The sequence below is a fragment of the Eutrigla gurnardus genome (assembly GCF_963514095.1).
Source record: "Eutrigla gurnardus genome assembly, chromosome: 11".
Taxonomy (NCBI): Eukaryota; Metazoa; Chordata; class Actinopteri; order Perciformes; family Triglidae; genus Eutrigla; species Eutrigla gurnardus.
This window is the reverse complement of record NC_139925.1, coordinates 28,095,511-28,239,689: the sequence shown is the minus strand read 5'-3', so window position 1 is coordinate 28,239,689 and position 144,179 is coordinate 28,095,511. Positions and strand designations below refer to the sequence as shown.

At 43.2% G+C, this 144,179-nt stretch overlaps 4 protein-coding genes across 9 annotated transcripts in view; all 4 read left to right on the top strand.

Moving 5' to 3' along the window:
* hells (helicase, lymphoid specific) overlaps positions 1 to 37,946 on the top strand; it is a 40,822-nt gene extending 2,876 nt beyond the window's left edge. Inside the window, exons 3-23 of one of the 2 annotated variants that reach the window (XM_084021614.1) lie at positions 6,903 to 7,021; positions 7,683 to 7,805; positions 7,910 to 7,951; positions 8,046 to 8,073; positions 8,231 to 8,289; positions 8,376 to 8,417; positions 9,468 to 9,695; positions 18,054 to 18,236; positions 18,348 to 18,491; positions 18,806 to 19,002; positions 24,130 to 24,223; positions 25,682 to 25,843; positions 26,203 to 26,345; positions 29,355 to 29,499; positions 30,438 to 30,521; positions 31,409 to 31,528; positions 31,648 to 31,764; positions 31,852 to 32,011; positions 32,542 to 32,638; positions 33,260 to 33,336; positions 37,293 to 37,946. In XM_084021614.1, coding sequence (XP_083877740.1) covers positions 6,903 to 7,021; positions 7,683 to 7,805; positions 7,910 to 7,951; positions 8,046 to 8,073; positions 8,231 to 8,289; positions 8,376 to 8,417; positions 9,468 to 9,695; positions 18,054 to 18,236; positions 18,348 to 18,491; positions 18,806 to 19,002; positions 24,130 to 24,223; positions 25,682 to 25,843; positions 26,203 to 26,345; positions 29,355 to 29,499; positions 30,438 to 30,521; positions 31,409 to 31,528; positions 31,648 to 31,764; positions 31,852 to 32,011; positions 32,542 to 32,638; positions 33,260 to 33,336; positions 37,293 to 37,381 — 2,453 coding nt within the window. In that variant the 3' untranslated portion in view covers positions 37,382 to 37,946. Of the gene's footprint in view, positions 1 to 6,902; positions 7,022 to 7,682; positions 7,806 to 7,909; positions 7,952 to 8,045; positions 8,076 to 8,226; positions 8,290 to 8,375; positions 8,418 to 9,467; positions 9,696 to 18,053; positions 18,237 to 18,347; positions 18,492 to 18,805; positions 19,003 to 24,129; positions 24,224 to 25,681; positions 25,844 to 26,202; positions 26,346 to 29,354; positions 29,500 to 30,437; positions 30,522 to 31,408; positions 31,529 to 31,647; positions 31,765 to 31,851; positions 32,012 to 32,541; positions 32,639 to 33,259; positions 33,337 to 37,292 lie in introns of both variants that reach the window. The other variant, XM_084021613.1, reaches the window with a different exon arrangement.
* A 1,311-nt stretch (positions 37,947 to 39,257) lies between these two features.
* Positions 39,258 to 41,764, top strand: calhm3 (calcium homeostasis modulator 3; the record flags this gene model as incomplete). Its single annotated transcript, XM_084021146.1, has 4 exons — positions 39,258 to 39,544; positions 40,148 to 40,275; positions 40,402 to 40,529; positions 41,315 to 41,764. The coding sequence occupies 4 exons, from the start codon at positions 39,258 to 39,260 to the stop codon at positions 41,762 to 41,764; spliced, it is 993 nt and encodes a 330-aa protein (XP_083877272.1).
* Positions 41,765 to 58,469: 16,705 nt separating this feature from the next.
* Positions 58,470 to 62,283, top strand: LOC311020801 (calcium homeostasis modulator protein 2-like). 3 transcript variants are annotated; one of them, XR_014597939.1, is made up of 4 exons: positions 58,470 to 58,609; positions 58,793 to 59,310; positions 61,547 to 62,113; positions 62,176 to 62,283. XR_014597939.1 is itself a non-coding variant. In XM_084021017.1 (3 exons), exons 2-3 carry the CDS (start codon positions 58,852 to 58,854, stop codon positions 61,958 to 61,960), a joined length of 966 nt encoding a protein of 321 aa, XP_083877143.1. In that variant the 5' UTR covers positions 58,470 to 58,609; positions 58,793 to 58,851; the 3' UTR covers positions 61,961 to 62,152. The 3 variants fall into 3 exon arrangements, 1 of the variants encoding a protein (XP_083877143.1); XR_014597940.1 differs by having other exon boundaries at positions 58,793 to 59,403; XM_084021017.1 differs by lacking the exon at positions 62,176 to 62,283 and having other exon boundaries at positions 58,793 to 59,403; positions 61,547 to 62,152.
* Positions 62,284 to 72,955: 10,672 nt separating this feature from the next.
* On the top strand, positions 72,956 to 131,871 carry ncapd3 (non-SMC condensin II complex, subunit D3). Of its 3 annotated transcripts, XM_084020626.1 has the most exons (35): positions 72,956 to 73,052; positions 73,701 to 73,873; positions 74,061 to 74,223; positions 76,748 to 76,914; positions 77,385 to 77,549; positions 77,627 to 77,688; positions 77,771 to 77,858; positions 78,646 to 78,779; positions 86,093 to 86,165; positions 88,358 to 88,483; positions 88,958 to 89,210; positions 89,851 to 89,889; positions 90,822 to 90,914; positions 91,167 to 91,240; positions 91,418 to 91,552; positions 91,665 to 91,885; positions 92,563 to 92,754; positions 92,862 to 92,959; positions 93,045 to 93,154; positions 93,849 to 93,956; positions 97,512 to 97,626; positions 110,418 to 110,513; positions 110,981 to 111,219; positions 116,175 to 116,254; positions 117,384 to 117,521; positions 117,657 to 117,790; positions 118,039 to 118,247; positions 124,641 to 124,751; positions 127,929 to 128,096; positions 128,564 to 128,676; positions 129,270 to 129,316; positions 129,811 to 129,858; positions 130,474 to 130,536; positions 130,679 to 130,727; positions 131,631 to 131,871. In XM_084020626.1, exons 1-35 carry the CDS (start codon positions 73,001 to 73,003, stop codon positions 131,689 to 131,691), a joined length of 4,197 nt encoding a protein of 1,398 aa, XP_083876752.1. In that variant the 5' UTR covers positions 72,956 to 73,000; the 3' UTR covers positions 131,692 to 131,871. The 3 variants fall into 3 exon arrangements, with proteins under 3 accessions (XP_083876752.1, XP_083876753.1, XP_083876754.1); XM_084020627.1 differs by lacking the exons at positions 72,956 to 73,052; positions 73,701 to 73,873; positions 74,061 to 74,223 and adding an exon at positions 75,439 to 75,527; XM_084020628.1 differs by lacking the exons at positions 72,956 to 73,052; positions 73,701 to 73,873; positions 74,061 to 74,223 and adding an exon at positions 75,581 to 75,675.
* Positions 131,872 to 144,179: the final 12,308 nt, after the last annotated feature.

The following is a 144,179-nucleotide window of genomic DNA, read 5'->3' as shown; positions in this document are numbered from 1 at the left end:
CCACCGGTGTCCACCATGGTGTTCAAGGGTTACCTCCCCTTGAGGCACCTAAGATCTTTACACCACAGCTCACTGCCACAGCTTCGGCAATGGACGCTTTGAACATCACCCACTCAGGTTCGATGCCCCAACCTCCATGGGGGTGCCAGAAAAACTCAGCCGGATGTGTGAGTTGAAGATCTCTTGGACAGGGGGCTCCTCCAACTGTTCGCAGAGTTTAAAGTTCAGTTCAGAAATTATAAAATGAACTAGTTCAGTTCATAGTTCATAATTCAAAATATTGAACTAAGTTCACAGTTCCAAAAATGAACTAGTTCAAAGTTCTTTCTTTCAATATGTTGCTGCAAGCTATTCTTTTTCAAAATAATTGCCACAGCCTATATAGAACCACAGACAGCAATTATTTGATCAGTTTTAACACTGAAACCATGCGCTAGATTTCATCTTCATATCCAATTTGGAATCCTTATCCAACCAGGGTGTACATTAGAAGTGAGGGGACAGCATTTCCCCATTGTTGCTTTAGCACTTTGCTGCTGTCCATTCAGTCCACACTAGTAGCAGCTGCAGTTTCACACCTACAGAATATTCTCAAAAACATGAGTAAAAACTTGCTGCTTGAATGGTCTTTTTTTAATGAGGAATTATAAAAAGAAAATCAGGACAGCTTAGTTCAATGTGCCGTTTCAGGTTTGCTGTTGATGTGAGTGAAGTGCAGATATTTAGTTTTTTTTTGTTTTTGAAAGCCAGCGGGCAAAGTTTGCACAGAAAAATAAGATTGTTCACATCCTCACCGACCTTGTCATAAACATGGCTCTCAAGTTTTAACTTGGTTCAGAGTGAGATTTTGGCTGAAGGTACGTTTCCACAGGCAGCGTTATTTCCACTCTTCCCATTCATTGTCTTTGTAAGAAGCTGTGCAATGCCTTCGCGTCGCGGCGAGTTTTGAGAGACGGCGCTGCCTCCCGCAAGCTCTCAAATCTTTTAAACTGACTGTTGTTGATCTAAAATAAAGACAGATTCAGCAACTGCATAGCTTATTTCTCACATAAAATGTTTTCAGAAACACATTTCGGTGAACTATTTTCATAAAATAGTTTTTTTTAAATTATCCTGGTAATTTGTCTGCGTGAGAAATTCAAGATGTGGCGTGTGAGCGTGTCAACAGGTTGAACTGCGCGCGAGACTTGAGAGCCCTGTCATAAAACTTGTTTAAACGAGAATACGACGCCTCCTTTGTACTTGGTCCCCACACGTTTGTCTTGCCTCCATGCTGTTTTTTGTTTTGATGCTGTATGGGGCGGTGCGACACTGGCGGCTGGTGTTGCCAGAATGGGTGGTTTTTTTTCGCTACATATTAAGGCCTGTGTACGGTGTGTTTTAGCCTGGAAGGCTCGATACAAATCTGGCACCCTATTGAACGAAGTTAAACTGAGAGAGCGTGCCGTTCACAGACACCAGAATAAACGCGTTCACAGTAACGTTCATCAGGCAGAAATACAGTTCGTTCAGTTCACTTTCCCCAAAATATAAACGAGTTCATGAATAGGGGTGGGGAAAAAAATCGATATTGCAATATATTGTTGTGCTCTCTGTCGCAATAAATAAATCGATACACTGACGGCAAATATCGATATTTTGGGTCTACGGGTTTTTTTAGACTCCCGTCTGTGCGTAAGAGTTTACGGTTCTCCGGAGCGGATCCGCGGGGGCCGCCCGCTGCCCGGGGGTCGGTCTGAGCTCCAAGCGGGTTTCACACAGCCTTGAGGGCATGAGTGCCGACTTTTCGGCCGGGTTTGATTGCCTATTTACGGGCAGGATTCCGAGCGGCGCGCTAGAGTTTACGGTTCTCCGGAGCGGATCCGCGGGGGCCGCCCGCTGCCCGGGGGTCGGTCTGAGCTCCAAGCGGGTTTCACACAGCCTTGAGAGCATGAGTGCCGACTTTTCGGCTGGGTTTGATTGCCTATTTACGGGCAGGATTCCGAGCGGCGCGCTAGAGTTTACGGTTCTCCGGACGGAGCAGAACTGCGGGTTTGCGGTGCGTAATTGTAAGCGTGGCCGTGTGCTGGCCGGTGCTGTTGTGAGCTTCAAGCGCTTTTCACACAGCATTGAGGGCATGCGGACCCACTTTTCGGCCGGGCTCGATTGCCTATTTACGGGCAGGATTCCGAGCGGCGCGTGTTTACCGTCCGCCGGAGGGTCCGCATGTGTGGATCCGCAACGCCGTGTGCTGCCCGGTGTTGCTGTGAGATCCAAGCGGTTTGAGGCCCGACTTCCCAGGTACTGGATGGGTGAACATAACTCTGCACATAATTGGTTGCATACTGAAATGTGCCCAATATTTCATTTAATTCTGATGTTATTCTTATCTTGTTTAGCTATTGTTAAACTAAAACGGGCCCAAGTTTACATAAACCAAGTTGCTACTGACTTTTCAGTATCAGAAAGCACTGTCCTGGTTTACATAAGACATGTTATTAATGTTCATGCACTTTAATGTGTCCAGCTGGACAGTGTTTATTCATTTGTACATTGTACGAAGTTTGGGAACTTATTTTTTATGCATATTTTTTCTTTTTCAGTCACATATCGTGATATATCGTTGATGAAATTTCTTGCAATATATCGAATATCGCAGATATCGTGTATCGTGATATTATCGTTATCGTGGGCCAAATATCGTCACAGTATCGAATCGTGAGTTACCCGTATCGTCCCACCCCTATTCATGAACTATCGTTCAATGAACCCGTCGGGCACAACACTGACTACTCGTTTGTGCTAACCAGGTCTGTCCAAAGCCCACCCTCTGACCCAACTCACCACCAGATGGTGATCAGTTGACAGCATCACCCCTCTCTTCACCCCAGTGTCCAAAACATGCGCAGATCAGACTAAACGATTACAAAATCGATCATCGACCTTCAGTCTAGGGTGCTCTGGTACCACGTACACTTATGAGTAGGGTTGGGCATCGTTTGGATTTTACCGATTCCGATCCCGATTCCAATCCTCTGTTTCGATTCCTGTTCTAAACGATTCTCGATTCCGATTCTTTGAGGTGCAGGTCAACAGGTCCAGTGTTGCCACAGTTACTTTGAAAAGTAGTACTCTTGACTTCACTTAACTTAAATCATTGTTTGCATATTGTAATGGCAGTAACATCATGAATGAACATTTTATGAATATTGAACCAGCATTAGAGCAGCAAGGAGTGTTTTTTATGGAACAAAGGATGAACACAGTCCTCAAGTATGAGCGGCGTGATGACGAAGGGAGGGGGCGGGGCCAGCAAGCAGCGAGACATTTCTCCACTAAACACTCAAGAGAGACTCCGCTCGCATTTCAGCACAGACTGAGTTAGCAGGAGCTCCGTGAAATCGAGAACTCGTCTTGTTTATTCACACGCTGCGCCTTTTCACCGTCACCGGGCGGGACCTGCTCTTTTGATGTGGTTGTTCCATGCTGTGACTCTAAATGTTTTTTCAAGTTTGACGTTGTATTCTTGAAAGTAGACAACACTTTGTTGTTAACACAGAGTGTACAACGAACCTTTATGTTGCCATCTTTTGCTGAGATGAAGTCGAAATAATGCTTGTATTTCCAGCTGGAAAATGCGTATCTCTCCCCCTCCATTGTTTACGTTTCTGCCGGTAAAGCCGACTACACGCGACAGTGAAGGTGTCGGCTAACATACGTCACCCCCCTGAGACACACGAAGAAAGCAGATCTTTTTTTTTACTGACAAAAATAGTAACGCGCCGTGTATTTGGATAAGTAACTTTAATCTGACTACTGGTTTGGCAATAGTAGCACGTTAGACTACTCGTTACTGATCGTTCTATCGCGGAGTCTCCGCACGCCGGGCGGAGTAATACAAACAAACTAGTGCGAGCGGAGTAAAACAAACAAACTAGTGCGGACGTTTAAGAACCAAAAAAAAAAGAATCGCAATTCCAACAGCTTCTTAACGGTTCCGGAACCGGAGGTTAGGAACCGGTTCCTATTTGGAACCGGATCTCGATGCCCAACCCTACTTATGAGCATCCTTGTGTTCGAACTCGGTGTTCGTTATGGACGGTCCATGACTAGCACAGAAGTCCAATAACAAACCACCATTCGGGTTTAGATCAGGATGGCCGTTACGTATCTCGTTGCCCACGTGTGTGTTGAAGTCTCCCAACAGAGCTATGGAGTCCCCTACTGCAGCCCCATGCAGGACTCTATTCAGGGGCTGCGTTTCAAAAACAGTTTGAGTCGCCCTCGCTCACTTGCCCTCAGCCCTTGCTATGACGTCACACGGAGGCCACTTGGAGGGCGGCGGGAAAGTAGGTGGAGGAGGAGTGAAAGAGGTAAATGGAACACACCCGCCCTCGTTCACTAACAGCCCAGACATGGATCATGGATCAACCACACTTTGTTGGAGTAGCGCTATACTGCCTTTTCCAAATACACAAAATATGCGGAGACTAATTTAATTGAGACGAAGACGTATTCTGCGCTTGATGGCCAGTGTTTCCCCTAGAATTTTTTTCAGGCCCGGTGGTACCCACCGGAAAAAACACTAAACAGACGAGACGTGTGGGATGGTGTATTGGTGCAGTTGGATTAAGTCAGGTGGCACAGCAAGCAGTCTGCAATTCTGCAATTATTATATTTGCATTCAACATTTTTGTTCAACCAGAGTGTATTCAAGATCACAAGGAGAGAGTGACTTATTAAGGTGCTGGTTGATGGAAATGATCAGGGTCCAGAAATATGTCTGGAAAATGATGAGCATCACATTAATGACATATGAGTGCATATATTGTCTTATTTTATCAAGTAAAATATAAGTTATAGGTTTACTCAACAGCAGTTAACTCAAAGTTCCACATCTTATCAAAAACAATCCCCCCCCCCGGGGAGGGGGGGGGGGGCAAACGGGCTTTGGCCGGTTGTACATACGTCATCACGTCCTAATACTACACACACATGGCGTGATGTTGTTTTTAAGGAGCGCCGTCTCTGCTTATATTTCTCGACAACACTCGACCTGCATCAGCGCATGTGCGCACGAGCGGATCTGTGCGAGCAGACAGCGCTAGCGCAGCGGGTTTTGGACGGAGACACACAGCGGCATTTTTATTATGTAAAAATAAATAATAATAATGTAATAAAATAAATATTATGGACCCTATGGTCCGGTTCCGCTCACACCACGAGTCTGAAGAGTGCAACAGCTTATCAAAATACAGTGTCAACGTTCCGTGTTTTCAAAGTAGAAAGCGACATCGTGGTGGTTTAACGAGGCGGAACGGCATCAGAACAACATCAAGCGCGAGTACACGGAAGAAGAACGTAGCGGGAGCGCGCGGCGAGGATTGTTGCGGCCGCGCGTCTTGCGGAGCAAGTCTACTGTGCTGCGCGGAGGCGCTCCTAATGTAAATGATTATTGATTTATGAATGAATTGATAGGTGGCTTATTTTTGGTATATTGATTTTTTTTTGCCTAGCGGCAGGTCTCCTTGGCCTGGCGGGCCGCCAGGCCTGTACAATGGTAGGGGAAACACTGATGGCAATACGTCGGCTTATATACTTACACTTGTAAACGGCGGACTCTGCCATAACTCTGCAACAGACAGTCTAATTGCACAATTAAATTTAATTCATTTTCTTCTTTCTTCTTTCTTCTTCTTCCTTGGTGGTGAATAGACAGCAGACAATGGTGTTTGAGGTTCATTATCGCCACTGCATGGACATATTTTTCGTGCACCACTGCAATGCATTGTGGGTGATATACAGCTCTGAAGTGACCATCGTTGTTGACTCGATCACTCAGCCCTCAAGGGTCGATCTCACGGAGTTCACTTCAGCTGTTCAGAGAAATGGAACAGCCCTTAAGATGGCGGCAGGGATTCCCCCGAGGGCAAGTGCTTAGGGCAAGTGAGCGAGGGCGACTCAAACTGTTTTTGAAAAGCAGCCAGGGTCTCCAAGAAGGCTGCATAGTCCGAACTGCTGTTTGGTGCATATGTTTTTCCCCCATAACCCGACGGCGTAGAGGGTAAACTCCAACACAGGGGCGCTCAGCCGGGGATTTGTGAGTATCCCCGCACCCTCACACCTTGGTCAACTCCAGAGAAGAATATAGTTCAACCCCTATCCAGGAGTGAGGTTCTAGAACCGAGGCTGTGCGTAGAGGTAAGCCCCACCAGATCTAACTGGTAGCACTCCACCTCCCACACAAGCTCCGACTCCTTCCCTCACAGAGAGGTGACGTTCCTCAACCCCAGAGCCAGCCTCTGTTGCCCGGGTCTGGTCCGTTGATGTCCCCGGCCTTTACTGCCACCTGTATTGCAGCGCACCTGACCTCAGCGATCCTCCCATGGATGGTGAACCCGCAGGATGGCTGAGAAGCAGTAGCTTCTTCGGGCTGTGCCAGCCAGACGCTTGCTGACGGGCCCTCCCACTGGGCCTGGCTCCAGACGGGGGGGGCCTTGGGCTTCCTCCGGGCCGGGTCACTTTTTCATAGGATGTTATTGAATGATTCTTAGTCTGGCCCCCTCGCCCGATACCAATTTGCCATGGGAGGCCCTACCAGGAGCACAAAGCTCCAGACAACACAGCCCTCAGGGTCATTGGGACACACAAACCTCTCCACCACAGTAAGGTAATGTTTCCCGGAGAGGAGACGTTATGGAAGGAAAATTCAAACTCCAAAAAATGTTTTTGTCTTGCCTTAATTAATGAAGTGTTACTGTCGTAACGTTTAGATAATAAGGAAAATATGTTTATTATTTATCACACTTTTATCATTAACAGCTGTTTAGCAGGAACTAATAAGAGTTGATTATCTGTTCCTAAATTAACAAGGACATGTGTGGACCCCCCCAGTTTGACCATCTATCACTGTTTCTTTAAAGATGTCAGTGTGAAATCTGAGAACATGACATCTGAAGTTGTCATCACTAAGGAAATGGAGGAAGAGGAAAAGAAGCTGATGGAGGAAGGGGAGAGGAAAGAAAAAGAGATGATAGAAAAGGTGTGTTTCTTATTCATTCCTCAGCATGTGGGTTCTCCCTCCTTCATGTGTGTTTGTAAAACTGTTTCATGTCAAGAATTGTCTCATTTCACCATGTATGCAATGGTGTCTTCACATCAAATGCAAAGTGACTTTTTAATGCTGCGCTATGACGAACAATGTCAATGCAAAGACGCAAATGACATCACACAAATGAGAAATTGATGTGACGTGATAGACTAGCAGCCTTGAGATTCTTAACCTGTCTTCACTGAATCAGAAATCGAGACAAAAAATATTGAGGTGGCCTGTGGTTTCCCAGAGCTCTATGATATTTGTTGACCAGACTATGTGGTGGAATCAGGGACTGTCCATGGTACAAACAACAAGGTTGCTGCCGTATTTATGTATCGATTATCTTATTTGGAGTGTTGCATCTATAATCCTCACTCATCCCTGACTCTGGCTGCTTAAAAAATGTTTTTGGGATATTGTAAAATAGGTCATATCAACTCGACTAATTAAAAAAGGGTTTTGTGGGAGAACATATTTCTCAAAGTTAGGTATTGGAAAAAATGTGTTTTATTATAGGTAAAAAATAACCATACAGCATTGGCTCAAGTATCTAAACTGTCATTAATGTATGATTGTTTTTCCTTGTTTTTTGCAACACTCACCATAGGCCTTGCAGTCCCAGGACAGGGATTCTCATGACATGCGGTTCAAAAGGCTGCAGCATTTGCTCAAGAAGAGCAACATCTACTCCAAATTCTTGCTGACTAAAATGGAGCAGCAGCAGATTGAGGTACGGTATGATGAACAGCACATTAAACGGTAACGGTGCCGAGTTGGTGTCACCACCTGCTGGCTTCAGGCTCAATCTCACTGTTCCTCTGTCGACGTCTGCAGGAGAACCTCAGGAATGACAGACAAGAGAAGAAGGCTAAGAAGGTGAGACGAGCTTAACTGGGGAAACACATGCTAGCTTAGCTTTGATGTACTCTTCTAACCTTATTCATTGAAGTATGTTTGTCTTTAAATGCAGAACTCAAACAGTGCGGAGCCTGAGAAAGGTGTGTAGATCTTCTGATGTTTGTTCTTATGCTACCGATAGCATGAAACGCTTAAGTGAACTTTACAAACAAACAGTTTGAATTATATTTGCTTCACTCCAAATCCAAGTATCAATATGAATGTGACATTTTTCACTCTTCTTCCCTGTTGGTCTAGATAAGAAGAGGAGGAGGAGGGACGATGACTACAAAATAGCAGATGTCATGTCAAAAGAAGTAAGATCTCTTTGACACCGTCTGTTTTTGCAGATATTCCATTTACTGATCATTTCACATTGGTTCTGCTTAATTTTGTCTTCCAGGAAATAATGTCCCAAGCTAAGAAGGCAAAAGTGGAGGAAGCGGTAATAGTTAATGTTTTGTTATTTTTTCCTTCCCTGGTAGATGAGAGATATCATGTAGGGGTGGACGATATGACCAATACGTCTTTTTTTCAGGCAGGATCAAGCTGTGATCTTATCTTCTTGTTCCTGTTTTAAGACTTTTACAAGTTACTGAACAAAATAATGTCCCTATTAAAACAGCAACTACAACGCATCATATCAATACAGCATCATAGAAAGAGCAGCATCTTTACTGGTTCCCTAAATACCCAGTGTCGTATCTCACACCCCTAATGTGATCCAGAAGAGGGAATGGTGGTGTAAACTAGGGCTGAACGATATATCGTGATCATATCTTTATCTAGATAGGAACATTCAAGATATTAATATCGAATAAAAAAGCAACGATATAAACGATAAAGATTTCACCCGCGCTCGCCCTGCATGTACAGCTCTGGCAGTCACAATAAACTTCATTTTTACGATTTCCCTTGAATGCACCGCTATGGCCAGCCAACCACAAACCTTATTTCATGCTTGCTGTGCGTCGACAGCTGAAGCCAACCAATGACGAACATACGAGGGTGGGACTCCCGCCGCGGGAGTGAGGGAGACGAGACGCAGACACGACATACGCAGCGGGGAAATCAGAAAGAAAGAGAGAAAGAAAAGTGAGACGAGTGCGGAAGATAATGCGGCCAGTAGCAGTGCCAAATCTGATTTGGTGCCAAAACATAAATCATCCTCCATTATTTGGAGGTATTTTGGATTTAATAACAATGATGTCAACCAGAGCGAGGTGTTGTGCAGGTCGTGTTTGGCGAAAATTGCACCGAGTGTATTGCAATGCCTTCAGTAACGTTTCACCGTATGAGTCGGCGTCCACCAGACGTTTTCACCAAACCGTAGTCATATTCGTATCATATCGATATCGAGATATCTGGCATGAATATCGAGATATGAAATTTTGTCCATATCGTTCAGCCCTAGTGTAAACTGTATATTGAAAAGTAGGTTCATTGAAAGTAACCCATCCAACCATACTTGTTTATATCAAACATTTGATATCAGGACGAGGCACCGGCCCAGAAGAAACTAGAAGCTGAGGATATCGAGAAGATGAGCGACTCCAACGAAGACATCAAGAACCGTCTGTCGGAGACGGTGCGAGACAACGCCAAGCATCTGCTGCATCCCCACAGGACGGTGAATGGCCAGCCGGTCCCCGCCCAGCAGCCAGAGCTCTTCACTGGGGGAGTAATGAGGACATACCAGATCGAAGGCACAGAGTGGCTGAGGGTGAGTAGTTGACCAACATGAGATTGTGGACGTTGAAAAAACAGTCCGGGTTTAAGGTCCATTTATATCATATAACAGCAGATGGACTTTGTCAGTTGTCACACCTTCCATTCCACCTGTCACAATAACATCCCTGGACACATACACTGGAACACTGCTCACTGAAGGGAACTTAGCCACTCAGAGCCTTCACTAGGTGGCGACTCAACAAAATGGCTGAGCCTTGTTTGTAACAATTGGCTATTAGCCGAGCTGCCACACTGCATTTGTGTAAAACATAGCGGGGGTGGATGAGAGCCTAAAGACAAAGCTGATTTGAGATATCACTTTTCTACTATGTTTACCTCATGTTTTTTTTATTATTATTTTTTTTTTATCCCACCACCACCACCCCCCATCTTGGGGGACCAATTTTGTTCTTTTCCTTTTATTCCTTTTTTTTTCTTTTTCTTTTTCTTTTTAGATTTGTTCAAAGCCTTGAATAATGATCAAATGACACAAAACAAAACAAAACAAAAAAGGGTCCCCATATCCATTCTAACCCCCCCCCCCCCCGCCCCTCCCCACACACACACACACACACACACACCCCCCAACCACTAAGGGGACACCCTCTTTCCACTTGATTTATCTTTCTATCTTTATTTTAAACTCAATCTGTCCAACCCTCTGCTTCTTTAAGTTTTGTCCATCTTTCTATATACATGACATTTTTTATCTTCGTATGCCATTTCACATTCAGTTTTACAATATAGTTTGATATAATTCTTAAATATATTAATATTAATATTAATTGTGTTTTTACATTTAGATTTAAAGAGAAACATTTTTCCAAGTAGAATAATTATATTTTGTAGGTCCTCTGTTTCCGACAGTTTACCAAATAACATTGTAAACATATCTATAGGTAATTGGATGTTATGTTCAGTTAGCCATTTCTGGACTTCCACTGGACTGGACTATTCCAGTTGTTGAACAGTATTTATAAATTTGTATTTATAAATTAATCTATATTGGAAATATCTTATTTTGTGATCTAGTGTTTTATATATCTTTGTAAATACTTGTTTCCATTGTATGGGGGTATCTACTATTCTTTCCCAATAATTAAATAAATTATATAGAATATCTACACTTTTATTATTTTTTAAATAAAAAATATACATATCTTTATTTATTTTTGTTTAAGTGATCCATTTGGTCGGTTTCATATGTGGTCTGCATACCAAATGTGATCTAGGCATATTTTTTATACACTACTCACAATAAGTTATTTACATGAGTGCTTTTCCTATTTGGTCTGAATTTTAATGAAATAAGTAAAAGTTTCCTTTGATATTACTAATAATGAATGAGAAGAAACACCATTTTCATTAGTTTAATATTTAACCCAAAAATTTAGACAATAACAAGGATAGCCCCAAATAACAAAAATTGACAGTATCAGTAGCAGGTGCTTCCACTATTTGCGGCAATGAAAGCTTGACAGCGAAGTCTCATGCTCCTCACTAGCCTCAAGATTTTGTTCTGAGGCAATGCGTTCCACTCTTCCACAAATGCTACACGCAGTTCTGCCAGGTCACGTGGGGGTGGGGTACGATCATCCAGTCTCTGCTTCAGCTGGTCCCAGACGTGCTCTATGGGGTTCAGGTCAGGGGACATTGCTGGCCATACCATGTGAGGCACTCCGACTTCCTGAAGTCGAGCTGTGACAATTCTGGCACGATGTGGTGGAGCATTATCATCCATGAACAGAAAGTTGGGGGTGTGCTGGCGGAATTGGGGGATGATGATGGGTTCTATGATGTCTCTCAGGTAAGAACGTGCAGTGACTGTGCCATCTACAATAACCAAATCTGTTTTATGCTCGCTGGTGATGCCTGCCCAGACTGTTGCACCTCCTCCACCAAAGCGAACCCTGGGGACCATGTTGACCTCGGCGTATTGCTCACCTCGCCTTCTCCAGCAGCGCTGACGACCATCATTTCTGTGCAAGGTGACCCGACACTCATCAGTGAACAGGACGGTAGAGCACTGCTGCATTGTCCAGGTCACATGGTCTTGTGCCCACTGCAAACGTTCACGGCGGTGTCTTGGTGTCAGTGGAGTCACCTGCAACGGTCGTCTGGCATTCAAGCCAAAGCGTAGTCGGTTGCGAATGGTTTGTCTGGAAACCCTAGTACCCCTCACATCTCATAAACGGGCCTGCAGCTGTCTGGCAGTTGCATAACGATGTCTGAGTGAATCGGTCCTTAGGTACTGGTCATCGTTGCGGTCTGTCACTCGTGACACTCCTGGGTCTGTCACAAACTCTGCCAGTAGTTCTGTGTCTTGATGCAAGTCTGCTGATGACACTTTGAGACACGCCAAGTTCACAAGCAACATCTGACTGCCTGCCACCGACCCGAAGGCGTGCTATGGCCAGGTGGCGCTGCTCGTCCGTTAATTGACGTTGTGTGTTCATGACTGTTTGAATGATGATCTTGGAATGACTTACTGACAATACCAGCTTTTTATACCCACAGAATGTTGAAATTGATGCCACATTGAAAAGGGTTGTCTTTTAGTCTTTTGGTATTGGCCCCAATATGTAAGGCACAATATACACAGTGAGACCATTACGTGGAAAAATCAAAATGAGGTGTCTATCACCCCAATACAATTACCTCCCTATCCCAAAAATCTCTGAAGTGAAACAAACACCGTATGTATGAAATTCACTGAGTCTCTCACAATATCCCTAACTTATTGTGAGTAGTGTACGTTTTTTCCATAACTGAGGTATTGATCCAATCAGCTGGTTATACTGTTGCAATGTACCTATATCACCAAACCTCTGTTTGGCTTGTATATATGACAAGAGTCTACCTTCCTCAGCTATGTCATTAACAAATATTATTGCTTTTTAAACATTTGCTCAAAAAAAAAAAAAAAAAAAAATTTCCTCTCAGCAGTATATTGGGAGTTTAACCATAACATTTGTTGTACCTGCTCCGTGTTGCCGGGCGGATAGTATTGAAATTGCAACCAACTCATCAAGGCCTCTGACAGGAAGCGGGATATCTTAGTAAAGATAGTTTTTATCGGTGAATACTTTACATTTTGCAATTGTAGAAAAGGAAAATCATTTTCAAATATTGGATTAAGGAGTCATTCCGTGCCAACTCAGCCACCCATGTACATGACACCTCTCAGATTTTGCTGAAAAGCGGTGAAAATATGCCTTATGTTACCAAACAAAGGGATCTGAAGTTTCAGGTCAATATCTCAAATGGTTTGTCCATTTGAATTTCAAGTGCCACACCCCTTTTTGACACATTGGAATTTCGCATTTCATTTGTTGGCATTTTTTGAGGCCCATAACTTCTGTTCTAATAGTGATAGAAGGCTGAAAATTGCTCTGTTAGTTCATTGTAATGTGTACTGCACACGTGAATATTGTATCCTGTGATATTCTTTTCATCCGTATCTTATTTTTGGAAATTGGTATAAAGCAATGATGCGATCGTGTTCCACTGAACGTTTTAGACGAGGCGTAACGTCTCTCCAATTTGTATGTTTCCTCGTGTTTTTTAATATTTTCTGCAGTAACAAAGAAGAATATAATGTTCTTAATGTTTTCTTTTGCCCATTGAAACATCTCCATTGGTGTCAGAATGTGGTTTGCATCAGTGGCCTGCAGACTTGCTCATGCTGCAAGTCGCTTGTCACAGGCGGGTCTCTTTCATCGGGGATAAGGGGTTAATTTGTGATATTCAGGAAATGAATGGCCAGCAGTCTAAATATTTAATTGTTTGTCATCACTGAGCATAATACTAAGTTATTTCCACTATCTTCATGCTTTATCATCACTAAATTCTCCCTGATCTACATTCCAGACTTCTGGGGAAAAAAAGTCCAAAATGGTGCATTTTGACGAATAAAATTCATATCAAGGAGCTTCATATTCAAAGGTTTTATTTCATTAAAAGAGAACAAATATGTATCTTTATCTGGTATAAATCCCATTAGGATCATCAAGTGCCCACGTGGTCATTTGGGGGTCCAAATATGGGGTTCCAAAAGAGTCACCTCTGCCCCGAAGGGTTTTTGGACCCCCATAAAACCCCCACCAGTGGTACCATACCCTTCAAATTCATTTTGGCAAGAGCAAAGGTCCCAAATATAACAAATAATCCTGTTTAGAATAAATGTGATCATTCATCGTGGTGCTAGGAGCACCCAAAAAGTGAAAAATAATTTTGGCCGTCAAAAAAAAAAATTGGACTTTGGTGACCCACCTCTCACCCAAACAGTAAGGAATGTTGATTCTGCAGAATTCAGACTTCTGTAGAATTGTACACATTACAATGAACTAACAGAGCAATTTTCAGCCTTCTATCACTATTAGAACAGAAGTTATGGGCCTCCAAAAATGCCAACAAATGAAATGCGAAATTCCAATGTGTCAAAAAGGGGTGTGACACTTGAAATTCAAATGGACGCCACGGGCAAACTATTTCACATGGAATGACCCATTAGCCTTTTGCAGAAGTTGGCTTGAAAGCCAGTTTTTATTAAAGTAAAGTTTTGCAGTAATGCAATGCCTGCATTATGTATGTAAAGGAACTTGTCCTGACGTGTTAGTCACTTTCCACCTGCGTCGGGAGTGAGGCGAGCACATTGTTGCGAGGGCCTTTTGAATGACAAGTTTATTTATAAAAAGAATGAAGATGGGACTATCAACAAGAATGCAGTGATTTGTAGCTTTTTGTAAAAAAGAATTCTCCTATCACCGAAGCTGCTCCAGCTTGACTTATCATTTAAACGCTAAACGCGTCGGTACAAGTTCCACGGTCAGTTAGTTAAAGTTGTCTGTTGTCAGATCCTCTAACGTTAGCTTGGGGTGAGTTTTTGATTTGAGGAGTTGATACTGTAACCCCAGATCCTTTCTTGGGTTTGAGTTGTTATGCCCCAGATACTGTAGCTTTTTTTAGATTTTTGGTAAACAATGTCATGTTCTCCTGACTTGCCTGCTGTATCAGCAGCAAATGTGGCCTAAGTGATAGGCCTAAAAGAAATGCCTGTTGGCTTCTTTTTGATTTTGCCTTATATAGAGGCATGTTATACTTCTACTTTTCATTTTGAATTGCTGCATTGAGTCAGCTTTAGTACTCATTTTGAATTCAGAGTCTCCTTAAGTGCCTATTTGAGACTCAGCCTTATTTTATTTCTGTATTTTGCCCTACTAATAAGTGTATAGGGCCATCTGTCCATGATTGGCAACTCACATGGAAGAGTAAAATTTTTCGTAATTTGGTTTTAAACCTGACATTTTAGAGAAATTATTTAAGTCTATTATAAGGTTTTGAAGAGATATTATCCGGGTTAATCATAAAAGTTGTATCATCCGCATACATAGACATTTTGGAATGTAAATCTTGTATTTTCAAACCTTTAATAATTGTATTTGCTCTAATCTTATTTGCAAGTATCTCTATGGCTATAATAAATAGATATGGTGATAAGGGGCAACCTTGTTTCACACCTCTTGTGAGTGTAATAGAGTTTGATAAATACCCATTATTCATTATTTTGCTTTTTGAGCCATTGTATATGACTTTGATCCAAAGGCTCTCCCCAAAATTAAAATATCTTAAACATTTATGTACAAAATCCCATTTTATTTTATCAAAGGCTTTTTCAAAATCTGCAACAAATATTAATCCAGATTTTTTTTTGTGTTATCATAATATTCTATGGTTTCCACTACATGTCTAATATTGTTTGAAATATTTATTCCTTGTATGAACCCTAAGCCTCAAAATAATCCATCTTCCTTCATTTAGTATTTTTGTTTGTTGTACAACTATATTGGAGTGTTTATTTAAAAGAATCATCACCCCTCTAGAGTTTTTAAGTCCATGTGAAAACACAATTGGACCTCCCCATTCTTTTATCCACAGCGCTTCATCAGCTTGCACTGAATGTGTTTCTTGTAGACAAATTATGGATTTTTTTTTTTTTTTGTGAAGCCATGTAAAAATTTGTTGCCTTTTTTTTAACTTTTAACTAATCCATTACAATTATAATTTGCAATCCATACTTCTTCACTTCCCATGTCCTACAGGCTCAAGTTTATTTCTCAGCATGATATGCATAACGATCATCCCCACCATGAAAGAGAATACAGTTTGTCTCCTTACCACCCAACCTTGACTTCCTTTTGCATCCAGACACATTCATACGTTCCTTCCCGTACACACCATACTCCTTCCCCACTACCTCTAAGGTCTAGACTAGGACAGCAAGAAAAAAACATAACTGGCGAGATAAGGACAAAACAAACTAGGCTACCCACACAAAAGAAGAAAAAAAAGAAGAAATAACACACAACCGCATCATGCTACACCATGAACGTTCATTCGATTCTTCCTTGAGTCTATCGATTATTATTGGAACTCCACAAAAAAAAAGGGTCTCGCATTCTCTGGCCAAGATTTTCTCCTTGTACTAAAATGTTTGATCATTGGCCAGCCAGTTGAAATCCATCACAGTCAAATTGTACCCTTGGGATCTCAATAAATGATAGACTCATGGAAATCAACTGTACTATCTGTCCCAAAAGCAACAAAAAGTCTCGTTTTCTGGCACCAAACGTGTGTTATGTTTACCTCATGTTAATTCTTGTTGAGTAGGTGTATTGATAAATAATTGGCTTTTTTGTAAGTTGAATACAGAGTTTGGATAACCATCCCTATTTTTCTTATTCATCATTTCAGGTGTTCTTCTGCAGTGTGTTAGCACATGTTAATGTTTGCGCTGTCAGCAGTAGTTTGATTCATGCTTAGGCCAACCTTCACTATTGAGATGGGAGCACACATTGTAAAAATGGTTCAAATCGGTACAACAGATATGCACACAGCTAAGGGATTCTAAACTTCCCATAATGCAATTCTATGGGATTAGACCCTCCCTGCGAGGTCGACATAGAGGTCCTTCAAAATTAAAATCGGTGATAATGTATCCAACCAATGTGGATTAGCCATGGGACCATAACATTTCATGTCACTATAAATACATATACTCAACAAAAATATAAACGCACAAACTTGAAATGGTGAACAAAAATAGAATGTCAAGACATTTGCTCAGATTCTTGATGCATTTGTTTATGGAATGATTTGTTTTGCTCAAACCCAGTAGTCCAGTGTCACTTGGCCACTCCTATTGACTACAATCTCAGATTGAGTATTTCAACTCACAAGAGTCATGGAGCATGGCAGAGTGGTGGTCAATATGCGTGACCAGTACACAGACACTCCTTCTGGTCTGGTCAATAAAAGGGCACACCAAAATGTGGACTTTTGTCACTTGTCAATATGCCACAGATGTCACAAATCATGAGGGAGCGTGCCATTGGCATGCTGAGTGCTGGGTTGAGCGTTACAGCTGTGGCAACACAACTGAAAGTGCATCATTCCACTGTCAGTGATGAGTCTCGGCTCCAGCTGTACCATGCTGATGGCAGACTCCGTGTTTGGCGCCGTGTTGGTGAGCGTTACGCTGACGCCAATGTTCTGCAACAGGTGGCTCATGGTGGCGCTAGTGTGATGGTGTGGGCAGGCATTTGCTATGGACAGCGCACATGTCTGCATTTCATTGATGGCAACCTGAATAGGCAACGTTACCGAGATGAAATCCTGAGACCAATTGTCGTGCCCTTTGTTGAACTCCATCATCTGACCTTCCAACAAGATAATGCCTGCCCGCACATTGCCAGGATATGCAGGGACTTCCTTGAACAGGAGGGTATTCCTGTCCTCAACTGGCCGCCGTATTCACCAGACATGTCACCTATCGAACACCTTTGGGATGTTCTGGATAGGCGTGTCCGCCAGCGGGTTCCTATTCCCCAGAACGGCCGCCAACTTCAAGTGGCTCTGCAGGAGGAATGGGACAACATCCCCCAGGCCATGATCGACAACCTGGTGATGTCCATGGGTCGCCGGTGTACCGCTCTGCGAGAGACTAATGGTGGACACACGTTATTGACGTTTGTGAACTTGGATCATCGACCCCCATTGTGTTCTTCCTGCCATTACTCCAGGACTTTTGTTTTGAAATTGATCCTAATGCTCGCAAATTAAAGCCACTTTATTGATAAAGTTGTACTGTAATTTTTGGATAGTTACTGTTTTGTCGCATAACAATAACTACAAGTTTTTCTTCGTGCGTTTATATTTTTGTTGAGTGTAGTTGCGATTTGCAATATCTTTCAAATGACTTACAAATGAGAAAATTATAATTTTGCCTTCATAGTTTTTGAAGTGAATAATGATGGTGAGTGCGTGTGATTTGTTCACTTTCTGGTGTCAGATGCTGTGGGAGAACGGCATCAATGGGATCCTGGCTGATGAGATGGGACTGGGGAAGACCATCCAGTGCATTGCGCACATCGCCATGATGATAGAAAAGAAAGTGAAGGGCCCCTTCCTGGTGGTGGCCCCTCTCTCCACTCTGCCCAACTGGATGAGTGAATTCAAGCGCTTCACACCAGAGGTAGGAGGACGCGTCATGGAAGTGTGTCTCCTTGAGGTCTGGCGGACTTTGTTGAATTGAATAAATGGTGTCGCACCTTGTCTGTTGATATCTGTCGTGTCGTTTTCCCAGGTGTCCGTGCTGCTTTACCATGGTCCCCAGCCAGAGAGGGCCAAGCTGCTCAAGCAGATCCGCAGGCCTCAGGGGCCCCTCAGCATGTGTCCTGTTGTCCTCACGTCCTTTGAGATCGCCATGATAGACAGAAAATTCCTACAGGTAGAACCACTGCTCATCTTTTATTAAACGGTTTTCATACCGTTTTTAAGAGTTTCACAGGACAAACGTGCAATAATATTGCAATTTTAGCCATTTCCAAGCAAAAATGCCAAAGCTGCTCAAATGTGATGATTTAACTGATTTTCATTTCATAGCTGATTGTAAACTGTTGAATGCCCATCACTATCTATAGATTTAATGATCAATAGAGAAAATAAGTTTGATTGAATCAATATAAACAATAGTTTAGTTGCAGCTCTTTTGACTGTTTTCATGAGCATTGTATAAGCAGCCATGTCTGTGTTCTGCTCCAGAGCAACCAGTGGAAGTACCTCATAGTGGACGAAGGCCACAGGATCAAAAATCTCAACTGTCGGCTGGTGCGAGAGCTGAAGATGCTGCCCACTGACAACAAGCTGTTGCTGACCGGCACGCCGCTGCAGAACAACCTGGCCGAGCTCTGGTCGCTCCTCAACTTCCTGCTGCCAGAGGTCTTTGATGATCTCAAGAGGTATGGCGCCATGTTGCATTTGTTGTTGCTCTGTTTAAATACCCACGTTGTGTCCAAAATCCCTCCCTCATTCACTACTCACTATACAGGGAATTTTCTGCCGGGGACTACATAGAGGACTATATAGAAAGCTGCCTTTTGGCAATAATACACATAATATACATTTTCTTTATAGTTCCCATATACACTGGTCATAATATAAATAATATATACTAGTAGTCAACGTCTACACGTGTAAACGGGTTCACGGATAATAAATCATAACCGCTTAGAAAAATGAATAACTGTTTACACGTCATTTTTCCTCCTTCGTTTATTTCTCACCAATATATACACCTATAGTCTTTTTAAGGGTAATAATGTTGCCTGAAAGCTTCAGATAGTAACATTAACTAACTATACAATTAAATGTTCCCATGAGTGCAGTTATCCGCATTCAGGGCTATTCAATTGGCGGCCCCCGGGCTGGATCCGGCCTGTGACGGAATATTTACTGGCCCTTTTAGTGGGGGGAAAAAACTGCTGGCCGTATAGTGGCCGATATGAGCTGCCCTCTCTCATCTCCGCGCAGCACAGTGTAGACTTGCTCCTTAAGGCGCGCGGCCACAACAATCCTCACCGCGCGCCCCCGCTACGGTCTTCGTTTGCGCGCTTGATGTTCTGATGAACCACCACGATGTCGCTTTCTACTTTGAAAACTCGGAAAGTTGACACTGTATTTTGATAAGCCTCTGCACTCTTCAGACTCGTGGTGTGAGCGGGACCGGACCGGAACCGTACACGTGTAGAAAATATTGTAAATGTTGACACCCTACTATATACAGGAATAAAGGTGCAGATAATGTTTTTTCTTCAATAAACTTAAAGCGATAGTTAGGAATTTTGGACATAAGACCTTTTTTCCAACTCAACCGGTGTGTTGGAGACGTCTGGAGACGTTTTCAGGACATTTCATTCAGTTCTTCTAGTTGCCGAGTTCGCTGTGCTATGGCTAGCGCAAGTCAATGGTTCTCGTTAGCATGGCATTAAAAACACTCATACCGACTCCACAGTGCACCCGAGGCAAATCAACTGTAACGGCAGACTATCGATGTACTAGGGTTGCACGGTATACCGGTACTAATTTGGTACCGGGGTACTGACGCATTTAAAACGGTACTATATTGCATTTGGACGGGACCGGTACTTGCAGCGCCGCCGGCAGCGCCCGCAACAGCGCCCGCAACAGCGCCCGCAACAGCGCGGCGAACTCGCCGCGTGACGTCACCGCGTTGTAACTACAGCTGAGAGGACGAGGAGCGAGCCGCAGCTTTGGGAGATAAAAAGAAAAAGCAAGCAAGCTGGAGGAAACCGCTAGCAAGTTAGCGAGCAGCGTGGACTAGAGCAGGGGTTCCCAAAGTGGGGGTCGCGGGACGCCGAGGGGTGGGTCGCGGAATGATTTGCATGAATCAAATAATAAAAAATAAAAAATAAAAAAAAATTATAATAATAAAATAAATTTTGAAAAAATAAAATACAGAAAAATTCAGCCATAGTTGTCAAAATTATGAAACATGGTAGTTAAAATGAAAATAAAACTACAGATTTTCCTCCTGAGGTGATTACGACAGATTAACGATAGCATAATTTGCAGGTGTCAGGTCACTTTACGGCTCCACAGTAAACATCACAAAGCGTACCAGTAGATTTGCACATGACCGCAATACTGTGCACTCATGTTACATGGATATTATTTTGACTGAGGTATTCTGCTTTTTATCAAACAGTAAATTTCTATATGTAAACTCATATCAGGCTGCTCTGTTCTTTTGTGTTGTCGTTAAGCCTGTGTTTGGATAAGCCATAGTGCGTATGGCCTGTGTGCACATTTTATTTTATTTTTTCAGTTACAACCAGGGATAGTGGGGGTCGCCAGTCTCTGGCACCGTTATTTTGGGGGTCGCGGGTTGAAAAGTTTGGGAACCCCTGGACTAGAGCAACAAACGGAGCAGGAGGAAAGCTTGGAGAGAGAGAGGGCGCGAGGGAGAGGAGCACGGAGAGGAGAATGGCAGCTGCACCCGTCACCACGCCGCAACTTGTGGACAAACCAGCGCCGCGAAGTGCGATATAGGCGTACTTTAGCTTAAAACAAATGCGCAAGGCGAGGCAGTTAACGCGATGCACCACTGTGTAAACGGTGTTTAAAAACATGCATGGCTAACGGCGGAAACACCTCCGACTTCGCCAAACACTTAAAGGAACAAGCACCCAGACCTGCACACTGAACTCAGGGAACGACAGGTCATTTAAAGCCACATTCAGTGCTAAAAGCAAGCGCCACCGCCCTTCACTCTTAACAAAAGTAGCTCTGGAAGAAAGAAAATAGAGCTGGTTTATTTATATTTTATATTATATTACTGTATTTATATTTTCACATTTTTAAAATTGTGTGCATTAGAAAAGCTTGTCTTTGTGGTATTTTATTTTATTTGCTGATTAATATCTTATGTTCTAAGATTTTCTATTAAAATAAAGTCAGTAATGACATTTTTTACGTTCACTTTTTATTTGAAAAAGTATCGAAAAGTACCGAAACACGTTGTTGGTACCGGTACCAAAATGTTGGTATCGTGACAACACTACGATGTACATATCTGTGTTGATAGAATGTTTGAAATAAAACCAACCTTGCATTTCTAAGGATTTATGTCTCAGCAGCAGCGTGTCATACTTCCTAGTAGGCTATGGCAGCGGCGGACTGATATCACCTAGCACTTATAAGTTACTGGTTCTATAATAGTTTGTTTACCTGCTGTCATTGCTACAGACGCAGAGTAGCCTGCAGTGCTAGTTTCTTCAATCTCACAGAAATGGCCACTTTTGGAGAATATACTGAAACTTTTGAAGATTCTGATGAGGAGTTTTTTTCCACCCAAACTCAACCGTACCTGTATGAGCCTGAATATACAGAGGAAGAATTGCGCGAGAGGGATGCTCAAAGGGCAGAACGTGAACGAGCGTCTGTGGAGACCGAGATAGCCCCCACTGGAGCTGAGAACCGGGACCGAACAAACGGAGACTGGTGCTGCCAGGAGGGAATCCCCGCAACGCGTCCGAGGGTTTACGGTTCTCCGGACGGAGCAGAGGTTTTGGTTCGCGGTGCGTAATTGTGGGTTGGCTGGGCTGTGGGCTGCCCGGTGTTTGCGTGAGGTCTGAGCGCTTTTCACCCAGGTCTGAGGGTATGAGGCCCGACAATTCGGCCCGGTTAGATTGCCTATTTACGGGCAGTATTTCGGGCGGGGCGTCTTAGAGTTTTGAGTCCGACGGAGTGCATCCGCGGAGCCGGCCGCTGCCCGCTGTTGTCCGCGCTCCAAGGGCTTTTCACCCAGCTCCGAGGGCACGAGGGCCGACAATTCGGCGTGGGTCAGGTTTCTATGTAACGGCAGGATCATAACCAGGGCTGTAAACTAACTTTTTGGCTCACCTGCCAAGGGGACCGGTAGATGAAAGAATCTACCGGCCAAGTAAATTTTTTTCCAGCCAAATAATAAATTGCCTCTTTTTGTTGCATATACATCTGTTTCAGTACGTTTCATTGAGATAACAGTATTATAGAGCAGTACATGCTTAGAAAAGAGGCCAAAGAATTATTTAGAAATACATTTTAATATTAATTGAATTTCATTCATTTCATCTCAAACATTGCAAATGGAAAACTTTAACAGTGCAAAACTGTGACAAAGGAAACACTCATTAATTACTCATCAGAACTGAATATCCGCGCTGTTTTTCATTGGCGTGTGTCTGGCAGACGGAGCAAAACATGACACCCGTCGAGTCGTCATAATGAAGCCATTCCCTGTCAGTCTTCCACTTTCCCAGTGCAAGTTGAGATACACAAATATGATCGCATTTGTCAATCGCGGTATTTTATTTTGAAAATTGCTTTTATTTCGAAAATTGACCGGATTGTTTCGTGTTTCTTTGTGTGATTTACTGCCAGAATTGACGCGTTCGCTCGCGGCACGCGCAAAAAATAGAGCAGACGCCAAAACGATCGCTTCACGGCGCGGGACGGCCGCGCCTATTCGCGGCGCTCCGCCCGTCTGGTGTGAACCAGGCGTCACTCACTGCGCCAAACTTTTAATTAGCGCTGACGCGCACGCTACGTTGCTTCGGGGGAACTTTTTTCTACAGCGGTGACGGGGGAGCTACTTCAGTGTGACACACAACAAATCACCGGTTTAGCTTGACGTTTGCTACCGTCATAATTTATCAGTTTACAGCTACTACAATGTTTTGTTATATCATGCATAATTTATTGCAAGAGCCCGACCATCGGGACAAACATTTACCCGCCCCAGTGGCAGGTATCACTCCAAAATAAAGTCGCCAGGGGAATATTTTAGTCGCATTTGGCGAGTGGCGACGGCTAGTTTACAGCCCTGCCCATAACGCGTCCGAGGGTTCTACGGACGGAGTGGAACTGCGGGTTTGCGGTGCGTAATTGTGGGTTTGCGGGGCCGTGTGCTGCCCCATGTTTGCGTGAGGTCCAAGCACTTTTCAGACAGCCTTGGGGGCATAAGGGTCGACTAAAGGCTACTGTGTCCTGCCGGGCTTCTGTCACGCGCTTCTCTGTTGCAGTGTTGTGGTTACTTCACAACTAACCAGAGCGAAGTAAAATTCCGCTGCTGCTGAGAAACTAGTCCCTCAAAAAATGGATGATTCATGCGATGCAAGGTTAGTTTTGTTTCAAATATTATTCTATCAACATAGATATGTACATCGACAGTCTAGTGTTTTAATTAATTTGCCTCGGGTGCACTGTGGAGTGGGAAAGACTGTTTTTAATGCCTGGCTAACTAGAACCATTGACTTGCGCTAGCCATAGCACAGCGAACTCGACAACTAGAAGAACTGAAAACGTCTCCAGACGTCTCCAACACACCGGTTGACTTGGAAAATAGGTCTTATGTCCAAAATTCCGAACTATCCCTTTAAAATATGCTTCTTTGGTTAAATGTTATTATCATGTCTGACTCCTCACTGCTTCGGTTTGTGGCTGCCTGACGCTGACACCCCTTTTGTTATTTTAGAGTAAAATGAATTGCTCATGTTTAAGTGCTTGTTGACTTGTCTGCTATGTAGCTTCGAGTCGTGGTTTGACATCAGCACCATCAGTGAGGCAGAGACTGTGGTGGCTACTGAGCGTGAGCAGAACATCCTGAGCATGTTGCACCAGGTCGGTACACAATGTTGTTGTTTAACCAAATGTATGTTTGCATGTAAAAATATTTCATTTCATTCACAAATTGCAGAATAGTGCAGCTAAGTTTGGTATTTAGCTGAGAGGTAACTGGAGTTGGTCCTTGGTTCACATAGTACAGTGTTTCCCACAGAATCAGATTCTATTTGTGGTGGTAGCCTCCCGGGGGGCACCCAAACACACGCTTTCTTAAATCAATTATTAAATAATACCACTGTATATAAGGTTCTCCACTGTATATTTTAATTGGCAAGTACATTGTGACATAACTGAACAATATATACAGCTCCATTGCTTCACTTTGTGTCGTAAGTGAAAAAAATATCCAGTGAGTGCTCCATTGCTCCACTTTAAGTGACGGCTCCACAGCCTACTTGTAGCAAAGTTTGATTTGATTGGGGATTCAGCCAGCCGTCTTCTCTGCAGGGAAAACAATCCTTCCTGCGCATGAGCATTGAGTGTGCACAGAGAGGAGGTGCTGTTCACAGAGAGGAGGTGCTGTTCACAGAGAGGAGGTGCTGTTCAGAGAGGAGGTGCTGTTCACAGAGAGGAGGTGCTGTTCACAGAGAGGAGGGGCTGTTCACAGAGAGGAGGCGCTGTTCAGAGAGGAGGCGCTGTTCACAGACGGTCCGAGAGAGAGAGAGACAGAGAGAGACAGAGTGAAAGCGGGGGGAGGGGCTGATGGGCTGCACACAGCTCTACAATTAAGTAAGATTTTACCCATTGTAAAGTTAGAAAAAATAAAATCCAACATGTGGCGGTTATTGTTGATATTGTGCTGGGCTGCCGCAAATCAATGTATGGGAAACACTGCAATATTTATTTATATTTCAAAATTGCGTTGAATAAATTTGTGGCTCGGTGTTGATTCTGTGGTGCTGTGCCACACATTGGTCTATGTATGGGAAACACTGCAGTGATGAGGAGTTTTGTACACCATTTGGATGAAGTTATGAACACAGACAGGACAATTGGGTTCCCGCCCATTGACGACCTGCTGTGAAGCCAATGTTGAAGTGCTTTAAACTTGTCTGTTGCGGCGTTGCTAACAATGCAATTAGCTACTAAGATGAGTTTAGCACTTAGCTGTAAATTTTTCCTTGACTTATGAAGCTAACATTGTTAGCAGCTTAACACCAGAATCCAGATTGATCTTGTCGGAAGCTTAATGGATCCAGATCCAGTAAGGTTGCGCCTCGGGGTGCAGCTCTGCCGTTTGTATTCATGAGATCCATCTGTTGCTCCTCTAAAGTCCAAATATGGTCACTTCCTTCACTGGTGGCAAAAATTCCAAGATGTCAACGGCTCAAATGCCGGGCTGGAGGCTTTAAAACTGTAGCCCATAATCCAGTGGGTGCCGACACCATGACTACGTAGGATTTTCTTAGCTACAGGAAAAAACAAGTTTAATGTTTTGTTTTTTTCTCTTTTCAGATTCTGACTCCCTTCCTGCTGAGGAGGCTGAAGTCAGACGTGACGCTGGATGTTCCTCCGAAGAAGGAGATCATCGTTTACGCTCCTCTGACAGCCAAACAAGAGGCCTTTTACACCGCTGCAGTCAACAAAACCATTGGAAAGATGCTGGGTCAGGACAAGGTCTGTAAGGACTGCAAATTGGTCTGTGTGGGCTTTTTTTCATCCACATGGCTCCACATCCCTACACAACATAGTTGAAATAATACAATTCAAAATCCGTTATCCGTGTTTTCAACCTTTTGCCAGGCCACTCTATCAGCTGATAATGGCTTATTGCAGACATATCTGTACTTAATGTTTTTTTTTTTTTTAATTTAATGTAAAAAACATATTTTTGTTATCGTTGAAAGCTGCAATGTAACTAAATGTGCCCTGCCATATTTGTGCATTGCTTAAAATGTTAGCAGTAGGTCTCCCTTCATCAGTGCAGCCCATAAAAAAGCTGTGAGTGAAATAGTCTGCTGTCTTGGTATATTTAGAAGGAGGCTCCTGTGGCGTTGACGTCAAGTGGCCGGCCGAAGCGCCACAGTCGAAAGGTGGTGGACTACGAAGAGAAAGATGGAGACACACCGTTCGCCCTGGAGAAATATCTGGAGATGGTCCGCAAGGAGCACGAGCAGAGGTCAGCAATGCCGCCACATATCTCAGCTGCACGCCAATGGAATTGTGATGCTTGAACAAAATACTGACTATGATAAGATACGCTGACGAAATATCTGGATACCGATACCACGGCAAAAATCTAAAATGAAAAAGTAATGAATAATAGATGATCTCTATACTTAACAGTGATGGGAATAACGGCGTTATAAGTAGCGACGTTAGTAATGCCGTTACTATTTTCAGTAACGAGTAATCTAATCGATTACTCATCTCATTATTATAACGCCGTTATCGTTACTGCCAAAAGGGTGTTACGTTACTTCATTGAAGGCTGAAAAAAACAAATGTTACGCTATAGTAAACAGACTGTGTGATTGGCCGTCCCCGCTGTCACTCCATCTTGCTTGCACACAGGTCTGCTAGTCTGCGATCAGGAGTCCTACAGGAGTCCGCTACTGGAAGTTGGGAGTTTGTTCTGCCTGGTTCACGTCAGCTAGAAGGATTGTAATATCAGAGGTTTCATTTACATTAAAGTTTGAATCGGTGTCCATGTGCGTATGTGCATGCGTGTGTGTGTTTGGTAATTAGACGCAGCCAGGATGTCTAAAAAAAGAACATAAGAGACTTCTTTCGAAGTCAAAGTCTAAGTTACTCAAAGAAATGCGTTACACCCGTCCTGCAACACCTTCACTGGCTCCCAATAAAGCAGCATATCCACTTCAAGATCCTCCTCGTCATTTACAAAGCTCTCAATAATCTGATCAATAAAATGTATTATTATTATTGTTGTTATTATTACTATTGGATTAGAATTGGGTGATAATGTTTTGCTACATGATTTACAACCAGTCAAACCAAAAAAGGGAACAGTAAACTTAAAAGTAGCAATAGAAAACTAGAAGAACTACAAGAAAACACAGTGAACTGAAAGAGTTAGTTTTATTAAAAATACTTTTGTCCCCCCCACCTCAAATCAAAATTTCGTCCTTGCACACGACATTATGTAAAAACATACGTACAGTATATATCTACTGTTTTTCCCCCCTAATTTACACTACAAAGAGTAAATATATTTATTATGTATTTTTGGTACATTGCTTAACAAGCATAATTTAATTTTGCTTAGTTGTGACCTGTTGAGGTGCAATAAATATCAAAAGATATACTGTTATTTTTTATCAATCCACTCTATAAGCATAGTAATTATAATATCTCCAATAAAATTGTTTAGATTTTTGCACTGTGGATTTCTGTTTGTAATGTATTGAGTATCCATTGCAAACAAATAACAAAACCATTAAAAGTGCAAGTAAAAACATCATGACAACTATGATAAGAATGCTGTCCTGAAAAGGTGGGTTTTGAGAGAGGATGTGAACTGAGGGAGGGAGTCAATATTTCGGATGTCAGATGGGAGTGAGTTCCAGAGTTTGGGAGCAGAGTGGCTGAAAGCTCTGCTCCCCATGGTGGTGAGCCGGGCAGAGGGGACAGTGAGGTGGATGGAAGAGGAGGATCTGAGGGAGCGGGTGGATGTGGCAGTGTGAAAGAGGTCAGACACGTAGGGAGGGGTGAGGTTGTGAATGGCTTTTTAAAGGTATGAAGGAGAATTTTGACGTTAATACGGAAGATAATTGGAAGCCAGTGGAGTTGCTGTAGGATGGGGGTGATGTGGTGAAAAGAGGGGGTTTGGGAGATGACACGGGCAGCTGAGTTCTGGACCAGTTGGAGTTTATGGAGGGATTTCTGGGGGAGACCAAAGAGGAGAGAGTTACAATAATTGATACGGGAGGTGACAAGGCTATGTACAAGAATAGAGGTGGTGTGGGGGGTGAGGGAGGGACGGAGGCGATTTTATTATATATTACGAAGATGGAAGTAGGCAGTGAGATAACAATTTATTTTTCAGTTATCAATTATTTCACATAACTTGATCAATGTAACTATTCACACAATATGGATATCAAAACATTTCTTGTGAACTTTTCAATATTTAAACATTTCTTTAACATGGCACAAACTAATGACACCAACAACTGCTTACTGCAATGTACTGTTATGAACCTTAAATAAAACGGTACATATTAAAGAGGGAGATATCACAACAGTTTCTTCATCTGGTACTACTTATTTTTGTCATTAGCCTATTATTATTATTATTATTAATCAAAGGTATTGCATACGAATATGAGAATTGGGTCTAACGCGAATAAACACATTCATTTCCTATAAATTATTCACAATAAAAGTACCACTTACTTGTGTACTTGTACTACTTACTTGTACTGTTATTTTAAAGCTTTACTTTGTTAGTTTCTGCTGCTTTTTGAAACGGCAGAAACAGGAAATGCCGGGTTTCCATGAGCGGTAGCTAAACACAAGTCCTATTCAGCTGAAAGTACTAAGAGAAACTAAACTTCAGACCACAGAGTTCCAGTTAGAAGCAACAGAAGTCCTGAGAGCGGAACTCTGAGACTTTTAAAACTTATTTGCTGCTGAGACGTGATGAGTCTCTCACAGAGGGGAGAAGGGGGGCTGTCCCGAGTCAGAGACGGCCAGAGATGCTGACGGACTGAAGTCGCTGTGGATTTAATGATAGCTTGTTAGCGCGGCTCATGTCTACGATTGTCTGTTCATATTACTTAAGAAAAACAAAAACTCAGGCCAGCAGCGGGAAACTTACCACCACCACCACTGGACTGGAGTGTGGGGCGAGAGTTAATCTAGTTGTTGGGGACGATGCAACGACGCAAATTATTCGTTTCAACGTATTTATGTAGTTGATTACGTTGAGTTGTCCCAGCCCTACTGTCTGAAAGGTGGTGGTACTGGTTGTTGTAACAAACCATGCCATATTATAAATGATTTCCCTGATTTTTAGTGCTGCGTTCACATGCAATCAGGCTGGACAGCAAAGCCAAACTTGCATGAGGATATGTTGCTATGGTGTTGGATTAAAAAAACATTTCATATCTGGTTTGTCTGATTCCACATGTATGCAGCGTAACACAAATCCTTTCGTCTCCTCCAGCCCCGCTCTAGTGCTGGACGTCCAGAGCCCAATGGACGCCCAGATCAACCTGAAGCTGACCAATATCTTGATGCTACTAAAGAGAACCTGTAACCACCCCTATCTGGTGGAGTACCCCCTGGACCCCGCCACACAGGAGTTCAAGGTAACGCACAGCCTGTACTTCCTGTTTTAGGAATTGTACAGTCTGTTGACTTATTATTAGGTTCAGAGAGATAAGGTGATAGTTGGAGAAGTGATAATAATTCTGATTTAAAATGGATAATACTCAAGCAAATGAGGACCTATGAAGAAAAATAAATGCAGGTATAGAAAATGAAATGCGAAGCTCAAATTTAAAGAGGACCTTTTCTGCTTCATGCTTGTATTGCACGCCATCTCAAAACTTTCAAAGCCTCTTTTAAACTATTTTGAGATATTGCATAGCATCATAACTAGGGCCAGGATAATGGAGGGTTTTATTGCAGATTAGGATAAACAAAAAACACTCGCAATAAGTTGATTGTGGCGAGTTTCCATTATCGGGATCATCGTCAACATTGTGACTTGAAATTGTATATATGTATGTGTTCCTTATTATTGCAGGGAGACCTTATTTGTGATTATCTTATTTAAGATTATTTCATTGTTTTTCACAAAAAAAGGATGTTCACTACAGAAAGAAGTCTGATCTGTAATGCTTTACAAATATTTGTTTCTTCACGGAATGTAAAGTGATTCCAATATGTTTTGCTGCCATTTTAAATAGTTTTAATCATATTTTTATGTTTATTGGACTTATATTATGAATCATAATTAGTTTGGCCAGGATAATGGTGACATGCAATTGTCATATCGCCTCATCTCCAGCCACAGCTTAAGTGGAAAACCAATCCATGGATTTCCCAAAACGATAACGTTCAATTGAACATGTTGGAGGAATTGGATTCTCCTCTGTTCTAGCCTCCTTCCACCTAGCAATCTTTCTGGATTACACAAACACACCAAAGACATTTGGGCTGTCTTATAATCAACTTTCAGAAAGACTGGCAGTCTTTCCTCACACGTTCCCTCCCTCTTCTCATACTGTCCGTTGTCCTGCAGATAGATGAGCAGCTGGTGCAGAGCTCCGGGAAGTTTCTCGTCCTGGACCGACTACTGCCTGGACTCAAGAAACGGGGACACAAGGTGAAACATGACTCCAAAGTACCGTCAGCCAGGGAGGATTAATGAAGCAGCTCTGCTGGTAGCCCTGCTAACTTGGTGTCCAAGTACTCGCATTTCCCCCCTGGTGGGTCTAGTAGTTCAGGATATGTTTACTGGAAGAGAACTTCCACTTTAAAAAAAGAACTGCATGCTTTAATTTAACTGCAAGTATCTGTGATTTGCTGGTCCTTTCACGAGTGACCCGAACTCACCCAATGCTGTCATCAAAAATGAATATTATAATGAATATTATTCCATTCCTAATGGCCAGACCTGGCAATTAGCATAAAAGTAGACATGAAAATTCACTTTCCTATTGGTAAACATACAAACCTGTTCAAAGTCTAATTATGCCCCCCTGAAATTATCTAATTTTCTCAAGTTGCAGAATCAGAATAATGCATTGCAGTTAGAGATGTTCCAATACCATTTTCCCCTCCCGATACGATTCCGATACTCGTGCTGTGGGCCATGTGGGAACATCCACTGTGAAGTACTGCCAAACCGCCGACATGATGCGCTGACATTAGCTTTTAACAGGTGTCAGGTGATCATTTCTTCTTTGCCCCTCTAAAACAGCAGCTGCCGATGGCAGCACAGCGCAACTGTTTTAAGAGCGGTGAAGAAAGTTGTGTCAAAGCTAACAGAGCTAACCAGTAAATAAGTTCCTATTTCTAATAAATTACATGGTATCGGATGCCAGCATTTTTGGCAGTATCGGAGGCATTTCCGTACTGGTATCGGAATCGGAACAACTCTCAACTATCGGAATCTCGGCTCCTCTGCTAATGCTGCTTGTTGCTTTTGGGATTTTCCACATCAGCGTTTTTCTGACTTGTATGTGCGTGCGTTTGGTTGTTGTGGTCCAGGTTCTGATCTTCAGTCAGATGACGTCCATCTTGGATCTTCTGGTGGATTACTGCTACCTGCGGGGCTTCCAGTACAGCCGGCTGGATGGCACCATGTCCTACTCCGACAGAGTGGAAAATGTGAGTTTTGAACAATGAGTTGAGGAAGGTGCAGAAGTGACTCATTCTGAGTAGACTCATTAGGAGATCGATGAATATGATGCTCCAGAGAGTTTCTGATCAGGTTCTTTTTCCTCCAGATGACCAAGTTCTCCAAAGATCCAGAGGTGTTCCTGTTCCTGCTGAGCACCAGAGCAGGAGGACTTGGGATCAACCTGACTGCTGCCGATACTGTCATCATCTTCGATAGTGACTGGGTGGGTGCAGATGAAAGAGCAAATAATTGCTATTGTGTACATGTGCTGGGTTAGACAGTGTATGCTGATGCTTCATTCCCCCCTCAGAACCCGCAGGCGGACCTGCAGGCTCAGGACCGCTGTCACCGAATCGGACAGACCAAACCGGTGGTGGTGTATCGCCTGGTCACAGCCAACACCATTGACCAGAAGATCCTGGAGAAGTCGTCGGCCAAGAGGAAGCTGGAGCAGATGGTTATCCACAAGAGTGAGTGCAAGATGAACTTTAGCCCAGAGTTTGGGTGGAAGTGCCTCTAACCTGCAAATTTAAAAAAATGCCACTGGAATGTGAGAAAATTAGGTTACGACACGGCGAGTCACCTTTATCGTCTTTCAAACTTACTAGTGACTGGTAGCCCTGCTAAGCTGGCTAGTTAGCTAACTCCATCACAGTTTCATGCTCGATTACACAACACAGGGCAGCCCCCATTTTGATTTAACACACAGCTTGCATGTTATTTTTACATGAAAGCAATTTTGCACATATTCTTTTATTATTGACCTGGTGACGATGTGAATTAGTACTTTTTATTTAACCTAACACTTTCTGTTGTTCCCTGCACCCATAGATACCCATAGGAATTGGTTTTCAGCTGACACAAGTGGTTTTAGAGGGTTTGGTTACTTTTAATGGAATACCCAGACGTAAAAGCCTCCAGCTCCATACACAGCAGCCATAGACTAGTTATTGAAATGTTTTGATGAGTGTTTCTTGTCTTTTGTCACTTTCCTTCACAGATAAGTTCAAAGGTGGGAAGGCCGAGCTGAGCCACAGTAAAAGCTGCATTGATCTGGACGAGCTGATGTTGCTGCTCAAAGCAAGAGGCACCGAGAAGTAAGAGAGAACGCAGGGCTTAAAGTATCCGGCACCGTGCCGTTCTCCCGTTTCTCCCTTGCTCTGCTGCAAGTAGGTGACGTGTCGCGTCGCGATGCGCATGCAATCCTTGCGCCCTCAGGCATTTAATCTGATTTAATCAAGGAAGCAGCCGTCTTTATTTATCGGTTTAATATATTGGCGTGTGAGCTGATATCCGATAATACGTTTTAACGTCAATATCGGCCGATACCGATACCTTGCTGATAATATCGTGCATCCCTAGTTTACAATATAAATGGTGCATATTCTGTTTAAAAATATGTCCTTTATCATATACCCTCAACTGAATGGTTGTGAATCAAATCTTATTCTGCCTGACTGAATTTCACATTCCCTTATAACATGTCACCTTGTGATTCTAGGTCATGTTGCAACCTGTCAAGGACAAATCTTAGCAGCAATACTTGATATCGCAAGTTTCCTAAATGTGTTACTACCATGTTGGAGTGAGGTGGAGTACTACTTGCCACCTAGTGCTCAGGATTTTTTGTTTTAACCCCTGAGAATGTAATGAAGAACTTCAAATGGCAGCAGACTTCTCAAGGGAAGTAACATTTGGCTGTAATGTTTCCCACTCAGGGAGGTGAAAGCATCGAGGGGAAAGGTGATCAGCGACAAAGACCTGGAGTTCTTGCTGGATCGGAGTGACTTGCTGGGTGAGAAGACACACCGCTCAACAGGTTTCACGGACAACACGGGTCTGGGATCTTCCGGTTTGAATATCAGTAAAACAGTGATGCTGTGTGCTGTAAAACCTGTTAAAACATGTAGTTTAAAACATTGTACTAGTGTACTCCATGCCGTTTATCGATGAGAGATGACACGGGCGCGTTCACAGAATCTTATGCACGAGCACTGACGAGCACTCAATGGGAGGGAGCCGAGGAGCTCGGTGGTAGAGGGGAGGCGCGAGTGTTCACATTCAAAATGTGACTCGATCTGCCAGACTTGCCGTTTGCACTTTAATTGTCCATTTGAAGAACCGTCATCCGTTACAAGTTTGTTTGTATATCTCGGTATCGGTTATCGGCCAAATGAGTTGTAAAATATCGGGATATCGGGGAATATAAGAATAAGCATCAACAGCCGTCACCCTAAGGACCTTAACGAGGCGTTGTCACACGTTGTGATGGATTAATTAGAAAAATAAATGCGTTGGTTGTTTGTTAGCGTTGTAAAAAAGTAGCAATTCTGCGACTTTTTTCCCGGAATATTGCCCCCCTCTCTCGGCTCCGGTTTTTTCATACAGTGGCCCTGATACGCCGTCATACAGACGAGCAGAATATCTGCTGCAGTCAGGTCGAGGACCGGGGCGATGACGTCAGCGTTTTTGCCGTCTACATGAAAACGAACACGAAACGGAGGGGTGCCATTTTTTTCCTTATTCACCCTGGGACCTGGTTTCAAAAAAGAGCGTTTCAGGCACCGAAAACGCTGGATCCGTGTGGACGGCCGGTCGAAACACACAAGACTTGCGGGTTTACACACAAAAAAACGTTTCCGTGTGGACGGCGTCAAACAATAGTTCCGTAATTAATTCGCGCGCCAGTTTTATTTCTTTTTATACCGTGTATTCTCCGTGTAAATCCACGCACTCAACCGTGACCCCCCTACTGTTTCGGTTCAATACGAATACATGTATCGTTACACCCCTACTCTGCAACCTCCATCAACTCAACAAAAGACTTAACAAAAGAACAGCGAGACGCAACTAAATGGTTGCCGACAATGTGCGGGTTAGCAAGGGAGTCAGAGCGAGAGACCGGAGGAGAGTGAGGCTGCGGTGGAATAGTCTTCTTCTCTTAGGAAGGTTCCTAAATGAAGAAGTGACCCGAAAGTAAACAAGTGGCCGCCATGATAAGAGCCGTTTGAATTCTCTAAATGCAAAGGAAAGGAGCTCCAATGCTTCCTTGCAGAGCTCCTTTAGCATAGGATGCAACGGACCTTCCTATACGAAAGGAAAGGAGATTACGCTGACCCACAATTCTTTGCGAGAGCAACATTTAAAAGGCCCACACCTCGGCCGTTCATGAAAACAAACAATATGTGCATTTGCATATTTAACAATTACTTTCATGCAGACATGCAGTAATTGGAATTGTGTTGATAAATGTGTGTGGACAGTGATAATAATTTAATGAGATTTTTTATTTATTTCAATCATGTTACAAACTTGACAAAAAGCGAAACTAAAACCACAAATGAAATGTAAATACAGCAAACGGTCAAACAGGAAGGAGGAGCTGCTGGACCTGAAGCTGGTCAGTGGACCAGCTGTTTACAAAACCAACAACATGCGGAGAAGTGGACGACGCACTTTTTTGAGTCCATTATTGTAGTTTCTCCAGCGCAGACGCACGTCAATCACCGGCATCAATCATCAGCTGTCAATCATCAGCGGCATTATAATGACGCAGCTTAGTGAAAGTCCGGTCGGATTCTCTGAGCACCTCCTATCGCCTTTCCTTGACCGCGTGCCGCTTTCCTCAGAGGTCAAGGAATAGGAGTTAGGAATAGGAGTTGGGACCTAATTTTTTGACTTTTCGACTGCAACCAGAGACCCTCCACCAGCCAGACTGGATTCCTCCTTCCTATTAAACATCCCCAGCCGTGAATCGGTCCAATCAGCAATCCTCCAGGTGTCCCGTGAATGTCGAATCATCGAGAAAGTGGCAGAAAAGACCAGAGCAAAAATTATTGATGGAACTGTACAAACCCATCATAACCAATAAAGGGAATACTGTAGTGATAAATAAAAATCGCGAGTCTGCATGGGCAAGAATTGCAGAACGATTAAATACGGAAGTACCGTTAAGAGTAACATGTTCTAATATAAGACTGACTACGATTTCTCTAACGTGAGGATAGTGTAGAGGTAATACGCCGGCTTTACATGCGGCCGCCCACGGTTCAATTCCCGACTATGGAAGTTTCTTCCATAGTCGTTTCTTTTTCTTTCTTTGGCCGGAACTCTCTCTCTCTCTTTCTCTCTTTTTTTTTTTTTTAGATAGGCCTAGTAAATGCATCTACATTGACCAACTCATTTATCTCAACAATTTAATGAATACATTCAATGAACCTATTAATGAACTCACCTGAAAGGAATTTATGTGGCTGAAAATCATCAGCCTTTGTCATTGGGATCTATAACATGCTATTATATCTATCATGTTTTAATGTTCTAAGTTATATTTGGGTTGGGGGGAAATTGTATGACATATTTATCATAGTTAAGGTAAAATGTTGGTCTAATTCTCTGATCTTAAGACAATTATACAGGCAAAAAAAAAAAACACCCATGAGATGTCCTCGCCGGGATGTGAACCTGGGATGCCCACATTCAAGGGCAGGTGCATCACCACTCACCCAACTGGGGGCTTTAAGTTATGATATGGCCAGTCGGTGTTAAACAAAATAAACTATTTATTCATATTTTTTAATTGCAAGCATGTATTTTTAGACGCTTGATGAAAATATAGTCTGTTTGTACTTCATATATGTAATTTTGGTAATTATGGTCTTTCACGTGATGAAATCACGAGGACTAGGCTTGGCGGAACCTTCTGCTGGTACAGTTGTTTCCGACAGACGGACTTCTCTGAAACCCCCGCTAAAGTAAGCCTGATGGTTAGCCTGCCCCGGAGCAGGCTAGTTTGGTCGGATAAATTCCCATGGTTACTTAGCGGAGAGTGCCTCAAGTCACGTTGATGGAACGCAACTCTGGCTAAAGGTAGCGAGGCTTATCGAAATTAGCCCGGCTTTGCACTTAGCGAGTTTGATGGAATACCCCTCTGATGACCTCTAGGGTCATAACAGCCAACAGCACAATCTGTATCATTCTTACAGTTAATCACTACAAGCTCTTCTGCAACCCTTAAAGGTCCCGAAGTTGATAGAATCCAGATTCCATTTTAAATAGAATATCTTCACACAGAAACATGCAGTTTGGCCAAATTCACTAAAGTGAACTAGGCTTTTGCGATGGGACGAGATTATGGTTCATTGCGATATTGGTTGTCTAAGACGATGGTCCTCACATGTCCATGATAACAGAACGATAGTCAACGATGCAATGCCTGTTTTGAATGTTGTTTCTATTAATTCCATCTCTGTTCTTCACTGCTTCTGTTGTTGTGGTTATATGAATAGGATTTGTAGTGCTGGTAGATTGCTGCTCGAGCACCCTGTTCTCGTGGGCACATGTGGGAGAGTAAACACCTTCTGACCACAGTGCAATAATAATAATTATGAGTGCAATAATGGGTAAACCTAGTAATATGGGGACATTAATGGAGTCCTAACAATAATCAAGAGATAATATAGGTTGATGATTTCATAATGTTTTAGGCAACTCTCAACCTAATACCATAAACATCTCTTGAGACTTCTTGTAAGTCCAAATCGGTAGTTATCATATTAGAAAGCTGAAATGCCATTGAATAAATATAAAACAATAGAATAAATAAATGGTTGTGTGTTGTCCCTTTTTAATTGACTTTCTCCACTTTCTCTTTACAATGGCAACTACTTGCAGGTATAAATTGTGATTTGTCCCTTGCCATGTTTTCTTTTTCACTGTTTCGCTGATGTAAAGTGTTCTTTGCATTTTTAGACAAAGAAAAGGAGAGTGTAAAGAAAGAGAAGGTGGGAGTCTTCAGAGTGATCGATACCAAAGAATCGTCAGAGATCACGTTGACCTGAGAACACGTCCGACTCCAGCTTCAGACCACGATCCACCTGAAGACCAACTAAAGCTGCACCTCAATGGCTCACGACTTCTGTCACTTGTGGAGAAAAACTGCTGTTTGTGTAGTTTGTATTACTCTGTTTTACTTTAACTGTCTTGATAGTACTGTTTAATGAGCGTTTTATGTTTAACCACTGTTCCCTTTTTAAGATTTTACCGTCATTTGGGATTTTGATGGCCAACAATATTTTGATCATTTTCATGCTAAAAGATTTCGTTTTCCCAGGTGTTTTTCTCTGGCTGGCAGTGAGAGTTCAAACCAGCAGACTGGCAGGATATTTTCTTCACTTTCAGGATATTCACAGAACATTATTATTTTTTGTTGAGCCTCCTCCTGCCTTCATTTAAACTGTCCTCTAACATGGTCTGTGAACCGGTTTTGCAAGATGTGGTGACATGGTCTAGTCAGGTTAGTGATTTTTGTTTCGCCGTTCAAAACAGATGATAAAGAATGTTGTAATCAAAGCACTTTCAGCAAATGTTCATGTTCTTTTGTATAAATAAACAACGCTAGCTTTTTATGTGGCTTTTTTTGTTTCGTCATGTTCTGATATCTTGTGAGTAGAAATGCTCCATTTTCCTTGCAAGCCCATGCTTTTTTATACTTTAAGGCCTTTGTCAGAGCACTTTGAACCGTAAACCTTTTTTTACCCCCAAAAAAATCTTCTACGTGGATTGATTTGGCAATTCCAGGCTGGGCGTGTTGTGCAAATCTGGTCTTTAGGGGATGTAAGCACAAAATGTAACTTAAAAAAAAAAATGATTTGCATTTTTATCTGAGATCGAATACATTTCCCCAATACCATGACATCAATTCACTCGGAGCTAGAGAAGGTCGTCGGCTAATCTTTTGAAGGCAATGTCTGTTGACTACCAAGTTATTTTATTGATCTCCTTTGGATTGTATTAGGAACTGAACATATGTAAAGGACAATTTTGCATGTCAAGAAAGTTGCATATTATCAACTAACTGTTGAAGTATGAGAAAATACGTAATTATAAAGTCTCTGAAGCTATGATGCTTTTGTGGTTAATACTAACTTGAAAAAACAACAACTGGCTCCTTTCTCTGCCCAGCTGATAAAAAGTAGCTGGATAAATTACTATGTTTCGAACCCCAAATTGCCCCGAAGGCTGTGCCGTCAGTGTGTGCATGTTGATGTAGTGTAAAGCGCTTTATGAATGCAGGTCGATCCAATTACCAAAATTGTAGTTAAAATGACCTCAAATGGATAAAAAAAAAAAAAAGATTTCGAATTGGCTCCAGCTGTTGTCTTTTTCTTTTTCAAGTAAAGTGTTGTCATGTCTGAGCGTCTCACTATTCATCTTTACCAAGTGGTTCCTGGACCCATAACCAAACGAAATGAAGACCGAATCTATGAACATTCGTGGTTATCCTTTAATAATATGGAGATGGGTGATCCCCTGTACGGTCCCATATGCTTTGAAGTTGAGTTTCAAGCTCTGTCGTGACTACAATAGGACCTGCCAGGACCTGCTGCTGTAAGCCTGTGATGTGAGGCAGGGTGTGGCCACCTGCTCACATCTATTCATCCATTCTCAGACTCGGATCACTGCAGGACTCACTCCATGACTGATCTATTCCCACAAAAGGACAGGTTTTTTACCGTGACTGCTAAATTGGACTTCATAACAAAGGATTAGTTCATATTGAGAGGTAAGGTGAACTTTAAATTAAATAATCTGACCGAATGTACAGATTTTCTCCTGAAAAGTGTGCTTTTTTACAGAAGATAAAACATTTAGGAAATCACTACTGGAACCGTCTGTGTGTTGTCTCTTACGTCACTCAGAACATTTCCTCAAGCTATGGAGCGCCTGAAGTTAGTCCTGCAGTACTTCCAGTCCAACTCTGAGTCCATCTCCAATGGGATCTGTATCATCCTGGCCTTAGTCAGTGTCAAGCTCTACACCAGCTTTGACTTTAACTGCCCATGCCTTCCTCAGTACAACAAACTGTACTCTCTGGGAGTGATGATAGTCCCGCCCATCATACTGTTCTTCCTGGGGGTCCTGGTCAACCGACATACGGGCGTCATGATGGACGAGTGGATGAGACCCATTGGGAACAGATCCAAAAATCCTGCTGTGGTCAAGTACGTCTAAGATAGATTCCTATGCTGTCATTTCAATACACCTATTTGCATGAACACACACAGCGACTGTGCCCAGACAGACATACTAGAGATAACATATTTACAGGTGAATACAGAACTTAACAGAAAGAAATACAACCATGGTCGTAACAAATTACTAAAACTGTGTTACAGAAGCATAATGGAAAATCATGACCAATGTGATTGGTTTGAAGAAATACAAACAAGCTGCCAGTGTGTTTCCTCTGAGACCACAATGATAAAGGGTGATATTATTAGATTGTCAATACTGATGCATCAATATTTGAGGTGCAGTTTACTGTTGTAGCTGCTGGAGGTGGAGCTATAACCTCTTTATACACTGTTAGCTGGTTTGGTTCTCAAACCAGGAGCCGGGCCCTTCCAAAGGGTCATGAAATAAACCTCAGGCATTATGTGAGATGATTAATGGGAGGAATGAAAGAAAAAAACGTGCAACTGACAAATGTATTACCATTTTTTGGACTGAAGAACTGGTGTAACATGTAGAAAAACAAATTTGACATTGGAGGGTCAGGCTGTAGAAAATTTGAGGCTGAAAACTGGTCCTCTGTCTTCCTGCAGGTACCTGTTCTCAGCCATGCTCCAGAGGGCAATGCTGGCACCGATGGTGTGGATCCTGGTCACTTTACTGGATGGAAAGATCTTCATCTGTGCCTTCAGTGTTAGTGTCGACCCGGCACTCTTCTCAGGTAAAAACACATGCAACATTCTGCATCGGAAAGTACATCTTCAATGAGATTTGTTACTACAATCTATATGGTTTCTGTCGGCACATTATTGGTCTGTATGATGTATCGTGTGGTATGTTTCCTCAGGTTTGCCCAACAATACAGGTCTGGATGTGATCAAAGTCATGGCCAAAGTGCCCTGTAAGGAGGACATGATCTTCAGGAACAGCTCTTTCCGCAAAGCAGTCTCTCGTTACGTTCGCTGTTATTCACAGGTAAGCTGTTGCATCCTCAGCATACATGCACCTACGCAGAGCCGTTTCTTGCCATCGGGGGGCCCTATGCAAGATTCTGTTTGGGGGCCCCTATTTTGTCAAACTACGATGGAGAGATTCCAAACCTTTTAGGTGATCCATGGAGATGCATCAATCTGTTACATTTTAAGAGGAAACATTTGGGAAAACCTCTCTCAAATTCAAATTAAACATCTCAAGTTGACCCAAGGAAGTTAAACCTACAGAAAATAATAAATGGTAGAAACAATTTGTGTCAATGCAACAGATAAAACATAAAAAAATAAAATATTTTAAAATGTTTGTACAAAGAAGTTAAAAATAAAATGAAACCAGCATCTATTAAATGTAAATCTATTAAAATGAAAATAATAAAAACAAAACAACAATAAGAATGAATGGAACCATATGTAACTGTATAACATGATCACACTTCTTTGTGATCATAATCTGTATGATCACAGTCTTCCCATCATACCTGTCGGCAGAAAAAAAATGTACATTGTACATCAGTGAATTTTGTTTAATGTGAAAAAATGTGAAACCACCCCTTGACTTTCACATTAAATGCTGGTTTAGCATTTGAGGTTGCATTGCTAAATTGTCATCACATTAGTCATCTGATCAGAATTTTCTCAGGTAACATACACGTCTCCTCATGTGGGAGCATCATCAACAATTGGTTACTGACTGCTCTTTGTGTGCTTGTCACAGTCACTGATAGCTTTTGTTGGCTTTGTGTCGCTAACTGTCCTCGCCCTGTCTAGGCTGTTGGCTGGTCCATCCTCCTCTTCCTGATTGTACTGGGAGCAATGGGACGTCTTATCAAGCCCTACATGGACAACCATGCCACTACCTTGCAGACGCGCTACTGGAGCAACTACCTGGACGTGGAGCAGAAGCTCTTTGACGAGACCTGCATCCTGCACGCTCGCGACTTTGCCCGCAAAAGTGTGGTGCAGTTCTTTGAGGACATGAGGGAAGACACTGTGCTCCGTCTTCCCCACCCACCCTTCTTCATGAGCTCCAGGGAGCAGTGGGAGGATGAAGAAGAGGAGAGACTTTATGGGATATCAAAGCAGGAGCAGGTGGACCAGCTGCTCAACAAATGGTACTGCAGTAAACCTGAACTGGACGTCACCAGGATAGCCCACAGACCCAGGATGTGTGTTACCTGGGAGGACGGCGACGGGAAGACTTTATACTCTGATGTGTAGGACACACTCAAACTGGTCCCAATTCAGCGGGCCCCATCCATTGGAGGACACGGCCTTCACGGTCTACATTGGCTGGGTCCTTTGACGACCGCAAAAGCCGAACCGAACGGTCTCTGAAATAAGTCACTGGCACGCAATGATCCTGGGATGAGTTGGGCTGTGTAGCATCCTCCCTATCGGGAAAAGAAGGCCGCATTTCTGGACTGCATATGCTTATATGATAATGAGATCTTTGACTCGATTTTTTTGTTTTTCACTTCTGAAAAAATTGTTGCTCTTAGGGGCAAACCATGTTGTGAGGGTAATTTGACTGGGTTGGTCTATGTGGTTCAGCTGGTTTTGCATATAGGTTCTTGACTTGGAGCTCATCCACACAGACGGATGGAAACATGCAAATAGACATTTGGAACCAAATTACTTTCTTATACAAATATCCTATTTAGTACTCTATATGATTTAGTTTGCTTTAAAGATGCACTAATAAATGTTTCATGTGTATGGTGTTGACATAGTTACAACCACTGAGAATTTGCGCTATGCAGCATTTTAGAATCTTTTAGCTTATTGTTTTGGTATCATGTTAGTTTACACTGTTAGCATGCTATCACATGTTATTGAGCACAAAACACAGGTTGATGGGAATTACTTTTGCAGATATTTTGCTTTGATCAGTGCTTGAAATGGGCCGGTACGCAGTACCGGGACTTCTGATTTTTACCCATCTGCGTACCGTTACTTCTTACTGCGTACCGCCACCTCATGACGCCTATAGGTACGCATATTGTAGTTCTTTTATCATGTTGTGGATACCTATAATTAATGCCTGTGTGTTTTAATGGACTTCTGCACGAGTGCATCAGTAATCCCATCTCCAACACTATCTATGTAGTTCCTATGAAGAGCTAGTGCAATTCAAGCTAATTATATTATATCATATAAAGACTTCTCTACCCAGAATGCAACATATTACCGCGTGAATTGACATGCATAGAGCACTCCAAATGTGCTTTTGTCACTGAAAACAGAAAAGGTAGCTAGCTAGCTACCATAACGTTACCATTTCGAAATGTTAGCGTGGATTAATAGTGTGAAAAGAAAGTGGTTGTCGCCGGACAAGGGGCCGAAAGAAACTCCAGTTAATACTGATGCAACTGCAAATACAGAAAGTGCTGTGTTAGAAATTTTGTCTGACGGGGAGCCTTCTCTGGTCGATCCTCCTGCTCCAGGTTCAGTAGCTCCCACAGAGCCTTCTCTCCCGCTAACGTTAGCTGCTGCTGGCGCAACTGTCACCACCAACACCGCGCAAAGCGTTGCACCTGACCGCTGGACAAGGGACCAGGTGGAATATTTTTGCAAGACCAATGAATGGCTCGTTGTTAAAAACAAAAAGCTGGGATGTCGGATATGTAAAGAGGTCAAATCTTTGGGAATACACACTGGACAAGGACTGAAACTCTCGATTGAATGGGGTGAGTGTGCAGTGTCTAATTTCGGTAGTGACAAGTGCAAACAACAAACTAGCCTGAGAAAAAAAATCAAAGAACACAAAGAATCACAAGCCCATGTAAAAGCTGCTGACATACTTAAATGTGCTTCACGTGAAGCAATTCAAAAGCAAGTGCAGTCTATGCATAGATCAGATTACGAAACCACTTGCAGAGTTTTTCGAACGGCATATAAAATTGGCAAGCATAGCCGGCCATTCACGGACATGCCGATTGATTTGAACATACAGCAACTGAACGGGGCTGAACGTGGGCAGGGTTTTGCACTCTAATAAAACCTGCGGCGAAATAGTCGACCACATAGCAGATGAGCTGAAGAAAAAAATGGCAAAAGACATTATAGAAAACAAAAGAAAACTCTGTGTTTTGGTCGATGAATCTACCACTATTAGTGGTAAATCTGTGCTTGTTGTGTGTCTAAGCTCAGCATTAGCTGATGCTGAGCCTGAAACGTTTTTTTGGGAGCTGATCAAGTTGGATGGAACAACTGCTGACATCACAAAGGCTTTAATCGAGTGTCTTGGAAGACATTTTAACGAGGACTTTTTAGGTCCGTGTTTAGTTTCTTTTGCATGTGATGGGGCTTCAGTAATGCTAGGGAAGAGAACAGGCGTTGCTACCCAGTTGAGTTGTAAATTCCCAGGCCTGTTTGTGTGGCACTGTTCGAATCATCGACGAGAGCTGGCAGTTGGGGATGTGGTCAAGGAGGTCTCAGGGCTCAATCATTTTCAAATATTTTTAGATAAACTACTCATTGTTTCATGCCTCCCCCAAAAATCTGAGGCAGTTAGCGCAGTGTGCACGAGAAGTCGGACAGCGTCTCCTGGTGATCGGGTGTGTTTTGTCCATCCGCTGGGTAGCTTCAAGTGAAAGGAGCGTCAGAGCAGTCTGGGAAAACTACAGAGTGCTTCATGATCACTTTTCAAATGCTGCAAACGACCCAAGCAGGGATTCCAGAGACAGAGCAAAGTACAAGGGCCTTGATGATGTGCTCACATCTGCACCGTTTGTCAGCAATCTGGGACTGATGTATGATGCGCTCACAGAGCTCAGCGACCTCTCTCGGCAACTCAAAAAAAAAGAGAGGAAGGAAATCAGGGCATCCCGTACACCTGCTGCCATGGAGCCTCTACTAAAAGCAGTCCGAACTATCGCTGTCTCCTCTAGTGAGTGTGAGCGGGCATTCAGCAGCATGAATGATATCCTTACTGCAAAAAGGAATGCTTTCTCTGGTTTTTATCAAATGTAATGGACCACCGCTAGCACAGTTCAATCCAGAAAATGATGTGAGGTCATGGCTGTCAAAGGGAAGGAGAAGTGCTGATGAAAGAGCCTGTCCAGCTCCAGCCCCTGATACTGCTGTTCCCAAGGCCTTCTGGAGCCTCTTTTAATAATGTGAGTATAAAACAATACATCATAATATTGAAAAAGTAGATACAATGAACACATACAGTATATAATGCTTCTAAAGTTCTCACTGCAATGTTTAAATAAGTTGTAGGTTAAAAATGATGCTCCTTATTCTCACATTTATAATATATACCCCAACACTTAATTGTTGACCCATCTTGACCATCACAGTATTCATTTGAGTGATTAGTTAAACAATATTTCTATTTATGTACAGTGAGCAGAAATGGAAAAATAAAACCGATCACACTCTCTGGATGGAGAGAACTAGACAGAGGAATACAAGAGTGAGTATCTAAGTTGTGATAACTTTATTCCAGGACACTCTCTCTCGCTCTGCGCATGCGTGAGCGTGGTGAGTGTGGTGTGAGCGCGGTGAGTGACTGTGATTTCTATCTTTTCTCGTTATTTGTATGTGATCTACTTAGTGTTTTGTTTTTGTTAGTTAGTTAGTTAGTGACTTGTTCGTTGTTTTTTCGGGGTGGTGGGGGGGTAGTCAGGCATTATGCCCGTTGTGGGCAGTCAGGAAGAGCTGGAGAAGCTCACTCGCCGACACGCGGTGAAAGTTTTACCGCAGGCTGGCGTTTTAGTGGAGGAGGTCGTATATGCTATAGGAGAGACACTCTTAGAAATAAAAGTGCTAAGTAGAACCATATAAGGTTCTTCGGCTTGTCCTCATAGGAGAACCATTTTTGGCTCCAGGTAGAACCTCAGCCCTTGTGAAAGAACCCTATTGGAACCCTTATTTCTAAGAGTGTAGTGGGGTTTGACAGCGTTAAGTCAGCGTCTCGTATGAACAGTGCTGTGGTGATTTTTTTAGATGAAGTGCGTAAAGTGGAGCAGGTGGTCGAGGTGTGAAAGCGTCAAAGAAGATCACCATTTCAAACGCCCCGCCATTCATTAAAAAATATGATTTGTGTAAAGCTCTGGGCCCGGTTTCCCGAAGCCTTCTTAAAGCCTTCTTAACTCTACGTCATTCGTAACCCCTACTTAGAGTTCCTACTTAACATTTCGCATGTTTCCCGAAACGTTCTTTGCTACGAATCTCTTTCGTACGTCATACGTTGGTAAGAGTGTCTGGAGCACTGAGCCTTCTTAGCTCTACCGTAGTGATGTTTCTGCTCCTGACGCTAGTCGCCGCCAATGTACGGTAATCCAGAAATCCCTGCTGCGCATGGAACTGCACATTGCCAGTGTTGTGTTTCACCAGTGGTTTTAAGTCATTCATGAAGAAAATGAAAAATAAAATGCGCATGCATTTCATCAAATGGCTAGGCTTTACCTCAACCCTCAGAAGTAGCCTAGGTATATTACAGTGTCATTTAATTAGCCCATTATGCCTAGTCAATGTCAAGGCATGTCATAAATGGACGCCGGTGACGGTTGTGAACGGTGGAAAACTGTGGCAACGATACAACGTATCCTTGTGCTGAACCAAAGACGTCGCCGTCCTCGGAGCCGTTTAGTAATACATAATTTCATAAGGATCAACTTCAATCCCATGGATATATTGACCGACGCCGCGGCTATATTGCATAAGTTTCGACTACAACGGCAAAAAATATGCATGTAATTAAGGATGTAATTGACTCAATCTCCTCCGCTGTTTCTATATTTATTATATCTTTTTTTAGTAAGAACTATTTTGATCCAGATAACCGTTTTTGGAAGAAAGAGTTCTTCAGGGATTGTTGAAAGCATGGGTATAAGATCCTGTGTCACCAGGGACATACCCTCTGATAACACTTACCAATAATGGTGCAAAATACAATTCCTTGTGACTACTGGTACAAAAACTTTTCATATCCATTTTTTTGTTTATTTGTTCTTCTCCAGATCCTGTTGATCAAACTGCAACATAATTGCCCATCTTGGGATTTGAACACCTGCCACCCAGTCTAAAGTCACTGGCAGTAGTGACTGAGCTAACCTGCTAGCTGGATGGGTCATCAGGTCTACCATACTAGTCTATCACCTTACACATTCTGATCAGACATACAAATAATGGCAGTCCTATAACTGAAATGTCCGGTTACCAATTTATTTTCACAACCATTAATTATAAGAAAGCAAGAACAATCTTGTTGACCCAGGCAAAGATTAGCTGTTACTGGGATTTTAACCCCCACCCTCCAAATCTAAAGTCTGTACCATTACCCACGAGCTATCCTGCAGAACATGTAGAGCAGGGACTCCTCTGACTCGCCACACTCACTCACACAGCCAGGTTGTCCTTCATGTCAGTGGTCAGACAGAGGGAGCTGATCATGTGTCTGTTTAGCTCTGTCTGTACAATGTGTGACTTCTGCTTTTAGGTCGCAGGTTCAATTCCCATGTTGACAGATATCATACCTTACTGATTGCACTTCCAGACAATTAGCTCAGTTGGCTAGGAGCTGGTTTTTGGTCCCAGACGATGTGGGTTCAAGCCCCAACAAGGGTGATAATGTTAATACATCAAAATACCTGGTAGTCTTTGTGTAACAAATGTACAAAATTTTAGAGTCATGGTAGATGATGTTTGACAAAAACATATAAGAATTTTTATCCCAAAACTGATTTATTTATTTTTTTTACAGTGGTTTCAAATCTGCCTGCGCAACAGTGAATGGCTTACTCAATTTGTGAAGCCACAGTTGAGTTGCAATTTGCCAATTAGCTCAGTGTGATAGACAATGGTCTTTGGTTCCAGAAATTGTGGATTTCAGCCTCAACTGGTGCAAAATGTGCAACATTACAATGTCAACTGTCTTGCCTTCCTATTCTCCTGTTTGTTGCTCAGAATTGCCTAAAGTTGCCAAAAATAGTCCGGACCCGACCCATTGCTGCGCAGCAGCTATAATTGTGTTTATTTTTTAATGTATAGTTACACTACTCCCTTCTTCAGGAGGAAATTGACACACAGCAAAGAAGCAACCAGGGGAATTGAACCCTGGGTCCCTGCAGCAAGGATATAACCCCTCTTTCTGGGGCATCTAAGTGAGCTATACTACTCACTGGACAAAGGCTTTTGAAAGTTTGTTACAAGTCACGTGATCTAGAGATACAGTTTGAAGTTGTGAGTTCAAGGCCTGGTTGATGCAGAGTGTCACAACCTGGCTCAAAGTCAGTGACAAAAAGGGAGACCACACAGTCTAGAAGGAGTTAAACATATTTTAATTATATAAAGTAAACAAAATACGACAACATAATAGGCAAACTAAACAGAAACACATGCTGTCAGTCGGCAGGCCAGGGGAAGAGAGAGATCATCAGCAGCAGGTCTGCTTAAATAGCCTCCTTAGCTGTCAGGTGAACTGCATCTCCCATCAACAGCTCCACCCACCTGGAAGAACAAGGCAACAGCCAGCACAAGAAACAGACATGGCCAGCTCTGAAGCCGTCACACTCCCACCCATAAGACAGGGTTCTCACCCTGAACCTTAGGTACAGTAATATACACGCACAATTAGTAATTAAAGCAGAAATGACAACTTAACTGTATGGCGTGAGGATGTGATGGGCTGGTACTGTACACCCCCCCCCCCCCCCCCCCCCCTCCCGGCCCTGTACTAGTCAACTGATCACTCCTCTTCACTCCGGACTCTGCACCTCCAACCTCAGCAACCTTGACGCCTAGGAGCAGTTTAAGAGGAAGGAAAACAGACTACAGAAGACAGAGTAGGAGACATCAATCATGTTGTACAAGACTATAAAGGTGCACGGGACAAGGCATCCGCCATAATATTGTCTTTGCCCTTGATGTGCCGAATGTCCAGGTTGTAAGGCTGCAGAAACAGAGCCCACCGCATGAGCCTCTGATTTGGGTTCTGCAGAGAGTTCAAAAAAGTCAATGGGTTATGGTCGGTGAACACTGTGATTGGCCTTCCCGAATCTAGGTAGACATGGAAATGCTGCAAAGCCAAGATTAATGCCAGCGCTTCTTTTTCGATCACTGAATAATTTAACTGATATGAGTTGAACTTCTTTGAATAGAAGCCAACAGGACGTTCATTACCTCTTTTATCAGCTTGAAGTAATACTGCACCTGCTCCAATATGACTTGCATCCACATGTACAGGTCCTTCTCAAAAAATTAGCATATTGTGATAAAGTTCATTCTTTCCCATAATGTAATGATAAAAATTAAACTTTCATATATTTTAGATTCATTGCACACCAACTGAAATATTTCAGGTCTTTTATTGTTTTAATACTGATGATTTTGGCATACAGCTCATGAAAACCCAAAATTCCTATCTCAAAAAATTAGCATATCATGAAAAGGTTCTCTAAACGAGCTATTAACCTAATCATCTGAATCAACGAATTAACTCGAAACACCTGCAAAAGATTCCTGAGGCTTTTAAAAACTCCCAGCCTGGTTCATTACTCAAAACCGCAATCATGGGTAAGACTGCCGACCTGACTGCTGTCCAGAAGGCCATCATCGACACCCTCAAGCAAGAGGGTAAGACACAGAAAGAAATTTCTGAATGAATAGGCTGTTCCCAGAGTGCCGTATCAAGGCACCTCAGTGGGAAGTCTGTGGGAAGGAAAAAGTGTGGCAGAAAACGCTGCACGACGAGAAGAGGTGACCGGACCCTGAGGAAGATTGTGGAGAAGGGCCGATTCCAGACCTTGGGGGACCTGCGGAAGCAGTGGACTGAGTCTGGAGTAGGAACATCCAGAGCCACCGTGCACAGGCGTGTGCAGGAAATGGGCTACAGGTGCCGCATTCCCCAGGTCAAGCCACTTTTGAACCAGAAACAGTGGCAGAAGCGCCTGACATGGGCTACAGAGAAGCAGCACTGGACTGTTGCTCAGTGGTCCAAAGTACTTTTTTCAAAATTTGCATGTCATTCGGAAATCAAGGTGCCAGAGTCTGGAGGAAGACTGGGGAGAAGGAAATGCCAAAATGCCTGAAGTCCAGTGTCAAGTACCCACAGTCAGTGATGGTCTGGGGTGCCATGTCAGCTGCTGGTGTTGGTCCACTGTGTTTTATCAAGGGCAGGGTCAATGCAGCTAGCTATCAGGAGATTTTGGAGCACTTCCTGCTTCCATCTGCTGAAAAGCTTTATGGAGATGAAGATTTCATTTTTCAGCACGACCTGGCACCTGCTCACAGTGCCAAAACCACTGGTAAATGGTTTACTGACCATGGTATTACTGTGCTCAATTGGCCTGCCAACTCTCCTGACCTGAACCCCATAGAGAATCTGTGGGATATTGTGAAGAGAAAGTTGAGAGACGCAAGACCCAACACTCTGGATGAGCTTAAGGCCGCTATCGAAGCATCCTGGGCCTCCATAAGACCTCAGCAGTGCCACAGGCTGATTGCCTCCATGCCACGCCGCATTGAAGCAGTCATTTCTGCAAAAGGATTCCCGACCAAGTATTGAGTGCATAACTGAACATAATTATTTGAAGGTTGACTTTTTTGTATTAAAAACACTTTTCTTTTATTGGTCGGATGAAATATGCTAATTTTTTGAGATAGGGATTTTTGTTTTTTCTTGACTTTTTTGCCAAAATCATCAATATTAAAACAATAAAAGGCTTGAACTACTTCAGTTGTGTGTAATGAATCTAAAATATATGAAAGTCTAATGTTTATCAATGCATTACAGAAAATAATGAACTTTATCACAATATGCTAGTTTTTTGAGAAGGACCTGTAGCTTGAAAGGCTGATCCAACTGGGGAGCCAACAGAACTGGAGTAGAGCACAATACCTCTTTAACATCACAGAAAGCTTGCTTACATGAGGCAGACCAGATAAATTTAGCTTTTGCCTTCAACAAGTCAGTCAGAGGAGCCACCACAGTTGAGAAATCACGGCAAAAACAGCGATAATAGCCGACCAGACCCAAAAACCTCATCAATTCCTTTTTAGTGGTGGGAACAGGAAACTCAGTAATAGCCGCAACCTTCGCATGAACAGGCTGCACCTGACCCTGACCCACAACCTTACCCAAGTATGTCACAGTGGCTTTAGCAAACTCACATTTCGCTAAGTTTACAGTCAAATTTCCGTCTGCTAGTCGTTCAAACAAAGCACAAATATGACCTAAATGATCCTCCCAGGTGTTACTGTATATAACCACATCATCTAAATACACAGCGCAACCTTCAAGTCCATTAACGACCATATTCATAAGTCGTTGGAATGTCGCTGGAGCGTTGCGTAAGCCAAAACCCATAACTGTGTATGAAAACAAACCCGATGGTGTTATAAAAGCAGATATTTCTTGAGCTCTTGGTGTTAATGGCACCTGCCAGTACCCCTTTAGTAGATCAAATTTACTTACATACTTGGCTGAGCCAACTTGGTCAATACAGTCCTCGACGCGAGGCAATGGATAAGAATCAGGCTTAGTTACAGCATTTACTTTTCGGAAATCTGTACAACAACGCGGTGACTTGTCGGATTTCTCAACAAGCAAACAGGGAGAAGCCCAACTAGATGATGAAGGTACAGCGATGTTGTTATCAAGCATGTACTTAACTTCACCATCAATTATTTTTCGCTTCTCCTCAGAGACTCGATAGAATCTTTGACGAATCGGTTTTGCGTCACCCACGTCAATATCATGTTTAATCAAATTCATCTTTGAAGGCTTGTCCCCAAATAAGGATGGATAACTGTTTAGCAGTTCAATCAACTCTATACGCTTTTGAACAGTCAAGTGAGACAACAAACCATCTAAATTTTGAAGCGATTCCGAGTTCTTCAAGCGACCACGCAGCAATGAATCATCAGGTGCTGCCACATCTTCCCCCCCACTAACTGCTGACTGAATCACTGGACCAGCGGTCAAGGCCAAACACACTTCTGAGGAAGAGGGATCCACGTCATCAGACCGAACCTGAGAAGAGTCACGAACATAATAAGGTTTCAACAAGTTTATGTGGCAAAGTTGGTTTCTCTTCCTGCGGTTGGGAGTAGCAATAAGATAGTTTTGTTCTGTAAGCTGACTCACTACCGTGTATGGTCCAACAAATTTTGCTCGAAATGGTGAACCTACTACTGGCAACAAAGCCAATACTTGGTCACCCTCACTAAACTGACGTGTCTCAGAGCGCCTGTCATACAAGTGCTTCATGTGTGCCTGAGATTTTGCCAGATTTTGCTTAGCCAATTTGCCAGCCATATAAAGCCTGTGTTTGAAACCATTTACATAATCTATCAAATTTGGAGGTGGTTCATCTCCAATCCATTCATCCTGAAGTACAGCCAATGGACCCCGTACCTTGTGACCAAAGACTAGATCATTGGGACTAAAACCAGTGCTCTCTTGACTCACCTCTCTGGCAGCTAAAAGCAACCATGGTACACCTTCCTCCCAGTCCCTGTCCATCTCTGTGCAATAGGATCGCAACAGGGACTTGAGAGTTTGGTGAAACCGTTCTAAAGCACCTTGGCTCTGTGCGTGATAAGCGGATGCTTTGTTATGCTTGATGTGTAGTTGCTTGAGTACTTGCGAAAACAAATGTGATGAGAAGTTTGACCCTTGGTCACTCTGAATGATTTTTGGTATTCCAAATATGGCAATAAACTGGGTCAAAGCTTTGACTACAGACTTTGCTGTGATAGTACGCAATGGATAAGCGGCAGGATAACGTGTAACCTGGCACATCACAGTCAACATACTCAGATCCAGCTTTTGATTTGGGCAAAGGCCCAACACAATCAATGATTAGATGTTCAAATGGGTTATCAACTACAGGGATTGGAAAAAGTGGAGCAGGCTTAATTGTCTGGTTTGGTTTACCGGTTATTTGACATGTATGGCAAGTCTTAATGTAAGCTGCAACATCACGCTTAAGACGAGGCCAAAAGAAGTAACGTAAAATGTGACAGTATGTTTTCCTGACTCCCAAATGCCCAGTCTGATCATGAGCACACTCCAACACTTTATTCCTATGCTTAGTTGGTACCACTATTTGGACAACTGGATCCCCCATACAATCCAAACCCTGGGGCACCCACTTACGGACCAATACCTCACTCTGCAGGAAATACCCAACGGCTGCACTATTAGCTTCATGGTTAGACCGCACCTGGTCAAACAGCCCACTCAACGCAGCATCAGCTTGCTGGTCTCCAATAAACTCCTTCAAAAAGGGTTCCAGGTGGAACCTTTATAAAAGGTTCTACCTGGAGCCAAAAAGGGTTCTCCTATGAGGACAAGCCGAAGAACCTTATATGGTTCTACTTAGCACTTTTATTTCTAAGAGTGTAGGCTATGGTAGTATGTTCGACCATGGTTAAATAAATGTTTAGGCCTAGAAGGATTTCTAGCAATGTTTTATTCGCAAACACTGCAATAGCCTACATTTTATAATATAATGCTGTCATGCACCTGCGCATGAAATGGAAAATCGAACTCTGAGCAATCGATTTCAGCACTTTCTTTCTGGACAGCGCCGTGTACGTACGACGTAAGGTGTGTTTCTTAAGAAGACTCCTAAGAGACCGTTCGGGAACCACGACTATAGAGGTAAACAACTTTGGTAAGTCATAACGTAGGAGTCTTCGTAGCGCGCTAAGAGTGGACGTTATCGGGAAACCGGGCCCTGTCCAGGTATGGACAAATAGTGTCCCCCATAAAAATGGTGCTGTTGGGATGTAAGTCTCCCAAGCTGAAGCATGTGGTCTGTCACAGACGACAAGTTTATATGGTCCCCAAAGACGCTGACAGTCACATCAACCTGACCCTTGCCGAGGGGCATCTCATCCGGGCTTGTCCCGAGGCCAGGAGGGAGAACAGCGGTGCCTCGGGTGTGGAGCGGCCGGCGGGGGGCACCGGGGCCACGGGCGCGGGGCCACCGGCGGAGGACGCCGTTGCCGCGGGGCGACCGGCGGGGAACGTCGGCGCCTCGGGTGCGGAGCTGCCGGCGGGGAACACCGTGCCGGCGGGGAACGCCGTACCGCGGGCACGGAGCAGCCGGTGGAGGACCCAGGTGCCTCGGTTTCGGATACGGTTGTAAATGGATATGGTAGCAGTTCAGTGGAAAAAATGGACGGGGGGGACACAGAAAACACAGAGGGCAGCAACAAAGATAAATTGGTGAATGACGTGTTTGATGAACGGTGTCTCAGCATAAACTTTAACTGCACTGCGGATACGGCGCTGGACAGGAATCACCTGGAGCCCCATCCTGCCTCATTGAGACGCATGATTTGAAAGACGTGTGGAGGGGTTTTAACGGCAGGAATAGACAGTATACCTGGTCTCACTGCAGAGACAACACAGTGTCTCTGGCCAGACTAGATCAGTTTTATTGTTTTAAACATCATTTTAGTGTTTTTAAAAGCTGTCATATTGTCCCGGTGGGTGTGTCGGATCACTCCTTGGTTCAGTGCAGTCTTTTTATCCAGAATGTAAAGACATCCAGTGCCTACTGGCACCTTTACACAGCTCTTTTAGAAGACCGTTCTTTTAGAGAGGCTTTTAGGTTTTTATGGCTTTCACATAGGCAGAAGAAGTTCACGTTCACATCAGTGCAGAGGTGGTGGGACTTTGGAAAAACTGTCATAAAACAATTTTGTCAACAGTATAATCGCAACGTCACCAAGCAAATCACCGGGCCCCTTCAGGACCTGGAGACTGAGGTACAGCACTTACTGGGCTGTACAGGAGATCAAAGGCATGTTGAAGCCCTTAAAAGTAAAAAGGCTGCTATAGCCAACCTGTTGGGCATCACAGCACAGGGAGCTTTGGTTCGGTCACGCTTTATGAACGCCTCCATGATGGACGCCCCTTCCAAGTTCTTTTTCAACCTGGAGAGCAAGAATGGCCTGAGGAAGGTTATCCACTGCCTGCGCTCGGACAATGGGTCTTCACTCACCGAAGTTACTGAGATCGGAAGGCATGCCACACGTTTTTTTATAGAGACCTTTTTAAATCTGAGTTAGTGGAGGACCTAGAGCTGGAATCAGCCTTTCTGTCTGATTTGCCTCAAATTGGGGAATCATCTCATTCTCTGTTGTCAGCTGACCTAACTCTGGATGAACTTCATGTGGCCCTCATGAGCCTGGCTAATGGCAAGGCTCCAGGCATTGATGGGATCCCGGTTGACTTTTATAAGACTTTCTGGCCGGTGGTGGGTGTTGGAGGTGTTCCAGGAAAGTTTCAGGAGGGAACTTTTACCTCAGAGCTGTAGGAGGGCTGTGATTACTCTGCTCCCAAAGAAAGGAGACCTCCAGGACCTAAAGAACTGGAGGTCTCTTTGCTCTGCGGGGATTACAAGGTCCTGTCGAAGGCTCTGGCGTTGAGACTCAGAGAAGTGATGGCGGAAATAGTTCATGTTGACCAGACCTACTGTGTGCCCGGCAGGTTAATTAGCGATAACATCGTTTAATTCGGCATGTTTTGGACGTCTCTGACTCTTTGGACATTGGGACTGGTCTTATTTCCATAGATCAGGAAAAGGCTTTTGACCGGGTTGAACACCAGTACCTGTGGAAGACACTTGCTGCGTTTGGGTTCAGCCCAGGTTTTATTGCTAGGATCCGGGTTTTGTACCGTGACGTTGCGAGTATACTGAAAATTAATGGTGGTCTGGCTGCGCCTTTTGCTGTTCAAAGAGGAGTGCGGCAGGGATGCTCACTGTCAGGTATGCTGTACTCTCTAGCCATTGAGCCCCTGCTGCATAAGCTAAGAAAGGAACTGTCGGGCGTGTGTTTTCCTGGATGTCCAGCAGCTGTAAAACTTTCAGCCTATGCTGATGATGTTCATTGTGGTTTTAAATTCACAGGCGGACATAAAGGTTTTAGAAGGAAATGTGGAACTTTTTAATAAACTATCTTCATCCAAGGTCAACTGAAACAAGAGTGAAGCTTTTGCAACGAAGAAGGATTCGTTGAAGGAACTGGTTTTACCAGGAGGGTTGAGTTGGAAGGCGGGGGGTTTGAAGTACCTTGGGGTTTTCTTAGGCGATGAACTGAGCCTAAAGAAAAACTGGGAGGGAGTTTTGGAGTCCATTGAGGGCAGACTGAAGAGGTGGAGGTGGTTGTTGCCCTGTATGTCCTTTAGAGGTAGGACTCTTATTGTTAACAACCTAGTGTCTTCCTCTCTATGGCACAGGCTAGCAGTTGTGGACCCCCCCTCTAGTCTGCTCCTACGGATTCAAGCTATTTTAGTGGATTTCTTTTGGGATAAACTTCACTGGCTTCCACAGGCGGTGCTGTTTCTCCCTAAGGAAGAGGGAGGACAAGGGCTGGTGCACCTAGCCAGCAGATGTGCGGCCTTCCGGCTGCAGTTTATTCAGAGGCTGCTGTACGGACCACAAGAACTGGTGTGGAGACCTCTGGCTAAGCTGATCCTGCAGAGCGTTGGAGGTTTAGGATTACAGGAGTCTGTATTTTTAATGGATTTTAAGACTGTGATTTTTATCTCCCTCCCTGACTTTTTAGTGTGTGGAAGCTGTTGTGGAGGCAGAGGGTTCGGCATGAATCTTTATTTTGGCTGCTGCAGGAACCACTGGGTCATGGAGGCCTCCTGAGCCCCCCCTCCTGGGTAGGAGCAGCAGTCACGGAGGCTTTCAGAACAGCTGGGATTTCAACTCTTGGGGCCATGTTGGAGTACACTGGGCCCGATCTACAAGAGACAGCAGGTTTGGCAGCTGGACTGGGATGGAGATCGCAGAGGATCGTCGGCCAACTGCTGAGCCACTGGAGAGCTTGTCTGACGGGACAGGAGCGTCATCTATTAGGAGAATACAGTCGTGGTCAAGCTCCCCTTGTTCTGATGATCCGTTCCCCTCCCTCATCATTTGCCCCAGTTCAGACCAACAGTGTGAGGTGAGCCTGAAGGAGGACAAGGGCAAAGCACTGTCTGCTCTGATGGTGAGGTGTCTGAACAGACAGAAGTTGCAGCACCAGCCGAAGCTACCGTGGAGAGCTCATCTGGCCTTGGGCAAGGAGGTCCATCCTGAATGGAGGAGTCTCTACAAACCTCCACTCTCCAAGAGGGTGGCGGACCTCCAGTGGTGATTCCTGCACGGGATTCTAGCTGTAAATGTAAATTGGATTGTTTGATCAGAAAGACAGGAGAGGTTTTTTCTCTTAGAACCTTCATTCTTGGCTTTCGCTACAAGAAGACTCAAAAGGACAAATGCCAGATGATGAACTTTATTCTTGATCAATCAAAGATGGCGTTGTATGTAAGTAGGAAGAGGAAGGTGGAGGACAGTGTGAACTCTGACATTGTTCTGCTGCTAAGCAGAATGATAAAAGCGAGGATCCTGATTGATTTTAATTATTACAGAGACATGCAGGATCTAGAGCGTTTTACAATGGCATGGACTCATGGTGGTGTACTGTGCTCCGTTCAGGAGAATGAACTCTTGTTCTCAGATCAGCTGGTCTGATCTATTAGCTCAGATTTTATTTCTTTTTTTTATGTCATTGTACTGATGTGAACTGATATGACTCACACAGCGAAAATAAAGATGATTTGAAAAATCTCTCTCTCTCTCTCTCTCTCTCTCTCTCTCTCTCTCTCTCTCCCTCTCTCCCTCTCTCTCTCTCTGTTCTAATTGTTTGTGTCTAATTTGCAGATATGCTACTTTAATCAGAGACGACAGAGCTGGGACTAGGGCAAGCAAATTGAGAGACAGAGCAAACAAGCAAACAGAAAGCAAGTAGCTACAATAAAACCACTGATAGTTGCCATCTCACTGTACATTGTATCCATTTAGACAAACAATATTTTCCTGTACAAAAATATGAACTAAATAAATTTGAAGATAAGGGTTGAAGTTTTTTTTATTTATTATTATTTTTTTCTGGTATATAGTTTATCTAAGCAACTAGTATAGGGTTTATCTAGGTAAACCAGGCAAAAACACATGGTACCCACGAGAGCCACAAGCGCACGTGCTGTGCAGTTGCTGATTTAGAGTACTGGCACCTTTTTTATTCCAATTCAAGCACTGGCTTTGATGGAGCAGGATGAGAGTTTAGAGGATTAACAAAGTTATTTCATGAGGAGTCCATCCAATAGTTAATATTTATAAAATGACACATTAAGGCCTTTGTGTTCCTGTGGTTATGACTTTTGTCAAATATGACAAAAATGTAATAATTTTAAGCTTCTGGTATGATAATTTGCCATTTCCTATCTGGTTAAGGTTACCAGTGTTGCCAGATGGGAAATGGCAACTGGCAACACTGATTAAGGTTACTGGAATGGGCGTAGCCAGGTTATTTTGTTGTCTGTTGTAATTGGAAAGTAAGGTTATGTGAAGCCTTGACAGAATTTTTTCTTAAACTTTGCAACATAACGGCCTATTAAAACAAATGCAGGTCTGCATATGTGTGTGTGTGTGTGGGGGGGGGGGGGGGGGGGGGGAGCGAGGATCCCAGGTCCAAGAGGAAAAAAACAACTTCAATCAGGAGAAGGAAGGGTAGAAAGAAGCACATGTAGTATTTTCTCAATAATTGTTGAAATTACCTGCTGATTTATTTGACTTTGTTATTTGTAAGTGCCAATGTAGCTGCTGGGATAAGCCAAAGTCGGACTGGCTATTGGTTCCTGGATAGCTGCACTTTTACAGTATTTTGTTGTTATATTGCACTGTGAGCGACACATGTTTTCACTTACAGGCCACATTTTTTTCCACTGGGGAGGAAGCCGGAGGGCAGTTCCTGACTGTGAGTCATCACTAGTGCCCAGACTTTGCACACAGACTCAAAGCTGCACGCAAGAGGAGATACTCATTTCAGTTTTACACATATTAAGTTGATTTTGTGTTTTGGATATTTTCCCCAGTTTTTCCTGAGCTGTCGTCACAGTGGATGTAAATTATAGCAAAGGCCAAGTCACATGTCCCACCTCGGGACACTGCCAGAGCACAGCTTTGCATGACTTCTTTGTTTTAAGTCGAGTGGCAGGATTTATTTGAATTTTTTCTGGATCCTCTGGCTTCTATCTTTGATTGAGTAAGTATGACTTCGGTGTTGCACTTATTTTCTGTGGGTTAACTGAACTGAATCCATTCATTATGAAGCAGTCATTCAGACTCAGACTGACTATTAGTTCAGTAATAATCAAATGTGTTTGTTTGAAACAGGAAACTCGAACTCCTATTCTTATGTATTTCCGCTTTCTTTCTCTCTCTGCAGCCTGACAGACATAAAGCAAACTCACACATCCTTAGTGTTACTCTCAGCAAAGACCCAACATGGCTGCTGCTGCACTCGTCACAGAGAACTTTAAGTTTGTGTCCCTCTTCTTCAAGAGTAAAGATGTGATGATCTTCAACGGTTTGATCGCTCTTGGCACTGTGGCCAGCCAGACTGCATACAATGTTTTTGCATTTGAATGTCCATGTTCCTCTGGGAGGAACTACCGCTACGGCCTGGCTGCCATTGGTGTTCCAGCGCTGGCATTTTTCCTTGTAGGAGTAATGATGAACAAGAGCACCTGGGACCTGGTGTCTGAGTGTCGGCTCCGAAAGTGCCGGAAGCTGTCGGGAGCCGCAGCCTTTGCGCTTCTGGGAACTGTCATTGGTCGAGGTGTAGTGGCCCCGCTAACGTGGGTAGTTATCTCTTTGCTGCAGGGCAAGGCGTACATGTGTGCCCTCAGTGAGTTTGTCGACCCCAGGACACTTGAGGGCTTCCCCTTAGATCAGGGGTCAAAGGTAATGGCGAAATTCCCGTGTCAGGAAAGTGTTCCGACAGAGCTGCAGCGCTTCTGGGCTGAAATTGAGCGACGACTGAAATATGAATCTCAGGTAGTGGATTACTTTTTTGCAGTACTGTTTTGCAGACACTGGTTTAGACTTGTTATTACAGCTGCACACAAGTAGGAAATGTAAACATCAAATATCAATCAAAAATCAATACCAGCCGCTTGATCTCATTTGCTGTCAAAATCCATTCAAAAAATACTTCAACATTATGGGAAGTAAATTGATTTGCTTATGTGGTCGCTTCTAACTTTAGGGGTAAACAAAAAACTGTACATTTTAATGTTGTTTTGGACTATTATTCCCACATTTGTGAATGAAGAACATCAGACTTTTTGGGGGAATCACTGTGACTGGACAACAAAGTACTACAAATGAAATTGTATTAAAATGAAAAGATAATGAGGTATAACGGGGTTGAATGGGATAGGTGGGAGAGAGAGAAAGTGGATCATACCATCGGCCTACCATGATGTGGTTGGGGGGTCTGTTGTCAGTTTAAAGTAAACCATATATTGTCTAGTCTATGGTTTTTTGACCATGTTTAAGCTTGTCAAACACGGACTTGCATTTTAAAAAACAACATGACTGTTATTTTTCTATTGTATTTATCTATGCACCCTTTTTTAGGGGTGCTGGGACTCAATGCTAATGCTCCCCTAAAAATGGGCTGGATACGCCTATGTGTGAGAGCATTGATTCCAATCTTGTCTCTTTTTAATTTAATATAGAACGTACTTAGCGTTTCTTAGCATAATGACTGGAAGTTGATGGAATCAGCTAGCGAAATTACACCTAACTATACGTCAGGTCTGTCTGCAAAACGACAAGCAAACAACTTTTAAAATTATGTTTTTGTGAATGGAGCCTGTAGGGTGCTAAGCTATGCTAATATTGTAGCTGCTTTATCAACACTCCAAATAAGGTCATCTAGACATATATACACCAGAGACCAGACCAGACCAGACCAGAGTTGTTTGTACCATAGTTGTTTGTATGGTTTCTAGACAAGCATTTCTAATTATGGTTTTGTCAAGTCTCTACACAAGTCTTAAAAATGTTTCGTTAGAGCTGAAATATTCCAATTTGCACGTAGAAGCAAATGGCGCAAAATTTGTGTTTTTACCTAATTTATGTCACTTGCATTGACTTTGTAAGTAAATTTGTGCATGAAAAGTTTGCTTCGCGTTTGTGTGAACACACCATAACATTTGATGATATCTAATAGGATGAGAATGATGAGTATGCAAACAGAAAACACAAATATACAACACAGTCTCATGGCAGTTACAACATTGAAATCTACTGATTCGTGTAGCCACGTGGACATGAGATCCCCACTTTTTTCGTGTTGCTCACCACGCCTTTCAAACTAATGTATCTGAATTAAAAGTATCGTCCATGCCTGCACCACGTTAGGTTAGACAAGAGAACCACTAAGTTAGGTTAAGAAAAATGTCATGATTAGGCTTAAAGTAAGCGTTAGCGTCAGTGCAGTTATGTTCGGTTTAGGCAAGAAAATCAAACAAACTGGTCTCCTGGTTGAAATTCCTTTTATTTTGTACCCATCAATCTCCCCACCCACCTTCCTGAGGGCCAGCCCTATTGGTTGCTCTGTGGCTGACTAAGTAAGTAAGGTACTAAGTAAGTCAGTGATCAAGTTACACCATGGGTCAGTCGAGTGTACTACATACTACTAGCATCTTAACAGTCTGGCACTTTAGTTGCAGCATTTTAATAGCACCAACATGATATTTATTCACCACGACACTGTGTGACATTTATTAGTATGTCTGACACCTAAGTATGGAACCAGTATTCCTGAATTGTAGACTATGAACGGGGAAATATCATAGTATGACGTACAGTGGTGCTAACGATGACGTTAACCTAACGGGAAGAAAACCATATCATCATGTGCTGTGTGTCATCAACAACAGTATTGCCCTGGTGACTGACTGACAGGTTGTAGGTTGTAGAGATGGTTTGAGTCGAGAGAAAGATTGATTTTACTTTGTGTGGTGTTTAACAAAATCATTCCTAAGTGACTTTTTCAATTGACTTTGCGTCGTACACGAAACCAATAGTTTGCATTTTGTGACTATTTCCTGACCTGCCATGAGACTGGTTTGAAATATAACTAATCAAGTGCCTTGACCTCACGACTGTTCACGTCTGTTCTGCTCAGCTCATAGGTTGGCTGCTGGTGGCAGGATTGTCTGTGACGGTGTTCCTGATGCTGTGTGTGAAGCGCTTCTCCTCTCCACTTGGCTACCAGCAGGAAGACTACTGGTCCCAGTTCCGCTCTAACGAAAAGACCCTCTTCCAGCGCACGGCAACTGTCCACGCCCGCCTCCTGGCGGCAGAGAATGTGAAGAGCTTCTTTGGCTTCGTGGCACTGGAGAAGGAAGAGAAGGAGCAGCTGGCAGAGCACCAAAGCGTTGGCCCTATCTGCAGCACTAACTGGGACAGAGTGACTGGTGTCTACCTCTACAGAGAGAATAATGGACTGCCTCTCTACAGCAGGCTCAACAAATGGGCTACATACAGCCTGGAGAATAACGTGGAGGCCATGGAGAAAGAGATGGACGTGCTCAGCTGACCGTGTTCCTCTGGAAGGTGGTCCAGCGTGCTTCAACTTGTTGGATCATCACATAACATCAACAGTTCAACCTCCTCCCTCCACCCCTTTTCTTTCTCTGATAATTGTAGTAACTTTATGAAAAGGACAATCCAACAATCATGTGCACTGTTTGTGCCACTTTGCCTACAGCCGTGTTTTGTTTGAAGGCTCCAAAAGGCCTGATTTGTTTGAAGGCTTTATTTCAATCCAATCCAATCCACTTTATTTATATAGCACGATTTGAACAACACAAGGTTTTGAGTGTTGCACAAGAAGATGAAACACAATAAATCAATAATACAGTACAATACAGTACATAATAGAAAAGATAAAAGTAATAAAATAAAATAAATAAAATGCACTGCCTGCACAGGATCAAAATATGCACCATGGGCGAGCTGTCATAATAAGCTATAAATGCAGTGCATGCCCAAGCCCTTCAATAAAAATAATTGAAAATATTAATCTGGCAGTGTGTTCAATTATACAATACCTTAGTTTTAGTGTTTTGGTCTTAAATCCGTGCCTAATCTGTCCCGTTTTGCTTGCGAAAAGCTGGAAAGCTGACAGCTTGTTTCGCGCATGCGCACTGTGACACCGACTAGTACAGTTACTGCTAAAGGCTGTGTTTACTGTAGATGAGCGTTTTGAATGGCAAAAAAGCTGTCAGTGAAGCAGCTTATCTGCCAACGCGCATGCGCAAAAATGACTTGTTTGAATTGTTCAGCGGGAAACTGTCAGTGGTTCATTCATTGTGTAGCCTGGTCAAAATGACTGAAAATATTAATTATATTCAGGCTTTGCGTTCAGTGCCGTTTTCGCGGAGACCTTTTGAGGAAAAGAAAGCTATAATTTCAAGTGGTCGGCCTACTCCTGAAGTAAATATCACAAAGACTGCAAAGAATTTCGTCCGTCACTTTCAAGCTAGCACGTATGAGAAACATAAATGGCTAGCTAGCCGACCCCCCTCCCGTCAAACGATCCGGTCTGACAGCGACATATTACCTGTTCATTCATGAAAACCATCTCGAAACACTCTCAGTCAAACAAGGTGGGGAATGAGAAATCTGCGGCACTACTAGCCTAGTTCGTTTTAAAAACACACCGGCAGCAGCGCCTACTGATCTGAGACGTGTCAGTGAGTTACTGTAAATGCTGTGCGGAAAACCAGCTGTGGTCTGTGATTGAGGTGCAGACGGGTGAGTTTGGAGCTGACGAGAGGATCGCGCTGACGACCGCTTCGTTACATTTTTCTCATTGAAAAACTATACAACTGGCATTTAGATGATGTTCTCCATAAAAAAAATAAGTGAAATACTGTAATAACAATTCGGTTTTAGTAATCAACCGCTTATAGTGATCAAATGTACTCTGGACCAACGTGATCACTACAAGCTGTTTCCACTAACCATATTATATTTTTTATTAAAAAATATAATGTCCCCCCACGGGCGCGCATGGTATTGACACTTCAGCATGACCACAGTAAAAGGTCACCGCTCGCCACTGATATGCACGTATACACATAAAATTATAAAACCAACACCCTACATGGTGATAGAAGCCAAAGAAAAAGGTGAGTTTTAAGAAGAGCTTTAAAATGAGACGGTGTGGAGGCCTGTCTAATGTGCAGCGGCAAGTCATTCCAAAGTTTTGGAGCCGCAACGGCAAAAGCTTGCTCCCCTCTGAGTTTAAGCCTAGCTTTAGGCACCGTCAGGAACAGCTGGTCAGACCTGAGATAGCAGCTGGGAGTGTAGGGGTGCAGCAGCTCAGAGAGGTAAGGTGGGGCAAGGCCATTCAAGGCTTTAAAACCAAATAAAACCATTTAAAAATGAATCCTTGAGTGGACGGTCAGCCAGTGGAGTGAAGCTAAAATAGAGTGGCGAAGTCCCGCCCCTTCCGCTAGACTCCCGTGGGACCTCTGAGATCATAAAAAATGTATGGGTCTCAATGCAGCCAAAATAATTATATGCTGGTCCCAGACGTTATATGCCTGAATTAGAAATATGTTGTTTGTGGATTTAAATGATAATTTTTCACGTCAAGCGTTTGACCGTTTATTGTTCAGTTTAAGGCTGTAGAGAAAACACAATGAGAAAGACTACATGTCGCGGATGTGACGTCACGTCATCACCCTTTCTCACAGTGATTCAGTGCCGATCAAACGAAGATGCCAGTGTGTTTTGTTCCTGAATGTTCCATTCCAGCGGGTACGGCTGTTCATGCTTTCGGTTCCCATCCGATGAGAAGACGAGGAATCGCTCGCTCAAACTGACGGATTTCATTCACGCCGAGAGCAGCGACGAGCTGTAGTTCACAAGGCGGCCTCACACAAAACCTACCATTATCAAACTTCTTCACCATAAATCGTATTTTTTTTTTTGCATGAATTATCTTTAAAAGCCACAAACAACTGAAATTCATGGCACAATTCAAACGGGACCAGAAAATAATTTCGATCTAGCCATAGGAATACATGCATCAGAAATTCATATTGAGGTCCCATTTACTGGAAATAGAAAGGCGGGACTTTGCCACTCTAGGGAAATGTGCTCATACTTGCTTGTGCCAGTTAAAAGATGTGCAGCAGCATTCTGTACCAGTTGGAGACAGGCAATGAAGGACCCACTAACCCCCATTTAAAGTGCATTACAGTAATCCAGCCGAGTGGTCACAAAGGCGTGGATTACTGTCTCAAAGTGCTGTCTCTGAAGGACTGGTTTCATTTTTGCCAGCTGCCTCAACTGTAAAAAGCATGCCTTCACCGCAGCTTTAATCTGTCTGTCAAATTAAAGGTCTGCTTCCACTTTTACCCCCAGATTAATCACAATTGGCTTGTGATACTGCGCCAAAGAACCCAGTTCAACTAAGGGGGTCACAGAAGTGCCACCAAAGACCATTGTTAAAAGAATTTGTCCGTAAACGATAAATTCACCCAAGGAGGAGACAGTACAAGAGGATCAGTTACAATGCAACAACGTATGAGGATGCTACAGAGAAAGTGCTCAAATCAGTGTTGACTTGAGTCTTTTAAAGGTCCAGGAGATAATGCGTCACTGACAGTTAACCTTCGTGTAGAACCAGACATCCTGACTGCCAGGCCCCTGATAACATTTAGGTCAGCAATGGGGATACAAAAGTAATAAACAGTTCAACACCTAAAGCTGTAACCTGAACAAAGAAAACTTTAACACATGAGGTTATACAAAATTCTTATAACAACCATTCCTTCTGTCTTTTTTTCTTAAAAATTGAAAGACATCCACGCTTTAAGGTCATATAAACACTTTAGCAGTGGCTGAACAGAGTAGGAATCAGACTTTCTAAGGGGACGGGACATAGATTTGACTGTCATCTGCATAGCAATGAAAAGAAATGCCATGTTTCCTGAGAATAGAACCCAGTGGGAGTAGATAGAGAGAAAATAAAAGAGGGCCTGTGGGACCCCACATGAGAGAGGAGCAGTGGAGGACACAGAGTCATCAAGGCTGACACAGAAAGTCCGATGTGATGGTAGGATGTGAACCATTGAAGTGCTGTGCCACTGATGCCCACCCACTGCTCTAAACGAGCAATCAGGATTTCATCGTCCACTGTATCAAATGCTGCAGTCAAAAAAAGTACAAGGACAACACAGAGTCAGTAGCTAAAATGATATCATTAAAACTCTTAAAAGCGCTGATTTTGTGCTGTGCAATGTTTTAAAACCAGATTGAAAAAATCTCAAAAAATAAATGTTTCCTTTAAAAAGGCCAAGAGCTAAGAATAAACAATTCCAAAAGTCCAGGTTTTTTTTTTTTAACAAACGCTGCACAACTGCATGTTAAAAATGTACAGGGACCACTCCAGACAGACAGCTATTCATAACTGAGAGAAGAGATGGCCCAACAGTGGGGAAAACCTCTTTGAAAAATCGGGGAGGGACAGTATAATCGGGAGAACCTGAGGGCTTCAAATCACCAGCAGTCACCTGCACAAAGGGCAGGGTCACAGGCTCAAACGTGTCCAAAACAGCAGAGCTGGGGACAGACACTGAAGGACCACAAGCAGAAGGTGAAATAAGTGCTCTGGTAGAAGTAGCATTATCAATGAAGAAGTGAAGAAAGTTTTCACACACAGCAGGGGAGGGCTCTATTCCGACAGTCTGTGGTGCATTCAGAGCAGAGTTGATAACTTTAAACAACACACGAGGCTTGTGAGAGTTTATCATTATCAGAAAGATATTTTCTTTTAGCCTCTTTCACAGTGGATTGGTAATGATGCCAGCAATGCCTCAACATTTGAAAAGACACTTGCAATCTGTCCTTTTTCCACTTTTGCTCCACTCTACGACACTCCTGTCTGGCAGTGTGGGTTGTTTCATTTAGCCAAGGCTCTGGTTTAGTTTTCTGCTGCCTGGTCTTTAATGGAGCTGCAATGTCTATGGCAGTTTGACAGGTGTCGAGAAACTATGAGGTAAGAGCCTCTGCAGTGTGCGAACTATACCACGGCTTTCGGGGGGGCTCACTTATATTGGCGGGGGGGGGGGCTTGCGCGTGCCTCAGAGCGAGGACTTACTCAAAACACATCCATTATTACAAGCCTGTATGCCAGCACATAAGCACATATCACATCCAACCTCCACACGCATCAAAACCAAAACATGCCAGTCTGGTTACAAGGAATCAAGTCCGCATTAAGACGTTTAAGACATAGCGCCCACACGCTTCAATGGTGAGGACAAGAATTGCATGCAGGCCGGTATCTTTATTAAAGTGAAATAGTGATCAATCACCCTCATGCGCAAATCATTCATTAAAAATAGCCTAATTTTACACATGATCCATGATTATGACAAAACAAAAAAACAAAAAACAAAACAAAAAGGAAATGCATGGGAAAAAACAGCATTTTGCCAATATTTTAGAGACCCCCCCAAAATTTCACAAATCATGTTTTCAGGGGAGCTCATGTCTCATTAAGGGGGGCTGAGACCCCCCTGGCTCCCCCGTATTTCGCACCCTGAGCCTCTGTATCCTCACACACAGAATCAGGAATGAGGCAGTTCTGACTGAAAACAGCTGAGAAGTGAGCAGCAGTGGACGGGTTAATAACTTGACATCTGTGAGCAGCAGCGCGAGGTTTAACTGTGTGACAGCGAACAGCAGCTTCAAAGAGTACAGGCATGTGATCCGAGAAAAAAGCGCCACAGACCTCCAGGTTAAAAACAGGCAAACCATAGGATTTAATGAGATCAAGTGTGTGACCACGTTCATGTGTTGGCCCAAGTACAGACTGCACAAGATTAAAAGAATCAATGATGTTTAAAAAGTCTTGCACCAGAGGGTTTTCAGGGCAACACATGAATATTACGATCTCCAACAATAAGGACCCGGTCATATTTGGGCATAATATCAACCAAGAACACAGAAAAGTCACTTAAAAAGTCTCTGTTCTCTTTGGGAGGCCGATAGACCACAGCACACAACACGAATGGCCCAGCTCAAGTAAAACTCAGTTCAAAGCTGGAGAAGGAGAATGACAGCGATATCTGTTTATATTTAAAGTCACGTTTAGAAACAGTCGCAATTCCTCCTCCTCGGCCAGACGCCTGAGGAGAGTTAAAATAGCAGCACTCGTCAGGTAAGAGTTCTGTGAAGACACTGGACTCACCAACACTCAGCCAAGTCTTAGAGATAAAGAGGAAAACCAGGATAAGAAGAAATCCTTAAGGATAAAAGATTTATTCGCAAGTGACCATGCATTTACAAGGCCAAACCTGGCAAGAGATGGTGGGTCAGCTCGAACAGCTGACACAGAGGCCGCAGGTTCCACAAATTCACTCCACACCAGCAGAGACAAGGAGAGCAGCGTCCGCAAGGCTGGAACACCACATCCGAGCCCGGCGCCGGTACAACCAGGCAGCGACAGGGTCCAGTGATCGCTGAGAGATACACGGGCGGGGCCCAGCTACAAATCCACCACGATCACGGTTTTTTGTTCATAATTATCAAAGTTGACAAGATTTTTAGTGGAGATTCTCAGATCTAGCAGCGTTTGGCGATCATACACCAGCAGAGTGTTGACAGAATGTGCAACAAGTGTTACAAGCAGCAGAAACACACACAACAGTCAGAGCAGCTGACGGCCCGCCCAACACACTGGCATCAACTTATCTGTCATCCCCGCATCTCAATTCAGGATTAATGGAAGTTGTTCAGCCTCGGTTATACTTCCAAGCTGACACATACAGCTCATGGCTGGAGACACCTAAACGCTGGAACTTTCCAAGCCGTCCACAGAAGCGAAACACGGAAGAAAAGCAGGGAGCGGATCCTCCCACACTTAACCAACTACAGGACTAACCTTGGAGACCTTGCTGAAGGTGACCCTGTGTATTTTGGTACCGGTACCAGTACCAACATGTATTTCGATACTTTTCGATACTTTTTCAAATAAAAAGAGAATGCAAAAAATGTCATTACTGACTTTATTTTAATAGAAAATCTTAGAACAATAACATATTAATCAGTTAATAAAATAAAATACCACAAAGACGAGCTTTTCTAATACACACAATTTTAAAATAATGCATGTATGCATTTGACACCTCTGGAAAAAAATAAGTTTAAATTGATTGTAAATCAGCATGGCTACATCTATGACAAAAAGTTTAAAAAATCACTGTGAAAATATAAATAGAATAATATAATATAAAAAATATAATATAGATAAACCAGCTCTATTTTTTTTCTTCCAGAGCTACTTAAGAGTGAAGGGGGATGGTGCTTGCTTTTAGCACTGAATGTGGCTTTTCTCCATGAATAAATGACCTGTCGTTTCCTGAGCTCAGTGTGCAGGTCTGGGTGCTTGTCCTTTAGGTGTTTGGCTAAGTCGGAGGTGTTTCCGCCGTTAGCCATGCATGTTTTTAAACACCGTTTACACAGTGGTGCATCGGCGTTAACTGCCTCGCCTTGCGCATTTGTTTTTAAGCTAAAGTACGGCCATATCGCACTTCGCGCCCCTGGTTTGTCCACAAGTTGCGGCGTGGTGACGGTTGCAGCAGCCATTCTCCTCTCCATGCTCCTCCCTCTCTCTCTCTCTCTCTCTCTCTCCCCCTCCCTCCCTCTCCAACGTCTCTGCTCTCTCCAAGCTTTCCTCCTGCTCCGTTTGTTGCTCCAGTCCACGCTGCTCGCTCACTTGTTTCCTCCGGCTTGCTTGCTTTTTCTTTTTATCTCCCCAAGCTCTGGCTTGCTCCTCGTCCTCTCAGCTGTAGTTACAACGCGGTGACGTCATGTGGCGAGTTCGCCGCGCTGTTGCAGGCGCTGCCGGTGGCACTGCAAGTACCGGTCCCGTCCAAATGCAATATAGTACCGCTTTAAATGCCTAAGTACCCCGGTACCAAATTAGTACCGGTATACCGTACAGCTGGTGGAGGAGCTGAACAGTTTCTTTGCCCGTTTTGAGGTCACAGTGCCAAAGATGGCACCACGACACCACCACTAAGCCAACAGCAGCGTAAACGTCATTGTGGAGGAACATGAGGTGAGGCGTGTGCTGCGGGCTGTCAACCCAAGGAAGGCCGCTGGTCCTGATGGCATCCCTGGACTCGTGCTGAAGGACTGTGCTGATCAGCTGGCTGGAATCTTTACAAAGATTTTCAACCGGTCCGTGGCACAGTCCACTGTCCCACCCTCCCTGAAATCCTCAACCATAGTCCCCCTTCCCAAGAAACCCCACATCTCAGGACTCAACGACTACCGACCAGTGGCACTCACACCAGTGGTGATGAATTGCTTTGAGAAACTGGTCCGTAGTCACATCATAGCAGCCCTCCCCCCCAGCCTTGACCCTACCAGTTTGCCTACAGGGCGAACCGATCCACAGAGGACACCGTAGCCACAGCACTCCACACTGCACTATCCCATCTGGAGCAGCAGGGGAGCTATGTGCAAATGCTCTTTGTGGATTATAGCTCTGCATTCAACACCATCCTCCCTCACAGGCTGGTGGCCAAGCTGAGGGACCTGGGGCTGCCACACAACACCTGCATGTGGATTCACAGCTTCCTCTCTGACCGCAGACAGAGGGTTAGAGTAGGCATCACACATCAATGGCCCTAAGCCTCAGCACCGGCTCTCCCCAGGGCTGTGTGCTGAGTCCCCTACTCTTCTCCCTCTACACACACATTGCTCCCCTGCCCATTACAGTTACAACATGGTGAAGTTTGCCGATGACACCACAGTGGTGGGGCTCATCTCCAGGGGGGGAGACGAGTCAGCCTACAGGGAGGAGGTGGAGCAGCTGTCAACATGGTGCAAGGCTACCAACCTGCTCCTCAACACCTCAAAGACCAAGGAACTCATCATCGACTACAGGTGGAAGAAAACAGAGATCACACCACTATTCATCAACAGGGACTGTGTGGAGAGGGTAGCAGACTTTCACTTTCGAAGTCCACATCGAAGAAAGCCTATCCTGGAGCGTGAACACCTCTGAGATGCTGAAAAAGGCCCAGCAGAGACTATACTTTCTGAGAATACTCAGGAGAAACAACATCACAGAAAATCTGCTGGTGACCTTTTACCGTGCCTGCATTGTGAGCATTTTAACATACTGCATGGGCATATGCTACACCAGCTTGCACAGCGGCCCAGAGGAAAGCGCTCCAGAGGGTCATCAACACCGCCCAAAAGATTTGATAGCTGCCCTCTCCCCACACTGGAAGAACTACACAGTGCCCGTTGCCTCAAAAAAGCCAAGAACATGGGGCCCAGGATCAGTTTCCCGCATGTCTTCTCCCTCTCTCTCCCTGTTTCCACACTGTCTAAATACAAGCCCAGAACATTATCATGGACACTCACCATCCAGGGCACTCCCTGTTTGAACTGTTACCCTCAGGCAGAAGGTACAGGTCACTGATACCCATATTTATATATGTATATATGCATAATTAATATACTATGTATATTTTGTACATAAGATTGTCTATCTTACCTATGTGGAAAATGTCTTTATTGTTGTGCGTATGTATGTGTATGTTTGTATGTACGTCTATTGTCTACTGTCTGAGAGAGTGTCCACTCTACCGGAGTCAAATTCCTTGTATGTGTGCATACTTGGCCAATAAAGCTGATTCTGAACACAAGGACAAACAGACTCAAACACAGTTTTTATCCAATTGCAATAACCATCCTCAATGCTACCAGAGAACAATAACATAAGTGTACATGGGTGTATTGGATGAACTGTTCTCAACCTATACTCTTGTGTGTTCTGACTGTGCTAGGTATGTGTAGGTATGTGTGTACGTATGTATGTATGTATGCATGTATGTACTGTTTTAACTATGTGTGACTGGGTATGGATAACTGAGTGCGTATGCTGCTATATGCCCTATGCTGCTATGTTCTGTATCTAACTAGTAACGTTAGTTCTAAATTGTTTTTATATTTTTTTTAGACTCATAATGTTGCACTGACTGGAGAGCACTTTAAATTTTGTTGTACATGTGTGACAATGACAAATAAAGACTTATTCTTATTCCTGTAGGAGATTATCTGGAAACACTAGATTTCCTTTTCTATCAAGCAGCAAAACGTGACATGGTTGAGTTAATTTGCTGACACTGCGCCTGTGACCATTGCAGTGGAGATATGACATGCAGCCCTAGATGGAGGAGCAGATATAGGACATTACCCAGTTTACACTCACCTTTTTGGTTGATGATTAACCCTAACCATAACCATAACCCTCCGCGTTGAAAACCAAGGGGTACTTCCTCCTGCATCAGTCGCTTGACGCAACAGGAGCTCTTGACCAAGCTTCAAGCGTCTGACGAATAGAGACAAGACCATGTAACATGTGATCTGTTTCCTGCTACATTAACCATCTTAGTTGACAAGTCCACCTGCTCAGATCACCTAATTTGCATTTTGAATTTTGGCAGAAACAAGACCGGGAGAGAGCTTATTATTACCAGGGTGTAAATGGTAAATGTTCAAGATGTTTCATTTAAGATACCTTACTGTCAAGATTTCATGTGAAATGTTCCTTTTCCATGTTAACCCCCATAAAACCATGGGGAAAGGATTGTAATATAATATATCCTCTGAGTTAAACTTCTCTAGTGTCAATTATAGTGAATTATGTGTGCGTAACCTCATACTGCTTCAAAAAATACACATCAAAAAATAAAATAAAAAAACAACAACATATTTTCAAGTATTTCTTAAAGTAAGTGTGTAACATTTAAAGGAATCTGGCAGAAATGAAATATCATATCCATAACTATGTTTTCATCAGTGTATACCTGAAACCGAGATTCGTTATGTTTTCAGCTTAGAATGAGAGCAGGTCCTCGACACAAAGTCTGCCGTGTTGCACCGCCATGTTCATGGCTTTGCCCACAGCAAGTGGATTGTGATGTCACCCGTTTAAATTTGCCTTTTTGACTGTGGCCATCTTGGATTTTCTACCAGTGCAGCAAGTGACCATATCAGGACTGCAGAGGAGCGATGGGTGGATCTGACACAAAATCAACTCATACGACCTGTTAATCATATAAAAGCACATTAGCTGGGCAACGTTTCATGTTAGCATTCAAGTGAATCCCACTCACATCTTGCTAACGTTGAAATGATAATGTCAGCTACAAAATTCTTTATAAAATACAATGAAATGTGATAAACATTTCACTCTTTGTGTGGCTTTCTTGGTCACATATTGGTATTTTTTTTTATGAGATAACTGTCCTGGAAATCACTGTTTATGATGTTTAGGAAAAATAAAACATAATGTATTTTCTCAGGTTATACTTCTGTTTACTTTGTGTGCGCTGTTTCTTAAATAGCCTGCTATGATGTATCTCGCCATACTGTATATGGGTGTAACAGGCCATACTCCTGACCAGGAGATGGCGGTAATGAAAGCTGAAAGAGTTAACCTGAAAAAGGGAGAAGTGACGACATAATCTTCACTGCGCATGTGTATAAGTCTGTCGTTTTAGTTTCGGGCGGGCTGTTTCAAAATATAAACAGGATGGATTTAATATCTGCGCTGCAGTTTCTGAGGTTAAATGACATTCCAGAAGGTAAAATTGTATTTGTATGTATGTTGTAAACGACATTTTCTATTATATTAAGTACATGTGTATATTTTAAGCCGCTCCGACTGTTTGACAAGCAAAGTTGATTCCAAACGTACGTAGCTGTTTCCCGGGTTATGTCCCTGTCCCGGTGTAGAGGAAGAGCACCGCTCCGAGGTCATTCACAAATTAGACAATGCCACCTGGTGTGGAGGCGAAACACGGTTATAACCAAACTTCGGGCGTCGTACCTCAGTCTTTGTGAGTCAGTGGCGAGTTCGGCAAACAAATGTCTTATGTAGACTCACTATATTTCTTTCCGCTGTAAATTCGCTTTAGCCTACTTGGCTGCCTTAATACGTCAACCACACAGCGGGCCCGAGCCACCTGAAGTAAGCACACGTTTAGTTTGCCAAATTGAAACGTTATGGCTAAAGGTGTTAGAGTCATATTATACCGCTACCAATACGTAAGGACTGCTGATAATGGGCGTTTTAAGTGTAACTATATCTTAAACATGATTAAAAGGGCGCAAATGTATTTTTTCTGAGGGGAAATGAAGATAAATGGTAACACAGAAACACAAGTTCTCAACCTAAGTTGTTGTGGTTATTGTATCACCAGACCTAACGTGATAACTGTTGTGATTCCCAGCCTGGGTGGATGCAGTGTGGGACTTGGAGTTCACAGAGAGAAAGCCACTGGATGACAGCATCGAGGACGACCTCACAGCCAGTAGGGACACAGCCTTCAGATCCCTGTACCAGTGTTTACTGGCCCATGCTGCTGACCAGCAGCAGTCTGCAGGCAGAGATGGATCTTTACAGGTAAAACTGAACCGGCATAGAGAAACTCTGTCCTCTGTTTTAGCGAACACAAATTGCCTTTTTCAGCAGGTCGTGCAGGCAGGTTAGGTTAAAAATATTTTTTTATGTTATTAACTTGAAGTCATATAATTATTTTCCTGTCTGGTAGCAGCAGTAAGCGTTGTCTGTCTCCCGTGTTGCATTGCAGAGTATCTGGGCGATTCTGGGAGAGAATGAGGTATCAATCAAGTCTCTGGTGGCTGTGCTGTCCTCCTTTGTCCTGGCGGCAAAAGCCAAAACGGCCAACATCCAGCAGCGGGTGGCTGGATTGCACGCCGCCTCACTGTACCTGCTGATGCTTGGAATCCCAGGTGAGGAAATACATACATCGGAAAAGGTCTGCATATAGTCTCAGCTGGCCACAATGTCAAATTTGTCAGATTTGAGTGTACGAAAAAGGTTTCAACTCTTTCCTGTTAGGTAGTGAATGAGTATCTGCGTGCGTCTCCGCTGGAGAAACGACAATAATAGACTACAAAAAACGCGTCGTCCACTTCTCCACATGTTGATTTTATAAGAGGCTGGTTCACTGACCGGCTTCAGTCCAGCCGCTCCTCCTTCCTGTTTGACCGCTGTATTTGTGTTTCATTTGTGGTTTTTAGTTTCGTTTGTAACATGATTGAAATAAATAAAAATACCATTGAATTATTATCACTGTCCACACACATTTATCAACACAATTCCAATTACTATATGTCTGCATGAAAGTAATTGTTAAATATGCAAATGCACATATCGTTTGTTTTCATGAACGGCCAAAGTGTGCGGCACTTTGAATGTTGCACTTGCAAAGAACTGTGGGTCGGCGTTAGGGCTGCAACGATTCATCGAGTTACTCGATTAACTCGATTATGAAAATTCCTCGAGGCAAAACATCAAGCCTCGTTAAATGCCTATGACGCGCCTATGTGCAGGGATCCGATTGTTCCACACGGACCGTTGTTCAGGAAGCACACCAGCGCGTCATACACGGGCTGCGTTTCAATAACGGTTTGAGTCGCCCTCGCTCACTTGCCCTAAGCCCTTGCTATGACGTCACACGGAGGCCACTTGGAGGGCGGAGGGAAAGAGGGCGGAGGGGGAGTGAAAGGGGTAAATGGAACACACCTGCCCTCGTTCACTAACAGCCCAGACAATCATGGATCAACCACACGTTGTTGGAGTAGCGCTATACTGCCTATTCCAAATTACACAGAATATGCGGAGACTCATTTCATTGAGACAAAGACGTATTCTACGCTTGATGGCAATACATCGGCTTATATACTTACACTTGTAAACGGTGGGCTCTGCCATAACTCTGCAACAGACAGTCTAATTGCACAATTTAAGAAAATGAATTAAATTGAATTTTACTTTCTTCTTCTTCCTTGGTGGTGAATAGACAGCAGACAATGGTGTTTGAGGTTCATTATCGCCACCGCATGGACATATTTTTCGTGCACCACTGCAATGCATTGTGGGTGATATACAGCTCTGAAGTGGCCATCGTTGTTCACTCGATCACTCAGCCCTCAAGGGTCGATCTCACGGAGTTCACTTCAGCTGTTCAGGGAAATGGAACAGCCCTTAAGATGGCGGCGGGGATTCCCCCGAGGGCAAGTGCTTAGGGCAAGTGAGCGAGGGCGACTCAAACTGTTATTGAAACGCAGCTAAGGTCATTCATTCTGAATTTAGTTGGCGCGATGGCGGAAAGTCAGACTCAGAATGTCCGTAAACGACAGAGAGTATCGGGGCTAAACAACGGTATCCTGCTTGCCCATGTGAGCGATTTATTTCTGACAACAAAACGAATGCGTAAAGTAGTAAAATGTGTGACTAGATGTCTCCTCGTCTCCGAGGCGCATTTCTCCGTTTTGTTTATGTATATCGATCACTTCTCATCCGCCATCTTGCGAGTGACGTATAGAGTTACGTTTATGCATCGGACGCTCGTATTGGCTCCCGTAGCAGCTTTTACAGCCAATCGGAAAGCCTGATTTACGCTTGGCTGTGAGTTGTTGTGTTTGCCCAAACGGACGGAGGAGTTCAAAGCAGAGAAAAGAATGGTCAAACAGTTACTGTAGTGATAGAGAAAGCTAAATACATAAATGGCACAGAAGAAGTACACTATATACACACATATTTAGGGCAGGGAGAGGAAAGGGCCATTGCTGGCAAAACAAAACGTAAATTAAATGTTATCCATGTTTTATCCAAGTTGATTTAACTGTATTGTTGTTAAATTCTCACTGGCACTTAATAAATGGGCTTAGTTTTGGAGCCAAATTTTGGAGTTGGAATGAATACCTCTGTTTATTTTTTTTAGAAATGCTTGATCATTTTACAGCTACATCATTTTCGTTATGCATTATTTGTTTTGGTTGTTTAAAAACGCGAATTTTTTTTATCCGATTCCTCGATTAATCGATCGATAAAGTGCTAAATTAATCGATAGCTGCAGCCCTACTGCTGGGCGGTTACCTCCAGGTGTTATCTCCGAGTGCGCGCCGCTGTCGGCTATTTCTGATGTGAGATTGTGATTCAGAAAACGTTTTGTTCATCATACTTCATGTGTCAAAAGAATCCGTTTATGTGAGTAGGCCACGGGGAGGAGGTTGAGATTTGCTAATGTTAGAAAACACGTTTCTAAAAAAACAACAGCAAAAAAAATGTAATACTAATTTCAACATTCGAATAATACTGATTTTTTTTACTATTAGAATGATACATGATTCCCGAAGTTTGTCGAAATGGAACCGTTAATTTCACTAGCTGATGAAAGAGTTTGTCTTGTTCCATAAGGTGAAATAAAACCCTTCTAGCAATGAAGCTTAACATTTTTATTCCTTTCAGGGAGCATCGCCAACAAGGTTTTCCATGAGGTTTTGTTGGACACGTGTTCAGACTTGACCTCTCACTGCTGGCCTCAGGACACTGGAAAGAAGCGCAAGAAGGATGGCCTGAAGAGTTCTCAGGCAGATGGCAAACGCTCCAAACCACAGCGGAAAGACAATTCAGAGGTAAAGTCCTGTATCAGAAATCACTCCTTCCAACAGGACCGTAGTAAGATGTGATGGCACAAAATTCAATACAGACTTTCGTACACTGAATTCTCATCTAGAACCACCTGGCAGGTTGCATTTGTTTGACTGACGGCTACATTTCGAGCAATTGATGTTACAAAAGGGTGAAACGTTTTGTCTTATAACTGTATGGAAGCACTTCCTTTGATAAAAAAATATTGTTGTGTTACATCAAATTAATACATAGTCATAGTCATAATCATCCTATTGAATTGTTGAAAATGTATTCACCACCTGATTAGACACTTGCTGATGACAAAATGTGCTTAAATTGTAATACATGGAATTCTGTCAAATTAAAATGGAAACACAGAATTATAGGGGAATAATTAAAACTGATTTCATAGGGCCCTAATAGAGTGTAGCAGGTGTCTGGACATGACAAAGCCTGTGTCTGTTATCCTCAGATGGAAGTGGATGAGGAAGAAGAGGAAGAAGAGGAGTTTCATTTCTCTGGCCAGGACTTGGTGAAGATAAGAGATGCTGTGGTTCTACTGGTTCAAAGTCTCCTCAGACTCCTGCAGACATTTTCCCTCAAAGACAGACCACAGAACGTCAGCCACTGCACACAGGTAACTTATGATTCTTTCATCACGCCAATCCACACACAACACCACAGTGTCTTCATGGGGTTCTGTTTTCTCTGTAGATCTTTAGCAAGCTGCTTTACTTTGAGCCGGTCATGGGAGAGGTGACCTTTGCTGTCCTACAGTGAGTTTCCTTACTTCTCTCTCTGTCCTGATGAGGAATCTTTTGATTTGAAAGATTTGAAAGTTGTGCTATTTCCTCACAGAGATATCACCAAGCATAGGAGTGTTCCTGAGATGGCTTTCTACGGCCTGCAGCTGCTCTGCTCGCCAAAACACGGAGACCAGAAAGAAGTAAGATCCATGGTTATCATGGTCCACGTTGGGCTAATAGTATGTACACTTTTTAAGTCTGTTTAACCATGAAACTTACCTCACTTAAAGAAGGCAAAAATTCCAACCATTTAAGGAGGTGAACTGACCTGTTTTCATGCATATAAGCCTTATGCTGTGTTCACACCAAACGCAAAGCACATTTTCGTTCAATGCATATTAGTCCAGAGACCAGACCAGACTATGTGGAGAAACCAGAGGTGGTCTATGGTACAAGCAACAGGGTCGCTGCCGTAGTTATGTCTAGATTACCTTATTTATATGATAGAGCAGCTACAGTGCTAGCATAGCCTAGCACCCATTAACCAGACTCCATTCAGAAAACAAGCATTTTAAAGTAGTTAGCTTGTCGTCTTGCAGACAGACCTAACAAAGCATGACGTCGCACTTTTGACTGATCACCATCATTATGGAGTTACTTCAGCATCCTTTTTATCTGTTCATTGCAAATAAATCACAGCTAAATAGTTAATTTTGGGTTCATCAAGCTGTGGTGAACCAGCAGACACGTGTCTTGCTAGATCCAGTGAATCCAGCCTGGTGAAATCCACTGAGCACCTCTGGATGATGTCATGAACTCATCAGGCCAGCCCTTAAACATGTACAAAGCAAAGCAGCACTAGTTTGATTTTGCTTTGCTTGGTTGAGGAACTTTTCCTGAATTACTTTTGGGTTGATGTAGTGCTTAGCAGGTTAATGCCATAACAGAGGAATGTTTCTATTAATCACTGATGTGTCTGTTGTTCAGTCACTGCGGAGGATTTTCCACCGGCTTCTCTACGTGATCCTGATGATGAATAAAGGCAACACAGGAAGGCCCTCCCTCCTCGTACCCAACCAGGCCATCCTCTCCACCCGTGACCAGGCCGTCCAATTTGTTTGGTAAATGGCTTTGTTTTGATCAATTGTAGAATTATTTGTCAAAATCTTAATATGGTACACAGCAATTTTGTTTAGAAAGCAACTTTTTTTTTCAACAAAAAGTTACCACAGCATTAGATGCTTGATCTTTCATTCAAACTGTGATACTTAACATAAGGGATGTCTCTTTCAAGTTGTTTTGGACCATATCCTGATTTTATTTTTTTTTTAAATTGGTTATCTGCTGAGATGCACCGATCGATCGGCCAAAGGTCTCATAGCTCATATTTTTTGCACACGTGCCACATGATGGTTTTATGTTGTGCAGACCGCATCACAGAATGTAACAACACAGCCACGCACTCACGCGGACACACACACACACACACACACACACACACACACTTACAGTTCTTCAGTGGAGTGAAGAAGACAAAACTTAATCACAAATGTGGGTTATACCGTAATTCATTTTCAGATGGATTTTCTTTGTCCAGTAAACTGGATCACTTTTCATTTGAAAGTTGTTTGAGTGAGAGAAGGTTCTGTAACTTATAATTAAATATTTTATGATGAACATGAACAAATTAATTTAAATTTTCCATGGATATAAAGTGGATAACTATGTGTGAATGCTGTATTAACTTCTTGATCCAAATACTGAAGATCCTGGTTTAAAATGCTGATCCAGGATCAAAAGTAAGATTTACGGCTTCCGGTTTGGTTTGATAGTAGACGTGTGTGAGGGGAGCTCCACTCCAACTTCATAATTTATCTTGCGCATAACACATTTAAAGTGATGGTTCGGAGTAAAATGCACCCTAGGTAATTTCCACCAAGACATAGGGCTGGGCGATTAATTGAATTTCGATTACGATTACGATTTTGGCTTCCCTCGATCATGAAAACAAGATAATCGTAAAAAAAACGATCATTCTGCCGCACGCCGTGTCTTGTATGGTAAATGTAGCGAACCCTTTTATCCCCACCTGTGCACTCCGCTCCGCCCCGCCCCTGCCTGAAAAGTTTCGCTTTCAGCCACGCCATTGCGTATTGCCAGTAGGTGTTTGGGAAGAAGACGGTAGTAAATGGCAGAAAGGCAGCCTTTGGTCGCGAAGAGAGGGAAAGCAACTTCTGTGGTGTGGAAACACTTCGGTTTCGAGGCGTCTGACCCGGAACAAACAAAGATATTGTGCAAGATATGTCACGCGACCGTGTCTGCCCCTCAAGGGAACACGACCAATTTATTTAATCATTTGAAGTCCACACACCAGTGTTAATTTCGTTAACAAAAACTATGACGAAATATGTTCGTCAAAAGCATTTTTCTATGACTAAGACGAGACGATGACGAGCTAAAAATAGATCCTTGATGATAAAAACTATGACGAGATGTCTGCTTCGTTTTCGTAAACGAGACGGGACGGGACTAAAATGTTTATGGTGTGTTCTACGGACATTAAAAAAAAATTCGTTTTTTTCCTCTTAAACTAGAGAAACGGGCCTAAACAACGGAACCCTGCTTGTCCATGTGAGCGATTTATTTCTGACAAAACAAATGCTTAAAGATGTGACTAGATGTCTCCGAGGCGCATTTCTCCGTTTTGTTATGTATATCGATCAGTATTTTCATCCGCCATCTTGCTCGTGACGTATAGAGTCACGTTTATGCATCGGACGCTCGTATTGGCTCCCATAGCGGCTTTTACAGCCAATCGGAAAGCCTGATTTACGTTTGGCCGTCAGTCGTTGTTTGCCCAAACGGGAGACACAGATGAGTTCAGAGCAGAGCAAATGACGGTCAAAGAGTTATTGAAGTGATAGAGAAAGTTAAATACATAAATGGCACAGAAGAAGTACACTATATATACACACATATTTAGGGCAGGGAGTGGAAAGGACCATTCCTTTCCTTTCCTTTCCATTTTATATCATATATTTTTCTCTTATTTATTTGCATTTTTCTTGTTTTTCAGTTCAAACTTATCGTGTTAAAAGAAATACCAGAGTTCAAAGTTCAATAAATGCTTGTTCTCAAAGCAATGAATAATCGTCTTTAATAATCGTGATTACAATATCAATCAAAATAATCGTGATTATGATTTTTGCCATAATCGAGCAGCCCTACCAAGACATCCAGCCAAATACCCCCTCGGAAGCATTTTTAGCGATGGTCAGCATTGGTCAAGATAGGGCGATCAGCCGAATGGCTTAGTAATAGCGCGATGGTGCATAGTGTATATCTCGTAAATTTCCCCACTAATAATGCATGGAATGTTACCAAACTTCTGCAGTAATACACATAGGGTCCATGTGTGCAGAAATGCAGGGCTAAGACCATCCGGTGTGGATTCCGACACCCAGCACGGTTCGTGGTCACGGTCAATAACAACACCGGCACGTTAACCACCCCAGCCGAAGCCAAAGAGTTCCTGAGCCGTGAGGCTGAGGGATGGGACGCAGCCGCCAGCACTGCTGTAAGCCGGGGAATAGACTAATATCCTGGCCACGCTTATGTGATAAATGCTGCCACGCTAAAGGATGGTGTAAGTTAACATTGTTAAACAAAGACAGTTCATAAGATGTGTTCATGTTTAGTTTGCGTGAGGACTGATAAGTATTATCCTTTTTTTTCCTCAATGCTTGTTTGCGAAGCGGGGTGTCTTGTCTCCCCTGTTTGGAGAGAGATAGATAGTTATACCGCTAGTCTGGGCCACCAGCTGGTCCCCAAGTCTAGTTTTAGCTTAAAGTTAAGGGTATGGAAGCACTGCTCCAGTGTTCATAGGGAGGGGTTTTGTGATTTCTATGGGGTGTTTTATCAGCGCATCTGTCAGTTCACATTTATTGAGTACATATTGTCACAGTCATGGAAAATGTTTTCATTTTTATATATACTATAGATATATTTTATGCTGGCTGATTTACATGGACACAGCAATGGTTAAAATAACTAGCTGGAATGTAAGAGGGATGAACAGCCCACTGAAAAGAGGGAAGGTGTATGCACATTTACGGGCACTTAAATCTGACATATACTATCTTCAGGAGACACGCATTAAAAAAACAGCAGCAAAGATACTCTGTCCCTCGTGGGTCTCCCAGGTCTATCAGTCAAACTTCAGTACAAAATCTAGAGGTGTTGCAATTATGATAAGAAAAAATATACCGTTTATCCACTCTCAAACAATTTCAGGCCAGAGGGGTAGGTATGTGATAGTCAGTGGGACTCTGAACTCCATACCGTTAATATTAGTAAATGTATACGGGCCCAATTTTGACAACCTGCTTTTTTTCCGAACCTCTACAAGGCTTTGCCAAATTTATCGGATTCAAGTGTAATTATGGGTGGCGATTTTAACTAAGTTTTGGATCCCGTTCTTGATTGACAGCACTCCAAAACTAGTACATGTAGAAACAGTGGCACACTTCACAATCTTATGCAGTCTTATAATTTGGTAGATATCTGGAGGCTTCTTCACCCCACCACAAAGGATTTTTCCTATTTTTCCACAGTACATAAATCCTACTCCAGGATTGATTTCTTTTTGATGGATTCTAAGCTGCTACATTGAGTAGTCCATTGCACCTACCACGATATACTAATATCAGATCACGCTCCTGTCTCATTAAGTCTCGACTTGAACCACAAGAGAGGTGAACATAGCTGGCGTCTGAATAATGCACTATTAAAAGATGAAGAATTTTGTACCTATCTTTCTGATAAAATAGAATTATATTTAAGCACCAACGATATGGGCGATGTAGATGATTCCACTCTATGGGAGGCCATGAAGGCTGTCCTTAGAAAAAAAAATCTAAGCAAAGATTAACTGAAATTGATGATCAATTGACCAAGCTAGAAGCTTCATATAAAACTGAACGTAAAATAGAAGTACTTAATAAAATAACTGCTCTACGGTATGAATATAATTCTATAATGTCAAATAACATTAAAATTACTAGACTGAGTCAGACAGAGATATTTTGAGCTTGGCGACAAACCGCATAGGCTATTGGCCCGCCAGCTGCGGCAAATGCAGGCTTCCAGAGCCATACATTGTATCAAATCCAAGAGAGGTACTTTGCATATGGATCTGGTGAAGATCAATGAATGTTTTGCGGATTTCTATGCTAATGTTTACCGGTCACAGGGCGACTTAGATTTTCAAGCTTTTGCTAAATCTTTTGAGAATTTAAACCTACCCAAATTATCATTGGACTCGGTTGATATGCTAGATAAAGATATCAATTTGGATGAGATCACACAGGTTATGTCTTCCTTCCTCAACAACAAGGCACCAGGTCCAGATGGTTTTAACGTAGAATTTTTCCAAGAATTTGGCTCTAAGTTGTCACCTTTGTACTTACAGATGTTCAACCATACGATGCTGACCTCTGGTTTACTGCCTACCTTATACAAAGCTAATATCTCGCTAATTCCAAAGCCAGGTCGTGACCCTCAGATGGTGTCATCATATCGCCCGATTTCATTATTACCCATCAAAACCAAAATTCTTGGAAAAATTCTGGCCAATAGACAAAATAAATGCATATGTTCCATCATACATCCAGATCAAACTGGCTTTATGCCTGGTCGACATATGTATTTCAATCTACGCCGACTTTTCAACATATTGCATGCCAAGCATTCAGGAGAGGCGGTCGTTATTTCACTAGATGCACAGCGTGCGTTCGATCAAGTAGAGTGGCCCTACATGATGTCTGCTTAAAAAGTTTGGATTTGGACCCTCCTTCATGAAATGGATTGAAATAATTTATTCACGACCGACTGCATCAGTTATTACTAATCAAAATACCTCCCCTCCATTTGCAGTACACCATCAAGGTTGCCCCCTTTCCCCCTTTTTGTTCGCGATTATCATCGAACCGCTCGCTGCTAGTATCAGACAGAGCCCTTTAATCTCCCCCATTAACATGTTTGGCTATAAACACTATCTTTCGCTATATGCGGATCACTGTGAGGAGGGCCGTCTCAGTGGAGTGAGCAATCCTGTCCTAAAATGACTGCAGTGTTTCCCACACATAGACCAATGTGTGGTGCAGCGCCACAGAATCAACACTGAGCGCCATGAATTGATTCTGGGGTTTTTTTTTTCAATGCAATGATTTTGAAATATAAATATTTTTCCGTTCATTCATCTCTGCATAGCAGTCTTTCTCCCTGTCATTCTCGTTCACACACACACACACACACACATACACACACACACATTGATTTGTGGCGGCCCCCCAGAATATCAACTTTGACCGCCACATTCTGTAATTTCGCTGTATTCGTATAGTGACAATAAAATCTACCTACCTACCACCTACCCACATATTGATTTATTTTTTCTAACTATTTAAAATGGGTAAAATCTTATTTAATTGTAGAGCTGCATGCAGCCCATCAGCACCTCCCCCACTTTCACTCTGTCTCTCTCTCGGACCGTCTGTGAATAGCACCTCCTCTCTGTGCACACTCAATGCTCATGCGCAGGAAGGATTTTCCCTGCAGAGAAGACGGCTGGCTGAATTCCCCAATCAAATCAAACTTTGCTACAAGTAGGCTGTGGAGCCGTCACTTAAAGTGGAGCAATGGAGCACTCACTAGATATATTTTTATTTGATACAAAGTGTTGGCAATGGAGCTGTATATATTGTTCAGTTATTTGTCACAAAGTACTTGCCAATTCAAATATACAGTGGAGAACCTTATATACAGTGGTATTATTTAAGGCTTCCACCACAAATAGAATCTGGATCTGTAGGCAAAACTGGCAACAAACGTCATAGGACCTCACGCGAAAGGGTGGAAAATTGGTTGGGTAATTGCACTTGTTCTGGACAGGTTTTGTTTTGTTTTGGGGGGGGGGGGGGAACTGTCATCTAGTCCCGAAGGCACACCAGTGTGCTGCTGATCTATGATTGGCCATTTACTGCATGAATCGAGTCGCGCAAAGACGCAGCTGAAACAAGTTGTGATGATTGAAGACGCCGGAGCGGAGACAGATTCGGAGCTGAGACTTGGAGTACGAGTGTCGAAACATCAAAGGTAACGTTAATATTAGCTCTTTTCGTTGGCTGGCTATGCTTTGAGCATATTTAGCTTGGTTATGAACTGTCTTTTAGTCAATGAATGTTAGCCTTATAAGCCTGTAAACGCATAGCCCTCGTGTGTCATGATGTATTTTGAGCTAACATTACATGTTAGCTAGTAAAGAGGAACTAATGTGCAAGTCTGGTCGCGTTTCTGCTGTTTTGGTAATGCTCCTCTCCATGTGCATTTGTTAAGCGTGTGTATTTGTGTAGTCTTCACCGGCATAAAATATTGTTATTATGCCTTATTTTGTTACTTGATGTTATGTTGCTACCTTGTTCTTAGACAAGACTATGCTTGTATAGCCTAGTCATGTCAATATCATGTAATATCATCATGTAATATTTGAATTCCAGGTGGAGTATGGCTGCAAGAAAACCTGTGCAAGTGCACAAGAAAGCAGGACTGCACAGGAAGAGGAGAAGGAAGCACAGCAGAGACATGCAGCTAAGCAAAGAAATGCTGCTAGACGTAAGGCCCTAGAAGTGCTCCAAGGGAAGGCAAAGAAGAAGCACTGATGGATACTGCATCAAGCAAAGGAATGCTGCTAGAAAGAAAAAGAAAATACAATTGGCACGGCATGATATTTAGCAGCACATCACAAAATCACAAAAAATAAATGAACAGATGTAAATGTCTGTGCACCCTGGCAGAGGGAGTTGTGGCAGATGTTACTACAAGCAATTTTTCCCTACTGGGAGTTCACTGTTAAATGGAAAGCCCTAGATTTTTTTTGTTCATAGTTTTATGAAACGATTAAACACAATTTATTACTTAACCTGTGTATGTCTCTTATTGATTTGGTAGGCCTCTTAGGTGTCTAAGAATATACGTTTTTAGGCAGACTAATTTTAGTCTGAGAAAAAACAGACTAGGGATGTTTTTTCTCAATATTGAGGAGAGGACATTTGAATTTACCCCTGTCTCCTCCGCTATAAATGCACACCCTGGCTGTCGACCCCCCTGCGGAACTCTCTCTCTTTTTTGAGCTTTTCCTGTTTGCATCCCTGTTATTTCTTTATGGCACCTACATCTGTCTTAACTAAGTGGGACCATGACATCATACACTGCAACTGTCACAAGCATAAGGTAAAAATGGCAGTAATGGAAGTGACACTTCACCTCAGGATCTCTCCCTTGTTGATTCTTTGGGATGTTTCTAGCTGTTTAACATGACAGACATGTTACGAGCCATAAATGATTTTGTACATGATTTATGTGTTTGTGTCTACAGTCATCTTGTGGATGAGCTGAAAGAGCTGGCGCTACCAATCCTGCAAATCCTCCTGCAGCATATCTGCTTTCAGGTGAATCCTCCAGCAAACACTCAGCAGTGATGCACTTCCTGTTTGTGTGAGGAGAGTCAGTGTCAACCATTTGTCTGAAAGGGGATATATCATGAAAAACATACTTTTACAATGTATGGGCACCAATGTTCACTTCATTAACAAAAGCGATGATGTAATATTTTTGTCGACAACTTTTTTTCCCATGACTAAGACAGGACAATGATGAGATGTCATCAAAAACGAATGGTGACAACATCAAACATGCAATATCATTGATGAAAAAAAGGCGAGAGCAAAATCTGCCTTAATATTCATCATTTTCCACCTTCCGTTGCCCTCTCTCTGGGTCTCTGTCTCAAACATGCTCAGTCCGTCTTTGACCTCCTGACAAAGCATTTTGACAAAAATGAATGACATTTACATTTAGGTCATTTAGCAGACGCTTTTGTCCAAAGCGACTTACAATAAGTACATTTGTCAAAAGAAGGAAACAAAGAAACCACAACGTGTCATTACTGATAAAGTAAGAGCTAAAAATAGAACAAGTGTTAGGTCCTCATCAGAGTAAAGTAGTACTTCAAGAGCAACAGTGCTACGATCAGTGTGCTATAGGTAAGGGTTTTTTTTTTTTTTAATTTGGGGGGGGGGGTGTTAGTGGGTCATGCTATGTAGAGTCGAGGTGAAGTCTGAACAGGTGAGTCTTGAGCCTTTTTCGGAAAATGGCAAATGACTCTGCTGTCCTGACATTAGTCGGGAGTCCGTTCCACCACTGAGGACCAGAACAGAGAAGAGTCTGGACTTTGCTGAGCGACATTTGTTTGATTTCAGCGATGGTGGTACCAGCCGGCCAGCTGAAGTAGAGGAGCGAAGTGCTCGCTTCGGGGCGTGAGGTTTGACCAGTGTTTGAAGGTAGACGGGTGCTGTTCCATTGATGGCCCTGAAGGCCAGTGTCATCGTCTTGAATTGGATGCGTGCTGCAACAGGGAGCCAGTGGAGGTCACGGAGGAGGGGGGTCACATGGGAGAATATGGGTAGATTGAAGATAAGGCGTGCTGCAGCGTTCTGGATACGCTGCAATGGTTTAATCGCAGTAGAGAGTTGCAGTAGTCAAGGCGGGAGATGACCAGTGCTTGGATCAAGAGTTGCGTTGCATCCTTTGTGAGGAAGGTCCGAATCCTGCGGATATTGTAGAGGGCAAATCTGCAGGATCGGGCCACAGCAGTGATGTTGGGGGTGCAGGATAGTTGGTCATCGAGGATTACACCCAGGTTCCTCGCAGTTGACGACGGCAATACTGTGAGTCCGTCGACAGTGACCGACAGATCCATGCGAGGGCAGTCTTTCCCTGGGATGAATGACAATAAATGAATGACAATAAATTGACTGAAATGTTTCATTGACTAAAACTGGTGTAAAACAGGAATGATAGACATGACTAAAATGTGACCAAAACTAATAGCATTTCGGTTTAAGCACTAAATTTAAAGTGAACACTTGTGCACATGAATTGCACAAGTGAATCAGTCATAAGTCAGTCAGTGTTTTGTGGGGAGCCCGGATCAGAAAACATAAAATAGGATAATCCTTTTGTTTGTCCCACAGAAGGGAAAGTGTTACAGCAACAAAGCAGATGCAACAACAAGAGGCTACTACAAGATACAATAAATACGTAAACAGTGAAACATTTAAATATATAATTTTATTCATATGACAATGTTGATATTGATATATATGATGTGATTTTTACAAGCCAGTCAGATTTGACTCCCCCTCTTATGTCACATACAGGCTATATATACTGGTGCCTATCTGAGTATCTCCACCTACAGCTGGAGAACTACTTTTACACAGGTGCACCATATTTGTCTCACAAGAAAATCAGAGCACACTGGGCTTTTTACAGGAGGGGTTCTTAAAGAGACAGGCGCTAAAAAGAATGTTTGAGATGGAGGCTGCATTAAGACCTATTCAGACACGATATGTGAGAAAAACAATGCGTTTTTCCCCCTGACATTATAGCATTTAAACATGTTCTAATAGAAACCCAGAATACAAGTATGAACCTGAAAATGAGCATATGTCCCCTTTAAATTTCTGAAGGCAGTCACATCACATCAAAGCGGTGACTGTAGTGGTTGGTGATCTTGCTGTTTCATTGTCATTAGCTGATGCGTCAGCTGTGATATAACCTTTGTGCTGTGGATGTTTAGATGGTGGAGAAGAGCGAGTTTCGCAGCCATGGAGCCCAGGCTGTGGGTATGTTGATGTCCAAGATGGCAAGTACAGACTATGCCTGCTTCATCAAGTGGCTGTTTGATTTCTCCAGAAGCTCAAAGGTAACACAAATGAGTCAATTGTCACATCAAATGCTACATATTGGTACATACAGTATTTTGTACATCATAGTTTGAATTAGTCTGATTTGCAAGACATGCTCTGGATTCAAGCTGTTTTGGCAAGTAAAAAACAGCGTGATTGGAATGTACGTACTGGCAGCAGTACGTATGCATAAACTCCATTTATTGTCTTTATGTACAACTAAACAATGGCTTTGCAGTGATACTGTGGAAGCCACTTGCCAATGACAAGTCAGCCACGCCCTAAAGGCATACCGTGCTATTTCACTTTAAACGGGACCATCATTTATAAAATGCACATCATGGGTAATTTTCTCATTGATTTCTATACATTTGGACTTTGAACTCCCCCATTGAATGTTAGCTATCAGTAGCTTTGGTATAAACATCTGTCAGTTCATTACAATCTATCAGTGGAGTCTGCGGTGTACAGTCTGTTGTGCTGGCTTCTAGATGGTGCGCCGACTGTTTTCCGTGGATGTGGTGATGGTTTTGCTGGAACAGCCAGAGAGGAGGCCGGAGGAGTGTCAGGACCCGGAGCTCTCCTCCTTCCTGCCACACAAGTTCCTGATCCAGAACCTGCTGTTCGCGCGGCGGATGGACGAATCGCCTACTGTCCAAGGCCATGCCTTCGCCTGCCTGGCCCAGTGTCTGGAGCTGCCTTCACTCAATGTCACCCGTGCAGTCTACAACCTCTTCTCTGCCAGTGAGAAAATTCACACAATGGAAAATACTGTTTTCTACCAGTCTTCCAGTTGTCCTGTAAAATTAATGTAAATGTCAGCAATTTGGGATGAGTTTGGATTCGACTCCAGTAGGCATGGCACGGCACGATAACAAAATGTCCTGCCAAAATGATTCACGATATTATCCCGATTATTTAACAAAAAAGAAAAAAGCACTTATACATGCTGGTATCACTTTACATTTTGTTTAGAAACTAATTTTTGTTGTGTCACAAATAAGACATCTTTTTTTAGTGAACATCCTTTTTAGTGAAAACAATGAAATATTTTGATTGATTGTAAATCATAAGGTCTCCCTGCATAAATAAAGGATGAGTAAATTAAAAAACATGTCTAGTGAACTAGACAGCTTTTTCAAGTCACTCGTGACCATATGTACGAATATCCCGAATAATGAAAAGTCACCACTATCAAATTATAATGAGTGCTATTTTATCGCGATCCGCGATCAAATCCAATATCGTCCCACTCAACTCCATAACCAGTTTGAGTAGATGATGTACTTTGTAGAGCTCAGTAGGAAAGTACACAACTCTTCTTTTCATAAAGTATTTTTGTGAACACATGTCCACTAAATGAACTTGTCTACTCTCCGTTTAGCTGGAACCCACACAGTGTTGGAAGGTGAAATCACAGAAGGTACTCTTCTTTTGTTTCTTTATTACACATTTTGAGTTGCAGAATTTGACTGAGTACAGAGTTTGACTGAGTACAGAGGGTGATGTTGATAAGTGTTTGGTTGGAGGAAAGATGAATCTTACTAGACATAAGTATCACACTTGGTTTCTGTCAGACTGGATTTCAAAATATAATTCTCAATTATCACAACTGGAAGTAAAAGGTGAATATAGCTAACATGATTTCTAGCCAAAACTACATATATAAAACTCTAAAGTTAAAATCTGAGTTCTGCAAACATGACAGCATCGCTAGAAACCTCTTTAAATGAAACCAAAAATATTTATATAGATAAATACTGCTAATAATACTACTATTGAATATGTTTTAGACAAAAGACAACAAAGCTTACGGTTTATCTGATCAAGCATTCAGAGCTCTATTGCATAGCTAGTGCAGTGTGTGGCCACATGCTCCAAAGAAATGGTGGGCAGCATCTCTTCTCCAATAATGGGTCCATACGTATGGGTCTATAATTTAGTAATCAGTAAAAAACATTTAAAAAAAAACCTAAACAAAACTGTTAACGAGTAGCAGACCATGAATATGCCAAATTCAAACAATCCTTTCAAAATAACACTGCTATTGCAGCTCTACTTTGTCCTCTCGTGTTGGACTGAGGGCAGACTGGATGCTACAGTGACACACTGTTGACTCTCAAAGTACAAGTAGTATTAGAAGACAGAACCGCTAGGACTAGCTTGCTAGCACGCTTATTTTAGTAGATGTCTCTGCAATACAGTATTTAGACGTCTTTGACATCACGTCAAACATGTAACTACTTCTTATGGTCAGATCTTACACACTGCACCTTCTTTAGTGTAGTGAAGTTTGGTACCCCGGCCTTGTTTACTGTCGTGCATGTTGTTTGATGTGTTGTGTTCTGGTTTCAGGAAGCCTCACTTTCCAGCAGACTCAGAAAACCTACCGTACTCTGCCCTTCAGGACTGTGGAGATCAGCAGCGCTGATGGCTCCGAGTGCGACGGTGAGGCAAACCAAACTCGCCTACCATTCAATCTGTTTTTTTATTGCATACATTGGGTATAAGATAGACTGGCGACCTGTCCAGAGTGAACCCTGCCTTCGCCCAATGACTATGGATGGATGGACGGACATTGGGTATAAGGTGGTATTTTGTAAATGGATAAGAACAGTTAACACATTAGTAGTTTTAGTCATACACTCTTAAGTCAGACATTGACTCAAAGAGATGTGTCATTATTTATTTCTGGCGCAGCAAAAGAGAACCTGGCTCTTCTCCTACGGCGTGTAAAAGACTCAAAGACGAACGTGAGAAAATCGGCACTGCAGGTATCGGAAACTCAACTTTACCAGCTTCATTTTTCACATCCAAATAATGATGAGTACAATAACTGATCAGTCACTGGTATTTGTGTTTGCACCCTGGTTTTCTGTGCAGAATGCTTGTGGTAAACTAAGAGAATCACAGATGACCTTTAACCTGTGTGCTCTGCTGTCGCTTTGCAGACCCTGGTGGGTCTCCTGAAACATAACGTGATCCCCTTGAGCTGGGAGAACTTGACTACGCTGTCGGCGCGCTGCAGAGACCCGGCTGTGTCTGTGAAGAAGAAGGCCCTGCAGTGCATAGGAGAGCTGCTCATTGTGAGTCTCAACCAGACAAGAAAGCATTTTGCTTGCTGATTGCAAAATATCTAGGGATGAGAAAAAGAGGGAATCAAATTTGTTTATTTCTGTCTTCCCCTCTGACCACCAGGCTAAACCAGAGTGCAGTGTGGTGCAGAAGGCGTGGCTGCAGGGTGTCGTGCCAGCTGTGGTGGACTCTGAGAACTCGGTGCAGGACAGCGCCCTGGAGAGTCTGGACCAGGTGCTGCTCAGCAAGATCAAACCGTACTCTGCCAGCCACCACCTGGATGCCGGTCAGAGGCTGGCCTGGGAGCTGCTGGGCCTGCTCTGTAGCGAGTGCCAAAACCTCAGGTTAGACACATTAAGTGTTTCATACTAGGGATTTACCGAACTTTTATTTTGATCACATAATCCTCACTTTCTGAATGTAACAAATAAAAAATACAAGATGATCCTGTTGTTACATTTTAACATTCAACTTTTTTCGAAGAAATATTGAAAATATAATAATAAGACTCAGATGAGCAGCTTATTACTTAAAGAAAAATAGTGCTGGTCCACCTAAAAGGTCAATCCCCACCACAAGTGTTCCTGAGCCTAAGCAGCCAAAATTGTTGCTAACTTCAGGGTTAACCTCCTTCACTTTAACTATCAGCTGCTTAATAACGAGACAGGAACTTGTGTCGACTTGTAGCATTTATTCTCTCTCTCTCTCTCTCTCTCTCTCTCTCTCTCTCTCTCTGTCTCGCTCTCTCTCTGTATCTCGGCATCAGGTTTATTGTTGCAGCTCATTAGGCTCCATTGGTGAGAGATTAATGTCACATTGCCTTAGTGGGATCATTGCTGTTGTATTTGAGTAGTTTTACAAGTATGATTACATGAGCACAGTATCGGACTAGATTCTGGTATCGGTGCATCCCTATATCATACAAAACAAGAAAGTGTCATACAGCTACAAAAAGCGTTATTGCTTGGAGAATGATCACATCACTGCTGTTGCTTACATTGTTTTCGTCCCTGGTCTCCAGACGATATTTCAGCAGGGCCTTCACCATCTGGTCTAAAAAGAACAAGTTCACACAGAGGTTCATCACCAACCTGATCTCACACACTGAGGCTGAACATGCCGCCGGGGCCTGGCTGCTGCTTTCCAAGGTTGTCGCTTTGTCTCCCAGAATGCCCTATGGGAAGATCCTGGACGCCTGGGACAGCATGGTCGGGTAAGAGAGACACAATATTTACTGACCACAGTTACATTGAGCTTTCATTTTCAGCTGAGAATCCAGTGTTACCTATATGATTTTTACGTATTTAAATTTGATCTCAGTTCAAACAATGTAACTGCAACAACCTCCTGTCACATTCTGGGGGTGATGGGAGACATCGCCACACATTTGAATGAAGATTCTAAGGACAGGATAATTGGTAAGTGAATGTTGTGTGGATTGATTGGAAAATTCACAGAAGGGTCTGGAATAGTCATAATCTCTGTCTTTCTTTCTGTCTCTAGCTGATCTGATGTCTTGGTTGAAGACATTTACTCTGACTCTGGAGGTGACCTGTGCTGCTGTGGAAACTCTTTATCAACTTGGCCGCAGTGAAGACGTTGAACAGACTCAGGTTGAAGATCTCGCCTTTTCACTTTACAACTGCCTTTTTACTTTCAAAATTAAAAATGATAGGGTGCAGAATAAATAGGCTTACATGTTCATTAGGGGTGTGAATCTTTGGCTTCACTTCGATTAACGATACAGTAGTTGGCGATTCGATTCAAGGACGATTTTTTTTTTTTTTTGTAACTATTCGATTCGATTCAGTAAACCACGATTCGATTCAGTAACTTGTAACCAAAATTCTATATCCATGAAATAAACATGCAATAATGTAAGTGAGACTATCTGTATTCTTCTGAAAGGTGAAAAATAACATATTTATTCCTGCATAATATTTTATGCTGAATACAAAAATGTAATTAAACATTGCTCAGTTATTTTGAACATTATTCAATAGACTACATGCTGGCAGGGGAGAGAGTGTCTTAAACGTATTAAAACATTAATCATAAGTAAGAATCACGATTCATCCGATTAAATGCATTCATATCGATTATTGGTCAAGCCAAAACGATTCATTCTATTTATTTATTTTAGCAGATCGATTTAGTAGAATCTGTTGGACTGACAATCGATTAATCGAATGAATCGTTACACCTCTAATGTTCATGTATAAGCAGATGTGAAATACAAGATAAGGGTTCCCACTCAACGGAGACAACCTTGTAGACTCTTTAACTTTTACCATTTTTTTTCTTCAGGCTTTTCTGAACCAACACTGTGGTGAGCTGGTGTCGGTCTGCGAGGCTTATTTAGCCGGCATCATCCTGAGTGAAAAAGGAACCCAGAACCTCAATGAGGACTTGATGGTGAGATCTAATCCTCCACTTGAGTCTCCTTGCTAACCCGACAACTTCTCTACCGTGCAGGTGCAAAGTCAGCTTTCAGCCCTAAACTGTTGCTGTTGGACAACCATGAACTGGTTCATTTCATTTGAGATCAACACATACTTTGTACAGCAGTAATTCTCAAGCCCCTGACCGCAAAGTGCTTTAAACTTGCATTCTATCTACTGGCCATAAAAAGGCGACTCCTCAGGTTGAAAAAATGTCTAAAAGTCTGATTGTATGGAAGTCTATGAGAAAATGACCCTACTTCTCACTTGATTTGTCAAGATGATTACGTCCGCTTCTTAAATAGTCTATGGATAGGAGCAAGGCAACAGACAATCTCACCGCTCGTTTGACATTTAGAATACAGCAACATTTACTGACCATTTCAGCCAAAACAAACTTTGACCATAAGGTTTTTTTTTTTTTTTTTTTTTTACTGACACACAAAGCAACCATTTACCGAATGTAATGCGTCATTGAGCAGATATCTGTTTACGAGTTGATGAGTTAGCAACTGCTCAGTCGTTCAATTTCCTTGTCTGATTTTATAACAATGTTTTCGTGTGAATGACATAATTCTACAGTAGTGTTTCCAGGTGTTTTTTTGTAGAGACCTCTGTCCACAGTATAAGACAGCCAGACAACATCCATCGTCTACCGCTTTATAGTTGGGTCATCTATAGAAGTTCCATGACCGTGGAGAGGAAAGGTTTGTTTCTCACTCGATTTGTCATCTATAAAGGTTAAATAAAAAAATGAGCCGGGGTGCCCCTCACAAAAATGTGGGGAAATTTTGGGAGCGCCCTATACCCAAAATGGCTGCTGTCAGCCAAGCTGGAAATTAACTTTTTAATGGTTTTGCTCACAGTGCTGCATAATACATGGTTTCTGAGACTATTTGGGTCAAGAAATTCATAAATAATGTAGATGAATTGATTTGACCTATTTTTGACCTTCAAATTTAAGATGGCTGCCACTTTTGGCTCTTTAAATGTACATTTTTCAAAATCGTCATAGAGCCTTAATATTAGGCTCAAATGAAAGGTCTGCTCATACTGAGTTCATTTCTGGACAGTAAAATTACAACATACACATATGTCATCATATGTCTGGGGTGGAACCAGTGAAAGCGGGGAGACAGAGAAGATTCTTTAGCACAGAGTTGTTTATTAACATAACATTACCATTTTTATTATTATTTATTTATTGAATGAACTAAAAAAAGACTCTCATCTGAATCTGTTGAATCTCCACAATGACTCCTCTCATCATCACTGCTACTCTCATCTGAGCAGTCATGAGGTGTGAGCTGCTGGGGCAAGGGGGGCAGGGTTTAACGGCTAGTTCCCAGCCGTGACCAATGGGAGAAGGTTGCTCTTTTAGGTTGTAATGGAGCTGGCAATATGTAAGGTAGTTTGACCTTTCCATATGAAGATTAAAAGAGTCATCATCAGGTGGGGGACGGATTGTACTCTTATTCTTCAGTTTGTGCCATTTGGAAACTCTGGCCTGCCCGCAGCTCACATCTGCACTCTCAGCATAAATGATGGAGAGGACAAATGCCTTCATATCCGCTCTGACTCCATGTTTTAATTCCATCCCAGGAGCTCTCTTGCCTCAGAATTGATCTTCACCTTCTCCAACACCTTCTTCTTCCCATGCCCATAGAACCCTGAGGTGTGGTCACTGCCAGTGATCACATGGAGAGGTATGATGATATCTGCAACCTCTTCCGAGAGCATAGCACGGCAGTTGATTAACGCATGCTTGAGTTTAATCAGCAGATCACCTCTGACTTGCTGCGAGACCTAAGCTGCTTGGACATACACATCTGTGTCCCCGCAGTCTAGAACAACAGGTCCAGTGTACTTACTGGCTCTCACCTTTGCAGAGGCAGAGAGCAGCATTGTATCTGCTTCTGGATGTCTGAAGACATAGTCCATTAGCCACGCCAGTGCTCAGGTTGGGTGACGTTTCTCCCTCGCAGTATATGTCCCCATGCACCTGAAATCTAACCTTACATATTGCCAGCTCCATTACAACCTAAAAGAGCATCCTTCTCCCATTGGTCACGGCTGGGAACTAGCCATTAAACCCTGCCCCCCTTGCCCCAGCAGCTCACACCTCATGACTGCTCAGATGAGAGTAGCAGTGATGATGAGAGGAGTCAGTGTGGAGATTCAACAGATTCAGATGAGTCTTTTTTAGTTCATTCAATAAATAAATAATAATAAAAATGGTAATGTTATGTTAATAAACAACTCTGTGCTAAAGAATCTTCTCTGTCTCCCCGCCTTCACTGGTTCCAACCCAGACATATGATGACATATGTGTATGTTGTAATTTTACTGTCCAGAAATGAACTCAGTATGAGCAGACCTTTCATTTGAGCCTAATATTAAGGCTCTATGACGATTTTGAAAAATGTACATTTAAAGAGCCAAAAGTGGCAGCCATCTTAAATTTGAATGTCAAAAATAGGTCAAATCAATACATCTACATTATTTATGAATTTCTTGACCCAAATAGTCTCAGAAACCATGTATTATGCAGCACTGTGGGCAAAACCATTAAAAAGTTAATTTCCAGCTTGGCTGACAGCAGCCATTTTGGATATAGGGCTCTCCCAAAATTTCCCCACATTTTTGTGAGGGGCACCCCGGCTCATTTTTTATTTAACCTTTATAGATGACAAATCCAGTGAGAAACGAACCTTTCCTCTCCACGCTCATGGAACTTCTATAGATGACCCAACTAGGGTTGCGGGGGGGGGGCTTAAGCCGATCCCACCTGACATTGGGCGAAAGCAGGGTTCACGGAAGACAACTATTCACACTCACATTCACACCTAATGGCAATTTAGAGTCATCAATGGACCTATCCCCATCCTGCATGTCTTTGGACTGTGGGAGGAAGCCGGAGAACCCGGGGAGAACATGCAAACTCCACACCGAAAGAACCCAGGCCCGACCCGGGAATCGACAGCGACAGAGCTACCTTCTACACCACCATGAAGCCCGCTAGACAACATAAAATGGCCAAAAATGACCACAAAAGTGTTTCACTGCTCTCTCATGCAACTGAACAAGTATGAAATAGTTATTTAATTGCTGCTTAACAACCAGCATTTATTCACAGCTGCTGAACTACGGTGATAAAATCTTAATTTTAGAAACACTGCATCATCTGATTTTTTTTTTTTATCACTGTGTCATCAGATAAAATTAACATACGTTCAGGTCTGCTGCTTCAGCTCTATTAACATAATGAATTAATTTTCACAAAGAAAGTTAGAGGTGCTAAAATGTTTTACTTTGATTTGAGCAGCTAACACAATCGATTGTAAAGCACAGTTTTCCCTGTACACACAGCATTTTAAGATTTGTACACTGGAGTTAGTTTTGGGCAAGCTCTGTGTTTCTGTGAGTATACTTAATTTCATTTTTTATCTGTCAAATGTTGCTGCTCCCTTCCAGGTCAGTACTTTCATCACTGGGCTTGTGATATAAGTGAAAATGCTCTCTCTTCCAGGTTAAACACCTCCACACTCTGGGTGTTGCATCACTCCACTGTCCTGCCAAGGTTGGCAAGAGGACTGTGCTGCTGGTGGAATCTGTCCTGACAACACATTCTGACAAATTGGCAGGTAAGGAGGATGGACATCCAGGAAACAAAGATACTGTATTCTTACAATCCACAGGATCTCATATAATGTTTCCCTGTGCATTCTGATTCAACACCTGTAAATGTAAACACCTAGAAACCTGGTTTGGAGGTTAGAAGAAAAATAATTGGAGAGAGCAGTGTAAAGGGCTGATTATGCTTCCGCGTAGTGATAACGCAACGGCAACGCAACGGCCACGCAGTTGCTTGGAGACCGTGATGGTTCTGCGTTGGGTTTACGTGTCGAAATGCAATTCAATGCCACACCGGGAAAGCGCGCTATGTTTTTTGTAAAGACTGACCGACCGACCGAGACTCTTGACGTATATCGTCGTAGCTTCGTTATAGCGTATTTGTTTACTTTCCGGCTTTAAACGTCCACATTTTTTCAGAACTTGGTGTTTTATTTCTTTGTGCAAAAGCGAGAAGGTGCAAACAATAAAACGAGGTGAAAACAATAAAAGTAGCCTTTTAAAAGTTTAAATGGCGGTGTTTATGAGTGGAAACCGGATAGCGGTCTCCAGCGGAGTTAGCGGACCAATCACAGCCAAAGCCGCTGCGTTGGTGTTGCGTCGGTGTTGCGTCGCCTCGACGCGCGTCTAGGATTTTTGGGAGGTACACGCCAGGCCCTTGCGTTGGACGTAAGGGGGGTCCGCAAGGACGTAAGGGGTCCGCAAGCCTCCTTGCGTTGTGTCGACGCGGAAGCATAACTCAGCCTTTAGTCTAGTGTAGTCAACTGTGGTAAAATACTGTGTAATACAAGTAGGGCCAGGACTCGATTTAAAAAATTAATCTAATTAATTAGAGGCTTTGTAATTAATTCATCGAAATTAATCACATTTTAATCGCATATAAATATTTGACCTGAGAACAGTGAGAAGTAATTTTTTTCACATGGATTTTTAGTATACCATTGAATAATGACTGAATACATAAGCTTAAGCAACAACATATTGTTTATTTTTGTTCAACCAAGTCCAACACACCAGTGCAATTCTTGCCATTAAGTGTAGCCAGTGGCGGTCCTAGGTTTCATGACGCCCTGGGCCCCCCCCACACACACACACAAATGGACCCCCCTGTTCAGACCAGACGTGTATTTCTCCGGGAAGATCGACAAGCGCTTCTGCTCAGCTGTTTTTCATTCAGAGCTATTTTTTTTTATCATAACCTCATAAAATAAATATGCCATGTTTCTGTAACCAAGAAGTTTGTACACTTCTTTTATTTATTCGTTCAGAGAGAGAGAGAGAGAGAGACACACACACACACACACACACACAGAGAGAGAGAGAGTGTGTATGGTAGTAGACAGTAGTAGTGTAGATATACAGTTGAAATACACATATTTGTTTATCTACTCTTCACATTTATTAAATGTATTTGTCTTCCTGTTTCCCAGTGCGAGTTTAGATACACAAATATCGCATTTGTCAATCGCGGTATTGTATGAAAATTGACCGGATTGTCTCGTGTTTCTTTGTGTGATTTCCTGCCAGAATTGACGCGATCGCTCGCGGCATGCGCAAAAAAATTGAGCAGACGCCGAAACGATCGCTTCACGGCGCTCTGCGGCGCTCCGCGTCTGGTGTGAACTACACTATCGCTTAAAGGGATAGTTCGGAATTTTCGACATAAGACCTATTTTCCAAGTCAGCCGATGTGTTCGAGACGTCTGGAGACGTTTTCAAGAAATTTCATTCAGTTCTTCTAGTTGCCGAGTTTGCTTGTGCTATGGCTAGCGCAAGTCAATCGTTCTAGCTAGCATGGCATTAAAAACACTCATACCAACTCCACAGTGCACCCGAGGCAAATCGATTAAAACACTAGATTGTCGATAGGGCTGCAACGATTCATCGAGTTACTCGATTAACTCGATTATGAAAATTCCTCGAGGCAAAACATCTGCCTCGAAGCCTCGTTAAATTCCTATGACGCGCCTATGTGCAGGGATCCGATTGTTCCACACGGACCGTTGTTCAGGAAGCACACCAGCGCGTCATACACGGTCATTCATTCTGAATTTAGTTGGCGCGATGGCGGAAAGTCAGACTCAGAATGTCCGTAAACGACAGAGAGTATCGGGGCTAAACAACGGTATCCTGCTTGCCCATGTGAGCGATTTATTTCTGACAACAAAACGAATGCGTAAAGTAGTAAAATGTGTGACTAGATGTCTCCTCGTCTCCGAGGCGCATTTCTCCGTTTTGTATATGTATATCGATCACTTCTCATCCGCCATCTTGCGAGTGACGTATAGAGTTACGTTTATGCATCGGACGCTCGTATTGGCTCCCGTAGCAGCTTTTACAGCCAATCGGAAAGCCTGATTTACACTTGGCTGTGAGTTGTTGTGTTTGCCCAAACGGACGGAGGAGTACAAAGCAGAGAAAAGAATGGTCAAACAGTTACTGTAGTGATAGAGAAAGCTAAATACATAAATGGCACAGAAGAAGTACACTATATACACACATATTTAGGGCAGGGAGAGGAAAGGGCCATTGCTGGCAAAACAAAACGTAAATTAAATGTTATCCATGTTTTATCCAAGTTGATTTAACTGTATTGTTGATAATTTTTTTTATCCGATTCCTCGGTTAATCGATCGATAAAGTGCTAAATTAATCGATTACAAAAAGAATCGATAGCTGCAGCCCTAATTGTCGATGTACATATCTGTGTTGATAGAATAATATTTGAAACAAAACATAACCTTGCATCGCATGAATCATCCATTTTTTGAGGGACTAGTTTCTCAGCAGCAGCGGAATTTTACTTTGCTCTGTCGGACTCAAAACTCTAAGACGCGCTGCTCTGAATCCAGCCGGTAAATACACACCTGAACACTGCCGATTTGTCGGCCCTTAAGCCCCCAAGGCTGTCTGAAAAGCCCTTGGAGCTCACACAAACACCGACCAGCCCACGGCCAAGCGAACCCACAATTACGCACCGCGAACCCGAACCTCTGCTCCGTCCGTAGACCGGTAAACCCTCGGACGCGTTGCGGGGAATCCCTCCGGTAAACAGAGACCTGACCCACGCCGAACAGTCGGGCCTCGTGCCCTCAGAGCTGGGTGAAAAGCCCTTGGAGCTCGGACCGGCAGCGGGCGGCTCCGCAAATCCACACATGCGGACTCTCCGTCGGACTCAAAACTCTAAGACGCGCTGCCCGAAATACTGCCCGTAAATAGGCACTCGAACCGGGTCGAATTGTCGGGCCTCATGCCCTCAGACCTGGGTGAAAAGCCCTTGGACCTCACCCACAGACCCGGCAGCCCACGGCCACGCGAACCCACAATTACGCACCGCGAACCCGAACCTCTGCTCCATCCGGAGAACCGTAAACCCTTGGACACGTTGCGGGGGATTCCCTCCTGGCACCACCAGTCTCCGTTTGTTCGGTCCCGGTTCTCAGCTCCAGCGGGGGCTATCTCGGTCTCCACAGACGCTCGTTCACGTTCTGCCCTTTGAGCATCCCTCTCGCGCAATTCTTCCTCTGTATATTCAGGCTTGTACAGGTACGGTTGTGTTTGGGTGGAAATAATTTCCTCATCAGAGTCTTCCAAAGTTTCAGTATATTCTCCAAAAGTGGCCATTTCTGTGAGATTGAAGAAACTAGCACTGCAGGCTAGTCTGCGTCTGTAGCTTTTATGAATAACAATAATATTTTTAGCAGGTTTCAATCTGGTTTTAGAGCTCACCACAGCACAGAGACAGCCCTTGTAAAGGTTTCTAACGACTTACTTTTAACAGCTGACAAAGGTGACTGCTCTGTCCTACTGCTTTTAGATTTAAGTGCTGCATTCGACACAATAGATCACTCTGTTCTCCTGCACCATCTAAAAACCTGGGTAGGTCTAAAGGAAACTGCTCTAAAACTGTTACAGTCCTACCTCTCAAACTAGATATTTTTCAGTGCAGATAGAAAATGCCAGTTCTTCTGTTTGCAATTTTAACTGTGGTGTTCCTCAGGGATCCATCCTTGGCCCTTTGTTGTTCTCCATATACATGCTTCCTCTCAGCCAGATCATCCAGAACCATGGTGTCTCCCATCACTGCTGACGACACACAGTTATGTCCCTCTTCAGTCCAATAACTCCAGCAGCTTAGATATACTCCTCTCATGCTTCAATTATGTAAAATGCTGAATGTCTCAAAACTTCTTGAAATTCAATGAGGACAAAACTGAGGTCATAGTTACTGGTCCTTTGAACTCCACCAGCTAGGTTCATAGCAAGCTTGGGTCCCTTTCAAAAAATATAAAGCTGTCTGCCAGAAGTCTGGGGGTAACGTTTGATACAGATCTCTGTTTTGAGACTCAAGTAAAGACTATTGTTCAGTCCTGCTTATTTCAGCTAAAAAATATCTCCAAAATCAGATCTTTTTTGTTCTTCAGCTTTACACAAGGTTTTACATGCTTTTATTTTCTCACGCTTAGATTATTGCAATGCACTTTATTTTGGTATCAGCAAGAGCTCCCTTCATTGACTCCAACTGGTGCAGAATGCTGTGGCACAAATTTTAACAGGCACCTAGAAATATGAGCACCTCACTCCTGTGCTAGCTAAGTTACATTGGCTACCTGTAAAATTCTGTATTGATTTTAAAATGTTAATGATCACTTTTAAAGCATTACATGGCCTAGCTCCAAAATATGTTAAAGATTTATTGACCCCCTATGTGCCTGGGTGCTCCCTCAGATCAGCAAATGCAACTCTGCTGGTTGTTCCCAGATCCCGGCTTGTAACCAAAGGAGACCGGGCCTTTGCTGTGCAAGCCCCAAAACTGTGGAACTCTCTTCCTTCTGAGATCAGACTCACCACAACTTTACCTTCTTTTAAATCCCTTCTTAAAACCTTTTTTTTTATATAGGAAAGCGTTTATGATTATTTAATTTGATGCTAGGCTTTTTCATTGCTCCTTGACCTTTTTAATATTTTTTCCGTATTTATTTTATCCTCCAGTGTTTATATTTGATGCTTTCTTGATCCCACTGTTTTATTTGTTGTTTCTGTTTTGGGTTTGGTTTTATGTTCTGTTGTTCTGGAAAGCACTTTGTAACTGTGTTAAGAAAAGTGCTATAGAAATAAAGTTTATTATTATTTTATTATTATAAGAACATGTTTCCATTTAAACAAAATAAGACGTCTGGCCAATAGAGTTGTAAAGGCCAATACCCGGCGCTTTGACGCGGGGAGGTTAGGTGTCGTGTGCGGAGGGGAGCCAAAGATCCACATCAAGCACTGTTGCAAGTGTGTCAAAAATTTGGCGCCAAAAGTCAATGAGGTTTGAACAGGACCAAAACGTGTGTGTGATTAGCAGGTGAACACTTGCATCTATTACAACTGTCACTGGTGCCTGGGTAAATCTTCGCCAATCAGGCATTTGTGTAGTGCACTCTAAAAATAACTTTACATTGTAATAGACTGTGCCTGGCGCATATAGAGGATGTATGGACCAGTTTAAGGATTTGGTCCCATTGACTGTCCGAGATTGGGGCTCCTATCTCCTCCTCCCACATCTGCTTCAGGCAAGTCGTTTGGTCAGGGTTGAGGGAATCAATGGAATTGTAAATAACAGAAATGGAGCGCTTTTGTACAGGGTCAAGGGTGAGCTGGGAGTCTATCAGACCCGGGTGGGTGATTGGGGAAGTGAGGGTAGGTGGTTTTAACGAAGTGCCTGACTTGAAGGAAACAGAAACAATGAGAGTGAGGTAGTTCAAACCTGGCTTCAAGCTCTGTAAAATCAGTAAATTTGTTATCTTTGTAGAGGTCCTTTACATGTAGCAAACCTTTGTTTCGCCAGGTAGTAAAGGTAGGGTCCGATAGGGAGGGTGGGAATAAATGTTTTTTAACAACTGGGGCCATGGCTGAAGGATCACTCAAGCCATAATATTTACGGAACTGCATCCAAATTTTCAGTGAGTTGGTAACAACAGGGTTCTGTGAAATATGAATCTTGAGGGGGAGTTGCGCAGCAAGGAGGGACTGTAAAGAAAACTTTGAGGACCGTAGTTCTATCAGAGCCCCCGAGGGGCCTCTGTCAGCTCCTCTGTCAAGCCAATGACTGAGTTTGTTAATGTTGCACGCCCAATAATACTGGATAGGATTGGGTAGTGCAAGACTGCCCAGCTCTTTGGGGAGTTGTAGAACAGCTTTTCTAATACGGAGTGGCTTGTTTAACCACAGAAACGAATATATTGTCTGGTCTAGCTGTTGAAAGAAGGATTGTCTGATAAAAATTGGGATATGTTGGAACAAGTAGAGAAATTTAGGGAGAATCACCATCTTAACCAGGTTAACTCGGGTAGAGGGGGAGGGAGGACCAGCAAGTCAGATCGAGCTTACACTTATCAATAAGAGGACGGACATTTTTGTTAATAAGGTCCTTGAAGGAAGCGGTGACAAATATGCCTAGATATCGAAACCCCTCAACTCTAAATGGGAGTGACGGCATCTTCTTAGACAGGTGATTGATTCTCAGCGTCTAAAGAAATGATCACCTCAGGTGTGACAGGGTTGGGGGAGCCAATAATATTGAAAAGTCTCCTGGTGTTAGATGAAGAGTTCCTTCCAGCCATGAACCCAGTCTGGTCTGTGGAAATAAGGGCAGGTAGGGCTTGCTGCAGACACGTGGCTGCAGCAAGCCCTACCTGCTGCAGACACGTGGCTAGGACCTTGGCGAGAATCTTTTGGTCCACATTTAAAAGTGAGATGGGCCTATAGTTGCTACATTCTAGGGAGTCTTTGTCTTTTTTCAATAAAAGAGAGATGTTAGCCTCTGATAGGGTTGGGGGCAATCTGCCATTGTTAAATGATTCGTTGTAGACATTTACCAAATGTGGGGTTATTAGGTTTGAATATGCTTTGTAGAATTCTACTACAAACCCATCTGGGCCCAGGGATTTGCCATTCTGTAGCTGCCCAATCGCCTCCTGTACTTCCGCCGTTACGATTGGTGCGCCTAATTTATCAGCGAGATTGCTATCAACTTCAGGATATGAGAGCATCTCCAGGGGGTTATGGTTCTTCCAGATTTCAGGTGAGTACTCAGAAGAGTACAAATCGGAATAGAAATTCAAGAATACATCATTTACCGATTTTGGGTTAGTGACCACTGTCCCTGATGGTAATTTTATCCTAGGGATCAGCCTTGTAAGCGCTGCGGTTCTAGCCTGATGAGCGAGGAGTTTGCCCGCCTTGTCTCCCATTTCAAAATAGCGTTGCCTTTTTTTAACAGCTTAGTTTTAACCTTGGATGTTGACAAAAGGTCAAACTCAGCCTGGAGTTTGAGACGTTGGTCAGAAAGAGAGGGAGTAGGGGTGGTGGCGTATTGAGTTGATCTCATAGCCAGACCATCCTTTCTGTGTCCGGGAGGCAAATGAGATTGCCTGACCCCTCAGATATGCTTTACACTAGGGGTGGTTAATTGGCCCAATTTCCCGATTCGATTTCGATTATTGAAGTCTCGATTCGATTACAGACCAATTTTCGATTATTAACGATTATCGATTCGATTATTAATGATTATTGATCTTCAATTTAGTCAACATCAGTCAGTTGCTGAATTATTATTATTCTTATTTACTGAAAACCACAGATTATTTTTCTCTTTTTTTGCTTTGATTGCTTGTTGGCTAATTTTTTTATTCTTGGATTTTTTGTTACAATAAACTTTAACTGATCATGGACCCTTTGTATTTTTGGACGCGTCACAAATGAGCTTTAAATTAGTTACCGGCTGAAGTCTATTTTTTTGAAAGACAGACACAACACACATTTTACTGTAGCCTTATAGCTATACCCGTACACAGTTATAAAAACAGAACACAACACACTGTGTACCTTCAATGACCAAATAGCGGAAGCCCGTATTTTCCACCACACTGTATGGTCTCACATCCTTCGCAATGAAGTAGGATATACACTTGGTGATTTTCTTCGCTGGCTCCGAGCCGGGTGCAAGCTTAACCACCTCGTGGAGAGTGCGCTGGTTTGGTGGGATGATGGGCTTCGGGCGCACATCCTCAGCCCTGGCTGCCTCCTCTGGATGAAAGCGCGACACATGAGCCCTCATGTTGCTAGTATTGCTGCAGTACTTTAGCTTAGTGTGGCAAAGCTTGCAGACAACATACACTCTGTCAATATCCTTTGAAGACTTCCCATGAAAGCCAAAATGTACCCACACGCTTGCTTTGAACCCAGATGGCACTGGATTAGTTGGTCGCCGGTTGTTGTCTTCTCTCCCTCCATTTTTCAGCCGTAGCACCCGCACCTAGCTCACCTCGGTTAGCACCTGGTTAGCGTTAGCGCTGACACACTTGCTTGGCTCGCTGGCTCAGTTACACGGTGTCGTGTTGTGACAAACAGTTAACAGCTCCACCTTGTGGTTAAATCTTGTATGACAGCCAGTAACAGGGGGACTCGCCGGATATAAATAATCGATCTTTGGAAAATTATTAATCGATTCATAATTGGTCATTTCATAATCGCGATTAATCGATTATCGATTTTTTCCACCACCCCTACTTTACACGCCTCCCATAAAGTGGCCCATTGGGATCTTCAATAGATTTTGTTGACTCAAATGTTATATTTTATGATGGCCGCCCCTCTCGTCCTTGCAGAAAATTTTGGAATGAAATACATGACTCATCCAAGGTCTTTTAATACGAGAAATCTCAGAGGTCTTGAGGTGAGTTTCTTGAAGGAAATAAATATCCCCTTTGAGTTGTCTCAAATGTGAAATCACTTTGCCCCTCTTGATTATACCATTGACTCCCCTAACGTTCCATGACACAAACCTGCAGCCCTGATTCTGAGGTGTAGTTGTGTTGTGCATTATTCACCCTTTGTTAAGTAAAGATGTATGGTGGCGATGCCCTGAGGGAAGGGCGTGGGGCCAAGGAAGAAAAAAAACAACAACACGAAAGCAAAAATAACAGAAAACCCCATTAACACATTCAAAACCCTTGTATAGCTTCCAGTTTCTTTATGCTCACTGATCCCCATGGCTTCATCACTCCGGCAGGATTAAGTGTAACAGACAGTCAAGTACTTAACAGAAAAAAAGTTTAGTGCCTCCCATATTATACTATATGTATTATACATTATAAGGCTTATAACCAGTATTATTCAGATGTGAGCATAAAGTTTGCATAAAAGGTATTGTAGAGTAATATAGAAAAAAGTCATAACAGTGCGAGTTTTCACCCTGTTCCTCTTTAGAACAGTAGGGAGTGATATGATCCAGGAGTAGGAAACAAAAATAGAGAGGTTGCATTTTCATGTAGCAGAAAAAAATAATAATAATAACTTTATCCGGACTCACACTGTGATGTGACGGACATCTTTGTATTAAATGTTTAACTGATATTACCCCTAACAGAATATGAAGAACATAGTCAATAATTAACAGTTAAACGGGCCGTGTGGCAGGGCTAAGGCAAGGCAAGGCAAATTTATTTATATAGCACCATTCGTACAAGCAGCAATTCATAATGCTTTACAGAAAAAATAAGATAAAAGAATAACATCATAAAAAGACAACAGAGTAGTCATACAATACAGGAAAATGAAATAGCCAATAATTAAAAATGATAAAATAAGCAATAAAACAAATGCATGAATAGTAAAACAAAGTCATTAAAACAATAATACGATTTTAAAAAAGCACATAAAGGTTTTAAATTAGAAAGTTAAGATTACCTGCATGTTGGGTTATGGGAAAGCTGCAGTAAACAAAAGTGTTTTTAGGGCTGATCGTCTGTGCACACCTCAGGTGTTCAGGGAGCTTGTTCCACAGGTGTGGAGCATAAAAACTGAATGCTAACCAAAACAAACGGGGTAGACTCCATACTCATCCTCGGTTCATCAAGCCGAAGTGGATATTTACAAATGTAAACAGTCTCAGTATTCGAGAAGCAGAACCAGTGGTGAGAGACGAATTAATAATGGCAGTTATTAGGGGCAACAGAGACGGGAGGTAGGCAGTGACTAAGGAAGTTGGCAGGGGTCAAGCTGGCAAGTGGATTTTTTGGATTTTAGGATGACGTCCGAGATGTCAACAGCAGGGGGCAGTTGGATGCTTGAGAATGATTGAGAAAGGGGGGTATGGAAATGTGGAGGAGGTGGACTGCACGTGGAGTGGGAGGTCAGGCAGTCGTGGATCTTGATTATTTTTGCATTGAAAAATGACAATAATGAATTACAGTGATCTGTAGAAAAAATACGGAGGAAAAGTGTCTGGAGGGCGCAGTGTATTATTAACTAGTGAGAACAGGGCCCTAGAGTTACCATCATCACCACCTAGTGTTGTCATGATACCAAAATTATGACTTCGATAGGATACCTGCCTAAATATCTCAATACCGATACTGAAACAATACCACGGCAAAAAAAAAGTAATGGAATAATAGATGACAGGACATGGAACTTGATTCATTTTTCATTGAATAAAAAACAAAACAAAATATATATAAACATAAACATAATCTCTTCTGTTTTTTCATGGTGTTATTAAAGCTTTCACATGCGAGTTTGAGTTTGTAATTTCTATGATAGTTAACTTTATATTTGCTACCAGATATCACTTAAAGGAGTCATCACCTGGTTTTATACGTATCCAGCCCCCCTTGGATCGCTTTGGATCAATTCGTAAAACTTATTAGAAAAAAAAAAAAAAATTTTAATCAAACATTGAGCTTGTTCTGACCCTTTTTCGTACCGCGATTTTATCACGCGAGATTACGCGCGAGGTTTTGACTGGTCCGGATGTGCATTGTATAATATGTAATGAGGCGCGCGTTGATTCGCCGCAGGAAGGACAGAGCCGGGGGGGCTTGCCTGCATGCAGACTCCAAAACATAATGGCGGCGCTTCGGCGATTTCAGGTAGCGGACGGGGCGGGGTTGGGTGGTGAAAGAGGGGTGGGCTTATGCAAGTAGCCGCCACGGTGACGTCACCGAAGGCGCAGAATCAAAATCTCGTGCTTTAGGAATGCACACCCTTGTGTGCTATTCCTGTTCGGAAAAAGAGCAGAAGCGAAAAAACGGCGCCACTTTCAAACTCCAGCCTTTCAGGCAAGTTTCAACTGAGGTCAAACACAGATATGCATGTTTTAACAAGAGAAATTGCGATTTCCGGGTGATGACTCCTTTAATAAACAGCGTCATGACTCAATACGCCTCCCTGGTGGAGGTCTTTATCTACTGAGCGCATTTTCTAGTAATAGAAATAATTATTGACAAAAACTGGGGATTGTGGCGAGCAGTTTGGGATCGGGGACGTGCAGTCGAGGTGAGAGAGAAATCCGACAGGCACCCGCTGCATTTACACCGATAATGTTTCATCATTCATGGCCGTGATAAACACTATTACTGCTTTGTACATGTTGTGGAAGTCCCGGACACACCAGGAAACTAAACGGCGTCCTGCCTGAGTTCATAAGAAGCTGTGCAATGCCAGCGCGGCGAGTTTCGAGAGATGGCGCCACCGCCCGCAATAATCTGCATAGCCTATTTCTCGCCTAAAATGTTTTCAGAAACACTTCTCGGTGAACTATTTTCGTAAAATAAGAGGGAGGTGGGAGGCTGTGAGGGGAGAACGATACCAGCTCGGAGGAGCACAGAGGGGAGTTGTGGGTGGGTGTGTGTGTGTGGGCGGGGGGGGGCTTTTTTCAAACCTTTCAAATCGTAGAATACAGCTTTAAAACACTGTTATTCTTAAATTATCGGTACTAATAAAATGGGGTATTGTACCGTTTTTAACGGCAGGGTATTGCGATACCTTTCTAGTATCGGTAGACTGCAACACTATCACCACCATTTTATCTTTGATCATGATGATTACAAGCTAAACAGTAGAAATACACCGTTCACGTTTCAAAGTCATCCATCAGTAATGGGCTCTTGCATGTATTGGCCAGGACAATGTCTGTCTGGATGACGTTGGGTTGTATTGCAGAAAGCGTTTGGTTCAACTTTACGTTCGTCGACACTGCCATGTTTTCCTAGGGCCACCCTATGTTGGCCCCCCCACTACTCTGAGTTATGGATTGCAATTTCATTCAATATTAAATAAATGCATAAATAAATATGCCTGTGAAATAAATCCTGAAACACATGTAATAAGAAATTAATGTAGAAAAAATGCAAATAAATAAATACATTAGTCAATATAGTTCAATAAATAAATAGTCTTGTATTTTAGAAAGTTGCCAATCACCAAATGAAGGTCCATCCTCAGGAAATCGAATGGCTCCGGTAGTTTGGAACGTTGCTTATAGACTACTTAACCCGGAGGAGAGCGCAGTGTTAGTGACTGTGAGATTGCCCATTAAATGTAAGAAATGAAAAATTGGTAAATAAATGTGGCATTGGGAAATAAAAGTAGTCCTTAAAAAATTATATATTTATATTAACATTTATTTATATATTTATTGCCTCATTTTTTTTAATTTCAAGGTTTATTACGTAGCAATTTTTATTTCTTTCAAAGGTATATTAATGTATATGCATTTCTTCACACAGGGGCTTCTGTCTGTCTGAGCGTGGCCTAGCAGCCAGTGTCTTCAGCCTATTCTACAGATTATAGCCCCCCCCCGACATCAATACTGATATTGATATTTGGAGTTTTTATTTGACCAAGATGCATATTAAGCACATTTTACAAAAAAAATGCTATACTAACTATGGGCTTTTAAAAATGTATGTGTATATGCGAATATCAAAATTTTTCTGTAGTAACATGGTTGACGTGTTCTTTATGTTGACAGAGTGTCAGGAGGAGCAGCCAGCATCACTGCCTCTGTCTCAGTTCAAAGCAAACTCTCTACCTACCAGAGTCCGAGCCCACGGAATCATCACTTTAGGTAAACTGTCCTTCTTTCACTTTACTTTTTAGTAAACTTTTACTTTTTTTTGGAAGAATGTCCACAGGGGCATTATTTCCAGCGTTAGACACTTGATCGGCTGGCACTAAACACTTGATACTTTCAAAGTATGAAATAGTCTGAAGTTTCCAGACGTGGCATTTCGCCCCCGATTACGGATTACAGCGCTTTAAGTGATTGGAAGACGAGAAAGGAGCTATACTAAGTGCAAGTCCAAATCCATGATTGGCATAAAGTATGCTAGATCTCAACTTTATGCAAATGATGAGGCCAATGTCATGCCCCCTCTCTAGAAATGCATTGCACAGCTGCAAACAATGAATGGGAAGCATGGAAATGACAAATCCTGTGGACCGGTACCCTGAGAAACCTAGTATGTAGCCTTAACCTTCATGCATTTCTGCCGTCTCATCATTCATCACTCCCTTGGCGTCTGTCTGGTTCAGGTAAACTGTGTTTGCAGCATGAGGAACTGGTCCAGAAGTACCTGCCGGTGTTTGCCAGGGAGATGGAGGTTTGCACTGAGGTTGCCGTGCGCAACAATGTGGTAGTGATTATGTGTGACCTCTGTGTTCGATACACCAACATCGTGGATCACTACATCCCCAACATCTCCGCTTGTCTGCGAGACAATGAAGCTGTCATCAGGGAGCAGACTCTCATCATGCTGACCAACCTGCTCCAGGTGAGAACTGTTCCACACAAAATTTAATATAGGGGGCGGGTTCCACCGATGCTACAGCTCTTTTACAGATCAGTGGTGGGAGTGACCTCACTTCAGACTCGGGGTGTGAGCGGAACTGGACCGGTCCTTTTATAACAAAAATGGCGTCCGCTCTAGAGCATGACATTTTTCTGGAATTCCCGCGGGTCACGTGATTCCCGTGGGATTCCCGCGGGATGGGAGTCAAAGTTTTATTAATCCCGTGATTGGGACGGGATGGGAATAAAAATCAACGGGAGCGGGCAGGAGCAGGAACGCCATTAATAGATGATGATTTTCAGCCGTGTTAAACAACCAAAAGGACAGACACGTCCATTTTTGTAGTCATCTTTCAGTGAGCCAAAACTACAGAACTACATCCAACAGTGCTTTGACTTCCGCGAAAGGAAGTAGAGGCGAGTAGGTATCCCCGACAGAAATTGTTTCCCCTTATCATTCAGGCGGAAGCCTGAAGGCGGAGCAACAGCGTTATGATTTTATTCTTTTGTATGTCGTAACGTCGTACTAGTACTGAACGGAAAAACGAAGGTAATCATTTCCTCATGTGATTTGACATATAACACGCTGTAATTCAAGTCCTGGTATGGAATTTGTCGAACTAAATATACGTCAATATCCAAAATCAAGACCACTGTGATTGTTTTCTGGCTTCAATTACGTCTATTTAAGCTACTTCACTCGAAATGTACTATAGTAGACAGATGAAGTCTGAGCATCAAATGATTTATTTTGTGTGTTCTTTAGATACTACTCTATAACCTCTGTGATTATGAGCAAGTTTCTTCTCTTATACACAAAGTTATGGGGGGAAACAGATTATTTCAGACGTTTACCTGTCTGCCAGAATTTGTATCCCCCCCTCAAAATAGACGAGGAAGTAGCTCCCGCAGCCAGGGGAAACAATTTCTGTCGGGGATACCTACACTGGCACAACACCTGGAAGCGAGAGCTACAGACTAAAGTCCGACACAATGATCCGTCGGTGAGATTAACTGACTTTATTGGGAAGTCGCAAATATTGCATAGATTCATGCGAGTTGAATATGATGAAAAAAAAAAAAAAAAACAGATTTGGAGTGGAGTGAGATGGGAGTGGGAGTAATTTTGAGTGGGAGCGGGATGGGAGCGGGAGTCATTCTACAGGAGTGGGACGGGATGGGATTTTTTTTTTTTACTCCGGCCCGGGATTGGGATGGGATGGGATTTTTTTCTCTGGGAGTGGGATGGGACGGGAGTGAAAATCCACTCCCGTGTCATGCTCTAGTCCGCTCCACCCGCCAGCCCCCGCAAGTCAACCCTGCGCTTGCCGCCGGCCAGGGCCCCCGCGAGAGCCATTCCTGTACTCACCGCCTGCTCCGCAACAGCCGACCCTTCTCCCGAGCCGTTTGGTCAGAGGCATCTTTGTGCTTGCTTTTGAGATGATTAAACAAATTGGTCTTATTGCCTTGTGACACCACCGTGTAACAAATCTTGCACAGTATTTATTGTTGTTGAAACCAAAGTGTTTCCAAACAGCGGATTTGTTTTACGTTTTATGTTTGCAACAGCCTGGCTGAGAGTGAGTTTGGGCTTTTAGGGAGGGGGGGTGAAAGCACACCGCTGTAAAGGAAAGGGGTGCGCTGGATTTATAAAACATGAAAAAACGACAACATCATTGCGAAACGGAATGCAGCAAAATATTTGTTTTATTTAGATGATCTTGTTTTCATAATCGTTGCAAGCCAAAATCGTAATTTAGATTAAAATTTGATTAATCGAGCAGTTAGGGCTGGGTATTGTTTAGAATCTCACGATTCGATTTCGATTTCGATTCATTGGGTCACGATTCGATTAAATTTCGATTCGATATTGATTGAAATGCTTCGATATCGATTCAGTATCAAGTAGAAATACACAAGTAAGAGTACCAGATCATTTTTTCAAATAATTTATTTAGTTTCATGCCTTATGAACAGCCATAACACATAGCATGATAAAACAGGACACTGCTTAAACACTGAGCTACAGTGCATGTAACGGGTTCACACCGGCCGCGGAAGCTATGGTAGTAGACAGTAGTAGTGAAGATATACCGTTGAAATGCACATATTTGTTTATCTACTCTTCACATTTATTAAATGTATCGTCTCTTCCTGTTTCCCAGTGCGAGTTGAGATGACGCGTCAGGAAGAGAGAATACATTTAATAAATGTGAAGAGTAGATAAAAAAAAATGTGTATTTCAACGGTATATCTGCACTACTACTGTCTACTACCATACACACTCTCTGTCTGTGTGTGTGTGTCCCCCTCTCTCTCTCTCTCTCTCTCTCTCTCTTTCTCTCTCTCTCAAGAAGTGAGAGAGAGAGAGAGAGAACGGATAAACACAAGAACGGATAAATACAAGAAGTGTACAAACTTCTTGGTTACAGAAACATGGCGTATTCATTGTACGGGGTTTAATGGAAAAAAATGGCTCTGAATGAACAACAGCTGAGCAGAAGCGCTTGTCGACCGCCGCGGAGAAATACGCGTCTGGTCTGAACGGGGGGTGCGCGGATTGCTCGCGATTTTCGGTGGCGCGCCGCACCGCGGCGCTTCCGCGTCCAGTGTGAACCAGGCGTGAACCAGGCGTCAGACCAGACGCGTATTTCTCCGCGGCGGTCGACAAGCGCTTCTGCTCAGCTGTTGTTCATTCAGAGCTATTTTTTTCCCCATTAAACCCCATACAATTAATACGCCATGTTTCTGTAACCAGGAAGTTTGTACACTTCTTGTATCCGTTCTCTCTCTCTCTGAGAGAGAGAAAGAGAGAGAGAGAGAGAGAGAGAGAGAGAGAGAGGGACACACACACAGACAGAGAGTGTGTATGGTAGTAGACAGTAGTAGTGCAGATATACCGTTGAAATACACATATTTTTTTTTTATCTACTCTTCACATTTATTAAATGTATTGTCTCTTCCTGTTTCCCAGTGCGAGTTTAGATACACAAATATGATCGCTTTTGTCAATCGCGGTATTATTATTATTTGGAAAATTGACCGGATTGTCTCGTGTTTCTCTGTGTGATTTCCTGCCAGAGTTGACGCGTTCGCTCGCGGCACGCGCAAAAAATAGAGCAGACGCCGAAACGATCGCTTCACGGCGCGGGAGGGCCGTGCCTATTCACGGCGCGGGGCTTGAATCGATTCAGAAGATTGCTGAATCGATATTGAATTGCGGGGAAAAGAATCGCAATGCATTGCTGAATCGATATTTTTACCCATCCCTACGAGCAGCCCTAATTGAAACTGTGTTGATTATTATTTTTACGTGGATTCGGCTGCTTTTTTGGGGACCTTTGCATTTAAAAAGAAAAAAAAAAAAAAAAAAATCCTGAGCTAAATTGGGGTGCGCATGGGGACTGGTGAAGTGAAGATTCAGCTAAAGCCAAGGGGAGCTGGCCACAGCACTGGCAGGAGGCCGCAGCACTCCTAACTTGCGTGGATGTGAGAGGGCCTGTTCATCACTGCGCACAGTTTTAATTATTCATTGTAGTTTCATAAAAATAAATGGCATGATATCAACATCTATAGTTTTTAAGTGTTTTTTAAGGTTTGAAAAGTATGGAATTGAAAATGTATTTAATTTTTCAACAGCAAGGGTATAAATTTATTTCTGTGTTGAACGTTCAGCTCCCCTGCCTTTGTCAAACGTCGGCTGCACTTTGACGGACGATCTGATGTTAACCGATCCGATGGACCGCCAGTGGGCCAGGCCATAAGCAATGTCATGCTAGCTTGTCGGGATGGAGATAAATTATGCCCCGAAGTGGCATGGCCATTTTCAAAGGGGTCCCTTGACCTCTAACCTCAAAAGCCACCGAGACGAATGGTTTTAAGGTCATATTGATAACATTTTTATTTAAATGGCTAATTTAAAAAAAAACCTCCACAGAGCTTTTAGAAAGGTGCAGAATCAAAGTATCACTTCTTGTGAATTTTTTTTATTTTTTTTATTGTGAATTATTAAAATTTGACAGGTCTAAAATGAATGTTGAAGGCTTGTGAGCCAATAGAATAATGGCGTTGGTATCACGTGGTATCTCTGCGTAGTCAGGGGTCAAGAGTCTTTGGGGTTACCAGTTAGTGTGGACAAAATGGAACAATTACACAAAGTAACAAATGTATAGCTACATGTTGCACAATGAATTCATACCACGAAAGATTCATCACTGGGTCTGTCTGAGAGTCACTCCACTCAACCATGAAAATGCAGGTTGTGCAACGAACTGGCAACCCATTGAGGGCGCATGCGCTTCGAGCAACAGCTGTGGTGTGACGTGAATGCGATGGAAGGAGGGAGTGCGAGTGCAATATCTAGTGGCTGGATGTTATCAATGTTATAATTAGAGATGGGCAAATGAAGCCTCGTGAAGCTTTTGAGGCTTCTTCCTGATTGTACCGAAAAAAGATTTGAAGCTTCAAAGCTTCACAGAAAGACCCTACCAGTGACATCTAGTGGTCAGCTGCAGTTATAGCAGCAATGAACCTCCAAATGATTCACACATCATTGCTTCCAGTTCCAACACAAAAGCAATAAAGTCATTATTAAGCAGTTAAGCAGAACGCTATGAAGCAGGGGGGAGAAAAACTTCGAATCAGTCACCTCATTTCCGGTGGTTCGTTGTGACGTATGAAGCGTCAAACGTCATCGGTCACGTGATCGCGGAGATTTGATACAAGCCTCGACACAGCGTTTCGAACCAGCCTGCTTCAATAGAGTGAAGCAGGCTTCGGAGTCTCGGTGTCAAACGTCCCATCTCTAGTTATAATAGCAGCTTTAATTAAAAACACTAGAAAATGAACTTATTTTGAAACCATTTAACCAAGGTTAAGGAACATCTGATTTTTTTATTAAACACCTCACCAGGATTCTGCCCATCTTCTTTTTCGTAGGAGGAATTTGTCAAATGGAAGGGCTCCCTCTTCTTTCGCTTCATGGTGACACTGGTGGACCCAGTACCTGCCATCGCCAGGTAAACAACACTGCATAGATAGAAAGATGATGACTGTAAATTATTTTATAATCTAACATCTAAATAATGCAGCACGACCACAACTGCCCAGTTTGGTCTTTGTGAACGTCCTTGAGTCGTGTTCACACCAAACTTTTGGCACCTTTAGATCTGTGATGTGTTCGGTCCGTTTGACCGAAACCTAAATAAAGTGTAGCACTGCATAGATATAAATTTGCCCATCTCTTTCATCAGATTCTAACATCTTTATTTAACATTGTTGTAGCGAAAAACCTTCAACTACATAATTTCTAGGTCCATTTCAGCTAAACTAGCTATCTAACAGATAGTCTCCCAATTGTAAGTCCCAGATGAAAAGAAGTCCAGCCAGTCTTTAATCCAAAGAAAAAAGAGATGTTTATTAGCCAATCCAGGATCCAAACATCACGGGCTACCCCGGGGTAAGCGCCCGAGAGCCCCGTGTCCTCGGTTTATATGCTGTTGAAACCAGGATTCCACGCCCATGTCAGGTTGCCACCCTCACCTTTTCTACAAATCAGGATCTTATTTTTCTAAAAAACAATGACTGTCATAATTTCCCCACCCATCATTTGGCACTCTCCCAGTTGTCACAATTTGGCAGGGGTTTTTCCCATAAGCTTCCTAAAGCGTTCCTAAAACACCTCTCCTCACTGCAGCAGGCCTCAAGGCCATTATGACACAATGGTGTACACAGTTTGTGTGGACTCATGAACCCAGGTGCAGGGCCTTTAAATCACAGCCTGTCATGGTAACTTAGATATCCTTAGGCTGCAGAAATAATTAACCCCTTAGCCACTACAACATCCCCTTTTAAGTAGACGTCCAGATCAATCATGCTGGTAAATGTAGTCAAGTGAAGCAATAAAATGAAGGCAGAGTTTCCAGCTGTAAAACGTGTTGTTCCTCGGCATCCAGCGCTGTCATTTGATGTGACTTCGACATACATGGAGCAAGGAAGAACTTCAGGCTGCTTATTCAGCTTGTTTATCTGTGTAGCCAGGGGGCACCATGCTCTAGATGCCTTGTTTTCTTCACTTGCATCTCAAACTAGCTCTGTGAGTTGGTCTATGGTTTAATTTACCAAATAAAAACCTGTTTCCTGTCCCAGTCTGTGCGAATACTGCCTCCTCCACCTGCTGCTGAAGAAGAACCCAGAAATGTTCAGCCAGCACTTCATCGAGTGCATCATCCATTTCAACTCCTACAACAAACACAAGTCCTACAACAAGTTCCCTCAAAATGAGAGGTAGGAAGCGACGAACATATAATTTCTGTCAACCAGTTCACATGTGGCTTTATATTGCTTTGCATTTTTAAAGATGACACCTCAGTTATTCTTTTGTTTGTTAATTCCCTTATTTATTTATTTTTATTTCTGCAGAGAAAAGGTCCGATTCTCCCTGAAAGGAGCGCAGCACCGCGAGAAGCGTTTTCGGGTCTACTGCTTCCTGTTGGAGCACTTCACAGACGCTCAGCGCTTCAACATCACCATGAAGATCAACAACACCATCTTAGGTGATCACATGTGTGACTTGAGAAGTAAACCCAGATTCACCAATACCCTTTCCAGCTCTGAGTGAAGGGCTAGAAGGCTTGAATGATGAAACTAACTGACATTTTTTTTCTGAATAGTAAACATCTTGAGGCATCTGAACATAATTTTTTTGTGATTTCTGGACCGTTAGAAAGCACAAGATCGGTAGTAACCTGATGATAATAATAAATCACTTTGAACTACTTTTTTACCTTTTTTCCTATCTCAGCATGCTTTGCAGACGAGGAGCTGCCTTTGGATGCAGATGGTGCTGAAATTTTGTCAGAGACCTTTAACATCTTGAGTCTGAATGAGATGAAGCTGCAGGCCATATCTACTCCAGCAGGTGGCACTGCAGGGGAGGAACCAGAGGAGGAAAACATGGCCACGATGGCTAAGGCTGTCATGCACGCTGCACAGAAGAAGGTGGTGTCACAGGTGAGCAGTGTTGGGCAAGTTACTCTAAAAAAGTAACTAGTTAAAATACCAGTTACTTCTCCCAGAGAGTAACTAAAGTAGTTACTGAGTTACAAATTCTAAAAGTAACTAGTTACTCTGGAAAGTAACTATTGCGTTACTTTCAAATAATTTTTAAATACTGATGTGTCAAATCATTTGGACCCCATCTCCATCCCTCTTTGACAGAACTTAAAATACATGTGCGTGTATTTATTATTATTATTATTTATGATAAATCTGAGTATTGTAATGAAATGGATACTCAATACATCACAAACAGAAATCCACAGTGCACAAATCTAAACAATCTTATTGGAGATGTTATAATTACTATGCTTATAGAGTGGATTGATAAAAATAACACAATATATCTTTTGGAACTTTTGATATTTATTGCACCTCAACAGGTCACAACTAAGCAAAATGAAATTATGCTTGTTAAGCAATGTACCAAAAATACATAATAAATATATTTACTCTTTGTAGTGTAAATTAGGGGGGGGAAAACAGTAGACATATACGTATGTTTTTACGTAATGGTGTGTGCAAGGAGGAAATTTTGATTTCAGAGGTGGGGGGGACAAAAGTATTTTTAATAAAAGTCTAACTCTTTCAGTTCACTGTGTTTTCTAGTAGTTTTTCTAGTTTTCTATTTCTACTTTTAAGTTTACTGTTCCCTTTTGTGGTTTGAGTGGTTGTAAATCATGGAGCAAAACATTATCACCCAGTTCTAAGCCAATAGTAATAATAACAACAATAATAATATATTTTATTGATCAGATTATTGAGAGCTTTGTAAAGGATGAGGAGGATCTTGAAGTGGATCTGCTGCTTTATTGGGAGCCAGTGAAGGTGTTGCAGGATGGGAACGCATTTCTTTGAGTAACTTAGACTTTGACTTCTAAAGAAGTCTCTTATGTCCACTTTTCTTTTTTTAGACATCCTGGCTGCGTCTAATTACCAAACACACATACACACACACACACGCACGCACACGGACACCAATTCAAACGTTAATGTAAATGAAACCTCTGATATTACAATCCTTCTAGCTGACGTAAACCAGGCAGAACAAACTCCCAACTAGTAGCGGACTCCTGTAGGACTCCTGACCGCAGACTAGCATACCGGTGTGCAAGCAAGAAGGAGTGACAGCGGGGATGGCCAATCACACAGGCTTCAGCTTGAGCGGCCGTTTTCCGCTTGGTCCTAGTGCTTGACCTGTCTCTGTTTAATATAGCGTAACATTTTTTTTTTCTGCCTTCAATGAAGTAACGCGACACATTTTTTGGCAGTAACGATAACGGCGTTATAATAATGAGATGAGTAATCAATTAGATTACTCGTTACTGAAAAAAGTAACGGCGTTACTAACGCCGCTACTTATCAGACGTTATTCCCATCACTGCAGGTGAGCAATGTTGGCCTACTACATTCCTTTACTACTGTAATTACTTGGTAGAAATAGTAGTGCTCCAGCTCAGCTACATCAAAGCCACTTACAACTCTTTATCCTCCACATCAACATGTCAAATCTGCTATATGTAACACATGTAGAAATAGAAAAAGAGACACTGGCGTTTAATAAACAGCCAACCCACAATTTGGAGCATCACGAAGTGCCATGGTTTTAGGGGAAGCACAATATAAGTCCTCGCGCACAGATTCATTTACATTTACATTTCGGGCATTTAGCAGACGCTTTTGTCCAAAGTGGCTTATACTAAGTACATTTGTCAAAAGAAGGACTCCACAACATATCATTGCCGATAAAGTAAGAGCTAAAAAATAGAGTGTGATATAAGTGTCAGGTCTGAGTGAAGTAGTAGCTATTCAGCAAACATACCTTAACAACAACAGTGCTATGATCAAAGTGCTATAGGTAAGAACATGGAAGTGCTATTTTTTTGGGGGGTGACTCTGCTGTCCTGACAAGTGACTATGCTGTCCTGACATTGGTCGGGAGTTCGTTCTACCACTGAGGCGCCAGAACAGAAACGAGTCTGGATTTTGCTGAGCAACATCTGTTTAATTTCAGCGATGGTGGTACCAGCCTGCCAGCTGAAGTAGAAGCGGGAAGTGCTCGTGTCGGGGCATGTGGTTTGATCAGTGTTTGAAGGTAGATGGGTGCCGTTCCATTGATGGCCTTGAAGGCCAGTGCCATCGTCTTTAATTGGATGCGTGCTGCAACAGGGAGCCAGTGGAGGTCACGGAGGAGAGGGAGAATTTGGGTAGATTGAAGACAAGGCGTGCTGCAGCGTTCTGGATACGCTGCAATGGTTTAGTCGCCAAGGCCTGGAGTCCAGCCAGGAGAGAGTTGCAGTAGTCAAGGCGGGAGATGACCAGAGCTTGGACCAGGTGTTGCGTTGCATCCTTTGTGAGGAAAGTCAGAATCCTGCGGATATTGTAGAGGGCAAATCTGCAGGATAGGGCCACAGCAGTTATGTTGGGGGTGCAGGATAGTTGGTCATCAAGGATTACACCCAGGTTCCTCGCAGTTGATGACGGCAATACTGTGATGCCCTCGACAGGTCCATGCAAGTGCAGTCTTTCCCCGGGATGAAGAGGAGTTCAGTTTTATTCAGGAGATGTCTGCCAGACATTCCAAGATGCGAGTTGCAATGTCCGTGTCGGAGGTTGGGGAAAAGAGAGGAATAACTGGGTGTCACCTGTAACGATGATAAGAGAATCCATGTGATGTAATTACATAGCCCAGTGATCTGGTGTATAATGAGAACAGAAGCAGTCCTAATACTGAGCCTTGAGGGATACCCGTGTCCAGAGTACAGGGTTTGGACATAGACCCATTCCATGTGACCTGAAAGGTGCGATTTGTCAGGTATGATGTGAACCAGGTTAGAGCAGAGTCAGTGATGCCAAGTTCAGCCAGGGTGGAGAGGAGGATTTGGTGGTTGACTGTCGAATGCAGCAGATAGGTCAAGGAGAATAAGAACCTCGGCTCAGACATCACGGTTCGGTACGAGTTCAGGGCAATGGAGGGGACAGAAGAAAAAAATGCAGAAGGCAATTCTTTTTTATTGTGGATGTCTCAGATTGTACCACCTAGTGTCATACAGTCTCTCTCCTGAGCTAGTTGCAACAGCCTGAACTGCGTAATCTAAGATGTTAACAGTAGCCAGGAGGCGGAACTCTCATCTACCGCACTGTAGTACATACCGTAAATCCTCTAATACTGGCCTGTATTCTATTACCGGCCGGTCTCTAACATTGGCCAGTCTTGCTGTTGGTGGAGGTAGATAACGGCCGGTCTCTAATGGAGGCCGGGGCAATATGCTGGATCCATATGGACTGCCGGCCGAAATGCACAAGACTTATGCGTTTACACACAAAAAACTATTCCGTGTGGATGGTGTCTAACAGTACTTCCGTAATTAATTTGCGCGCCAGTTTTATTTATTTTTATACTGTGTATTCTCCGTGTAAATCCACGCACCGAACCATGACCCCCGTACCATTTCGGTTCAATACGAATACATGTATCGTTACACCCCTAGTTTTCTGGGGTGATCCAGGTCTCCGTAAGGGCCAGGAAGTGGAGAGTCTGCAGGGAGGCATACACTGAAATGGTGTCCACTTTCTTGACTGCAGACTGGCAGTTCCATAGCCCCCTTAGTACTTCAAGTTCCGTACCGGTGGACAATAGTGGGTAGCAGAGATTGGATGGGTTACAGCCTTGACCGATGGGTCTCTGGTGAAATCTTCTCCGGCTTGATGTCCTGACTGGGATAGGACACATGGCTGCGGTGGGTGGTGGTTGAGATGTTATGCCTACCTCAATGGACTTCCTCTCTGGACTCCCACAGATAGACTCCCTTGTCTTTGTCTTTGTTCGGCTGTATTTGTTCGGCTCTCCTGATGCTGCAGCTGACGCAGTAGTGACCAGCTCTTAAGTGATTGGTTTACCTCATGCAGGCTGAGCCCCTCCCTCCAATCAAGTCTATTCACTACAGCTGAGATGGCTGAAACTAGGTAATTTCCCACTCAGCTTCCTTCCTTTCTCCAGACAAAATGTAGATTCAACCACCGCAAGTAGAATAGTCAGCTGTGAGTGAGAAACAAAACATAGGGAGAGGCAGCTCAGCGATTGCTAGAGGCACAATCACTCTTGCAAGCTCATTCTGCTCTCGAAATATGTTTTCTGCTTAATTTCTGCTCGCGTGGATCAACAGAGTTTTGACCATTGGGGGCATAATCCAAGGGAAGCACTCGCCTTCTTATGATTGATCACATCCGATCAACTTTGTTATGACCAAGGACGACAGTAAGGTGTGAACCTGTTGTCGTTCCAGCACATAACCTGATGTAGGAAAGAAAAGAAAAGAAACAAAGAGCTGGCTGGTGTACAGAGGTGAATATGAGTGTGCTCACCGGTTTGATGATGGTTCCTCTGTACCAGCGCTCTTCGTCGCCGTTCCAAATAACCCGCACTGCGCTCTCCTGAGCGGACCAGCTCAAGCGTGCTGTCTGAGGTGAGAGAAAGAGGAGGACCTGTGGAAGCCGGGAAATTATGTACTAGCGCCCTAGACTCCAGCTACCCGACTGTCTCAGTCATGAGGAAGACACTTCAAAGTAGTTATGGGTCAGCTGCTACCAGCGGTACATTGCATACGGTCATCAGTCTGTTGTGTGTGGTTCAGTCCCTTCTCGCGGCATCTCCCAGGTGGACTTGATAAATAATCACCGCTTTGACGCCAACGGACTGCGCCGGAGGTGACGTCACAGTAACCATGGTGACAGCTGCGCATCACATGTCCACACAACCAGCTCCAAACAAACAAAGAAATAGAAAGGAAAAGGACCTAATCCTGTCCGTAACAAACTTAAATAACTATAATCTTTGAATACAAAATGAAAAGTTACAATCGAGTCCTGCCATGGTTTGAGATTATGCTAATGCATCTCTCATACATCACGGGTGCCAATGCACCTGCGTTTTCTTGCTTGCTAATTCTTCCAGCAAGCCTTCTCGCTCCTTAAGATGCATTTTAGGAATTAGGACTTTGTCCAAATGGATTCTGGGTCACAAATTGGAGGATTGCAGGGCAAGGAAACTAAGAGGCACAAAATGTCTCCTGTTTCGGTAGAGGCTAACCACCTCTTTGCTTGGCCCCTGTGCCAAGCAAACATTAGCACGTCCTGGACTGGTCCGTCCACCAAACTGGTATTAACCCTAAATCAGCCAAATCTGGCCCACAAGAGCAAAGTCTCTGGCCCTGGCGGACCCAGTGACACTATGCAATAACCTGCCATAAGGTGAAATAAAGAGTTCGGTAAAGTTGGAAATATATTCACAGATTCGGGATCAATAAATCTGAAGTGAAACGTTTTTCAAACACAAATGATGCCTCTGTCCCACCGTAATATCATAGACTACGAGCTACAAGGACCGAAACCCTGATTTTTTTTCCCAAAAATAAGCCGTCCTCCTGGACGGAGAACATTGATCTCTATGAGCAGCCGGCAGCCGGGAGAGTGCGCAGGGACTGTCTGCAGCGTCTTGCTTTTATCTTGCAATTTGCAAACAAAAATCAGTAACTCCACTGTTATACAATCTTTATTCCTCTTGTGCACCACTTCCTGTAGTGCTGTTGTTTTTTGTTGTTGATCAAACTGGTCGTATTTTGTTGATCAAAATATTCTCCAGGGGCATTCAAATAAATAAATTGTTGATATTGGACTTATTTTCTTTTAAGTTTGCATTTTTTATCTGTCCCTCAACACAGGCTATGACTACTACTATATCTGCTACTACAACCAACTACCACTGGTAGTACTAATCATTACGATAATAATACTTCTAATAATAGCAGCAACAATAATAACATTTGCACATAAACAATGTTTAATTCAATGAAAAAAAACAGACAATTTGGCCCTCGACTTGGCAACCTGGACATAATTTGGCCCTCGGTAAAAACGAATTGGGGAACCCTGCCCTACATCCAACTCCTGGGTTGACACCGAACTTACACTGCTAAAAAAAAAGAGACAAATAACAAATGATGTATAAATTGATACATAAATAGCAACGTTTAGTGGGTCTGTTCTTTCCTGGAGAACTTTTTTCTCTTCACCTGTCTACCATAATGCAAGCTAGACAGCCTTTTCAATTAACTTGTGACGTTAATCACAATTATGTCGATTAATGGAAATTCACCACGGTCAATTTATTGCAAGTGTTTTTTATCGGGATGCGCTCATTTCTGCAGGTGAGTCATCAACAGGCTACAGTTACGATATAAGTGTGATCATACAAGATTCCAACTAGAAAGTACTCGCTGTTAAATACTACAATAATATTCTGTAGAGCTTTCAAGTGAGTTCCTCTCAGCTTCCCGCTTTGCTCCACAGGTACAGAAGAAGGCCTTCATAGAGAACACCGTTCCTCTCATCATCAGTCTGAAGAGCCTGCTGGAGCAGAAACACTCTCCTGTCCTCAGAGACCTCATGGCCTACCTTCAGGTGAGACCACAGCACAGACACACAGATGCTCTCTGCATATTCATTACAAAAGAGAATAGGTGTGCAGCATGAGTTGCATTATTAGGAAAACAAATCAAAGATCAGACACAAGTTTTACATAGACGGTACTTATTATGGGTTTACTGCATTAAAGTGCATTAGAAGTCCCTGGGTTCAGTACCTGACGAGCTGAATGCAAGACACTTGCTTCTCCTCTACTTCATCAACAACAGTAGAAGTAGATGAGCAACTTTAGCCAAAGTGGAGTCACTAAAATACAAAAAATAGATGGAAATGAAGAAAAAGTTGTATGTGATAAGGAGACGAAGAGTGTCGCATGTAAATTTCGTCCATCCATCATCAACCGCTGTTCCTGTATTCAGGGGGGGTTGGGGCCGATCCCAGCTGTCATTGGGTGAAGACAGGGTACACCCTGGACAGGTAACCAGTCTATCACAGGGCTGATACGTAGAGACAGACAGGTAACCAGTCTATCACAGGGTTGACACATAGAGACAGATGGGTAACCAGTCTGTCACAGGGCTGACATGTAGAGACAGACGGGTAACCAGTCTATCACAGGGTTGACATAGGGATAGACAGATAACCAGTCTATCACAGGGCTGACATGTAGAGACAGACGGCTAACCAGTCCATCACAGGTCTGACGTGTAGGTAGACAGGTAACCAGTCTGTCACAGGGCTGACATCTAGAGCCAGACAGGTAACCATTCTATCACAGGGCTGACAAGTAGAGACAGACGGCTAACCAGTCTATCACAGGGCTGACATGTAGACAGACAGGTAACCAGTCTATCACAGGGCTGACATGTAGAGACAGACAGGTAACCAGTCTATCACAGCGTTGACACAGGGACAGACAGGTAACTAGTCTATCACAGGGCTGACATACAGACAGGTAACCAATCTATCACAGGGCTGGCATGTAGAGACAGGCAGGTAACCAGTCTATCACAGGGCTGACATGTAGAGACAGACAGGTAACCAGTCTATTACAGGGCTGACATGTAGAGACAGACAGGTTACTAGTCTATCACAGGGCTGGCATGTAGAATCAGACAGGTAACCAGTCTATCACAGGGCTGACGTGTAGACAGACGGGTAACAAGTCTATCACAAGGCTGACATGCAGAGACAGACAGGTAACCAGTCTATCACAGGCTGACGTGTAGACAGACGGGTAACAAGTCTATCACGAGGCTGACATATAGAGACAGACAGGGCCCTATCCTACATGTCTTTGGACTGTGGGAGGAACCCGGAGAGAACCCACGCTAACACAGGGAGAACTTGCAAACTCCACACAGAAGGGACCCGAACCGGGTATAAAATTTCATGGCATGGCAACTTCAACCGCTTATCGGGTGTTGGGTCGCGGGGGCAGCAGCTTTAACAGGGGAACTACCCTTTACCGGGCCACATCAGCCAACTCTGACTGGGGGATCCCGAGGTGTTCCCAGGCCAGTGTGGAGATATAATCTCTCCACTTAGTCCTAGGTCTTCCCCGTGGCCTCCTTCCAGCTGGTCATGCCTGAAACACCTCCCTCTGGAGGCGCCCAGGGGGCATCCTTACCAAATGCCTGAACTACCTCAGCTGTCTCATTTCAATGCAAAGGAGCAGCCGCTCTTCTCCAAGTCCCTCACGAATGACTGAGCTTCTCACCCTATCTCTAAGGGAGAAGCCAGCCACCCTCCTGAGGAAACTCATTTTGGCCGCTTGTAACCGTGATCTAGTTATTTCGTCATGACCCATCCCTCATGACCATAGGTAAGGGTAGGAATGAAGATTGTCTGGTAGATCGAGAGCTTTTCCACGGAACTGAAAACCCTCCTCCCCCTGACTACGCCTCGATATCCTGTCCATGAATATCATGAACAGGATTAGTAACAAAGCGCAGCCCTGGCAGAGGCCAACCCCCACTGGAAACAAGTTTGACTTACTGCCTAGTAGCCGAACACAGCTCTCACTTTGGGAGTACAGAGATTGGATGGCTCTAAGAAGTGGCCCCCTCATCCATACTCCTGCAGCACCTCCCACAAAATATTCCGGGGGACCCGGTCATACGCTTTCTCCAAGTCCACAAAACACATGTAGACTGGATGGGCATATTCCCAGGCCACCTCCAGGATCCTCATGAGAGTAAAGAGCTGGTCCGTTGTTCCACGGCCAGGACAGAACCCGCATTGTTCCTCTTCAATCAGAGCTTCAACGATCGGCCGAGACCCTCCCTTCCAGCACCTTGGAGTAGACTTTACCAGGGAGGCTGAGTAGTGTGATACTCCTGTAATTGGTACACACTCTCTGGCCCCCCCTTTTGAACAGGGGGACCACCACCCCAGTCTGCCACTCCTTAGGCACTGTTCCTGACTTCCACGCAATGTTGAAGAGATGTATCATCCAAGACAGCCCCTCCACCACCAAAACCTTCAGCATTTCTGGACGGATCTCATCAATCCTCGGGGCTTTTCCACTGAGGAGTTGTTTGAATACCTCAGTGACTTCCACCAGGGAAATTGATGATGATCCTCCATCACCTTCTAACTCTGCCTCTACAAAGAGGGCATATCAGTCAGATTCAGGAGTTCTTCAATGTGCTCCTTCCACCGCCTGATTACCTCCTCAGTTGTGGTCAACAGTGTCCCATCTTTACTGTATACAGCTTGGTTGGTTCCCCGTTTCCCCCTTCTGAGGTGCCGGATGGTTTTCCAGAAGCACCTTGGGGTCGACCGAAAGTCCTTCTCCATGGCTTCTCCAAACTCCTCCCACACCCACTTCTTTGCCTCCCTCACGGCAGAGGCAGCAGCCTTTCGGGCCTGTCGGTACCTTGCAACCGCCTCCGGAGTCTTCCGAGATAACATATCCCAGAATAACTCCTTATTCAGTCAGACGGCTTTCTTGACCACCGGTGTCCACCATGGTGTTCAAGGGTTACTGTCCCTTGAGGCACCTAACACCTTAAGACCACAGCTCACTGCTGCAGCTTTGGCAATGGAAGCTTTGAACATCGCCCATTCAGGTTCGATGCCCCCAACCTCCACAGGGGAAAAAACAAAAACTCTGCCGGAGGTGTGGGCTGAAGATCCCTCGGACAAGGGGTTCCTGGTGCAAGAAGGCCCTTGATGTGACTTTACTCCATGATGCCGTTATCCCATCAGGTGACGATGCAGGACTACCGCAACGAGGTGAAGGAGTTTTTCTCTGGCGATGAGCAGCTGGTGGCCGAGCTGGAGTTTGCTCTGAAGACGGCTGAGCAGGAGAGAGAACTGGCGGAACAAATGGACAACTTTAGCTTGACAGGAGATGCCAGGACTCCCACTGCACAGGTCAGAACACACACAAGCACACACAGATATTTGAAATGATGAATAAAAAAATTGCTCATTATAGATTATCATTACTAATGTGATGTTAATTATTTTGTAAGCATTACTTTCAAATATATAAGAAAGATTGATTTTTTTTTATATATATATATATATATATATATATATATATATATATATATATATATATTCTTTTTTTGGCTCGTTTTTTGCCTTTTATTGAGAGAGTGAGAGTGAAAGGGGGAGAGAGAGATGGGGATGACATTGCAGAAAGGGCCGGTCGGATTTGGACCCACCGCTGTGGTGAGGACTTAGCCTCGCTACTTGGGCCACCAACTCCACCACTGAGCTATCCTGGCGCCCCCATTATTGATTCTGGAAGATTCTGAAGTTATTAATGTGCTGGCCAGTGTCTCTGAGTTCCCCTTGTCAGTGAAGTTGTCATGGTGATTCTGCTCCCGCCTCAGTATTCTGTCCAGGGCTCTCCCGTCAAGTCCAGGCCCCTCTTCCCGTATATCTTCGCCACACCTCAGCCGCTCCGTCCTAACCCCCCGCCTGCCAGACTGGCACTCACTGACAGGTAGGTTTCCATCCCAGCAGCTGATTCACTGCAGGTGTTGTTCTCTCTTGATTGTCGACCGTTACTTGAAAGCTTCATTACGGAGCGGGGGGAGATGTGTAATGTTCTGAGCGGAAAAAATCTTAATTCCTATGATTAAAGTGGTGAATGTACAAGAATACATTTTGGATATTTTCTCAGATTAAAGTGGCAAATTTAGGAGAACAAACCCTACAAATAACAAGAATAAAAACTTATTTGCAAGAAAATTGTGGAAGTCAAGCGACCACATTACTTCACTTTGCATCATCTGACCACAGATGCCACCTTTAAACACTGCGGTAACATGAGCCATCAAGTGCAAAATATATGATATTGTAGCAGACTCAATCCATCCATTCTCACCTGCTTATCCGGGGCTGCTGGACTAGCAGGGTATATCAGATGTGCTTCTCCTCAGCAAACTCTAAAATCTCACAATATTCATGTATTTTTCTCATACTTGCTTCCTATTTGCCGCTTTAATCTTCTTGGATGCATGCACATGGCATCATGAGAACAAAGACAAAATCTGTGTGTGTGTGTGTGTGTGTGTGTGTGCGTGCTTTTTCCAGGCAGAGGGAACATGTCCAGGCTAAGTCAATCGCTCTGGAACGAACAGGTACGACACACTGGAGGTACAAACTCTAATTTACATGTTTATGGAAACTCAGCTGAGTGCAATTAGGAGTTCACAGGTCAGAGGTCACAACATACAAATAAAAAGAGTGAACTTGAAGGACCATTCTGTCTGAGCATTCTTGCATCCACCAACATGTACAGTTGCGTCAAATAGACCTGCAAACAATGCAACCGAATCAAAAGTGTTAGACAGATCATCTCATTCTGATCCCGCTGAAAATATTCAATGGGATCATTCAGATGAACATATAGGGTATTGTTTGCTAACAAACCATATCATTGGTGATGATGAATCCGTTTTGTTTTAACAGACAAACATCAGTTATAGCAGGTTTAAATGCTTCTTAATGAGTTACATCATTTTCTGTATTTTTAAGTCTTCCAAAATTAATTTGTCAGATAGAGGGAGGCGGGAAGATATCTGCACTGTTTAAGGACAGAAACCAATGTAAATCTGTCTTATTGACTTTCCAGTGATGCCTAATAGAGCTGTGACTGACAGAGCCATCAGCACACCAAAAGGTACGAGCCTGAACCTCTACAATGCATCGCTCTCGCGATATTCAATGCATGCCGTCATCCACATAATCTTCCAGCAGCACTGTTACTGGTATTGATGCTCCCAGTTGGAGTTGAACACACCATATTGTTGGTGTTAGTACCTTGTTTTTCAGCTGGATTTTTGTAAATCTTAAAAAATTCAACATTTTAGGAAATGCATTTATTCACTCTTTTTGCAGTGAAGCATTCAGATGGATATTAATATTGTGTCTGTGTTTTAGGAGTAAAAGCGTTGTTTTGCCTAGCTTAGTATGAACACAGGAAGCGGATGCTAATGGCTATTTTGGATCTGTTCACAGTTAGAAAATATACGTACCAACAGCTCGTAAAATCACTGATTAACACGTACCTTGTTTGTGTGGTTTGTGCTCAAATCTAAATACAACTCTTGATGGTTTTTGAAGGAGTTGTGTGCTGGGGCTATTTCTTAACTTCATTTCAGATTCCCTTTAGTTGATTGAACATTTTAGTCCAATCTTTGTGTTGCAGATTTTGTCATTGAGTTACCTTATTCAGAAATGTTTTTTTATCTTCCCCACCTTACCCAAACCTTCATTGTCCCCCCCTGATCTGCAGGTGTCAAAATCAATTTAACATTTGATGAAGGAGTCAGCGCGATATTCAGTGATCGGGGAGCAAGTAAGCAACTCCGACCTCTCTTGAGAAACCAACCTCAATTCCTCCAGAACTTAAAAGAAATATCTGTACATCGTCTTTAGATTTGCATTTGCCTTTAGGTGGTTTAGGTTTTGATGAATGTGTGTCTCATGTATCCTCACAGGTGTTGGCGGGGAGACCAGTGTTCTTCATGTTCAGTCAAACGAGCAGCAGTGAGTGCATTTCTCCTCTCACTGCTTCCACACAGTGCATGTTTGTTGACAATTTAAAAGAAAAAGGAAACAGCCTTACCCTTTAAAGGGTTGGTTCACCTAAATGACAGATTCATAAAATATGTATTTTCTTTTTTCTAACATATCTTCTGTGCAGAGTTTTGGTTGTATATTTTTCTCTCCACCACAGGACAAAGGAGGTGCACGGAATTTAGTTTCTTAGAACCCACAGCACTTATCAAGAATGCATACATTTTGTGGAGGTTTCAACAGAAAATATTTTCCTGGGCAGTGCGACTGTGTGCACAATTTGCTTGTCTAGGTCTTGCTACGCTCTCCTAATTGCATTAAACCACAAGGCAAAATTCGCCTTGACCCATCAAGGCTCATTCTTATGTAATGGGAAAATATGAGGAAAGCCAGCATCTGGCCCTCAGTAGGGATATTGGGAGCAAGTCGTAAGAAAGGCAGTTCAATCCCCGGCTCCTCCAGTCCACATGCCGAAGTGTACTGAGCCCCAACTTGCTCCCGCAGGCCTTACCAGTGGCGTTAATGTGTTAGTTAGATCCCTATGACATCATCGGTGAGTGGTCGTAAAGAGTAGAAAAGTGCTTTATAAATACAGATCCATTTACTTTCTTTCCCCCTTATTGAATCATCTCCTTTATCAACCTCTAGGTTTGTGTTTATTCAAAGAATTTAAGTGTGTCAACTTTAGCACATCTAAATCTAAATACACAGGAAATGGTTCAGATGGGCCCCTCGTGGAGGACTGCCTCTATTACTAGTCTTCTGAATTGCACTTCAAGCCAACATAGCATTCATATTTAGTTGTTTCATGTGTACGGTGTGTTTGAGACTTTTCTGTAGAGAAGGTGTCTTATTAGAACTTGTGTGTTTCAGAGCTCCTGGATTGAGGCAGTGGAACGTACAGTCTCCTCTCCGCCGGAAGAAAAGATCTTAATCGTAGTTGATATTATGCTTCATGTTTATTTTCGTTTATTTTTATTATTATTTTTGTCTTTACTGCAGCAATCACTCTTACTACTTCATTTACATCTTGATTGATTTTTCTTTCAACATTGACATGTTTCTGTCGCTGTTTGACCTTTTATCTTTTTCATAATAAAGGGTTCTGCATATTTTTGTGGCCAGACTATTTCAGGTGTACATTATGTTGTGCAAACAGGATCTGTGCTCTCTTTAATTCTCTTTAAATATATAAATCAAAACACTGATATCAAAACATTCTGAGTGGAAGGAATTGTTGTCTCGATGTGTAACAGTCAGGAGCCCAGACTTATGCTGGAATCCAGTTTAATAACAATTGCCATGTGCCATTACTTCAAGTGAGTGACAGCTGAGCCAAACAAGCTGATTTTAACATCTATGAACCAACTGCATCCAAAAATATGAAAATAAAAAAACATTTCAAGGGTGACTGCTTAGACTCTAGCTGTAAATGCTTTATTGTGGTAGCACTTTACATTACACCTCGGTTATAACTGGGGACACATTGGTTAAACATTGAATGTATTAAACAGGGTTGTATGGGGACCAAAACCTAGTGAAACATCGCAACCTTCTGGTTGTAATAGGTGGATTAAAAAATATCGTACTAATAGCAGGTCCTGATAATAATGAGGTAATATAGGTTGATGATTTCGCAATATTATAGGCAACTATCACAAAATCACAGGAATTCTTGAAAGTCAAAAAAAATGTATGATACTGAACTTCGTCCTTCCCTTATGTTCCAAACATTCTCCTTTCCTACAGTGTATAATGTCCAAATGATATGTTTAAGTCTTGTTACCTGGAAACACCTGTGGTAATTTCTGTGTATCAAAAGCATAAATCAGGGCCGCAAAGTTTTGTCCTAACCATGTACCTCTCGGGAGCAATGGTTAAAGTGATGGTTCGGAGTAAAATGCACCCTAGGTAATTTCCACCATGACATCCAGCCAAATACCCCCTTAGAAGCATTTTTAGCGATGGTCAACATTGGTCGAGATAGGGCTATCAGCCGAATGGCTTAGTAATAGCGCAAATGTACATCTTGTATATCTCGTAAATTACCCCACTAATAATGAATGGAATGTTACCTAACTTCTGCAGTAGTACACATAGGGTCTGTACTCACAAAACGAGGCATTTTAAAGTTTGTAAGTACATCAGGAGTTTATTTAAAAGAACACTTGCCTGATAGCTTCTATCCTCTGCTGCTAACGCTACTGCTGCGTAGACGCCACTCCAGTGTTTACCCAGCCGATGCCGTCATGCGAGTTTCACGCGCGAGTATGAAAAAGTTTCGCTGAATTTTTATAAATGCTTGTATTATCAGGTCAACACTTGTCAACACTTGTTGACCTGATAATACAAGCATTTATAAAAATGTGTTGACCTGATAATACAAGCATTTATATAAATGTGTTGACCATGTGTTAGCCATCAATAATGAATGGAAGATTATCAGTAATTAAACTAATTGTAAGGGTACATGAATTATCATAAATGTATGCATGAAAATGGTTAATAAATTCATATAGTGCTTCATGAACTATCTGGGATGTACAATACTGAATCCATGCAACAACGAAGGAATCATGATTTCTGAGTTGTAAGTGATGTTTGTGTTCTTCTTGGGTAAGTCTGACTTTAATTCCAGTGTTGTAATCATGATAATATAAGCATATAAAATATTGTTATGATGTCTGAGATATTAATGGTGGTTTATAAACCATCTTGAAGATGCAGAGGTCAGCCAACCCTACCCAACAAAACGAGTTTACTACAATCCAAACGGAGTGGTGTTGTAAGGGTAATAATATAGATGTTGGGACCTCAGGGTTTGTGTCTATGAAACAATTCATGGATGCAGATTTAATTGTTTCTGAACTTTCAGATTGGCGCGTCCTCTGTGTGGAAACAGCCACGCACCTCCACAGGGGTCTTTCCCCCTCCCCCATCTGCCTGCAGGCCTGTGCCCTCAAAACAGCCAATAAGCTGGCTGTTGGAGCCTGCTTCTGCAACAAAGACAAGAATTCCTAGTTGAGACGCATCTCACTAGAAATTCCTTACATTTACATTTCGGGCATTTAGCAGACGCATTTGTCCAAAGCGAATTACAATAAGTACATTTGTCAAAAGAAAGAAACCACAACAACACATCTGGAAAATGGGTGGGACTACTGGGCCTCTGTAGCCTAGGTATTCTTTAGACAGACAAGCCACTGGGCCTTTAATGTGTCTGTGGGCTGCAGCTGAGCTCCGTGGGCCGGTGCATGTCTCTCTCCCTGGGCTGCAGAAAAAGGAAAAAAAGGCAGCCACTGCCGGCCCATTATTGACCGGCCCACCGGGAAAACTCCCGGTACTCCCTATGGCCAATCCACCCCTGTTTGTGAGGAAAGACCGGATCCTACAGATATTGTAGAGGGCAAATCTGCAGGATCGGGCCACCGCAGTGATGTTGGGGGTGCAGGATAATTGGTCGTCGAGGATTACACCCAGGTTCCTCGCAGTTGATGAAGGGAATACTGTGATGTCCTCGACAGTGACCGACAGGTCCATGCGAGGGCAGTCCTTCCCTGGGATGAAGAGGAGTTTGGTTTTATGCAGGTTAAGCTTGAGGTGATGCGCAGTTGTCCAGATGGAGATGTCTGCCAGACATTTAGAGATGCGAGTTGCAATGTGGGTGTCGGAGGTTGGAGGAAAAGAGAGGAACATCTGGGTGTCATCTGCGTAACAACGGTAGGTGAATCCATGTGATTGAGTGTAGTGATCTGGTGCATAATGACAACAGAAGCAAAAGATCTTTTTTTTTAACAGTTTTTCTGCTATATATTTTACACTTTTTCCATGTATTTTAAAGGGACAGGAAACATTAAAATTACAAGAATAAACTGTTAATTTAATGTCATGTGATTTTTACATGAAAAAGCTGTATTAATGGAATACATTTATTATCGTTTAACAGCTTGTAAATAATAACTGTACAAATTACTGTAAAATTAATGTTTTCTTCATTGACAAAAAATAGACATTTCTGTAATTTTACAAAAAAAACACTTTTTAAGGTGATGATATATCACTGTCAAATACAAAAATATTGTTTATAATACATTTAAAAATGTATAATTGCAAGAATATACTAAAAGAACTTTTTTCTAATTTTAATTTGAACAAAAATAACTGTAGAAATGAAGTTTTTTTTATTGACAAAATTAGCAGAATTTTCTGTAATTTTACAAAAATAATATTGTTATGGCTATATATCCCTGTCAAATACATTAAAAATACTGCTAATAATACTTTTTAAAAAGTATAATAGCAAGAAAATATATGGCTAAATAAAGAAATATTTTGTCATTTTGCATAACTTATCCACTTTACACACAAAAACGGAAAAGACAAAGGTATTGACAATCCCATGAGATTGACTAAATTTCAACTGATTTTGACTTTCACTGTATTGATACATTTGCTGTCAAATACCTAAAAATACTGCCAATAATATTTTTAAAAGTGTATCATTGCAAGTAAATATCAGTGGTGGACAGTAACGGAGTAAATTTACTTAAGTACTGTACTTAAGTACATATCCAGAGGATTTGTACTTTTTAGATTTCTTTGGTACTTATTACTCTTACTTAAATAAATAATAATAATAATACATTTTATTTGTATAGTGCTTTTCAAGGGATCTCAAAGACACTTTACATATACAGTTAAAAATCAATACATTTAAACAAGTACTATTAAACACAGGGAGGCTACAAGTGAGTGCATTAAAACAAGCAGGTTATTCTTAAGTAGATAAGTTAAAAAGATGTGCTGTGAAGTTATAAAACGGTTAAAAACAAGTAATATAAAGTTATAAAACGGTTGAAGAGCAGGCACATTTAAGAACAAGTTAGTGATGCAGTACAGATGAGGTAGTGGATTATTGGGGGTTGAAGGCGATTCTGAAGAGGTGGGTTTTGATGAGTGATTTGAAGGTGGTCTGGTCCGTGCAGGCTCGGATGTGTGGGGGTAGTGAGTTCCAGAGGGAGGGGGCAGCAATTGAGAAGGCTCTGTCGCCCCAGGTACGGTGTTTGGTCCTGACAGGTGGGGAGAGGAGGTTTGTGTCGGAGGAGCGAAGGTTACGGGGGGGAGAGTGGTGGTGGAGCAGGTCGGTGAGGTAGGAAGGGGCCTGGTTGTGGAGGGCTTTGTGGGTGAGGAGGAGTACTTTGTATTCAATGCGTTGGGGAACAGGGAGCCAGTGGAGATTTTGCAGAACAGGGGTGATGTGGTCACGGGAGCGGGTGTGGGTGAGGAGGCGGGCAGCAGAGTTTTGTATGTATTGCAGTTTGTCGAGGATTTTGGCAGGTGAACCGTAGAGGATGCTATTGCAGTAGTCTATTCTGGATGTGATGAATGCATGAATCAAAGTTTCGGCAGCAGAGGAGGTGAGTGATGGGCGGAGACGGGCAATGTTCTTGAGATGAAAAAAGGCAGTCCTGGTGGTGTGATTGATGTGTTGTTGAAATGTGAGGTTGCTGTCGAAAATGATTCCAAGGTTGCGCATGTGTAGGGACGGGGACAGAGTGGAGTTGTCGACGGAGAGAGTGAAGTTGTGGGTGTTTTTGATGAGGGATTTGGGGCCGATGATCATCATGTCTGTTTTGTCACAGTTGAGTTGAAGGAAGTTGTTTTGCATCCAGGTTTTTAATTCAGTGAGGCAGGTGGTCAGAGTGGAGCAGGTGGCTGTGGTGATGGATTTGGTGGAGATGTAGATCTGGACGTCGTCAGCGTAGCAGTGGAAGTGGAGACCATGTTTTCGAATAATGTTGCCAAGGGGGAGGATGTAGAGGATGAAGAGAAGAGGACCAAGCACCGAACCTTGGGGGACGCCTTGGGACAGGGGAACAGTGGAGGAAGTGCAGTTATTAATGCTGATGAATTGCTGTCTGTTGGTGAGGTAGGAGCGGAGCCAGGAGAGTGCAGTGCCAGTGATGTTGTAGTAGTTTTCCAGACGGGACAGGAGAATGGAGTGGTTGATGGTGTCGAAAGGCTGCAGTGAGGTCAAGCATGATGAGGATGGTCAGGCGGCCGGAGTCAGAGGAGAGGAGGAGGTCGTTGGTGACTTTTAGGAGGGCTGTTTCGGTGCTGTGTTGTGGGCGGAATCCAGATTGAAATGGTTCATACAGGTGATTAGAGGAGAGGTGGGTTTTGAGTTGAGCAGCGACGACACGTTCCAGGATTTTTGACAGAAAGGGAAGATTGGAGATGGGCCGGAAGTTGGACATGATGTCGGGGCTGAGACCTGGTTTCTTGAGGATGGGGGTGACAGCAGCAAGTTTGAGTGGAGTGGGGACAGAACCAGAGATGAGGGAGGAATTTATGATTTTGACGAGGAGTGGGGTGACGGATGGAAGACAGGTTTTGATGAGAGCTGATGGGATGGGATCTAGGGTGCAGGTGGAGGTTTTCATGCCGTTGGTGAGTTGAGGTAGGTCCATGGGAGACAGCAGGGAGAACTGTGACAGGCACTGAGAGAGTGAAGGGGTGGGATCCAGTGGTGGGGTTGATGGAGCCGGGGAGGTGGTCAGGTTGCTGTAGATGTTGTTGATTTTATTTTGGAAAAATGACAGAAAGGAGTTACATGTTTCCACTGTGAAAGCTGTAGAGATGTTATCGGGGGGGTTGAGAAGTTTGTTGATTGTGGAAAAAAGAGTCTTGGGGTTGTTGGAGCCAGAGTGTATGAGGTGTGAGTGGTAAGTGGACCGGGCTGTGTTGAGAGCAGTTTTGTATATATGGAGAAAGTCTGTGTAAGCGTGGAGGTGAACTGTTAGGCCGGTTTTATTGTAGAGTCTTTCCAGTTGTCGTTTGCGGGATTTCAGTTGATGGAGTTCAGGGGTGTACCAGGGAGCTGAGTGGGTGAAGGTGACTGTTTTGGTTTTAGTGGGAGCCAGTAGATTGAGACAGGAGGAAAGAGTGTTGTTGTAGTAGTCCACAAGGTTGTTGGGATCATCAGACAGGGGGGGAGGAGAGATGGATAATGCACCGGTGAGAGAGGCTGAGGGGTTGATGGACTTGATATTTCTGAATGAGATTTTGCGTTTATCTTTTGGGATAGGGATGGGGATGTTGAGGTCGATGATGATGGCGAGATGGTCGGAGATTTGGAGGTTGATGCTGGAGAGATGGTTTAGTGTGAGTCCAGTGGAGTAGACCAGATCGAGGATGTGACCATGGGTGGGGAAGTTGATATGCTGTGCGAAGTTGAAGCAGTGTAACAGTTCCAGGAATTCAGTGGCAGGTTTGCAGTTGGCGTCGTTGATGTGAAGATTAAAATCTCCGAGGAGGAGGACAGAGGGTGAGATGGCGCAGAGCTGGGTGAGAAGAACCGTGAAGTCTGAGAGAAAGGTGGGATTTGGTTTGGGAGGGCGGTAAATGATGGCAATGACAAGTGGAGTAGGACCAGGGAGTTTGAGGGCAAGATGTTCAAAGGATGGGGCGGCTGGGGTGGAGATGGTGGGGATTTTGATGTCTTTTCTGTGGATGGCAGCAATACCGCCACCCCGTCCTTCAAGGCGGGGTTTGTCCGTGTATGTGAATCCTGTGGGTGTGATCTGGTTAAGTGAAAAATAGTCCAGGGGTTTTTGCCAGGTTTCAGTGATGCAGAAGAAGTCCACTTTATTGTCAGTGATGAATTCATTCAGAATGAGAGTTTTATTGCTGAGTGAACGTGTGTTGAGCAGAGCCATTTTCAGGTGTCGTTGTTTTTGGGTTGGTTGGGAGGACTGAGGGAGAGGACGGAGGTTGGAGAGATTCACGTGTGGTTTGTTGTGATGACGTGAGGGAATACTGATGGAGGCTCTGTGGGTGATTATGGTTTGTATGGGTTGGATTTCTGGAGAGAGGGTTAGTGACGGGTGTGGCCTGCAGGGGGAGCCAGCGGGGGGAATAGTGCTGGGGGTTGGTGGAGCTGTCGGCGGATGTTCCGGGGAGGGGGCGTGTTGGGTAGACAGTCATGCAGGTGTGTGTGATTGGACCTGAACGGAGTGCTGTATGTTAGCAGTTAGCAGGTGACTGCCTAGCAAGTTGGGGTGAATACCGTCCGGTTGGAAGAGGGAAGGACGGTCCCAGAACAGATTAAAATTGTCAATAAAACCAAAGTTGAAAGCTGTGGAGGTGAGCTGGAGCCAGGTGTGAAGACTGAGGATTCTGCTAAAATGTCCTATCCCCTTTCCCAGTGAAGGGATTGGACCGGAGATAAAAACAGACAATCCACAGGAACTTAAAAAATTAAAAAGAACGTTAAAATCCATTTTGGTCAGTTCTGACTGCTGGCAGGCTGTTTCGCACGTCCCGACGTGGACTATAATTCGCCGAACAGAGGACGGAAGTGAGTGTAGCAGCCCCGGGAGTTTGTTCAGGAGGACTTGGACTGTAGCTCCCGGTAGGCAGTGAGTGATGGCGTTGAAGAAACGTATTTTCCGTGTTATGGAGTCTCCAACTATTACTGTAGTTGGAGAGAAGAGTGGTGTGGGGGATGACAGCCGTTGGTTTTCACGGCCGGAGAGAGCGCGGCCAGAGTCCGCACCGCGGGGCCGGACGGCCGAGCGAGGACGCCGTGACACGCCGTCGGCCCCGGGTTTGGGAGAGGAGCTCAGTGGTTCAGGGCGAGGAAGACCTCCGGAGCGTCTGAGTACGGCCTCATGAAGGATCCTGCGGCGGGAGGCGGTGGTAGTCCGGGATGGAGAGCGCTCAGCTGGTCCCACAGTGGAGCAGTGGGTCCCCCCGCCACTGCTAGCCACCGGTGCCTGGTGAGCAACGGTGACTGCAGGCGCCGATCTCGGAGATGGATCCGGATCGGGGCGAGCTGGAACCGGGGGATCGGCAGCTGGTGGAGCGGGAGTGTCGGCCGACGGAGCCGCGTGGTGGTTCGACAGGCGAGGCGGCGAGGCAGTCCCGTCTGAGTTCTTCCTTCGTCCTCGGACCACCACTTCCGACCACGAGGAAGAGCGGTTTGGAGTTGAGCAGGAAGACGGCCGAGGGCAGGTGGACGGGTCCCAAACAGCGGTGTCGTGGATGGCTGCGCTCAGGGAGGCAAGTTGCTGGGCCTGATCAGCGGCTAGATCCATGAAACTGGACAACATTGTCTCTTTGCTGCGCAGTTCATCGGAGAGCCTTTTGATGTGATTCTTCAGGTCGGTGATTTTTTTATTTGCTGTTGTGAGATCATCTCCTTGGCTGGGCATAGTTTGTGGGGCCTGGGCCAGGTGGAGGCAGGCTGCCGGTAGAGCCGGGGCCAGGTGGAGGCTGGCTGCCGGTGGGGCCAGGTGGAGGCTGGCTGCCGGTTTGGGCCTGGCTGCCGGTGGTGCCGCTAAACTCCGTGCTAGCTGTGGTGCGGAGCTAGCTGTGGTGCGGAGCTAGCTGTGGTACATTTCGAAGACAAATACTTTTACTATTACTCGAGTTAATTTCTAGAAAGGATGTAAAGTACTTGTTACTTTCAGGTCTGCTCTTTTTTTTCTTTCTTTTTTTTTTAAATACTATTGGACACAAGCTGTTTGTCAAAGAAGGAAACCTATCACAGTGCACGCTCTCCACTGGGATTTACGTAAAAGCGGAAATACGTAATCCCTCCCCATAAGGATACCGCCAAAGTAGCCATGCTCTCGACTGTGTTTGTCAACACAAAACCGTGACAATGGCTGAGTCTCAGACTGAGTGTGATAATGATCCGGAGGAACTTTCAGAAAATGTTAGAGCTATGTTCGATGCAGCATCGAACATAGCTACGACAGTGCAGTTTCTTTGGCAATATTACACCGTAAGATACATTATGATAATCTAGTCATACTAGTTAAAGGTATATGTATTGTATTATATTTTACTTATCTTGTTTGACTGTATAGCGCATAGCAGTGGTTGGTATTTACTGGTGGTGCAGGAAGACATGAACCCCCAAATACTTTTTTACACAAATATTTATTAACTATGATAAGCCTAGAACCATTCATTTTTTTGAAAATGTCCTCTTACTCTTACTTTTACTTAAAGTAAATTTAAAAACATGTACTTTTGGATACTTAAGTACCTTTAAAAGCAAGTACTTTTTTACTCTTACTCGAGTACCATGTTGGCTGAGCTACTTTTACTTGTAACAGAGTAAATTTTGACCGGTAGTATTTGTACTCTTACTCAACTACTGGGGTCGAGTACTCTGTCCATCTCTGGTAAATATATGAATAAAGAAAGAAATATTTTGTAATTTTGCACAATTTAACCACTACTTTACGTAAACTCAAAATTTTGACAAACCTAAGATAATTTTTTTTTGCCAAACCTAAGAGAAAGTCGAAAACTAAATTTGAAAGAATCTGAGGGGGCAAGTATGACAACGGGAGTTGTCAATACAAGCCACTGTATCAAAGGCTTTTAGGGAGTAGGTTAGATTAGAATAGATCATATTCAACATTATTGTCATTGCATACAGCCACTGAAATAGTCCTCTGCATTTAACTCATCCTAACTACTTAGGAGCAGTGGACATCCACAGAATGGTGCTAGCATTAGGAGTTTTAATCCGACATACATGTCTGATGTGCGGGAAACCAGAGGGAACCCGCATGAACATGGGGAGAACATGCAAACTCCACACAGAAAGACCCCTGTTGGGTTTTGCTCTGCTCATCTATGACCTGAACTTGGGGTCAAGGGCACCTGTCATCCTACATGACTGCCAGAGTTCAGTGGTGCAAAATGTGGGTATGCGCTATATGCGGTGCATAGGGGCGCCGCACCAGGGGGGCGCCAAAGAAATGGTAAAAAAGAAATGAAATAAAAAATAATATATATATTTTTTGTATTTTCCATATGTAGCTGCTGATGTGCGTTTCTAAATCATTTCGGCATTATGATAATATTAAGTATTTCACTTAGGAAACACGCTTTTTGGCTGTTTGGCTCAGCTGTAAAGTTTGGAGCAGATCAGAGAAGAAACACTGAAGTTATAATAGTTTTGCTGCTTATGGCGAAGATTCAACTGACAGCTGTGTGAGGTGCATGTGAAGTTTGCTGTCTCTCCTCCTTCCCCTGTGTCCTCTCTACAGGCTGAAATGAGAGGAATTAAAAATTAAAACTGCGAGCAGTATCGTGACGGGCCCTCGCTCATATGCGGTCGTGGAGTGCCTGCGGTCACAGGGCAGTGTCGTGGACACTACCTGTGCTGCGGCCGCCTCTTGTGGCGCAAGTTGAGACACAAGCAATTGACATTCAAAGCCATCCATCTCTCACGTGCGGTCGTGGAGTGCCTGCGGTCACAAGTGAAACCACATTCAGTAACAGAGCTCACACACATGTCCATGCCTTCCTGACATCTCTCCTCCTCCCCCTGTGTCCTCCTTGCAGGCTGAAATGAGAGGAATTAGCCAAAAAATAACCAGGCCTTGGAAAAAGTCACAAAATCGATGACATTTCCTGTCGCCAGTAGGTGGCGCTCTGACTGTGAGGCAATATAACAGTGCAGATGTGTTCAGGATGGAAGTCTTATCAAGTATGGAAAGTTTGGAGCAGATCAGAGAAGAAACACTGAAGTAATAATAGTTTTGATGTTTATGGCGAAGGTTCAACTGACAGCTGTGTGAGGTGCATGTGAAGTTTGCCATCTCTCTTCCTTCCCCTGTGTCCTCTCTACAGGCTGAAATGAGAGGAATTTAAAAAAAAGGAATTAAATCAAATCAAATCAAATCAATTTATTTGTAAAGCACATTTAAAAACAACCAAAGTTGACCAAAGTGCTGTACAGTTCAGTGAACACAAAATTACAAACAAAAATGACACACACATTGAGACCACACTTGAGACCATCAGGGACATTTAAAGGCCTGGGCAAACAAAAAGGGTTTTAGATTTGCCTTAAAGGCAGCTGCAGAGGAGGAGCACCTAATTGAAGTGGGTAGGCTGTTCCATAGTCTTGGGGCTGCAATGGCAAAGGCACGATCGCCCTTTCCTCGTAGCCTAGACCGGGGAACGGTCAGGAGCTGTTGATTCAATGATCTAAGAATCCTTGGGTTGGAAAGGGGGCAGAGTAGGTCACAAATGTATTGGGGGGCCAGGCCATGTAGTGCTTGAAAAACAAATAAAATAACTTTAAACTCTGTCCTGTACTTGATGGGGAGCCAATGAAGGGATGCTAGTATGGGTGTTATGTGTTCTTGCCTCCTAGTTCCTGTTATCAATCTGGCAGCAGAATTCTGGACCAACTGTAAGCGGGATAATGATGACTGGCTAATACCTAAATAAAGTGAGTTGCAATAGTCCAGCCTAGAGGTAATCAAGGCGTTAGTAACTGTATTAAGGTCAGAGAGGGAGAGAATTGATTTAAGTTTTGCAATGTTTCGTAGTTGGAAAAAACAACTTTTCACCACAGAGTTTATTTGTTTGTCAAATTTTAAATCTTGATCGAAGATCACCCCAAGATTTCTGGCATGGGTATGAAGCTTGGGCGCCAGGGGACCTAAGTGATTTATTATACCTATGGAGGAGTTTGGGGGGCCAAAAAAGACCACTTCTGTCTTCCCATCATTTAGTTGGAGATAGTTATTTGCCAACCATAGTTTGACGTCTTGGAGGCAGTCAAGAATGGACTCCAAGGTGGAGTTGTTGCTATGACCAGGTTCGAGTGGAAGATATAACTGTGTATCATCGGCGTAGCAATGATATGCGATATTGTGCTTTTGGAGAATGGAGCCTAAAGGGAGCAGGTATAGGGCGAATAGGATGGGGCCTAGGATGGAACCCTGGGGTACGCCGCATGTGATTGGAGCAGATGAAGAGTAAAGATTACCGATGTTAACAGAAAAGGATCTGTTAGAAAGGTAGGAGGCAAACCACTGGAGAGCGCTGCCTTGGATACCGACCTGGTGCTCAAGCCGGTTCAGCAAGAGGGAGTGTCAACAGTGTCGAAGGCAGAATTGAGATCTAAGAGTATTAATAAGGCGGGTTTACCAGAGTCGAGGGAGAGCAGTAGGTCGTTCGTGACTTTTAGCAGTGCTGACTCTGTACTATGCCGTGCCCTGAAACCTGACTGAAATTTGTCCATGATGTTGTTTTTATCTAAGAAGGACAGAAGCTGGGAGTAAACCATTTTTTCCATGACCTTGGATAGAAACGGGAGTTTTGAGATTGGTCAAAAATTATTTAGAACAGCAGGATCTAGGTTTGGTTTTTTGATAATTGGCTGAACAACTGCGTGTTTGAAACATGATGGAACAGAACCATTAGCCAGGCTACTATTGAGGAGGAGTGACACTGTGGGACCTAGAGTGTTAAAAGCTTCCCTCAGCAGTTGGGTGGGAACAATGTCTGTGGAACAGGTAGTCGGCCTAGTATGGGAGACAGTGTCGACAATCTGAGAGAGGGACACAGGCTCAAACCTGGTGAGAACAGCAGGGCAAGGCA

What these genes read in the sequence shown, in the direction of transcription:
- LOC311020801 (XM_084021017.1), top strand. Translation starts at nt 58,852, where the DNA reads ATGGCTGCTGCTGCACTCGTCACAGAGAACTTTAAGTTTGTGTCCCTC. An exon ending in GACTGAAATATGAATCTCAG is followed by an intron (nt 59,404 to 61,546) that starts GTAGTGGATTAC and finishes TGTTCTGCTCAG; the next exon opens with CTCATAGGTTGGCTGCTGGT.
- ncapd3 (XM_084020626.1), top strand. Translation starts at nt 73,001, where the DNA reads ATGGATTTAATATCTGCGCTGCAGTTTCTGAGGTTAAATGACATTCCA. An exon ending in AGCCATCAGCACACCAAAAG is followed by an intron (nt 129,859 to 130,473) that starts GTACGAGCCTGA and finishes CCTGATCTGCAG; the next exon opens with GTGTCAAAATCAATTTAACA. An exon ending in GTTCAGTCAAACGAGCAGCA is followed by an intron (nt 130,728 to 131,630) that starts GTGAGTGCATTT and finishes TGTGTGTTTCAG; the next exon opens with AGCTCCTGGATTGAGGCAGT.